Genomic DNA, 138,785 nt, shown 5'->3' on the forward strand with positions numbered 1-138,785 from the left:
GAAGTGAAATAATTCCACAAAAGCCCCTAGAAAAAGAAACAAAGCATAAATATCCGGGAGAGGAAAGCATCTGTCAGCTGCATGCCTCGTGCTGAGGACGGCACGCGGGGAAGACGCTGTCAGGATGCGGTCGGGATAAAGCCGAGGGAACTCATCGTGGGAGACACACACAGGGTGCTGCTGGCCACTCGTGCTGGGGGCAGGAGGGTGCTAAAGCTGCCTCAAACGGCAGGGGGAACTCCCAGCAAAGAGAAGGTGGTGTCAAAACCCAAGGTGTAGTCAGTAAACTCCAAAAGGAGGTGAGACAAGCTCCCCCCGTTGGCTTATAGAGGACACACAGAAGCTGTCTAACACCTTCTCGATGTGGGCAGTGTTTTATTGGTAAGGCCTCACTGTTCCTATCACAGATGCTAGAAGTTTAAATTAAACTGAAGCCCGAGACAGTCAGCCCTACAAAACATGGGGCATCCGAGACTGGGCATCATCAAAAAAAAAATAAAAATAAAAAAAAAATGCAAGTTTTCTGAAAGAAGGAAAACTTTTAGCTCTGGTGTCCAAACAGGGGAAAACGTGGTTGTAAATCCTTAAAGAGAGGCAGGAGAGCAGCCCGAGAGCCTGAGGTGTGAAAGCCTCGACAGAACGGGAGCTGCCAGGAGGGAAAGCCTGAATCTGCAAAATTAACGCTCCCAAACAACCGCCCTGGGGAGGTCGGGGACACGGGGGAGGCACGGCTGGGAATAGCAAATACCAGCGGAGTTATACCTTACATAGATAAAACTGCTGCTGGAACGGGCTTTCTGAGAGCCTGGAGAAAAGCTTTTGTTTAATTTATGGGGCTCGGGCTATATTTAGCCTGTGGATCCTTGGGGTTTTATCTTGTATTGTTGCTCCCAGCGAGCAGCTGCAATGCCTTAGTGGTTCGCTGTTTCTTTTTTGTCTTTTTGGACTTTTTGCAGGTGTGGGGGCTGGCCCTGCTGGCCTCCAGGGCACAAGGGCAGCCCCAGAGCCATCCCCACACCCTGCTTTCGAGCCCCACAGGGGCTCTTTCACCCTTTGGGATGGTCTTCAAAAAACTTTGAAGAAAAACAAACAAACAAACTTTGAAGAAAGACAAGAAAAAGCAGCTGTTTCCAACCTACAGACATTTTTATTTTTTTCTTTTTCTCCCTACAGAGGGAATCTTTTTGGGGTGAGTCCCCGCTGACATAAAAAACCTCTGGGTTTCGCAGCGAAACCCTGCCAATCTCCTTCTTCCATCCGTGGCTGGCATGCCGAGCTAATTTTATCCTCCCTGGCCCCCCCATCTCCTGGAGATTGTCCTGTTGCAGCCAGCGAGTGCTAGAAAATAGCACATCGCCCACTCACGCAGCCTCCCTCTTCAAGGAAAATATTTATATTATGCCAAAGAGAGGGTTTCCATGGCAGTGATGACTTTAGCACTGTTGCCTTGGAAACCACTTGAGGCCATCTCGAGCGGGTTGAAAATACCCTTCGCAGACAAACAAGGCTCATGCACTGCCTGGCCCCTCGTGGTGGCTTCTCCGCGCCCCCCGGCCCTGTGCCTGCTGCTGTCACATGGGCATGGGGCTCCCACACCCACGCTCCCTGCGTGGCCCCACTGAGTCGCTGCCGGCACTGCGGGATGCTGGATGGCCACCACGTCATCTGGTGGGCGAGAAGAAGAGGCCGGCCACGAGAGGTGCTTGGCAAACCCTAAAGCCTGCCCAAACCCAGAGCTGGCTCGGGCTGCGGGGCATCGCTCTGGAAGGGAAAAAGCTGGGAAGCGCATCAGGGCACGTCCCCAGCACCGTGCCCGCGATGCCTGCAGCACCTCTGGTCCTGGCCGAGGCCCCTGGGGCTGCTCGGGTGCCCCTGCCTGCTGCCGTCCCTCCTGAAGCACCAGCTCTCGGCGGGGCACCAAGCTCCCGACTCCGTTTCTCCAGAGGAGCTGCCAAAATCTCCTGCGTGCCCACCTCCTGCGTGCGTTGGCTGACCTAACACAGTCGTGCCTTTGCTGTCCAAGCCTGCGGGGGGACTGTCACCCCCTTCCAGCCCGTCCAGGGAACGCGTCAGGGAGCGTGGAGCCTGCGGTGCGGGCAGGCGATGAGCGCCACGATGCAGGCAGCGATGCCGGGCGTTCAAGCTACAGCCTTGGGTGGTTTTTGTTTTGTTTTGTTTTGGTTTGGTTTGGTTTGGTTTCCCTCTGTTGTCCTCTGGGCAATCAATAAAAGCACCCGGGGAAGCCGCTCCCGCCCCAAACACCCGGCCAGCTCCGCCGACGGGACCCACCCGAGGGGGGGGACGCGCCCCGGCCGCCTCCGCCGCTCCCTGGGGCCGGGCAGCGAGGGGCCGCCCCCGGCCTGCCCCCGCCCCGCTGCCGGCCCTACAAAGGCCCCTTCCTCCTCCTCCTCCTCCTCCTCCTCTTCTTCCTCTTCCCCCGGCCCCCGTCCCGCTGCCGGTGTCGCCATGGCCCCGCTCCGGGCGCTCCGCTTCTGCGCCGCCCTGGCCCTGGCGCTGCTCCCCGCGGCCGTGCGGGGCGAGGAGGAGGCGGCGGGAGGTGAGCGAGGTCCCACGGGGCCGTGGGGGGGTCCCACTCGTGTCCGTCCTGGTACCGGCCTCGCCCGGCGCCCCCCCCAGTGCTCCGGCACCGCTGGGAGCCGCAGCCCGTGCTGGGGAGCCGCGGGGGTCCCGCGGGACCGTCCCCGGCCCTTGGGGGGCTGCAGCCGCGGTGGTGGCGAAGGGCACGGGGGTTTGGGGTCCTGGGGTGCTCCCCCGGGGCTGTAGGAGCAGGGTTTAGGGGTAGCAGCGCTGGGGGTCCCGGGAGAGAGGCGTTAATGGAGATGCAGGGGAAAGTGAAGGCGCTCTTCTCGCTTCCTGAGCGCGTCCCTTGGGGCGAGGGGGCTGTTCGGAAACTCTCTGTGAGCAGCGAGCCGGGGGGGCCCAGCCTCGGCTGGAGACACGGGCGCGATGCGGTGCCCCAACCCGTCTGGGATCCGGCACAGGGCCTGCAATCTCGGCCTCTCCGTGGCGCACAAACCTCCTTATCTGAGGAGCCGCGTTAATAAATTGCCTGGTTGTTTGGAGGGCTCCGTGCGGAGCATGTGATGGGCGGTGGGTCACAGCCGGGGCTTCCTTCCAGCTGCGAAGGGAAAAAACACAGCCCTGCCCCACTGCTTGCCTGTGGGGAGCCAGAGCTCCCCTGGGGCTCAGCACGGGGACCTGTAGCAGTCCCAGCTCGGGGTGGTGCTGGGGGTGCTGTGCCTTGGCTGGCAGTGGGCAGGATGCTCCCATGCCTGTCCCTGCCTGCTGGGTGCCCATGCAAGGGGGCTCAGGTCCGTGACCCGCACCCCAGCAGCCTCACGCCTCTCCCCTGTGCCTGTGCTTTCAAGCTGCTGCTCTGCGGGGGCTTGGCCAGGTGTGCGGTGTCGTAGGTGGGGACCCTGAGGGTGTCAGACACTGAGGATGTCACATCCTTTTGGGTCTGGTGGCTGGCAGCTCTGACAGGAGCATTAAAATGCACTGTGGCCGGTGCCGTGGGGCTTGGCTCCCTGCAGAGCCAGGGATGGGAACAGGCTCTGGGGTGTGCTGAGAAGCTCCTCGTGGTCCTGAGGTGTCCTTTCCCTTTCTGCAGATTGCCACCAGTACACAAACAGGAGCTGTGAGGAGTGCCTGAAGAATGTCACCGTAAGTAGCTGTTGTGGTTTAACCCAGCCGGCAGCTAAACACCACGCAGCCGTGCGCTCACCCTGCCCCCTCCCTCTCTGGGATGGGGGGAGAAAAATGGGAAAGTGAAGCCCGTGAGTTGAGATAAAGACAGTTTATTAAGACACAAAAATAATAATAACAATGATGATAAGAGTACTACTACTAATAATGTGTATGAAACAAGTGATGCACAATGCAATTGCTTACCACCTGCTGACCAATGCCCAGCCTAACCCCAAGCAGCCCGGCCCCCCCACCTCAGCTAGCCACCCCTATATATTGTTTAGCATGACCCCAAATGGTGTGGAATACCCCTTTGGCCAGTTTGGGCCAGCTGTCCTGGGTCTGTCCCCTCCCAGATCCTGCTGCACCCCCAGCCTGCCCGCTGGCAGGACAGAGTGAGAAGCTGAAACGTCCTTGGCTTGGTGTAAGCACTGCTCTGCAACAATTAAACATCAGCGTGTTATCAGCACTCTTCTCATCCTAATCCAAAACATAGCACCCTACCAGCTACTAGGAGGAAAATTAACTCTGTTGTTTAACTGAAACCAGGACAGTAGCAGAAGTAAAACTCCAATTTCTCCCAAAGAACTGCAAGCGCAGCACGTGTTTCGGGTGGCTCAGAGGAGCTGCTTCCCCCTCAGGGGTCGAGGGACTCGGTCATCCCTGCCCATTGCAGTGAAGACAAACACCCCTCAGTGCTCTGGGGCGAGGCCTCTAGGAACTGCTGGCTTCCTGGTCTGCTTCTTGAGTCATCAGTTGAACTGCTGAGCTCCTCCTAGGAATGCAGGACGCTGCTTTGGGGCAGGTGTGTCCCCTGAGCGCAGGAGGACCTGGCTGCCTGCTGGGCTGTGCTTGCTGATGGAGCAGCTTGGACCCAGCTCCGTCGGTTGCCTCACGTGGAGCAGGAAGTCAGGCTCTTCCTAGAGTCTCTTCCCACTGAGGCTTTCCTGTAAACAGTTGGTTTCCCTTTGGCTTTCCTCATGTGGCCCTATGTAGCCCCCATCCTGGGCACGTGGTGGGTTGCTTGGGGCAGCAGGCTGTGGGGACAGTGGCACCGGGTGGACGAGGGCTGTGTGCCTGTCCTGCAGACCTCATCTGCTGCTCATCTTTGGTATCAGCAGGCTTGGACCCAGGGCAGAGCTTGCAGCAAAGTCTGGGGCTGTGGGCAGCCAAGTGGCTGGGGCTGGCTGGGGAGGGCAAGTGAGGGCACACAGACACCTGTTTCAGCAGTTCTGCATCAAGTGCCTTGTTTCAAAGGCTTTCCTGTCCCCAAAAAACTGTGCAGAACTTAATGATTATTGCTTTCCTGCAAGCCAGGAGAAACGTTCCCAGCATCTTTACTTGCTCTGGAACTCCATGCCCCTTGCACCCGCCTCTACCGGTGCAAGGACCTGCTGCGAGCTGCGCTGGCCCCGCAGAACACCTGATGTTTGCTGGGCTGGGCAGCCCCAGCACTTAGGAGCCAGCGGTGGCTAGCAAACTGGAGCCTGGCTACCTGGCAGCGCTGCTGCCCAGCGGTGACACCGTGCTGTTGTGTGTTGCAGTGCCTGTGGTGTGCCAGCAGCAAGCAGTGCGTGCCCTACCCTGTGCGGCGGATCCTGCCACCGGCCGACCTGTGCGAGCTCCGCTCTGCGCGCTGGGGAGTCTGCTGGGGTGAGTGCCTGGGGCTCCAGCAGTTGGCCCAGGGCTACTGCTTCTGGTGTGGCAGCGACCCACCGAAGTCACTGGGGGCTCCTCAGGCATGGTGTGAGGAAGGCGAGTGGGAGCAGTGCCCCGTCTTCTGGCAGGAGTAACCCCTGCGCTGCTCCTGGTGTGGTCCTTGGGCTTCAGGACGTGGTGAGGACTGAGGGCACTCTGTAGGCAGCACCCCGCAGTGTGCACACCCACGTCTGAGCTCTGCAACAGCCGCACTGCCCTGAGCCCAGCACGTGGCCCCTGCACTGCTTCTGTCCCTCAGTGCTGTGCCTGCTGGCCCTGGCAGGCTCTCAGGTCCGTGGGGGCTACAGGAGGCACAGTGAGGTGGCTTCTCCTTGAGTTTACACACCTGAGAAAGTTTTCTTTTCCAAAACTAGCACCGCATGAGCCACCTGGAGCCGAGTCATCTCCAGGGGCTTTTCTGGCTGGTGGCTAACTGGCAGCGTTTCCTGCTTGGTGGCTCTCCAGAGAAAGGACTTGTTCAGACCCAGGTTGTGTGCTTGTGCTGGGACAAGCCCCAGGTGTTGGGTGGTGAAGCATTAGGAAACAAGGCATGGCTTGGTTTCTCTCACCTGTCCCTGTGATGCACGTGAAGTCAAACTGTGGTCACAGTGAGCTATTGTTCTGGAGGCTGGGTTCTTCACCTGCAGAGGGAAAACTGCTCCCACACCTCACGAAGAGAGAATCTCCTCTTTGTGAACATCAGTTTCTGAGACTTGTGTAAGACCTTGAAATACGAGTTCGTATGCGAGTAGCCTCAATAAAAGGCCTCATTGTGGAAGAACACATTCCTTAGCTTGCAGAACTAGCTTTAGAGGAGATTAGTCCTGCAGGAGATTAGCTCTTAAATGTGCCTGCATTTATGGTGTGCGACTCCAGCCTGTGTTATCAGGCAGAGGAGTGAGCGGGGCAGGGGTGACACGAAGGCTGGGCTCACCCAGAGCCACGTGTTTCAGAGGTGCTGGTGGAGAAACCTCCCTTCTGGGCTGAGCAGTCTGGTTAGCTTTGCCTTGCCCGCCGCTGCTGATTTCCAGTATTTGGCTTCTGGTTTTGCTGCAGAGCAGCTGGCCAGATGAAAACCTCACCTTGCACATCAGGAAGGCAGCGCTGTCGAGTCAGCTCTCAAACGCTGGCTTTTTCAAAGCCCTACCTGGACATCAGCCTGTGGACCTGCCCGTTCCTGGGTGACCAGTGAGGGACAGCTCGGGACCTGGGGACAGAGGCGATGCTCTGCAAGCTGCTGGCTGGCTGCCACCTGCTCACCCAAATCCCTGGTGAAATGCCCCACGTGGGCATGCAGTGTGGGGCTGGCTGCCTGAGCCACACCAAGAAGGAAGCCCGAAGTGCTTTGGGTCTGGGATGTGCCAGTGCACCTAGAAATAACGCCTGAATTGCATTCCCCCAGGCACTCCTGCATGCCTCGAGTCCGGTAACTGGAGCTCCTGCGTGGCTGTAAACGCTGCAGCTTCCCAGCAGCTGGGTATTTGTGTGCTGAGTGTCTTTCCTTGCATCCTGCAGTGAACTTTGAAGCCCTGATCATTGCGATGTCTGTGGTGGGAGGAATGATCCTTATCATGCTGGGTGTCTGCTGCTGCTGCTGCTGCAAGAAAAAGAGCAAAAAGCAAGTATCGGAGGGGGAGGAAGGGGGCTGCTCCCAGCTTTCCTGAAGAGCAGCTAAGGTGCAGCCGTGGGCTGTTGCTGACGGGGCTGTTTGTCTGCCAGGCCGGACAAGGAGGACGAGCGAGCAGCCCGGGAGCGGGAGCGGAGACGGGTGCGCCAGGAGGAGAGGTGAGGCCACGCTGCTGCACCCAGTGCTGTGCTTGGTGTGGGGGTGTGCACCATGAGCAGGGCCCCTGCTGGGACCTGGGGGTGCACCCGAAAATCCCAGAGGCCTGCACATGTGTGCAGGGGGGGAGGCTGTGAGCCTGTGGCCATGGGCAAGGCTTTGATTTTGGAGCTCCCCAGCCTGGGAGCAAGGCAGGAGCTGCGGCTCCTCCTGCTTGGCCTTGCTGTGCTGTTCGCTGACTTGTGGCCCCTTTTCTGTCCACAGGAGAGCAGAGATGAAATCGCGGCACGATGAGATCCGAAGGAAATACGGTACGGCGGCTCCTGCTGGTGTCCTCTGCTAAGCTCTAGGTCCAGTAACCGTGTCCCGTGCTGGGAGGGCGACGGAGCCGGTCTGCCAGGAGGACACGGGGACGCAGGGGAGCAGGATGGGGACAAGCAGTGTCACGGAGCTGCCGTCCCCTGGAGCTCTGGGCGGCGGTGGCTGGCGGGAGGGCTGCTCCGGGGGGTCTCATCGGCTGTCCCTTCTCTCCTAGGCCTGTTCAAGGAGGAGAACCCCTACGCCAAGTTCGACAACTAGCCCCCAGCCCCTGCGGCACCGCGTCCTCGACGAGCCATGGGATGGGGACACCCCCGGCCAGGAGGAGAGCACCACGGCGCCGGTCCCGGGGCTGTGCTGTGCTGGGTGCCAGCGCTCCCTGGGCTCCGGGCTCCGCGGTGAGGGCCGAAGCCTCCCGGTGGAAGCCCACCCGGTCCCCGGGGAGCTGGGGCGGGCCGGTGCCGGTACCGGGGCTGTCCGTGGGCTCTCTCCCCTTTTCTCGTGCCTTTCGGGGCCTCTCCCGGCAGCGCCGGGGGGGGCGGCTGCGAGCCGAGCAGCGCATTAAAGCCTCCGCTCACCGCGCCCTGCGCCGCCTGCTGCTGCTGCTGCTGCGAGCCCGCCCGGGGGGCGCGGGGCGGGAGCGGGACCGGGACCGGGACCGGGAGGGGGCGGGGCTACGATGAGACCACGCCCACCGTCGCAGTGACCACGCCCCCCTTCAGCGGTGGCCACGCCCCCCGTGACGCACTTTCCAGAGGCGCCTGGGTGCTGTGCGCGCCCCCACGCCCGGCCGTGCGCGCGCGCGCGCGCGCCGGGCGCCTCCCACGTGACGCGGCCCGGCGGCCAATGGCGCGGGCGGGTGGCGGCGGGGAGGCGGGGCCGGGCGCGGCGCGCGCGCGCGCTCTCGAGGGCGGTTGGCGGCGGCGGCGGGAGCCGAGCGCGGGCCGCTCCCCTCAGCGCGTGCCCGCCTCGTCCCGTCCCGTCCCGTCCCGTCCCGTTCCTCCCCCCCGGCCCCGCCGCCATGTCGGAGGAGAAGCCCAAGGTGAGGCGCGGCCCGGCCGCTGAGGCCTCTCCGCCGGGCACCGGGGGCCGGGCCCGCTCGGCGGCTGCCGCTGCCCTGCCCCGCCCCGCCTCGGGGACCGGCCCCGGGCCCTCGGGGTCCCCCCTCGCGGTGTTCTCACGGCGTTGTCTCCCCGCAGGAAGGGGTGAAAACGGAGAACGACCACATCAACCTGAAGGTGGCCGGGCAGGACGGCTCCGTGGTGCAGTTCAAGATCAAGAGGCACACGCCGCTCAGCAAGCTGATGAAGGCGTACTGCGAGAGGCAGGTACGGGCCGCAGCCCCCGCCGGGAACGGGCCCCGGGCCCTGAAGGACTCGGTCCCGGGGGGGTCTGGGGCTGGGCTCGGGGGTGTGCAGTGGATGAGAAGTGCCCCTTCCTCGCCCGGTGCTCCCACGGCTCTAAAAATCCCCCGTGATATCCCAAAATCCCCCCTGATACCCAAAAGTCCCCCGTGAAGTCGTTTCCCACGCCTCTTCAGTTCCAATCCCGGCTCGGATGCTTGCTCAGTCTCGGTTTGTAGCCGTGCAGCCCTTGCTGTTATCACACCTAAGATTTTGGTCGTGCAGGGCGCGCTTTCCCTTTGGAAGCGTGCATGCAAACAGGTTGTCCTGTGCCACCACTTCTTTCACGATCTTTTTTTCCTCCTCCTCTTCTCACACGTCCCTTTTGCTGCCTGCTGGGACGTTCTGCAGGTGGCTGCAGGTTGCTCTGTGCAGGAGGCTGGCTGTCCCCCGGTGCTGCCTGTAGCTCACCTGGAGACTGCTTTATCCAGGCTCAGAGCACGTGTGCGCCTGCACCGGATCAGGTGCTACAGGGAACAGAGAGCAGGGGTGCAAGCGGCTTTCCAAAGCGGAGTGAGTTTCAGTTTGCAGGCATCTCTCCTGTCCTGTCACACGTGATGCTCTTTCTTTGATTCCTCAAGGCTTACGTTGCACCCCATCCTGTGCCTGATGCAGTGTATGTCTTCTCAGGCTGGGAATGAGCTAAATGCAAGGGGTCCTCAGATGCACGGAGAGCTTTTGTGCTTGTGTGGCTGTAGGTAAGGACTGGCAGGCTGGACAGCAGAGGGGTTTTCAAGAGTTTCAGAGGGCAAAGCGAAGACCTAGCTCACTGAGGCAGGGAGTGAAGGCTGCATCACACAAATAGAAACTGAATTCAGTTGTGAACTCAGCTTAGGCTTTAAAAGCAAGACTTAATAACTGTAAAAGTCTCGCATTAAGAGCCCTAGCATGTTTCTTACAAAACACGCAAGTAAAAATCTTCATGGTGGTCTGTGAGTTCTTTTTTCCTTAAATGCTTCACAGTTCCTCTTTTCGTCAGAAGATAAGGGACTAGACCTGGGAGTGAATGTGTCAAAAACTTGTCTTAAGTATGGGCAGTGGGTGCCATCAGGCAATTGCACCAAGAAGTAGCCCTTCTGTTTTTTTTGGAAGTGTTTTCTTTTTAGTGAACTGCAAATGCTCTTACTTCTCTGCATGAAAAACAATTGGCACTCCTCTCTGCCATGTCCTACGAGGCTATCTAGAACTGTTTGCTGGTTGATCTCTTTTCAACTTCGACATCACCTCTGGATGATACTTTTTCCCTTGGCTTTCTACTTCATTCTTTCAGCCCTTCTTGAAGTTAAATGTTACTTTCTTGTTCTCTGCTGCCTTCTGGTATTTGTTCTTTGCAGAGCAGGACTGCAGGCTGGGTCAGAACCGGGTGCCAGAACAGTACTTGTGGCTCTGTATGAAGTCCTCGCTGTGACAGCAGCTGCCCGACAGTTCTGATTCCTCAGTTCACACAGCACAACAGATGCATTAAGTTTCCTATTCATTTCAGCCTTACCTTTGTTAATATCTCTTCTGATAGTAAATCCCTAAATGCTTTATTTGGATTCAAAAGCCAAAGTGAGGTTTCTCACGCTAACTACTCTGAACTTGCAGGGTTTGTCAATGAGGCAGATTAGATTCCGATTTGACGGACAACCGATCAATGAAGCAGACACACCTGCACAGGTACGAAAAACACTTGTACTGCAAATTGCTATCAAATACTTTATTGGTTGCATGCAGGTCAAAGGGGCTTGGAATCAGGATGACTCTCAAATAATTCAAGTTCAGCTCACTCAAAATAGTTTGTCTAGAGTGGGATTCCTGTCCCTTTGAGTTCTGTCGTGGGTGTAGGGGGCCTACATGTCTGAGCACTGGTGCTGAGCAAGCCGGTGCCGAGTGCTGCTGTGGGCAGCAACCCAGGAAGGTGCTGGAGTTTTCAGCTCTGTCCTGCTTCTGCTTTGGCCTGAGGAGAGCTGGGACTGAAGCTAAATGCCATGCTGCTGTCAGCTCCGGTAATGCTGAGAATTTGGGGAGCTTCTTGTATCGAGAAAGCCTGAGGTGAGGAATAGAAGAAACGCTCAGCTGAGGTGATTTCTTGTAGAAGACAGTAAACATCTGAGCATGGCCTGAGAGACAGGTGTGGCTCCAGAGCCTGTTCTGGCGTTGGCGGTGCCACAGCTAGAGGTGGCAGAGGTACCTGAAGTGGGCTCTGCCTGCTGCTGTCTGAGACACTTTGGGCAGTCCTGCAGGGGTGATACTGCCTGGAGAGACAGCTGGAAGGGGGTTGACACAGCGTTAAGGTTGCACCTTAAACGCTCAATTCTTGGTACTGGTTGGGGTAGAGATCTGAGTGCTTTTGTACCTTTGTGGTTGTGAATTTCAAGTCCTGTGTTTTCTGATTAATTAACAGCTGGAGATGGAAGATGAAGACACTATCGATGTGTTCCAACAGCAGACAGGTGGAGTGTGTTAAGACGTGCCATCCTTTTGAGAAGAGGAGTTTAAGGATCCTCATCACACCTCACTCTCATCTGGTTTTGGATTTGCTATTAAATAGTAAACAAATGAACATGCCAATCACACAGGATTCTTCTAAACTTTAGAGGACATTTACCAAAATTGCTTGTTGTCTTTGACGTACTGCGTGTGCAAGTCAAAACAGTATCTGCAGGGATTAATCTATATCTTCAATTGGGCCAATTTGATTTAAGTTCATTTTAAATAATATACGTTGTCTATCTGCTGTTAACTTTTTTTTTTTTCTTTAAACCTGTGGCCTAAATATTCATCCATGTTTTAGGACATGGACTGTTCATTCCTGGCTGTTGTCGGTCTTGCCCCTCTGTTTAATTCTAATCTTGTAAATAATTCAGTATATTTTCTTGCTAATCAAGAGCTTAAAAGTTTCCTTTTATAATATACCTAAGAGAAGGAAGAAGAGATGCTGATTTAAAGTTTTTAGTGTGTTGCAAACAGTTACTTCAGAGATGTTAAGCCTATGACACGAGGTCTGTACGTGCAGATCCGATGCTTAGTATAGAGTCAGTTTGAAGTATTCCAGATCTACATGTGTGTTGCCATGATTTGATAAAAGTCGCCTGAAAATATACTTTTTTTTTAATGCAGTCGTGAGAATCGTCATGAATTATTGTCAGAAATGGAGTCACGAGGGCAGCTGGTCCCAAAGTAATGCCGGTGACAGAGCTGCGGGGTGTTTTGTTGTGCAGGTTTATGAAGAGGAGCCTCTCGCTGCAACATCATCTGTCTGCTAAATGACAGAATTCGTAACCTCTCTCCAGTTTGTATGCCTCTGGAAGCTGTGTCTTTGTGTCTCTGTGGGTCCTGCAGAGCTGCGGGCTCAGGGCTTGGTTTTTGGTGGAGAAACCTGGTCTGTAAGCGGGGAGGGAAGCCTAATGCCACCACACTGTGCATGAGGAGCTACCAGGAACCCGGCAGGCGAGCACACACCGAGCTTTGCATCCCCACAGCGCTGCCAAAACCTAACCACCCTCAGAGGGCTCCCCGCAGCCCCCTGCCCGTGTCCCCGCCGCCCCCCGCCCGGTCCCCTCATGGCGCTCGCCTCAGCCGGGGCCGCGCTCGCTCTGCGCCTGCCCGGCGCGGCGGGGAGGGCCCTGCCCGCACCACAGAGGCGGAGCCATGGCGGGCACGGCGCTGAAGCGGCTGATGGCCGAGTACAAGCGTGAGTCGAGGGGGGTGCCGGGGGGCTCCGGGCGCTCCTCGACCCCATCCTCACCCCCCGTGAGGGGGTCCCGCCGCCGCGGCACCGGGCGGGCAGGGCCGGGCCTCCCCGGGCCCACCGCTGGGCCCGGCCCGGCAGCGCCTCCCCGGGGCTCTCCTCATCGGCCGCGCTCAGGAAGCCCCGGACGGGGGTGGGGGGTGGGGGGGGTGGAGGGACGGTTCTCCTTTTTATTTTTATTATTTTTTTTTTTGCTGACGTGGAGTTGTTTGGTTAAAAACCGCACGGGCTGTGGCTCGCAGACAAAATGCGGCGTGTCAGCCGCTGGTGGGCCCCCAGCGCCCCGCCAGAGGGAGCAGGGAGCCTGCTGCTGCTCCTGCTGCTCCTATTCCTGCTCCTATTTCTGCTCCTATTTCTGCTCCTGCTGCTCTTACTGGGTGCCCCGGGGATGGGGCCCTCTCGGGGCGCTCCCCCCAGCACGAGCAGTCTGCTCCCCAGTGCCCTTGCGACGTGCCCGAAGGTGAGTTTCTCCTAACACACGCAGCTTCCTCCTTCGTCCATTTGGTCTTTCGTATCCTGGCCTTTTACATAAGGAAAGGAAGTGGAACGGGGCGAAAAAAAGGCCTGGTTGGTAGGTGGAGGTTGGCGTCGGGCTGGAAGAGCTGGATGCCAACACAAAGCTTTGCACGGCCCTTCCTGAGCTGGCCTGGGGCTGCCGTGCGGGTCAGACGCCTGCTTGTGTTGTGCCCCAGGAACCCACAGGTTGCTGTCATGGTCCAGAACCGCCGGCCAGCTTCCAAAAGACTCGACTTTGCTTTTGTCTTTTCTCTTACGTAAGGCCCTGCAGCGTTTTTGATCCTTTGTTTCTGAGAGGCTCCGAGATCTAACTCAAATGCCCTGTATGAATGAGTTATTAAGGGAAGAGCGATGCTAAATAAACAGCATCGAAACCAGTTTTAATGAATGCTACAGGCAGACATCACGTGAGTCTTCTCTGCATAGTTTCCCAATGTGGCACTTATCATGAACGGAGATAACATCTTGCTTGTGATCTACCTTTCCAAACCCTTTCCCAACAGTAATAAAAGGCAGTGCTGTGAGAAGAGAATGCCATCCGTGGTGGCTGAGGGGACGGCGCTTCTGCTTCTGGACACCTGCGGTACAGAAGCAAACGAGGAATTTCGGTTTCTGCCCTGCCAGCACAGTGGTGGAGAGAGGAAGGCTTTGAGGATTGGCCCCTTTGCTTCTCTGTGTGCGTGCACACCTTAAGCTTTGGCTTTTAATTTTCCCTGTGTGCATCTCTGAGTCTGTTTATATTTACCATGGGTGAAAAACGTTTGATGCAGTGAGAAGTTCCAACCCATTGGAACCCAAAAGCCTTACTTCCATCTGGGAGATGCTCTAACACCTCACTGTTTTCCCTTCTATGCAGAGACAGAGGGAAGATGGCTCTGAGCACCAGGGAGATTTATTTTTTGTCCTTGTTTAGAACGTTGTTTACGTGTTTAGAGTCTAATGACTTCTTGCTGTCTCGTATTTATTCAAGCATTTTTATCATAAAACTAATTGAGATAAAGCTTTCAGAAATCAGGTATAAGAAAGGGCATAATCCCTTTGTTATTAATTCTAAATTTAGAATATTTAATAGTATTACAGCCTGAAAAAAATACAGTCTCAATAGGAGCTTGTGAGACTTAAGAGGTGGGAACCTGCTGCTTCTGCCTTTATCATTTCCTTGCTACAAGATCAGGAAGACACCTTATCACAATCTGGATGCTTTCAATCTAAAATGGGTTACAGGCTGGAGCTGGAGGCGGAGAGCTTGCTTCCAGGCACGACCTTGGCTGGGTGGACGGGCACCAAGCCGCCCCCTGCAGCCAGAGCCCTTCCTGGGGGACTTGCGCCTGAGCCCCCAGACCAGGAGAGAAGGAAACGGGGCTTCTTGCAAAGCAGGGCTCTGGGTTCAGGCCCCTCAGGTGCTGAGGGAACGTGCCTGTGCTATTTGCTGAACTTTGTTTGCTTGGTCACCCTGGGGACATGCTAAATGGATACAGCTCGCAGAAGGCAAGTAATACAGTCAGTCCCCTTGTTAACCCCACCGACAAGAAGGTATGTTCTCAGCTCACGTTGTTTGAGGTGTAGTCAGCCTGGAAGGACTCCACGGCAAGCATCAGAATGAGAAGGGAGGCGTCAGTGGTGTGTGCACCCAGATCTGCCCCCAGTCCCTAGCAGCAGCACTGCGCTCTGGTTGTGCCAGCTTCTGCCTTTCATTCAGGCTCGACTTAAAAGCAAAGCTTTCAAGTAAGGCTTAGCTCTTCTGCTGCAAGCTGGGGCTCCATTGTGTCTGGGTTTGGACACAAATCCCCTGACTGTGTGCAGCAAAACCGCCACGCGAACCAAACGGGATGCCTTGTGGAGGATGCGAAGCTGGAAACGGCTCCAAATGCTCCCAGCCCTGAAGAGAGACATTGTTCTGCATCGGTTGGTGGGCTGCGCCGCCACGGGCTCCTCCAGCATGCACCCACCACATGTGTGTGAACGGAAAGCTCTCCAGCCACCCAGACTCCCTGTGACACCCAAAAGTGGCTCTGCTGATGTGTAAATGGCCAGCGTCTTACCTGCCAGCCTCTGCTTCTCCTCGTGCCTCTGCTGCCCCTTTGTTTTCCCCTTTGGCCCTTCAAATTTTTTTTTGTTTGTTTGTTTTTAGGATTCTTCTTCTGGTTTCCCATCTTTATCCTTTTTTGCAGCCACCCCAGCACTTCAGGGCTAAGCAGCAGGTAGAGCACGTCACCGAGGGCTCTGTCCAGGTGCCTCCTGACTGCTGCCAGGCGCGGGGCACCGACCACCTTCTCTAGAAAGCCTGTTCCAGCATTTGGCCACTTCCATTTCCAACAGGCGTTCTGCAGGGAAAGGTTAAACAAACACCTCTTGCAGTCTTTTTGCTGCGTGCTGCAATAATTGGAAAAACTCCCCCCCAGCATTCCTCTAGGGTTACCCTTGTTTGGCTTCTGTTTTAGACGCAGTGGCAGGACTGGAGCAGATCACTCTTCCTACCTCTTGAAAGCGGTGCTCCCAATTTCCTTTAGAGGGAGAGCTCTTAACAAATCACCCGGGAGGATGTGACCATGCACGTGTAGAGGGGCCTCTTCCTTCCTAACTGAGCAGCAGCTCTTCCCAGTCAAAGCTCCTGGGCCCGTTCACTGCCAGTCCTTCTGGATGGAAACCTCCTTCACCTGTCCCCAAGGGGAGAGGTGAGAAAGAGAAGTGGAGAATTGAACTCCCAGCACTGCAGAGACTTTGCTCACTGGTATCTGCCTCCTGCTTCCCATCGCCCCGGTTGTGCTCGGAGGGGGAGCACCGTAAAGAGCCCCCTGGCTTTGCTGCCAGATGCTGCCTCCAGCAGCACAGGGGCTGAAACAATGAAGCTCCCCAGGTTTTCAAAGGAAAGCAGGGGAAATACCCATTATTATTATTTTTTTTTTCCTTAAAGGGAGTGCCCTGCGATAGATACACGCAGTTCAGGAGCTCCCAGGCTTGACATCTCTCCGTCTGCCTAAAAACATCTGCAGGCAGGGTGCTGGAGACCTGCTCTCAGGGTGGACAACCTGCTCTGTAATGCCACTGTCCAGGTGCTCGGGGTGTGTGTCACGCTGGCACCGACCTCCAATTTCCTGCTCTTTGAACTTAAATCAGGGAGGTTTGTGCCAAAGGTAAATGCAAGCTGGGTAAACTCAGCTTTTGCTATCTTTGCTTGGCAGTAAGTTTTCCTGGACAGACAAAGAGCTGTGTGCTGTTCTGTGCAGCATCACCTGCAGCTTTCATTCGTAGCCTAGCAGAAATTAGGTTAAACCTCTTTGTTACTGGTTCGGGACTTTTTGTCTTCCCTGGCTGTGTATTCGTACTTCTCTCTTTTTTTTTTTTTTTTTTTTTTGTGTGTGTGTGTGTGTGTGTGTGCCTGAGAAAGAGTAGGGGGTTTTCTGCGGTTGTTTTGTGAGTGCTGGTAGCCCATGGGCCACTGCTTGGGAGGTGATGCTCTCGATGAGCAGCGCGTGTGCTGGGGTTTGTTACCCTGAGTCGCTGCCAAGGGGTTGTGAGAAGACAGCCTGTGCTCTCTTCACGTTGGTTGAGCGTGTGCCTGAATGGCTTTAAGCTGAAAAAATATAGATAATAGGTTAGATATTAGGAAGAACTTCACTCAGAGGGTGGTGAGGTGCTGCCCTGAGCAGCTGTGGGTGCCCCATTTCTGGCAGTGCCCAAGGCCAGTCTGGATGGGGCTGGGGACAGCCTGGGCTGGGGGCAAGGGGCCCTGCCCAGAGCAGGGGCTTGACCTAGAGGATCTTTAGGGCCCCTTCCAACCCAAACCTTTCTACGATTCTGGGATCATTTTGTTTAGAAAACTGTCTTGCATGGCAACATTAAATTGTCACCAGTGAGATCCTGGGGCCTGCTGGATGTGGAGTCTTGCCCAGTACAGCACGCCCAGACGATTCCTCCCACGGTCTCCTCCTCGAGGTTTTCCTGGAGGTGTTTTTGCTGAGGAGCCTCTGTGCTGAGCCACGGTGACCCAGACGCTCGCTGAAACGCTCAGGCTTGCCGGCCATGTTAACCTCTGGTGTTTGTTCTTTTCACAGAGCTGACCCTGAACCCACCAGAAGGGATAGTAGCAGGTGAGGAGCTGAGCGGAGTCTGTGCGCTGCCAAGTTGGAGCCTCACCTTCTGGTAGCTCTGAGCATTGTTCTGTTTTGTCTCTTGACAGGTCCTATGAACGAAGAGAACTTCTTTGAGTGGGAAGCTCTGATTATGTGAGTTAACAGAAGAATATTAAAAAAAAAAATAGTAAAATAATAATCTTACCAGTTTTGCCTAGCATCAATCTTGGCCTATTTTTGGCTGGGAACTTTTTGTCAGATCTGAGCTGAGAATTATATTGGGAATTCAAACAGTTGGGCAGAGGCAGTGTTGCACTCAAGTGATGATTTGTTGTGCAGGTGTCATAATAAGAAACCCTTGGCATGTATAACTTGCAAATGCTACAGGAATCGTTTGGGCTCCACTGGATATACGGTGTATACACAAACACTGTAGGAAACCGTAAATTGCTTGTAGGTCAAACAGACACACTGGGAACGTTGCTCAACTGCAAATATGGGACAGGTTTTTTCATGTGAAGTGGAGTGAAACAGGCAGATCACCAGTGATAGGAGAAAAAGGTGAGTGTCTAAAATTACTTAATACTGAAATTTATTCTAGGAGAAGTGCAAGGTAATCAGTCTGATAAAGCAGTTGAAGTAAAAACCAAACAAACAAAAAAACCCACAAACGTAAATAATCTTTTAAAATTCTGTGAATGTCCTGAATCAGCTGCTGTTGTGCGCGGCGGTTTTGTGTATAAGCTCTTCTGCTGGTGAGCAGCTCTGGTCGCTGTGGATTGTGCAAGCAGTGCAAAAGCCTGTTGAGCTGTAGTGTGCCACCTGTCCCGCAAAAGCTGGCCGCATGGGTGATCCTACTCGCTTGCGGATGTGGGACTCTGAATTATTGCAGGCCTTGGTAAGTGGAGATTTGAATGAACGCTGCTTGTTGGCGCATTCACATGAGCAGTTGGTGAATGCCTCTGCTTATCGCAGCAATAATCCATCCTGGGACAAACAGGTCGTGATTCCTGCTGGCTCAGTCCCCTGAAGACACACACCTTTTGGGGGAATAGGTAGCTTATGGCAGCCCACACCTCTCACGTTAGGCAACTGCCAACGCTTTCCCTTCTTTCTGTAAGTCAGGTAGTTAGCACTTTGCCAAAACATGTATTTGCTAGTACCTACTTTCAGTTCAGAAAGTCGTGCGTAGCTTGGAGCTCAGAAATCCCAGAGAATTTAATGCGCTTCTTGGAATGTGGAAGGAAATTCTTGTCCCTCAATACTTTCTAGCAGAAGAGATTTTGTGGTTGATGAGAGCTTTCCTGGGGGGACACGCAGAGGTACTTTTGTATTTGATTCATTACTTAGAAAATACTTTTTTTCTGATGTTTCCCATAACAAATTCTTAAACAACAGAGGAGCTGCCTGCAAACTTGAAAGCCCTTTAAAGTGCTGAGTGTTGAGCTTCAGGTCTTTGTCAGCGTAAAATGAGAGGCGGAGGAGCTTTTGGTTTCTGTATTGTGTGTGTGTCATAATAGAATTATATTTTAAGATCTGCTAAATTCTGAAGCTGTGGTACAATAGAAACATGTTTACTCTAAACACGTTGGGTTACTTTCATCTCTTTACAAAACTCTATTAGTAAAAATATTTGAGTACATCTGGAAAGCAAGCTAAATGACTTGTTTACATTTTTGTGATAATCTTCTTGAATGTTTTGTAATCTCAAATGTGCTGCGTTAGACTGTGGGATTGAAAGAAGTGCAGATGAGGTAATTAAAGTAAGGTTGACTTTAAATTTGAGACAGATGGAATAGAAAAGGTAGGTAAGTAGCATAATAATGAAAAAGAGAATTTTTTTCTTCTCTCCACCCAGTTTCTATAAAGTTACAGTACATCATCACAAATAAATACAGAAAAAAAGAGAGAGATTTAAGGGGGAAAAAGACATCACCCATTTATCAATCCAGAGGTGGGTTGGGTAATGTTACAGAGATTAATGGATTGATGTAAGAGCTTGGCTCAGAGATAAAATAATAATAAAAAAAAAGCCTTTTAAAAATAATGGTAATAATAATTTGTATTTCCGGTGTTCTTGTCTGCAGCAGTGCTGAATAAATGTTAAACATAAATGTTAAGGCTGTACTGACATGACCAAATGACAGAATAGTTTTTAAGCTTACATTTTAGATCTGGAATTGGAAACCCAACGTGATAATTTTTCCAAATAGTGAAGGTTCAGAACCTGGTGTGAAACGCACCTTCGTGATAAGACATCAAACAGGAGCTCGATTAGAATATTTATGAAAACCAAGTCTTTGCAGCAGGATGACTTATTCATGCTGATAAATAGCCCCAGCATGTCGAGAGGGTTTATCATAATGCTGCTCAATACCTTAGCACTGCGTGAGGTCCGACAGGCTGCGTTGTGTTGTGCAAGCTCATGAATTTCATGTTTCAAGGCGAAGTTTGGTCCTCTTTGGTTGGCAAAGGAAAGCTTGCCTTGGTATTAAAGTTTATCCCCAAAGACACACAAATATATAATTGTAAAGAACTTTGTTAGCCTAAAGATGGCTTGAAAAAGAAATTACATAGATTGAAGCAAACTTATAAAAAGCCTCTCTAGAAAGGTAATTAGATCTATAATTAGGCTTATGCCTTTTGTTTTGTTTAGTGTGGAATTCCCCTTTTCAGCATCTGACGACTGTGGGCTTTGGTCTTTTTCCAGCTTCTTTTTACAAATAAGAAGCCCTTTACAAATGCACTTGAAACCGTGGCTATAGAATTAATTGTCCTTGTCAATTCGCTTTTCCCTCCTGTTTTGGCAGACGCTACCGCTGTGTTTTTCCCCTTGCCCAAGTAACATCGACCTCACAGAGTTCAGAGTTTCTCATTTTCGTGTTATGCTGACAGAGTTGTTAATAATATGATGTTATTTTCAGTGTTGGATTCAGCATCTTTAGCACCGATGCTGCAGGAATAATGCAACTTTTTGTTAGTTTCTTGAATCTGCTTAGATCTCTTTGCTGTAGTTGCTTGGAAGGAGACTGACTGCGAGAGCACCAGAAGTGTGGCCAGGACAGAAAAAGCTGCTGCGATCACCGTGCGCAGTGACCGAGTCAGGATTGAACCCGCGTGGGTACCGATGGCCCTCAAAATTCCCTCCAACCTTACTGTTGCTGTCAGTTCCCAGTACATTTTCGTGGCTTTGTGCGATGGAGGTGAAGTGCTGTGGTGGCTGGGAAGATGCTGGATGCTGTGCTGGAGAAGCGGTGCCCCAGCCCTTCAGTGAAATCTGCAGAGTAGCACTGCATGGGGGGAAGGATGCAGACCGCCTGCCTCACAGACCTTACAGGATTTTCTGTTTAACCAGGTTTAGGATGAGGTATTTCTTAGAGACTTATGTCCCAAGTCATGCAGAATGAGTGCCTTAAACAGTGCCTCAAGCAGTTTTTTTTTTTTCTGAGAAAGCAGAAAAGCTGCTTAAGGCACTGCTTGTTTAATGGGCTGGACTATTGGCTCTCTGCTGAGAGGGAAGGATGCCACTGAGGCTTTTCTTGGGGGAACCCTGATGGGGTGCCCGGTAGTCTGGGCTCCAGCTGGTGTAGCAGCTCAGAGGAAATCATACCACAAATCACAGAGGCTTTGCAAGTGTGATGTGCTTTGGAATCTTCACAGAGCAGGTGGCAGCGCTACAGAGGGTGCTGTACTTTGTGCCTTGTTGGCCGTGGTGATGTCCTTTGTGAGTTGAAAGTGGCGCTGTCCTGGGTGTTCCGTAGTAGCAAATGCTGCCTTGGATTAACTCGAATAATTTCTTTGAAGTTGATCCCGGCAGCACTGAATGGCTAAAACAAAAGCAGTTTGCTCACTTATTACAAGGCCTGCAACGGAGCCTGTTGGGTTAACGTATTTGACAGAAGAGCCCTCGAGGCTGTGTGTTTGCTCTCAAAACAGAACATAAGACACCCACCAGCTTTCAATGCGTGTATGTACATACCCTCAGAAGTTCAACAATGAGCCTTCAAAATGCAGCTGGAATTAAAATGCTCATGAAAAAATGCATTCGGTTTACCCTCAAATGTGAATATTGGATCCTGGCTAAATTTATGGAAAAGACGAGAGAGGGAACATCAGCGGTTGAGATGGGTTAGCTTTCGTTCTGCATCGGTGCGTGTCTCTGAACTTGCCTGCTGCTGTTAAGTGTGCAGGTTTAAAATATTTCAGTCTTGTGTTTATTGACCACTCAAGTCTTCTGAATCCCAAAGTTTAACTGAGTTAAACCCAAACTGAGTTAAATCCCAGAGTTTAACTTCTTAGGGCTTTAGGTTTTGCTAGTCTTTTTTTTTTTTTTTTTCCTTTTTCTGCAGGTTACCAGTGCAGCCTTAGCTGTAAGGAGTCTTTGACCATTTGGCTTTTGAAATTATTTTTTTTCCTTCTGGCATGGATAATGTGTTTGCAGGTTGGGAGGTGGAGGCATGAATACATTCATAAACTTTATTTCCCAGACAATATCGTCCTTGTTTGAAAAGCTTTCTGTGCGATGCATGTGTTTCCCTGGCTAAGGTTTTAAGTGATGAAGCTCATTCCATGATCTTCCCGGTCAGGGGAAATCGTGTTTGCTTTATAACTTCCAGATGGTTCACAGAGTTTGAATAAATCATGTCAAATAAACTTTTTTGCTTACCTTCCAAAGATGCTTTGTGCAGAGAAGGCAAAACAGTTGTCTTCGTATTCTCACTTGATTGCCCTTTGAATTTGTACTTTGATTTCCTTATTGTGTTCACGGTGCAATGTTTCATGCAGGAGCCTTGATGAAATTCTTCTCAGTGTACGCTTGAGAGAATGAAAACAAATGCCATAGATCTGTATTGTCCTGCACCTAGCGTTTACGGCCCCTGGGCTGTGTGTTTATTGTTACAAACCATTGTTGTATTTTTTTTTGCATCAGATGGCATGAAGTGTTTATGTGTGGTTACGCTCGATACTGGCAGTTTGAATCCTCCTGGGTTTTATGAATTATTTTTGAGCTGCAGCGTTTGACATCTCTCTCTGTGCAGCACAGCAGTATCTTCAAAGGCACAGGAGTCCCACACCTGCCTCTGCTTTCTCTTGACGTGCAGACACTCAAATCCTGGAACATGCCTTGGAGCCAGATACTCCAATTATAGCCAGACACACCCTGCTAATTAAGCCATGTTGTGACCTTCCTAGTAATTTAGTGTGCAAGCTTTGATTTATTTTTTTTCCCCCCTTCCCTCCCAAACCCTGTATTTGGATTTAAGTTTGAGGTGTGAGGTGAGAGTGTTTTAACTCTCAGTGTTCTGGAGCCGATGATATAATCCAAAGCTAAGGCATCTCACTAGACAAGACTGTGGGTGAAAGAAATACATGAAACTTGGGTGAATAACTTTTTATCTGTTTCTAGGGGTCCTGAAGACACCTGTTTCGAGTACGGGGTTTTCCCAGCTATTCTGAGCTTCCCACTCGACTATCCGTTGAGTCCTCCGAAGATGCGGTTCACGTGCGAGATGTTCCATCCAAACAGTGAGTCTGATGCAGCAGGACGTGAGGGGCACGGGTTGTTTTTGCACCTTAAAGGAACGGCTTTGGTAGCAGGAGAGCTGGTGTTGTTACCAGCAGTGACACTCCCAACTGTGCCTAGGAGTGTTCAGCTGTACAGCAATGCTGCGCTTTCTTAGGGTCACTCTCTCTTTACCACATTAATCCTCAGATACCTGTTGGTAATAAACAGTCCAGTAAAGTTTCCAATAATTTCACTGCCTCGAAGGTCATTCCAGGCATCCTCATAACTGAGTAAAATAAATAAATAGCCTGAAATGAATGCTTTGCAAACGATGTGAGATTCAGTAAAATAATACTGACTCTTTCCAGTATTGCACTATGGCTTGTATTTAAGTAGTTCTGTGTTATTTTAACAAGTGAACACTTGTTCATATTGACCAAAGTTTGGAAACAGCTTTAGTTGGCAGCATGGCTTTTTTCACTTGAAGTCGAGGATTCTGTAACACTTCTGACGTGATCGTTCTGACATCCGCAGTGCTCTGTCCAAGCAGCTGGCACATTTACAAGCTTTTAATTTTTAGATACTTTTGCTGTCCCTTTTGCTGCAATTCTAGCACTGACAATATCTCAGCTGTGTTTCTCATAAGAAGAAGGAATCAAAGTAACAATGACTACAACTAACAACTTTTTGCCTTGGACAGGTAAAAAACGTAAAGCACAGAGCATTCTTTTCTGGAGTCAGCCTTGGTGTTTGTTGTAAAATCCTTACTTAGTACATCTGTTAAATCAACATGGCTTGTGTAAAGATTGTTTGTCATCACCCAGATGTGATGGGCTGGATCTGTGCTCTTGGCTATTAGGTCTGTGCCACCTGAGAGCAATAAAAGGCAAGTGCTGCCCTCCTGCCTGCTGTTTCCTTCTCAGCTGACATTCCTGCACTGGTACACCAGTCTTGATCTCAGCTGGGCATCCATTTTCTTCATCCTGTTCCAAGGAATTTTGCAATTTTGTGAAGTTCCTCTGCTGTCCCCCTCTCAAAACACTACTGACACAGTTTCTTGCCCATTTAGTCCACAGTCAAACCCATCTTTTTGTTCTCCTGTGGAAGACCTCTATATACTTTGTGTGCCCAGCCTGCAGCAGGGCCAGGAGGAGTGGGGTGTGGAGAAGTCCAAGCAGCCTGACCCTTACCTGTTGCAGAGTGGCTCTGCCACACTGAGCACTGCCTCTGGGGGTTGGTGGGAACAGACTGGGTGTACAGGCCTCAGCTCTTTAAAGCTCCATGACTGGGTCATGTGAATTGAAATTTGAGGTCTCCAGAGGTAGTCATGTGAATCTTCCCAGGTGGGTTTGTGGTGGGCTGGTTATACCCAGTAAGGCTGTAGAAATTGGTAGCCAGGCTTCTGTTCTGCTTCTGTTAAATGATTGCTCCTCATCCTTTGGGAAATTGGAAGAAAAGTGTTCAAAAAGTCTACGTTCCATTATCTGTGCAGTTTTGAGTTATATACGGAGGGGACAAGAGACATCACAGAGCTACTGTTGCTTAAAATAACGTTTGCGGATGCTTTGGCAAAGATAACTTCAAAGCAGCAATTAAGTGAAAACCTTGCTTTAACATTTAGTAACAAAGTGGGAGATGCGTACGTCTTCCTGGAATCAACCTTTTCTGCATTGCTTATGCTGCTGACATCCAACTGTTTAAGAGATGCTGCATAAAAACATGAAAATAACTAACTTACTAACTAACTTCTCCTGATGTGTTCCTAACTTGCAGGGAGAAGTGCTGATTCAGCATGTGCTGTTTTTGTCTCTTCCAGCTATGGTTAGACCAGCTCCAGCCCTCAGCCCGGGGCTGCAGGAGGGGGTGTAAATACAATAAGTCTTCCAAAGTGCTTACACGTCCCAGGCTTGTACAGACATTAGCTGGTTGGGTGGAAGGAACTGGAAACAAGCACAACTGCTTCCAGTGGTCACTCACTTGTTTTGTTTTCCTGGCAATGGCATGGGTTTGGTCTCCAGAGGACCAGAAACACCGAAAGTACCAGGGTGAAGCTGTAACTCGTTGGGATGCCGTAGGATTCTACCAAGTTCCTAAAGTAGCATTTCAAACTCCCATGTTCTCTGTGTTGCCTGTTCAGCTTTGCTTTGGCCTAATGATCAAGTCAGTGGAGTCCAGTGTCTGAGAGGAGGACTTGTGTGAGGTGGATGCATTGCTTAGGTTAAAACCAGAAGGGGAAGATGCCCACACCCCAAGCTGATAGGTTACTTTTCCTCCATGCGCTTTCATGTAGCTGAGCTTTAAGCAAAAAGCACAAAAAAGCGGCATGAACCCATGTGGTTGCACCTGAGTAATGCTCAAATAAGAGTAATTATTTCCTTTGTACCTTACCGCTTTTGTCTCCCTGCTGCAGCACAGCATGTTTGCTTAACTTTTTTTTTTTACAGTCATGGTCCAGCGGAGGACTCCAACACGCATTCAGTGCTGTAAGGCTGTTACCCCTTGCTTTAAGACTAGTTACTGACCTGGAGCTGTGTGTGCCTCAGTATTTGGCTTGTTCCACCAGGCTGCAGCTCTTATTTTTTTTTCAAAGGAGCCTCTCGTTGGTTGTTAAGTGATCTGAGCGCTCCCAGAGAGCTTCTCTTGGTGAAGACGACCCAAGTTTGTAAACCCGTTTAAGGAAGTTTTTGCTAGATTTTAGTCTTCCAGCTTTTGTATCATCTTGCCTTTGTAAGAGGAAGTTTTAGTATCAGTCATATGAAGGCGAAGTCCAAATGTTAATCTGTGCTAAAGATCTGGAGAGGCTAAGTTTTTCCTCCAAGTAACAATCAATCCTTTGTGCCTCTTGTGCAGTTTACCCGGACGGGAGAGTTTGCATCTCTATTCTTCATGCTCCTGGGGATGATCCCATGGGATATGAGAGCAGCGCTGAGCGATGGAGTCCTGTGCAGAGTGTGGAAAAGATCCTCTTGTCAGTCGTTAGCATGCTGGCAGGTAAGGACTGATGTTTTATTAGCTGTAGCTCAGCTGGCTTCTTGCTGCATAGCTAGAGCTTCTCCTTGCTTTTTGATGTTAAGCTGATAAAAGACATTTAAACTGCTCAGCAGGAACCAGACTTCTTAAAGCCCTCGTATTTATTTATTCTCTTAAAATAAAAGAAAAAAGTAAGACTGAATTAGAAAACAAGTGTTTCCAGCTTTGTAGCAACTGCACAGTGTTCCTTCTGGGTCAGCAGCAGCCAAGCAAAGGGTGATTGATGGTCAGGCTCTGGGTCCTTTAGGGATTTGGTTTTAGCAGCTGAAGGGTTACCAGCCAGATCAAATCAGTCCGGTAAATAGGAGTCCGTGGCCTCGGTGATTCACCAGCCAGCTCCCTCTATTTCTGTTTGTTACTTTGCCAGCGTGGGAAATGTACCCCGTTCTGCCACCCCAGATATAAAGGAAGCCTTCTTGAGAAGAGGGGTGTGGTAAAAGTGTGTTTTTGCAGCCTCTTAAGTGGCTTCCCCTCAGTCCCGCAAGGGCTGTGGATCAGATCTCTCATGTACATCTCCCCCAAAAGATGGATCTTTTTCCACACAGAGCCACTGAACTGCCTGAAAAGGAAAAAAGCATGGCCCTGAGAGTCAGTTTTGAATGATGATGCTGTTCTAGAAGCAGCAAAGCTGAACAAAGAGCAAGCACAAAAGATTCTTACGTGCTTCAGGATAGTAACCTGCTGCTGGGAAGCTGCCCAGTGGGCACCAGTACCTTGCTGGGCTCCCTGGGGCCTCGAGGAGCACGGCTTGTGGTCCAGCCTTACCTGGACTGCTTTGCTGGAGAATCATCTGGTCTCTTGATCTCTGACGGGGCATCCTGTTCTCCCCGTGTCTTTTGGAGGAGTTAGCCAAAAACATCAACTGTCAGCTTCTTCCAGGCTGCTGACAAGTTCTCAGCTGTGGCTCTGCTGACAGGACAAGCCCCAGAAGCCCCAGCTTACCCAGCTGGGTGACTTGTGCATCTTCTGTCCTGACTACTGGAGTTCCAGGGTGGACCATCAGCATTGTGCTGAGAAAAACAGGAGCCCAAGGTGTCTGCCATGAACTGGGTTGTGCTGGATTTGGACTAGTGTATGAAGCAAAACGGGCAGAGTATGTTCTGCATGACTTGTGTAATCCTGTGGCAGTTGTCCTGCTCTGTGCTGACCATGAACTCAACAGAGCCCGTGCCTCAGCTTACCTCTGCACAAAAGAAGTGTTTGAGTCACAGGGTCTTAATGTACTTTGTAAAGCACTCTGAAATCCTCGGATGAAAGATGTTGCAGAAATGAAAGCATTTTATGGTGGTATTTTTTTTTTTAAATAGAACAAACCATCCAAAAAAAGTGACAGAGCCTGTTTGGGTGGCCTGCTCAGCGAGGGCTTTGTGTCTGTGAAGCCGCAGAACTAGAAAAAAATATTTTTCAGGGAGCACTGTGCAGTTTTAAGAACTCTTCACAACACTACTGGTGACACGTTAGTCTGTGTGCGTGCTGGGGCTCAGGGGCTGAGACCATAAGCAAAATAAAACTTTTGTCACTGCCACTTGTTTCTCACCTAAAGAAACAAGTTCTTACCTTGCTGTGACACTCTCTTGTGATCATTTAAATGAGAACTGGTTGGGAATCCCACAGCTGAATTTCCTTTAGTGGTGTTTCAGCAATCCCAAGCAGGGGAAGCGTGCCAGAGCCACGGCAAAGTGGCAGTGTAGAGGCAGTGTTGAAGAAGGGAGAGGGTCTTGCTCAGTTGCCTGCCTGCCCACCTACCTTTCCCTCTCTCTCATTTCAGAGCCAAACGATGAAAGTGGAGCCAATGTGGATGCCTCCAAGATGTGGCGGGAAGACAGAGAACAATTCAACAAGATTGCCAAGCAGATTGTGCAGAAGTCACTTGGACTTTAAGCTCACAAAAAGACTGCAATGTTTTGTATTTCTCTCCACCTGAAAAAGAGCAGTGCTCAGTGCTGGTACCAAAAAGGAAATCTTTGCAAAATTATTGGCCTACTACTTCTTATCCTTCATTATTTATTTCCCATCTCTTTTCTGCTTCCGCTGCTCCAGAGAAGCCTAGAGGCTTAGAGTTTACTCACTAGAGTGGGAGTTAGTTTACTCACTAAATTGTGGGGGAAAGGGAATTATTGCTAGGGAGAAATATTTGGGCAGTGCTGTTTTGAAGGCTATTTGTTGCTACCTCACTTCATGGTATGGAAAGCTTGGAGGATTTGCAATCTGCAGCCCATTTCTGCCAATCTGCTGTCTGCGAACAGCACTGTTTTAGGTCACCTGCCAGGAGAATTAGTTTTACATTCATACAGGCAGTATTGCACCGGGAGCAGCAGTAGGCAGAAAATAATCTGTCAGTTTTATGATACTTGCTAAGCCAAAGGCAGCATTTCAAATTGATTTGAAGAGTGTGGTTCGCAAGAGAGGCTGTAAAACAAGGTTGTAGTCAGAGTGGTTTAATATAGAAAGTGGCTTTGCACTGTGTGACATTTTTAAAAGAAGATCTCGGTGGCCATTACCAGAGACTGCCTAGTGGTCTAGAATAGGCTGGTATTCCTACATTACACTGTGAATTTGTATCAAGCCTTTGAGTCAGTGTTTTCTTAGAAGAAGTCCCAAAACTACTTTTATTGCTTCTTAAAGACATTCAGTGTAAACTTTCCATTCAATTAGAGGCACAAGATATGAAGAACTGGATTCTTAAACACTTCGGCCAGGTTCACCGTGGGCTAAGTGGGTCATCTGCAGCCTGACAATTCAGTGGGAATGTGCCTGCTCCACCGGGAACGTGAAATACCTGCTCAGAAAGCTAGGCACTGCTTGCCTTTGCCATTACAGCCCAGGTCACCCGCTTTTCAGGTGAATGAGCCTTCGCTAACCAACGTGATGAATTTTGTACAATTAACTGTAATACTTGATGCTGACTGCTCTGATGTATTTAAATAGGAGTCAGTTGTGTTTTCTAGAGGATGGTAAGATGCTTGTTTAAAACTGCAGAGTATTGTAGCCAAAGTCTGGTGTGCAGGTTGTGGGAAATAGATGCTGCGATGAGCTGGGAAACTGATTAGGGGCTGCTGGTGACCTTTGTGCTTCGCAACCGGATCTCTTAAGTCCAAATCTCCTTCAACTTATTGCAAGCAATAACACGCCCATCGATAACACGTGGAATCAGATTTTGTTGGCTGCTTTAAATGGGCTAAACACAAGAAGGGCTTTTTTTTTCTCCAGGAGAAGCGTGTGCTGTGGACAGAGTTACACTGTGCAGAAAGCTTCACGGAGGCGATTGCTTGCATGCGTGTGGGTAGAACTTGTATTTATGTCTCGCTGTCCGTGCTGCCTATTCATGTGTTGCAGATCACAGTATGCCATCTTTCTGCACCTTTGAAGAGTTTGTATTGCTGTAACTTGCTGAGCTTACCTCCCTTTAGAAGTATTTCTTCTCCCTTTGCTGTAAGGGTGCGAGGAGGACCCACCATCATCTGGGAACAGAGAGGACGTGATAATATTGTACCTAACTAGTATTTCAGGGCATACAGGAAAATGTAGCATTTGTATGCAAAGAGAGAGTGGTTCTTTGAATTGTGATAGTTGAAGTGTAGCTCCTGGGAGTGCCTCAAACGCTTTTGGAAGCAATGCTGGAGAGCTCTGTGCGCCGCGTAGCAAACAACATGTTCAGCAGACGTGGCCAGACTGGGCTCTTTTTAAGTGCAGAGTATTTTACTTACGTGTGTTCACTCGTTATCTTCATTTTACAGTGGGATTTAGTCTGTATACTGAAAATAAAGTGATTGTATTTCTTCCTTTTATAAATGTATGCCGGTGTATTTCAGCAAGTGTTTTTTATGGGCAAACAACGGTCAAAGGAGTCCAGTTCTGATGTGGGCCAACGGAGGGGAAGGGTTCATCGTCACACAAGTAAACCACCAGGGCTGCTTAGAGATGTGTAAGACTTGACACAGTGGCTTGGGCTTTCCAGGCCTTGCCTCTGATGATGGCAATCACTTGGTATTTCAAAGAAAACTATAAAAATCTGGTAGCCAGCTGATGTGGTCGCTTCTCGCAGAGGTCTCGTTATGATCTCTGTGTCTGGCCTTAGATGTCTGTGAGTCTTGTTATGGCAACAGGTGAATCATGACTTTGTGTAGCGCTCAAAACGTGCTGAGATTAGCGCTCAGATTTGAGAAGGACACGGAGATGGAAATCTCAGTTGGAATTGGACAATGTCCCCCGAAATGGAGAGCTCACCTGTGCCTGTGCCTGGCTTGCCCCACAAAGGTTTCCGTGCAGGGACAGCTTCTTACAGCTGGGGAACACCTTGGTGTTCCGGCTTGTAAAGCTGCCATGTCGATGCTGTAACATCCCTGCCAGGCGTAATCCTCTCCCTCCTGGAAGGAGTACTCATGTTAGCAAGGTGTGTAAGACTAGCCAGTAGCAATAATTTTCTGAGCAATTGCCTTTTTTCCAGCTGAGGCAGTTACTGTAAAACATTCCTTGGGGAGTGTCAGAACTCTACAGGTGTTACATGTAAGTAAAGTGTTGAAGACTTTAAAAACAAAACAAAACAAAAAAACTTACCTGGATTATATTTGCCTTAGGCTTCTATATTAAAAAAAAAAAAAAAAGCTTTTTTTCCCAACAAAGCTGTAAAAATGCAAGCAACATCCTTTCTAAAGCCTTTGTGTATAAGTATGTCGATGCACATGCACTTTTTTCTTGGCAAGAGGAGCGCTGTCAGAACACACACAGTGGGATGCAAGACGTTCATTGTGTTTGGTGTGTGTGCATGGAGTGGTTCTTTGAAAGTGCAAACTGCTGTGTGAGAGGCGTTGGAACCACATGAAAGGGCTGCAGCTTCGGGGCAGAGCCGTCAGGAGGGTGCTCTCCAGCTTTCTTTTGGCTTGAGCTGTCTCATGAATGGAAGGTGGTGCGCTGCCTTCGGGATGCAGAGGGGAAATCTCTGCTCTCTGGAAGATTCTTGCTTCCCTCCTGAAGTTGCCCCTTGGTAAGGAAGCTGCATGCCCTGTGCTACAGCCGTGGGGCCTCTCAGCTGGAGCACACGGGAGCACAACTGAGCTGTTAGATCTAGCACGTGTTTATTATCTGTTGATGGGTAGTTAGCAACTGCTTTTAAGTACAAACCCAGTATTTTTAAGTGTCTTTATGCAAATCAGATTAAGATGAGAACTGTGTAATAAGACCAGTTTCTAAGTTTTTAGTGAGACAAATGTCTAAGTTCTAGACACTTCTTACCTGCTTAGAGCAGTTTAGCATCAGGTGAGCAGCAGGACATGCAGTGCCTGTCCTATTTCTTCCTGGAGCTCCTCACCTTGCACCGTGCTGCTTCTGAGGTGTTGCACCATGTTATTTTGGGTACCAAAGTACTGTAATGGCTTGTTGGGATGGGGATGCTCGGTGCTGCCCGCCACCACTGGCTGAATCGAGTTGCAGTTTGTGTTCGCCCAGTCCTGCAGTGGGCATTGATCCTGCCCAGAAGGCTGGTGAAGCGCTCAGGAAGCTGGCACCCAGCGGTCCTGGTGTGCTTCTGCCCCTTCCCAGCTGCTCTGGCCGTGGCACCAAACCTGCAGCATCCCAGTCCTGCCTCGGGCTCAGTCCCTCAGACGGACGGACAAGCAGTGTCAGAGCCAGCAGAAAGCCAAGCAGGTGGCTTTCGAAAGCAGCTCGTGCCCCCCGAGACGCAACTGCAGCAGCAGTGCAGGTGCCGGGGTGTGTTCCTGTATAATTAACGCTAATGATACGGACGGGGGGTTATTTATTACAGGGCAGCTGCCCGTGCTAGCAGAGCGTGTGTGAGCAGCTCTCGGTGCTTCCCGACACTGGGACAGGGGCTGTGGGGCCGTTGCGCTGCTGCTCGGGGGCTGAAGGCAGCCGAGCTGCCCTGCCCAGGGGGCACGGGGCTGGGGGAGGCTGCAGGAGGTGGGTTCAAAGCTGCAGAGATGCAGGACGGGACACGCTGGGGAGCGGGGGGCACCCACGCTCCTGGATATACCGGCCCTGGCACGGGGAGGTCTCCCCACCCACGGCCGGGTTAGGAGTCTTGCCCCAAAACGGTTTTTCCCGTGTCAAAAGGATTTGGCAAATTGAGGCCCAAATTTGTACTGACACGACAACAGCTTCAGGCAGGCCAAATCTCCTGCCGGGGGTTCATCAGGCTCTCGGGCTCTCCAGGACCAGGCATTTATTGCAAGAAGCTCCTGACCCTCGTGGTGTAGTCGAGCCCTGGGAGGCTGGAGACATCGCAAGACCACCCTAGCCTAGTCAGGGGCTCGTTTGGCTGCTAGGAGAGGACCTGGTAAGGTCTCTTGTGTGCGTGGGTCCTGCTGGGCCACAGACAGGACTCTGGCAGGCTCAGGAGCAAACTTTAGTGGCCGGTTTGTCTCTGCTGAGCCTGCCTGTGACGGATTTGCGCAGGCATTTCTCCTGCTCTGCTGCTTCAGCAGGCGTCGCCGCCCTTTTCTGCTGGTTTGATGGCTGGTGCTGGGCAAGGGGTGCCAGACAGACTGGCAGATGTCTTCAAACCCACTTTGGTGAGAGGCTGAGTTCTGCCCTTGGCTCAGCATTTTGGCTCTGCTGTGCCCCTCCTTCCCCCCGCTGGCTCCAGCACCCCCTGGCTCTCACCGAGTCCCCCCGGGAGCGAGCAGCTCGCTGCAGCCTCGTGGTCGTCTCTCCGAGGGAAGGCTTCAAAGGCAGGGGCAGCAGCGCTGCACTGGGAGAGGAAGGGCTGTAATTAGAGCTGCAATCAAGGTGCAATCAAGGGCTTGCTCGTCCTGCCCCTGCTCGTACACAGCCCTGCCTGTTTCCTCCTGCTGCCCAGCACGAGTCCGGTGCTCACGGCCTGCTACCGCCTGGCAGATGGATGGCAGCAGGACGGGTCCCCATGTCTGGGGTGCTGGCTGGGCTCCTGCCTCTGTGCCGGAGCATCCTAGAGGTGTCTGACCATGCTCAGGGCTCTGGAGAGCAGCTGGGGACAGGGGCTGCCCTCGGTGTGTCGGGTGGCCTAGCCGAGGAAGCCGCCCGTGCTGGCAGGAGCTGGGCTCCCCGAGTCGGGTGGCAAATGCCCTGGGTCGGGCCGTGTCCAAACAGTTCCAAGCGTAGCGGGGCCTCTGTGTGGCGGCCGGCGTCTCTGGGTAGCAGCAACGCACCGGAGGAATCGGCCCTGAGAAAGTCTGGAAAAACAATAGCAATTGTTCTCTGTCTTTGTTCCCTTCCCTCCCCGGATGTTGCGGCAGAAGGAGCCGCGCTCGGCGCCTTGCGGGTGGGCAGAGTGAGCGCAGCTGCTGCTGCCCCTGCCCCAGTGGCACGCTGACCCTGCAAGCTGGAGCCCAGAGGCGTCCTTGTAACGAGCAGCCTTTTTCCAAGAAATGGGCTCGTTAAAATGTGCGCGGCCTCGGCACCAGACGGTAAACATGGCACCGCTCTTTCCAAAGCCTGAATCATCGCAGTTAGAATAATGAGAGCTGTACACGGGCGAGCGATGGCATCGGGCCACGATTCTGTTTGTCACAGGGCGAGACGTTTCCTCGCAGCTACAGAGCCAAGCGGTGCGGAGCAGTGGTGCAGGCGGCGTGGATCTGGTGCCTGGGCTGGGAAAGCTCTGGCGTTGCTGGGGCTGGTGGCACCTCCACCTTTTCCTCCCCCTGGGGCGACCCAAGGTGGGCTTCAGGAGGCACAGAGATGCTGTGCCCAGCACTTGCTGCACTGCACTGAGCTCTGAGCAGATCCCCGTGTCCCCTTTTCTGTCCCTGCAGGTCCTCGGTGATCCCAGGCACCTGGGGACAGGTCCTGGGGCTTCCCTGGCTTGGCTTCTGCTGTCGGCCACTGTCTGCGTGCTGCAGGCTGGAGCGTGTGGTCAGCTGCTCGCTGCCCGCATCAAAGGGTCCAGCGCTCCCCGCGGGGTGGCTGTGGGGATCCCTCTGTGTGTCCATACTTGTTCTGCCCCGGGAGCAGCCCCGGGGCGCAGGCGTTACCCCAGGCAGCCCGTGGGGAGGTGCAGCTCGTGGGTTGCTCAGCCAACCCCTCCTGCTCGCAATTCCCCACACAGAGCATTTAGGTTAGCTGCTGCTCCCAGCAGAGGAAGGCTGGCAGGTTTGTAAAACCCTTCCCTGCCTCACCTCGCAGCTTGCAGGTGTGCGCTCCGCAAACCCCAGGGGTCTCGGGGCCGGTGCCACTGCTGAAGAGGTGCAGAGCTAGGAGCAGGGAGCAGAAAATGTGTGATGGGAAAGCTTCACCTCCTTCATGGCCTCTGGTTATTCCCTTCTCAGAGAGACCCTTGACAAGGTCAGAGGCCAGGAAGGCTGTCGTGTTGCAGGCAGAACTGCCCTGTCCCCATCACACCCCACCATTGCCTGTCGGTCCCCCCTGGTTATTCTGCCTCCACATGGAGCCAACACCTACAGAGAACACACGGAGAACCATTTCCATAGCTTAAATGCTCTTAGGCACTCGTCTTTGGTGACCTCCGTTCAAGCAGCAGTGATCGGCCAGAAATGTTTGTGGTCCTGGAGGTGGCTCAGCCCCTGGCAAGGGGCCTGGGTCTGCTGGGGAGAACAAAAAGGGGCAGAAAAACGGAAAAGCCACGGTCAGTGAAGGGCGAACAGGGGATCAGGCTGTTTGTCCAGTGTAGAGGAGAAGCAAGGGATGAGTGCTCTGTGCTGGGAAACTACCAGCGAGACGCGCAGCACTGGAGCTGCTGTGGGCTTTTTTGATGCCGTTCCTAAAAGCGGTGCCTTTCACAATCCGCCTGGTCCTTTGCCCAAACTTTCCTGGGAAAACCTCTCCAAAATTTCTGGGAATTGAGTTTTTCACAAAGGGGTCAGGTTAATGGCAGTTACAGGCGCTGCACAATGCTGACAGCTTTACTGGTGTGGGGATTTCTTGTGGGAACTCGGTTCAGAAGGAGAGGAGCTCATGAAGGAGGACGCCTGCCTGGGCTTTCCTCCCCTATCTGCTTGCTCCTGTTTATTGCTGCTTCTCCCCCATTTGTGTGGTGTCTCCCGCAGTTTGTGTGAGGATGTAAATGGGAGCTGCTGAAGCAGCATGAGGGGTCTCCACATGTCCTGCAGCAGGGCTTTCCATCCCATGGCGTGGCCGAGGAGTGGGACCCTGTCCCTTTATTCAGCGCCACCACCACGAGCTCTGGCAGTGCTGCTGGATTTGGCCGTGCCCCTGAGGCGTGGTGCTCAGGGGTCCCTCCGGGTTCTGCTGTGGGAGTGCCCCTACATATGCTGTATTTTAGGGAGAAGGAGCTCTTGCCATGTGTCAGGATTAAAGACTGAAATGTAACAGTGATCCCCAAAATGTGGCTGTTGTCTGCAAATAACAAATGAGCTACGGTTGTGGAAACGCAGAAGCATTGTCCCATGTGCAGGGCCCAGCAGTGATCGAGGTGCCCTCCTAGCCCCGTCCTCTGCATGTAAGCTCTGCTTGCTGTGTGTTGTCTCCAGCCATGTTTCTCAACCTTTCCTAATCCAGGGACGGCCAAACCTTTTTGGGAGAAGTCCAAGGATCATTTTGTTCAGAGCTGCCACATGGTTTTGTTTACCGCCCAGAAGAACTAGGCAAACGTCTTGCTGTTTTTCCTCCTTTCTTCCATCCTCCCTTGGTTGCTTGTGCACGCAGGAATGTGAGCACACTTAGAGGCAATTTTGCAGAGGGCTTCCTAACGCTGCTAGGACAAGGAGCAGCTCCTGAACCAAGTGTGGCCGTGGGCTTCTAGAGCCGGCCCCGTGCCCGTGTTTAACATCACGATTTGGTTTCTGTGGGCCAGCCCACGGCACTTCACTCACTCTCCTTTACTGTGCCAGGTTCCCGAGGCCAAGAAGGGTGAAATTCTTTAGGACCACCAGTGTCCCTCTCCTTGCTGCCTTCAGCCTCAAGCTTCAGGGCCAGCCCTGTTTGTTAGCAGCGTGTGGCTGAAAAGCAAGCCCATGCTGCTGGGCTCAGTGCTGCCTTGCTTCTCCTTTACGCTGACAAACAGCGATTTTTCTTTCCCAGAAAGAAAAAATTTCCCCAGGAATTTTTCTTCCCTAGGAAGTTCCTGGGTTCCTCCGCTGCTGGAGGGCACAACCTCGTGTCTGAAGCTGTCCCCAGCGACTGCTTTTTGCCCAGGGATATTCTCAAAGGTGGCTGCGTCCCCTTGGGAAGACAAAACCCCGCTGTTCCTGCGGTGCTGGGGCCATGCTGGTCGGCACCAGCGGGAGCTGTGGTCCTCGTGCAGCTCGCACAAGTCCCACTGCTTATGTAAATCCCCCGCCAAGGGTGGCGGGGCCGCGCTGCCAGCTCCTGGAGCCGTGCTTAACTGGACACATGTGTGCAGCCTCGCGGCGTGCGGCGGCGCCGAGCCGCCTTTGTGCCAACCTGTCGGGAGGCTGGGGCTGGCAGCCAGCGGTGCCTCTCCTCTGGATGGAGCTGCACAGGCACGATGCCCTAAATCGGGGAGGGGAGCACCCCTGGTGGCACACAGAGGTGCCCGGGACTTTTGGGCAGCTCCGGACACGGGGCAGCTGGTAGCAAGGCTTGGGGCCGAGGTGCTTGTTGGTGGGTGCAGCTCTGGCTGTTCCTCCCCGACAAAAGCCCGGGTTTTGCAGCGCAGCTCTTTGTCATTTTGCCCTGGCTGTCAGTTTTCTATTCTGCCGTTTGCCTCGCAGGAAGACTTTGGGGGGGGAGGGGGAGAGCTAATTTCAATTGTTCAGAGGATGGAAGTAACTTGTTTTGTGGCTAGAGAAAACGAGCAGAGCTTGCTGTGCGCAGGGAGTTTTTCCACTGCTGTCTCTCGTTTGAATACTGTAACCTCGAGGGTTTCCAAAGTGGTGTGTGGCACGTTTCTGCCCTCCTTGCAGCAGATTTGCTCCTGCTACCTGGCCATGGGCTGCGAGCTTTGTGATGGGCATGGCCAGAGTGGCCGTGCATCACCTGCACTGAGGGAAAAATCCATCTTGTAGGGCCTGGCTGTTTTTTGGGCAGGGTTGGGTGGACTAGAGTGGATGGTGGATCTCCCCTGTACAGGCTGGGATCTTGCTCGGAAAGCAGGGGGCTTTTGGGTACAGCAAGGTGCCCACCTCAGCCTCCACATGCAGGGGCGGCTCTCCTACCTCTCCCCACGTGACCCCAGAAAAATGAATCACCAAAACCGAAAGGAAGCAAAGAAAAAAAAAAAAAATCCCTCCCCAGAGCTGCCTTCCAGAGGGTTGGGCAAAAGATAAAAGCTCCGCGAGGAAACGGGGCTCCTCCTCTCCCCCCGCGCCTTGCCATTTAAATGTCTGCACGCAGGCTGAGCCCACACTGCCCTGCAGCCTCCTCGGCAGCCCCAGCACCCGGCGTGATGCCCACGCAGGGGGACGCAGGAGATGGGTGTTAGCCCCCGGCCCGCAGTGGCTTGGCCCTGAGCAGTGCTCGCAGCAGCCCCACGGGAGGACCATGCGAGGGCACTGGGGGCTGTGAGCATCCATCCCTCCATCCATCCGTCGGGGTGGATGGACCCCCTGCGGCCAGCCCCCCATGTCGGCCTTGCTGCTGCTCTGGGCCGTCCTCCTCCACTGGGCCTCCGGCGGGGGCCTTGCCCGGGGCGGCAGGACGTGGCAGCACTGCACAGGTAGGAGCCGGGGTCGGCGGCACGGGAGGGCAGCTCGGAGGCGTTAGTGGGACATACTGGGGGGCTTTCAGCTCCCCGTGCTGCCGGAGCAGCCCCCAGGAAATGTGCTGTGCTGCAGGGTGCCCCATACCAGGCATGTTTGGATACCCCTGTGGGTTGTCTCGGGGTGACGGATGCATCCTAAGCCCTCCTGGTGGCAAAAGTGCCCCAGGAGGTTCCTGTCCTGTCCCTCCAGCTGTGGAGCCGCTGCTTCCACTGCCCCTCCTGCACCCTCAGCTGGCAGCGTCCCACGTCCCCGGGGTCTGTGCTCCTGCTGCAGAGCATGGTCCCGGTGGCTGCTGATCGTTAGCAGCAGCTGATGTGGGAGGCAAATTGGGACTCACGTCTTTGGTTTTAGCTGGAAACTGCCTCAGCGAGGACAGGGCCCTGCCTGCCTTCTCCAGGCACAGCCTCCAGCCTTTGGGCTAATCCCTTCCGCCCTTGGGGCAGCCCGGGGGATGCTAAACCCTTCTGCAAACCTGAGCCTGAATTCAGCTTGCGCTATTTGCTGGAGAAAAAAAAAAAATATATCAGAAACTGCTTGTTTCCTGACAGCCGTGCACTTTTTTCTGGTCCTTTCCTAAGCAAAGTGCCTGGGGAGGGTGTGCTTCCTCATCCCGGCTGTTTCAACCCCACTACGTGCCCAGCCAGCCTTGCTGATGGCTCTCTCCTGCTTGGCCTCCCCTCTGTGCTTAAGCAGAAGGGATTTTGGTACAAACGGGTACTAAGGGCCCGCGAGCTGGATGTGTGACAAGCAGAGGGCCACTGCATGGACCAGCTCCTGGCAGGAAAACGCTCTGTGTGGGGGCTCGGAGCTGCCTGTTCCCCAGCTGCATGCAAGCAGGGGTTTGTCTCCCAGTGCCGTTTTTTCAGCTGGGTGGTGCCCAAGGGCTGTGCGTGTTCTTTTCTCATCTGGGGGAAAGTATAATTATTTAATGAGAGCTTTTCGCATCCGCTGGGGAAGTGCCTGTGTGCAGCTGGGGCTGGGGCAGGGACTGCTGTGCCCCCTGCCCTGGGGACGGGAGCAGGAGCCTGTTGTGCCAGCACACTCGTAGGCACTTCCCTGCTCTCCTGGCTCTGGCTGTGAGCTCTGGTGCCAGCTGGACAGATGGGAGCAGAGCCCTTGGAAGCTCGCAGAGTGGGGATCAGCACGTGGGGTGCTTCATGCCATCGAGACCCCGCCACAGCATCCAGCCTGTGGGGTGGGGAGGCCGGCCTTGGCCCCTGCGGTGTTGCAGAGCGCTGTAGCCAACGCTGGACATAGGTTTGCTGCCCTGAGCGAGCAGGGGAGCTCCAGGGCAGGGCGGCTGGCACAGCCGTGACGTGTCCCGCGGTCTCTCTGCGTAGACCTGCGCCCGCTGGACATCCTCTCGGAGGTGGTGCCGGCCGGCGGCCTGGCCCGTGGCCTGCGGGTGTTCCAAGTGCAGGGGGTGCGCGGCCTCCAGCTCGCCGCCGCCTGGCCCCGGGCCTTGGGCTTCCCCGCCTCGCGCCTCTTCGTCCACTGCGACCGCTTCCCTGAGGAGTTCTCCATTATCGTCACCCTGAGAGTCCTCGACGTCCCCGCCAAGGTAAGCGCCGCCGCTGGGGGCTGGGACCGGCCCCTGTCATCGGGTGCGAGGCCGGGAGAGGAGCGGGCAGACCTTCCCTGGCCTCCTCCTGCAGAGGAACGAGTACATCTTCACGCTGATGGCCGAGGAGAGCCCCAGCGTGCTGGTGGGGCTCCGCTACGCGCCCAGCAAGCTCCACTTCCTCTTCTGGAGCCAGGAGCGCTCCAGCGGCTGGCAGACCCGCGTCACCTTCCGCAACGTCTCCCTGGCAGACAGCCGCTGGCACACACTCGTCCTGGCCGTCTCCGGCCAGTCCTTCTCGCTGACGGTGGACTGCAGCAGCCCCAAGGACGTGTAGGTCGGGGGCAGCTCCTGGGGGACTCGGGGGAGAGGTGCTGGGGGACACAGAGGGCAGGGCAACCACTCTGCTGGGTGGTTGTGTCCCCCAGTTGCCACCACGACGTTATCATCCTCTGCCTGCTGCAGGGTGGTGGAGACGCCATTTCCAGCTTCTCTGTCTGTGAAGAGAGCCAGATTTTACCTGGGCAACAGGAGGAGAAGGAAGGGCTTGTTCACGGTAGGTGTCCTTTGTGTCACCAGGTCGCTGCGGGGCAGGGGTCCCCAGGCAGAGCAGGGTGCAGGTGCTGTGTGCATGGTCGCGGGGAGACCTCTGCTTGGCTGGCAGCCCGTGGCCTCCTGGCTGCATGGACTCGACTGGACAAATGTGCAACAGCTGGTGGCACAGTCTCGTTAATACAAAAATTACACCTGGGCCTGCCTGGTGAGAAGTGGTAGCAGCAAAAGCCTTCTGCAGCTAACACAGCCCCTGCCAGTGCTCCAGCCGTGCCAGCTGTTAAACTGCCCAGGTCAGAGGTTTTGGCACGTAACGTTGATCTGAGAAACATGTGTGAATCACACTGAGTTGCAGCCTGGGAAGGAGGGAAGCAAACAGGAGTCTGGGGGGAAGCTCAGGACATGAACCACCTGCAGCTTCCATTTCCCAGCCTCATGGGACTCGCTCCTGTTCCCCTGTTCCTGCTTTCCCAGGGTCTACTGAGGCAGCTTGTCCTGTTGCCAGGAGCTGACGCCACCCCTCGGATATGCCCGGCTGTGAATTTTGAAGCAGCCACGCTCTCCATCCCTGCTGTTCTCCAGGACGTGCCAGTGAAGTCAGCGAGCAACGAGGTGCTGAAGTACCCCTACGGTCAGTGCTTGCCAGCGAGTGCTCGGGGCACTTGGCTCTGTCCTGCCAGTGTTGCAGGGGGCTTGTTGCATGTAGGAGGGCACGGAGCAGCAGCATTTCCTAAGAACCCTGTGTCCCTGGAAGTCTCCCCTGGGGATAACAGAGAGAGATCCAGGTGTCTTGAATTCAGGAAGAGGAGGAGAAGCTGGGTAGCTTGGGGGGCAGGTGGGCACTGCTATGGGGTGACAGGGACTGGGGTCCAGGTGAATCCAGCCTGAAGAAGAGAGGTGAGACTCGAGCCTCCCCGGTAACACAGTGGCCATGGGCTCACACTGCTGGTGCCAGCAGCCCCCCGGGTGCCAGCAGCCAGCCATCTGGCTCGGGGTCAGGATGCTGTGTTCCCTGGTGCCCACCGGGATGTTCAGCCTGCTGTGTGTCTTGGGGTGAGCCTCTTCCTTCCTTCATCACATGCATTAAGGATGCCTGCCTTGCTCCTGTTTGTGCCCAGAGACTGACATGAAGGTGACCCTTGGGTCCCGTCCACCCTGCACCAAACAGGAGAAGGCGCAGTTCTGGTTCAACGCCCCCCGGAGAGGGCTGTACCTCTGTGACGGCAGCACCTGGATTTCCATGCTGGAAGGTACTGGTATGCTATGCATGATGCTTGCCGGGAAAGGGGAAGCTCTTCCAGCACGAGAGGAGCAGAGATTCACCCTTGGTGACACTGGGGGGCAGGAACCAAGGACGTTGACAACCAGCAGGGTGATACAGTGGGGTTGTCCCTGCATGCCTCCCTGTCTGTGCCCATATCCGTACTCTCAGTGCAGCTCTGGATTCACTCACACAGTGTCTGTGCTGTCTGTCCGTGCTGTGCTGTCTGTCTGTGCTGTGCTCTCTGTCCCTCCCAGTCCTCCTTAGGTCAGTCTGCCCGAGCAGGACAGCTCTGGCCACCAGGTGCTGTGCTGCACATGTCTGGGGTGCTGGGCTGCTCCTTGCTGCGGGTCCCCAGTGTGTGAGTGCTGCTGGTGCTGAAGTGCTTGCGGGTAGAGGGGAAGGAGCAGAAGGACTCCTCAGCCCCTGGAGATACCAGAGCGAGCAGCGGGAAGGTGACAGTGGAAAGTCCCCATGTCTTTCCAGCCCTAGTGGCCTTGGTGCAGAAAATAGCAGGACAACGCTGGAGCACCCAGGCCTTGCAGGAAAGGGGATGGACTTTGAAAATAAAACTCAAATTTCACCCGCATGCTCACAATTACCAAAATCCATCTCCAGACAGTCATAGAATATCCCGAATTGGAAAGGACTCACAAGGATCATCACTCAGGACTACCTAAAAATGAAGGTGTGTGCGAGGGCATTGTTCCTTCTTACACTGCAGCAGCCTGGGTGCCGCGACCACCTCCCTGGGCACCGGCCTACCCAGGCTTCAGTGTGAGAGCATGGAGCAGGAGGCACAGAACAACCGAGCCATCCTTCGCCCCTCTTCTGGGGCTTTTCTTATGACAGCAACCACGTGCTGGGTTTGGACGAGCTTTTTGCCTTCTCCAGGAGCTGGCAGTGGTTGGTTTCCCCATCCCTGCCTACCTCTGGAAGCCATCAGGACTTGTACCATGCATCTTGGTGCTGGGCGCATCTCACAGCAGGGCCATCCAGTTCTGAGTTCTCTTTTCTGTTGGTTTTGTAGCCAAACAGCGACTGGACTATGTGGAGGAGCACCAGAGCCTGGTGACCAACTCGGAGACAATGGGCATCGAGGTCTTCACCATCCCAAAGGTGGGACTCTTTGCGGCCACTGCCAACCGGTACACCCCCCCGGGGTCAGCCGTCTACAAGTGGACTGACGGGAAGTTTGTGCCCTACCAGAACATCCCCACCTACCAAGCTCAGTCCTGGAAGTATTTCACCATAGGGAAAAAGGTGAGTCTGCCTGGAAGGTTGTTTCAGGGCTGCGCCAAGCTGCAGGTGGCCCACGCTGGCTTCCCTTCACCTAGCCCAGGGCAGACCTGTGTCTCAGGCATGGTGCAGGGGGTAAATCCTCATCGCCTGTGTCTTTGACAGAGTCACACTGATGCATGTATTCACAAGGTTAGGGTCCATCCTAGGGACGGCCCCCTGTTTGCTGAGGCACAGCTGCACCCACCCAGGCAACCGTCAGCCCCCGATGCTGGCAGGATCTTCCTGTGGGGTCATCCCCTTGCAAGGAGCTCCAGGCCAGGCAAAAAAATCATCTGCTGAGAGCTGCAGGGCTCCCAGGGGAGTTTGGATTGTCCCTACCCTGGTACCACCGGTCCTGGCTGCAGGGTTTTTCTTTGGCCTGGAAAATATTTTATTTCAGGGCACCATTATCGTTTTTCCTGTTGTCATTTTACCTGTGATTTTTTCTTCTGAACAACCTTTCTCCGTGGGAAGCCTCCCAGCCTCCCAACCCATCCTTGCCCTGCCCGTGCTTGTTATGTGCCCCCATGAGAGGAGAAAAACGAGATGTCCTGGCTTGTTATTTTTCAGATCTTCCTAGCAGTGGCTAATTTTGAGCAGAATGACAGGGGTCAGGAGTTCTCTGTAATATACAAGTGGAGCCACAGGAAGGAGAAATTCATCACCCACCAGAGGATCACCACGCACAGCGCTAGGGACTGGGAGGCATTTGTCATTGAGGGAGAGGCTTTCCTCGCGGTGGTCAACCACAGAGAAGGTACCCAGCCCTTATTCTCTACTGGCACGGCTCAGCTACCTGCTTGGGGCTCAGCTACCTGTGGGGCAGGCATCCTACACTGCGAGGGGTGAATGGGTCAGTGCTGGGGCCCTGGCTCTGCAGGACAACACCGGCCTCGTTTGGGTCCCGGGCTGGTGGCACCCCCAGTGTTGGACCCCAGCACTTAGGATGAGACCTGCTGGCACAGCAAGGCCCCATGGTGGGGCTGTGCACATCATGCAGGGGTTAGGACCTTCATGGCTGAGCCAAGCTGGATCTGTTCCCTTCAGGAGCTGGAGTTCAGCCTCTGCAGAGCTGCCTCTCATCCATGCGGCCGTTCCCTGCAAGCCCCATTCCTCCCGGAGCCCTTTGTGCCCCATTCTCTTCTGTTGCAATGAGGATCACCCATAAACCCTATAAACTTGTGGTCCTGCTGCTGCTCACTCCCAGACACATCAGTGGGGCCTAGCCAAGGGCAGAGGTGCTGAGCGAGCATGGGGTGAAAAGGGACCAGGGAGTCCGCCCCTCCTCCTGGGATGGGGCCAGCTTTTTGTTGGAATAATAATAAATAAATAGGTAATGATTAGGCTCTGGTTGGAGCTTCAGGAGGTTTCCAGGCTGGCCACCACGCCAGGGGCAAGTGGAGATGCCCCCAGGGTCCTCTCCTCAGGGGGTGAAGGGCTTCCAAGCGGCAAGGCTGGCAAATATTGTCTCGTCTGACCTGCTTCTGGATCTTTATTCTGTTCTTTCGTCACTCTACATGTCCTTGTCTCCCCCAGGGAATAACCACAACATAGACAGTGTGATATACAGGTGGAACCCCCGGACCGGGCTCTTTGAAACCAACCAGACCATCCCTACCTCTGGTGCCTACGACTGGGAATTTTTCACCATTGGGCCATATTCCTTCCTGGCCGTGGCCAACACATTTAATGGCACATCCACGAAGATCTACTCACACATCTACATCTGGCTCCGTGGCTCTTTCCAGCTCTTCCAGTCTATTCTGGTAAGGTTACCCACTGGTCACACACTGCTTCTCAGTTCCCCACTGGGTTGAGACAAGCCAGGGAATAATTTTGATGGCTGGTCCTCTTTAGTCCTCTGAAAAGGTAGCAAGAGTTTCCCACTGGTTCTCCCCTAGGAATTGACCAAGGGAAGTTTGTCTTCTTCCTTGGAAGGTCTTAAGACCGGGTAGCATCCACACTGCACCCCTGTCAGGTTCATCACACTTCCTAGCATGCTTGGCTTGCAAAAGGCTTGTCCCATGTGATGCTTCTTGGGCGGCTTCTTTCCCCTCAGACCTTTGGTGCTGCTGACTGGGAGGTCTTTCATATCGGGGACAGAGTCTTCCTGGCTGTCGCCAACAGCCACAGCTATGACAGTGGGATGCCAGTGCCTTCTAATTTCTATGCCATCAACTCCTCCATCTATGAGCTGAACGTCACGGCCCAGATGTTTGTCAAATTCCAGGATCTCCTAACCTACAGGTACCTGTGCAAAGAGCCAAGGTGCTCCTCAGCCTGTGGTATTACTCTGAACACCCCAAACTGCATAGGGGTCTCCTGGAGGGCCCAGAGAGTTCATGGGGGCTTGCACGCTGCTGGAGCGTGAAACTGATGGGGAGGGCAATGGGAGACGAGGCCTGGGCACTGAATCCCAGTGGGAATTAAGGGAAGGCCCTGGATTTGAGAAGAAGGATGGATTTCCTTTCAGGAGCAGCCTGGGAAGACTGGGGTTTCCCAGACCTGGAAAGCTGGGGCTGGGGCTGGCCGGGTGCCTGGGAGTGGGGTCAGAGCAGGGTGGCAGGGCTCGGTGTGGGGTCGGTGCATCTCACCCACCTCTGCCTGCTTCATCCCCCAGCGCCCTGGACTGGGAGTTCTTCTCGATGGGGGACGACTCCTTTCTGGTGGTAGCAAACTCCTTCGATGGCTTCACCTTCTCTGTTAACAGTATTATCTACAGGTACTGCTGCATGGCTGGGGCAGGGCGAGCTCTCCAACAGACATGGGGGCAGCCGGAGGACACGGGCACTCCTGTCCCTGCCTGAGGGGCCGGGTCCCAGCCTCATGCCTGCACTGGCCGGCTGGGTGCAGGACACCCCATGGGGAAGGCACAGCTGTGGGGACGGGTGGGTGGCTCTTTGCTCTCCCAGAGAGAGCACAGGGAGGGTGCAAGGGGAGACAGATAGGCCTGCTCCCTGTCTCTGCACAGGCCTCCAGGCAGGAAGGGAAGCCCTCACCCTGAAGCACTGCATGGAGGTGAAAGGTGCCAGGCTCCAGGTCCGGCTTTCCTGCCCACTTTTAGTGCCCCCAGAGCTAACTGCCCTCCCCGTGCAGGTGGCAAGGCTATGAAGGCTTCGTAGCAGTTCACCACCTTCCCACCGTTGGCTGTAGAGACTGGGAGGCGTTTAACACCACCGAGGGCTCCTACCTCATCTACTCCAGTGCCAAGGAGCCACTTTCCAAGGTGCTGAAGCTGAAAACCACATGAGGTGGCCGAGGCGTACTCAGCTCCTTGCCGGGACTGGGACGAGCAAGGGCGTGGAAGTGGGAAGACCCCAGCCCGGGACAGACGAAGCCCAGGGACAACTGCAGCATCCACCCGGGGACGGCTGGCTGTGCGTGCCAGAGGGCAGAGAGGAGGACAGGAGCTGCCGGGCTCAGCAGCCTCCAGCCAGGAGGGTCCCAGAGCCCTGCTGTCACGGCCAGAGCTCGTGCAAAGCCAGGGAAGAAAAAGCCCGAGCAGAGCGTGTGCTCTTGGGTCAGGCATGTGGCAGCGGGTAGGAAACGATGTGGGAGAAGGTGGGGAAAAGTTGGCTTCAGCTTGGCTCTGGCTGCCCGACACCAGGGGCCCCAAAGCTGGCAAGGACCCCCTGGCCCCACACGGCGCACCGTGCCTCGTGCCTGGGCTGTCTCCGGGGGTCCCTCTTGGCACCACCGCCTGCTGACCCTCCCCTCCACCGTGGCTGCTCTCAGCTGTCCTCGCTGAGAGACGTGTGTGTATTGTACAAACCCACGGACCCGCTGCACAGCTGCAGCTGGCAGGCAGAGGCATTTGTCACGGCCGGCATTGCCTAGGTGGCAGGGCAGGCGCGCTCCTGGGCACTCATCCCGAGGGTTTTGTGGGTGTGTGTCGGTGTGTTGCTGGCCTCCACCGCCTTGTCTGGTCCTTACACCCCTGTGCGCAGGGTTAGGGATGCTTTTCCTCGCCTTTATCTGGGGTGATCTATTGTTTAACCAGGGCTCCAATAAACTGCGTGCACCCCTCCATGAAAGCTGCAGGAAGTCGAGCTGCTCTGCCCACAACGGGGGCTCCTCCTTTGGTCCCTAAAACCCCTCCAGGTATCCTCGGTCTCTCCTTGGCTCTGCAGGACCCCTGGGGGCTCCCAGGACCTCACGCAGGCTGCAGGGAAGATGTGAGGATGGGACGCAGCTCGTGCCTTCTCCTGCTTCCTCCTGAGCATCCCCCAGCCTCCCCAGCCCCAGGTCTCCTGCTTGGGCCTCCTTGTTCGGGTCTCCTTGTTGGCCTCCCCAACAAGGGCATAATGATACCGGCTACCATTTCTTCCAGGACAGCCTAATTTTGATTTAAGGTTAATTGCACGCAGACATAGAGCTGCAGTGATTACAAAACGCCTCCCTCCCACCCGCAGCTCTGCACACCCCACCCAGACACACACGGGGTGCTGCAGGATGGGGGTGTCGAGATGGGCACCGCCTGGGAGCCTCTGCCCCTGCTTCCAGCTGCAACGTGGGATGTGGAGGTTTGCAGCTCTGAGTTCCCATCTCAGCAATGCCAAGTGTTAGAAAAGTGGTGAGTCAAGACTCCCGAGATCATCAAGCTGGCTTAATCACCACCGGGTTTTTAAATAACAAGACCTGGAGTTCTTTTACCATCTGGTCCATGAGCTGGCACAAGTCACGTTTCCAAGGGTTTTTGCCAAAGCAGGGATTTAGAGATGACTTTGTGTTTTAAGGGAAGCAAAGAGTTTGCTTTAACAGCCCGGCTGTGGGAGCTGGAGCTTAGAGAGGAGCCACTGAATATCCCTGTAAGGGGCAGAAGTAGTGAGGGGATCCCAAAGGTGCCCCCAGTCCTGCTGGGGGTGAGGCAGGTGGACCTTCTTCCCTCCACTATTTGGTGCTCAGCCATGAGTCCCTTCTCCTGCTCTCAGTGGTGGGGGGAGAGCACAAGCAGATACTGAGCAGGCTATGTTGCAGCCTCGGCACACAGTTTGCCTCCCAACAGCTCCTCTTTTTTATTCCGAACATGACAAGACATCCGTGTGGCCAGTGTTGCGGGCGAGTCTGCGAGTGAATTGGATTTGTGCAGTAAGACTTGGGGTGGGAATGCTCAAACCGGGCTCATCCTGGAAGTGTGTTCCTCAGCACGGTCCCCGGGAACAGCCCATGTTTAAACACCCATGACAAACCACCAGCCTTTAATACATGGTTTATTGAGGGTTGACTGAATTGCCACTCCGACCCCCTGTCCCAGCCCCAGTGCATTTACTGGTGAGACTGCCCTTGTGCTGCGCTGGCCACCAGTGGGGAAGGACAGCTCTGGCTGGCGGGCTGGTGTCTGGTGCACTGGGCGAGGGGAGGGCAGCTGGAATCCCTCCCTGAGCAGCACCGGCTGTAGTCCACGCTCCGTGGGCTGTTATGGACTATAAAGAGGCCCTGGGAAACATCTCTGCTGTGCCTCATCCTTCCTATGGCAGGCAACAGCAAAGGTGACTGAAGGACTTCTCAAGACCAGAGCTGTCTGTGATGGGTACAAGTGTCCTCACTCGCTTCCCTACCTGCCCGCGTGGCCACGGAGCAGCGAGCTGCCCTGGCTGCCCATGTGCACGAGGGGACAGGGGAGGCAGGTGTCATTTAGCTGCTGCCTTGGCTCCCACAGAGGGAAGAAGATCAGCTGCAATGTGTTGCTCAGCATACACACACAGGATCACATAAGAGCTGGAGGGGAGGACCTGTGCAGGAGTATAAAGCCGTGGGTATATAAGCCAAGAGCTGCTGGCACCTTCCAAAGTGCTGGATCACAGCTCAAGACAGTGTCTAAGTGGGGACAGGGGGACGTCTGTCATGGTAGCAGCCTGCAGGACAGTCAGATGCAAAAGACCCCAAGCCTTCCCTGCAGCAGTTCTCCAGGAGTGATGCTGATGGGGCTGCTGGAGCCCAGAGGGTGAGCAGGGAGCAGGACTGCCCGATGGGTGTGGAGAGGAAGGGGGGCAGGCAAGTCCCCAGTGCCCACAGCAAAGCAGACAGCAGGGAGGGGCTGAGAGAAGGAACACCTTGCAGGGATGGCCCCGTGGTTCTGCCTGGTCCGAGCCCTGGGCTAGCACTGGGGCTGATGTGGAAGCAGGGAGTGACAAGCAGTGGCTGAACACAGCCTCTCTGAAGGACAGAGAAGGATGAACTGGTGGCTGTGGGATTTCAGCCGTGGTGGTGACTGTGCCCAGGCTCCAGCAGCTTCCCACGGCCTCACAGATGAGCTGGGGCATAGCAGCAGGGCCCAGCCTGGGGCTGCAGGAGTCAGCTTGTGCTTGAGGATTCAGTAGTAGGCACCAAGGAGGGTCGAGACCTTGTACAGGAGCAGCTTGTGGTTGGCGTGCAGGGGCATCCTCCTGTCCAGCACCTGCCAGCGGATGCACAGCTCTGGGTCACAGCCCTGGAGGAACTGGAAGAGGAGGAGAGACATCACGTGTGTGCTGGGGGTAAGGAGCAGCATCAGCTGTGCTCAGCAGCAACACGCCCCCAGACTCCCACCCTCTGTTTTTGGGGCCCCTGTTGTGCTGCCACCCCATCTGCAGCCCTGTGCTCCTCCTCCACTGCCTGCAGCTGCAGAAACCTGCTCCTGATGATGGTGAGATCTGGGTCTGGAGCCAAAGGGATTCAGAGGGATGTCTGCCTTGCCTGGGGTCTCACCTGCCCCATGCCTGCTGAGAGCCAGGTCATGGAGCCACAGAGGCAAGAGGCTCTTACCGAATTCAGCCGCTTCATCTGCACATCGTTCTGACTGTCAAAGTGTATGCTGACAGCAACAGTCTCAACCCAGGCATTGTCTGTGTTGCGGGGGTCATCGAGGTACCCTTTGTGTATCTGTGCACAGTGAAGGATTGCTGCATTAGCAGAACCATAAGCACTGCTCCAAGGGCACTGAGAGGCCCCAGAGGCTGTGGGATATTGCCCCGTATCTCCTCCGTGTGCTTCATACCTCGGTGCCTTGCTTCAGCAGGTTCTGGAACTGGGGCCAGAACTCCCGGCGCATGATCCACTTGAGTTTCAGTGGCAGTGTCTCGCCTGGCTCCAGCGACCCCTGCACCAAAACAGATTTCGTAGCCTAGCCCAGCCTCCCTCACCACTACCAGCTCAGCAGATCTCATGGTTGCCACCACCGCAGGAGTTGCCACAAGCTCTGCTGGAGTGGGGCAACCAGCAGTGGTGCCTCCCTCCTCTTGCTCCTAAACCCATCTGTGTTTCTCCCTTTTGCACAGGGCATTTCAGGGCCTGCAGAGCTCCTGGGACTTGGCTGGACCAGGTTGCCTCAGAGCCTTCTCGGCCACCTCCACTTACCCCAGGCAGAGCCCAGACATCTGACAGGGGGTACTGGGCCACCAGCACTTCCAACATCTTCTTCAGGCTCTTCCTGATAATGGACCCATCCAAGTTCCTCCTCCAGCTGTGAGAGACAGGTCCATGTTATTCTGCAAGCCATACCCAGCTCCCCCCTTCCCAGCATGCAGAAGGCTCTTGCTTTGAATGGGTTTTGCCAGACATCCTGGCCTCTCTGAGAGGGCTTTGTGCCTCCTTCCCCATTCGTGACACTCACCGGGTCACAACTGGGTGCAGGGCATGGTTGGGCCCAAAGCTGTGCAGCCTCCCGCGGCCTCGCAGACCTGTCCTGCCCATGGGATTCCTGGCAGGAAACAGCAAGCAGGCATGGAGGATTACACCACGGAGCTGGCCAAAGCCCTAGACCCTATTCCCAAATTCCCCACCATTGCATTTTGTGTGTTCTGGGATGCCGTTTTAGTTTGTTTGTTTTGGGGGGAGCATAGCCCTGAGGAAGACACACCCCAGGAGCTATGCGTGCCATTTCCATGCCCCACTCTTAGCTGCCAGAAGGATTGCAGCCCTCCTGGCTCACACAGTCGTGACAGCAGCTTCTGGTGTGGGTGGTGCTTTTCAGAGGTGCCTATCCCCACTGCTCCCACCTCACCCATCTACCCCACGGTGGGTGCACTCACAGCGGCAGTCCATCCTGCACGGTGTAGAGGCCATGGAAGCTCTGCCGGTCAATCAGCCCGTCCATGGCATTGTAGTTTATCTTCAGGAGAGACTCTAAGGAGCTGGGGGCAGGATTAGTTCGACAGTGAGGGCTGCCACATGGGGGGACAGGGCAGAGACGAAGGGCTGGATGTGGAGGGAGCCCCCCAGGGACACTCACAGGTTGAATGGGTCTTGCACAGCTGTGTCCTTGTGGTCGGCTGAGTAGGCAGGAGGGTCATACAGCTGGAAGTCCACCTGCAGAGCATGTGGCCATGTCAGACCCCACTTGCATCCCTGCTCTGGTGGCCGGCAAGGACTGGGAGCCCTGGGAACATTTTCTCTCACAGTTCTTTCCTCCGCCCAGCTCATGGTATCACTCGCCCAGGCAGGAAGGGCTCTGGGGCTGAGCTCTGTGTCTTGGTTGGAGGCTTGGGACCTCACTTGTGCCCTCATGGAAGCCAGCACTAGATCCTGTCCCTGACCTACATTCCTGATTCAGAAAGCGAGGAGGCAAGTGTCTGCTCCTTCTGTCTCCCATCCAAGCGCCCCAGGAAACCCTACCACAATCCCAGCAGGAACAACATTCACTTCCCTCTTCTTGTCCCTCAGAGGGCCTTAGAGGCGCTGTTCACCCAGACACAGAATCTCACTGGAGCTGTCATGCCCAGTATGGCTGCCCTGTGGGACCCTGGAGAGGGGACAGCCCAGATGGGCCTTCCCATCTCAAAAACCTCTGGACATCCCCAAGTGAGACCCAGTCTTGTTTTACTGAGCACAGCCACAGCGTTTTCCCAGGGAAGCATCTCCAGCCACGGTTAGACCCTCTGCCAAGTAGACACCCAGCCCTGGGGTGCTGAATCCTGACAGAGTATAGCAGCTCCCAAGCTTAATTCTTCTCTCTCTGGGTTGAAACGAAAGCTGTGTTCCCCTTCCCGCCTCCTGTCCTCCTCCACCCATGGGAGCAGCCCACGGTCCCCTCCTCTTGCACTGCTCTCTGGCCACAGCTCTTACCTCCCAGGGCACCTTCTCATCCGGCACGGGGAAGCGGATGGTGTGAGACCCTGGGTAGATGAGGTTTCGACTAAGCACGTGGTATGGGGGCTGCTTCTCTTCAGGTTTCTCCTCCAGGTCCAGCTCCTTCACCTCTGAGGTTCTGCTGGAGGCTGCAAGGTAGACAGAGGCAGTGAGACCCTGCAGAGCAGGGTGCTGAGCCTCAGCAGGACTGGTGCTGAGGGCTGTGGCTCAGCCAGGAGGCTGGCCAAGTCTGTACAGGACAAGATCTGCTGATGCTCCCAGTGGGTCTGGCCCCTCGGCATCCCTTCAGGCAAGATGAGGAGGGACAGGAGCCTCCTCTGTGCCATGCTGCATGAAAAGCCTCAGCCATGGGCTCCAGGGAGGGCTCCAGCCTGGAGGCTGGGACTGGCCCCAAGGCAGGCCCTGGGATTTCCCCAGTGCTGCTGCGGTGCAGCCAGCTGTATTTACCCAAGGGTGGCATGTCCTCCTCTGAAGTGAAGCCATTGCCCTGCAGGGCCTGCATAATCCACCTCAAGGCTTTGGCACTCTGATGAACCTGCATGGGACAGGAGAGGGTCAGCCCCTTCTGCATGGCCGCAGCGTGGGGGCATTGTCCTCCCAGTGCCACCCACTCCTCTTTCCTTTAGAAACCACCCAGGAGAGTGGTGGGACTCTGCTGCACTTATATTTTTTCTCCCCCAAAATACATAGGAGTCTCTGTGTTGTCTCATTGTAGGCTCATGGCTTGTGTCCCATTCCTCAGGTAGCCCAGGACAGATGTGCCTGGGGAGGGACATGCAGCACCTAATCAGAGTCCCCCAGTTCCCAATACACCATCTTGTTTCCCTCTCTGCAAATTAGATGGAGATTAAAAAAAAAAAAAAAAGAAGAAAAAATAGAGTTGCAAAATCTTTCCTGATTTTGGGTCAATGGAAAAAGAAGATGCTTCTGGCCCTAAGAGAACTAACAGGCCCCAGCAGCCCTGACTAGCCTCCTCTCGAGCTCTGCACCCACACCCATGGGCTCAAGAGCCCACTTAAGCTCAGCCCTGGGCTTCAGTCCTTGCTTGAGCCAAGTTGGAGGGGTGCTGGTCTGCAGCCCAACCCCTGGGCTGGCAGTGCACATGCGTGGTGTGGAACAGCTTCACAGGGAGGAGGCTGAGAGCCCCCCATTGCCAGAGGGCCTGTAGGGCTCTCTCAAGCCAATGAGGAGGCTGGATGACCAGTGCAGGGGCTCATCCCACAACCTCCATCATCCCGTTTTCATCCTTTTCATTTTGGAAACAAACAGAACAGAAAGGCATGTATTTCCTTTATGCCTGTTCCTCTTTGAAGCTATTGCTTTGGCAAGAAAACTCAAGCTGTTTCAAAGGGGGATTGATTCAGAGGAACTTTCTCTTATGCTGTGGTTCAGTTGACTCACCCCCTTGGAAAACCCCATCTTTCCAAAGCAGTTGTTCAGTTTTTGCCTCACCTGGTCTTCTAGAGCGATCAATCTCTGCTCCACCAGACCTGTCCTCTTCACCCGATCCAAGTCCAGCAGCTCTGCCAGCACATCAACTCTGGATGGACAGTGCAGAGAAAAACCCCCTTAGGACTAGTGCCTGCTGTAGGTGCTCAGCAGCCCACTCCATGTGGGTGCAGCCACCTCCACAGGACACATTCCTATGAGCACTCTCCCATTGCCTGCATACACAGCAAGGAGTGTAGCAACAGCTCCCTGAGGTCCCAGAGCACCAATCCCAATTCCCTCCTGCCCAGGACACTCGAGGATGTCCCTGTCTCAGCAGTGTCAGCACCTCTGTGCAATGTCTTTGATTTTCTGCTCTGTGTTCTGCTTCTCCTGGCACTGCTGGTGCTGCAGGTAGTTCTCCTTCAGGTACATCTCCCAGGAGAGCAGGGCAGCTTCTTCATTCTTCTCCAGCTTCTCTTCTGCCAGGGGAAGGGGATGGCAATGCTCTCATATCCCGAGGCATCCCAAGCTCCAATACCACAACACAGACACCAAACCTCATGCCCCGGGGAGGGAGCAAAGGAAGGGAAGGGAGCTGTTCCTCACTGAGCTGCTTGTGGCGTGTGGCTGGCCTGCACAGCAGGACTCGCCGGACCAGGAGCTGCAGGTGGTTGAGGAGGATGAACGGCGGAGGTGCGGGTGGGCGGCCGTGGTATTCCTCAATCAGGTCGTGCCTCTGGAACTTCCAGATCTGGTCTGTGTGTGCCTGGACCTGCTGGAACGTGTAGCTGGGGACAGAACACAGTTGGCTGTGAAATGAGGGCAAGGAGGCACGCCTCAGCCGTGTGGTGCCCTGGCTTCTACTTGTCTCTCTGAACAGACCCGGCCTGCAACCTCTGCTTCCACCATGTCTATAACCCCCCCCCTTCCCCACAAAAGCATCCCTGAGGTCTGGTCTGTGTTCACACAAGGCCTCTCCTCACACTTTCTCAGCACATAGTGCCCTGGCCCTGGCCAAGCCTGCAATAAAGCCAGCTTGATTCACTGTCAGAACCACGGGTCCAGGTCAGACTCACTTGAACATGGCAATGAGGAGGTTAAGGAGGAGGATGTTGGTGAAGAGCAGGTACAGGCACAGTAAGATGACCGTCAGCCACTCTGGGAAGATGGGTTTCTTGTTGTCCTCATTGGTCTCTGGGCACTTGGGCTTGTAGGGGTCAGTCCCATTGGGGCTGCACTGATCAATGTTGAAGTTCACCCCTGCAAGAGAGCACGGCACTACTCCACCACAGCCAAACCTCGCAGTGTCGCAAGGAGCATGTTGTACTCCCTGACAACTGCCAGCATCAAGGTGGATTAGAGTATGGCAGAGATTTGAGCAACTGGTGCATACTGAGTGTTTCCAAGCTCATTGTGCATCATAGAATGGCTTGGGTTGCAGAGGACCTTAAAGATTATCTAGTTCCAACCCCCCTGCCATGGCTGTGGCTTGAAGAGGAGTCCTGTGCAGGGCTTCCCTGGGCTAGCAGACTGTTGCATGAGCTTGGCACCCCTCAGCCTTGTAACAAAACCATCCTGCATGTGCCACACAATTTTACAGGCTGCTGTCCCTTACCATCGATGTAGGAAGGAATCTGTCCAAAGATGGTCAGGTAGGAGTGGTAGACTACACCACGGAAAAGCCACTCCACACGCTCCTCATTGTGGATCAGGATGGCCTGCTTGGCAACCCCAAAGGACACCACCCACACTGCTAGCAGGAAGAGGAAGAAGAAGACATCCTTCATCTGCAAAGACATGGATGAAGCAAAATTGCATCCTGGAGCAAACTACCCTCCAGGACAGCACAATGTGGGTGGCACGTGCCCTGCAGGTCTCCAGCTGCTCTAGCTGGAAGCCAGGCCTGACAGGGTGGAGAGGTGCTCTCACCATGCGCTTCACAATGATGATCTTGGGCCCCAGCGTTCTACTGACTGTGAAAATATGCATCAGACGCAGGCAGAAAATAATAAAAGCCAATGACAGTATGATGCGTCCGGGATATAAAGTTGATGGAATGAGCCTGGGCACAGAAGAGAGGAAAGGAAACAGCTCAGTGATACCAGTGTGTTGTTTTTTTTTCTGATCTCACAGCATTACATTTCTGCTATTGCAGTGATCTTCCCTAGATTGCTGGTTGAGAGTTGCAGCATGAAAAACATCTCTCCTAAAAACAGTTGAAAACAGAAGTAAATTGGTTGGAATTAATCACATGATTACAAAAATCTTCACTGGTCTTTTGAAGAAGAAACTGCAATTAAAAAAAAAAAAAAAGTGCACAATTCTCAGACTAGTTTAGGGCCAGTTGCAGACTACAGTTGTGACTTGAGCCCATGCACTGCAAGGTAAATGGCTCTACATCTCACCTGCAAGTCAGCCCAGTGATAAAAACCATGATGGCACAAACATCCAACTTATTCCAGAAGTCCTTGAAGTAAAGGGAAGCCATTTTCAGGACCCCAAGCCCATCTGGGTCATACAACAGCTGTTGGGAAGAGAAGAGGGGTTAGTATGTCAGTGAAGATCTTGTAAGATACTCAGCTGCCACGTAAAAGGGAGGGGTGGCACAGATCTGCTAGCCATCACCGGACTTCCTTGCTTACCTGAAGTTAACCTGAATCTACAGGGTATTCTACATGGGCATGGAGGAGCATGGGGAGAGATACCTGAGACAGGGGGCTCTTTAGTCTGTTGAGGAAAGGCACAGAGATGAAGCAAAAACTGAAAGAAAGGAAAAAAAAATAGTGAAACAAAGTGTGGAAATAGTTCTGGGAATAAATGCCCAAGGAAGGAAGTGGTCCCTCCATCTCCTGATGTTTTTGACTCAAACCAGTGTGCCTTTCTGCGAGTACCAAGGGCCAGGCCAGAGGTAGCTAGTGAGACAGAGACAGGGCGATCTGGCAGTTCCTTCTGCCAGGACCTCTCCAAATGGATGGTGATGTAAGAGGTAGCACGGGAACACAAGCTAGACGGGACCTTCCAGGAGCACCCAGAAGGGTGTCTCTGGCAGCCTGGACCATCTCACCTCCTCCCAACCTCTGCTCTGCCCGCCCCATACCTGGCGCGTCTCCTCGCACACCAAGGAGAAGAGCCAGAAGTAGATGAGGTACTCCCACCAGGATGGTAACGGCTGGAAGTCAACCATCAGGACGTAGGCGAAGAGCAGGAGGAAGGTAAAGTAAGAGAGAATGTTCATGTGGAAGATGACCACAGGTGCTGTGAAGAAGGCCCGGAAACGTGTCAGGCAGTTCATGGGCTGCAGCTTCTTCTCCCTGGGGGGAGCAAGGACAAAAGCATGGCTCAGCTGCCTGAGGTTTGTCTGCTAGCAATGCAGGTGAGGAGCACTGTTCTGACCAGGCCGTGTGGATAATAGTGCTCGCCTGCACCAGCCAGCTAGAGCTCTCAAGGGGCCTTGCTGGTGGATCAGCTCTCCAAACCATGTGCTGCCCAGGGAGATGTCACAAACAGCTTCTCCCAGCCTGTGCACAACAGTCAGACCCTCCCAGCTGGTCCCTGGGATCACTGCAGCCACCCCAAGGGGACCTGCAGGCATTGCAAGGTGAGGCTGAAGGCTCTGGCACACGGGTGTGCTAAGGGTGCTCTTGGGCACACGTTGGGTGGTTGCATGAAGGAAAGGCTCCTGTCCTGTGCGGCACAGGGCCAGAGGGCAAGCCAGTTGAAGGATGAGGCTGAAGGAGAATCCTGCCTCCATGCATGCATACTCTCAGCTGCACGATGTACCTGAAAGTGATGAGGCTGGTGTAGAGAAGTGGGAAGAAGAGCATGCACGCAATCACCCGCCAAAGCCCATTGTCAATGCACAGCTTCCCCCACCAGACTTTTGTCAGAAAGGCCTGTGAGGAGAAGAGGAGCAGTGGTTACAGGAGCCGCCTCTACCTTCTGGCCAATTCTTGAGACGTTCATCTAGCCCACCCAACAGACAGAGCCCGGGTCTGTCCCCCAGGAGGATCAGGAACGATCAATTTCCCCAGGAGCAGGGAGGAGACGGGCAGGCCCAGCACAGACCCTGGCACAGGCCGCTGGGGGAGGCAGGGTGCTCAGCCACCAACTGGAGGGCACAGTCCCTCCATCTGAGCCCTACCTCTGCAAACAAGGCACCCTGAATCTGGGGAAGGGGACATGCCCCCTCACCCACTCCACCACCACCCCCAAGCATCACCACTGGGAACCCACTTGGACACCTCCGTGGGCCACAAAATTCATGTTTTTGGCCTCCAGTGCCAACTGCAGACAGGTTGTCTTCCCCCAGGCCTCGGAGACACGGATGAGGAGCTTCTGGGCCCTCTCTTCATCCTTGCGATAGCAGTCTGTGAACACACCTGGGGGACCAGGGAAGCAAGGCTGAACTCTGGGGCCAGCTTCGGTGCTCAGCAGGGGGAGCACCAAGGAGTATTTCACAGCAGGATCTGGGCATTTCCCCATGGCCTCCCTCTGCACTCCTGCCACCACTCAGGGCACAGCCCTCATGGCACCATGACCCCAACCACAACAAGCACAGCCCTGTTTGGCACCATCCACCCCACCTACCACCCCTTAGACACAACATGAGGCAAGCTAGCCAGCACAACGGGATATGAGAGTTGTTCTGGTTGTCCCCTTCCCACTCACCAATCGCCTTGTTCTCGTACTGCTCAGCCAGGGCCAGCATTTCATCAGTGGTGTCAGTGTCTTCCTCCTCCTTGGCGAGCTCCTTTAGGATTTTGCTGCAGGCCAGAGCAGCCGCCATGCAGTCCTGGCTCTGGAGCAGAAGAGGCCAGAGAGGGTGTGGGACTCTGAGACTCCTACAAGTCCATGGCAGACCTGACAAGTCCTTTGGGGTTCCCACAGGATGGAAAAGGAATGCCCCAAGCTGAGCACTGCTCAGAAAGGACAACTTGCTACGACAAGGGCTGAGCTGTCTTTCCCTCTAGTTGCAGGGGCAGCGGATAACTAACTGCCACGGGGAATCTGGGGACATTCCTGCTCTTGTAATAGGAAGCCACGGGTGATGGGATGTTTGTGACTCCATGGCTTTGAGGAAGACATGTTCCACAACTGTGGCATGCTCATGTTTTTCCATCTGGCAGCCAGCTACAACACCTCTTGCACAGAGATGCTGGAAGCCTTCTCTACCCCCAGCTCCATGCTCTTGGGTCCCCCTTGCAGTGTGCTGAACCCTATCTTAGCCTTTGCTAAGAGCACACTTCTGGCCCAGAACATCATCAAATGTCATCAAGTGAACACTGAGTGTCCACTGGCTAGGAGGGCTGCCACAGGCTTGTTGGATGGCTCCCATATGGCTGTGGCTTGGGCACTGCCATGGACCTGTGACACCTACTTGCCCGAATCCCAGCAGGTGTAACCTTGCCTTTTGGGCTTGGGAGTCTTGGCTCCATCTGAGCCCTACAGTTGGGACTGACAGGTTTGGGCTGCGATACCTGGGTCCAGATGATTTCTGCCAGTTCCTGGCGGTTCTGGACCACAGCCCAAATGAGCAGGTCACGGACTGGGTCCATGCTGAAGGTGACTCGGCCAGAAGAGCGCTTGTAGAGGGACCGGAGGCTTGACCCATGGACCTGGGAGGGACGCAACGGTCAGACGCGTTCACCTGCCAAGAGACTGCAGAGAGCAGACAGCCCCTCAACACGAAGCCCTCCCTGAACCCGCGTGCCTGCCTCCACCAGCCATAGAAGGCCTTTTCTTCAGACAGAAGGGTGAACAGGGCTGTAATCATCCAGGAAATGCCACTTTTTCTAGGGCCAGAACTGTGTGGGGATATGGCCAGCCTGTCTAGCACATGAGGAGCCTCTCTGACCTCCACCCTGCTGGGTCCTGCCCAACGGAGTCACAGCCACATGGTGCTGCGCGTGTAGGAAGGGCTTTAAGGGATTTTAAGTGGGATTCTTGAGTGGGCAAAGGGACAGTGATCCAGCTGCAACTTGCAGAACTGTTTCTTGAGCCAGTGTCCCCCTCTCTAATGCAACCCCGCCACCACGTAACCTGGAGATGCGTACATTCAGCTTGATGTGCGGGACAGGGATGGAGAGCCGGGGCCGCTCAACGTGCTTGGCCTTGGGGTAGAGTGGCTGTGTGGAGTGGCCCAGGAGCTCCCGCAGCACCTGGGAGACATGGTGCAGTTGGATTCTTGGCATTTTGGAGCCAGATGTGTTCTCTGTCTCCTCCAGCAGGACCTTCTGAAGCTTGCTGTGGAACAGGCAGGACGATGCCATGTTGTTGTAGAGGTAAATGAGGGTGTCCCAGGTGACAAACTCCTTGAGACGTACTCCCTGTTCCAGGAACAGCTTCACAAACTCTGGCTTGTTTGAGATCAGGGCAGCTGCCATCACAGGGTGGAGATCTGTAGGCTGGCAGACCAGAGGCAGAAGTGAGAGAAACCATGGCCTCAGAGCAAGGCCTTGATCAGGTGGGGGGAAGATTTTATATGAAAGCACTCAAGGAGTTTCTGGGATTGACATAGCATCTGGGAGGGAAAGGGGAAAGGAGGCACTGGGATTTGCAGGACATCCCCGGAGACACACTTGTAGGTCAGTATGCTTTCTCCCCTGGCAGTGAAGCCCTGTGCTTCCTTGGCTGCTTGGTGGGGGTATGGGGTAGAGCCACAACAGACCCTCTTTCACCAGCTCATGAGGATGCACCATACAAACAAGCAGGGCCTCGACAGCTTGTTCCCCCCACCCTGAGCACAAGCGCTCAGCTGAAGGATCCCAGTGCTGCTAAATGAAATACCAACATCCTTTGTAAAAAATTATAGGGCAAATAGGACCTTTAAAAGCAGTGAATTGCACGTTGTGCCCGCCTCTGCATTTTGGAAGGACAAGACGGATTAAGAGCCCCTGACAATGTAATGGAAGCTTAGGGCCCAAGATAAATGCCCTCAAAAACCCTCCCTAGGCAAAGCAGAGGTGAAAAGTGCTCTCAACATGAACTGCCCTCAAGCTGACAAACTAAGCCTGACCAAACAGTCTTACAGTAAGGTCCAGGCAGGTTTGTGCATGGTCAGGAATGGGGAGAAATGTCCTAACCCTTGCCCTCGATCTCCCCCCAGCTCCCCAGCTCTGCCTCCAATGGCAGCCACGAAGCAGACAAACAGCACAGGTACTGCCTTACCTTCCACTCATGGTCGTCTGTGAAGATCTCACTCCGAGCAATGTCTACCCTGTTCCAGGCCACAGCTAACTTCAGCTGGTGGTCCCAGTTCTCACGACCAAAGTGATCTTGGTTTTGGGATGCTGCATGTAAAGTGCATGCATTAGAACAGAGGGTCATTTATCCCCTTGACAGCCCACTTGGAGACTTGGTTCTTTGGGAGAAATATCCTCCTGATCAGTTCATCATCACATGTTTTGAGGAGCCCTCTGGTGACTCCACAAGCCAAGCAGCTGCAGGAGGCAACTTGTGACCCCCATCCTATTCACCTCTCCCATGCCCCCAAGCAGCTACCTTCCCCTCACCTTTGAACAGGGCCTGGAGGATGGCCACATCCACATCTTGCTGGCCATATTTGCCCTCTCTGAAAATGGTCAGGAGATGCTGGCTCCGCACTATGTCTTGGATCTACAAGGAAAGCCATGGGCAGGCAGTCAGCAGCAATATCTCCTCCCTGCGAACCCCTGCCCTGCTTGGAGCTTGTTCCCTTGCTCCCTCTGGGTCTCCTGCAGGTCCCCTGTGCTGTCTCCCAGCCCAGCTGGGGTCAGTGCCACACAGTCCTTCTCTACCCAAAGTGAACAGGCAGTGGAGGGGCAGAGCCTGAGCCCTGGGGTGTCCACCAGGACAATGCTGAGTATGGCTGGGAGTAGATGGATGTTCAGTAGGACCTGAGCCTTAAACTTCCCACTGGGAGCCTTGCTGCTCACAGGAAAGGATGCCTGGGGACCCCTTTCGTCTCCACATGCTCAGAGAAAGGAGCTGCCTGCCTGCAACAGGCTCACCTTCTTGGTCCACTCCACCAGCTTGCCCTCGGTGAAGAGCTCATAGGTGTCGTGGAAAAGCACACTGAGCTTCTTCCGGATCAAGGCGATGGTTATCTTGGGCACAGGCAGGTTGGCCACCTGCGCAATGACATCTGCCACACGCCCAGACCCTTCTACAACCACACAGGGTGTCCCATTGGTGATGGCATTGTAGATGGTCTGCAACCAAGTAGGGAGACTGGTCCTAATACCATGTGGAGGCCACCAAACCCCCACTGATCCTGAATCCTTCCACTGATACAGCGCAGCATCCCTATTCTGCTGCATTTCACCTGTGACAACCATGTTCCCACCAATGCTGGGAGAGCAGCACCCCAGGCAAGGAGCAGACCTGCTGCCCTTGACCCTGGCCACCAACTTAACAGGCTTTCCCAATCCTGCTCATCCCACCACTACCCCCTCTCAGCTCTCCTGGGAGAGGGCAGGGGCAGTTCCTTACATCAAGTGTCCCAGGGCCTCCTTCCAGCACCACACAAACAATGGGGATCTTGATGGCAACGCCTGCAGGGAAGCAGAGCCTGGGGTCACCATCCTGTGGGGCAGCCCCTCCAAGCAGCTGAGCTGGGTCCCCACTGAGCTGTGGGGTGTAAAATGCAAGGTTGGAGCACTGCCAGGCTTCAGGGGAGAGGAGAAACAATCTCCTGGTAGTCATGCTGCTGGGAAAGGTTGGCCTGAGGCAGAAAAAGGCCCCTTGATTCATGTCACTGAGGTACCTGGCAGGAACCATGTTCTGCATTTATCATAGGCATGTTCTCAAGCCCTTGTCTGGATCCTACAGGGAAGCCAAGGCCTCCTCTCTCCCCTGAGGCCAGGATGGGCACTGCTTACCAACGGATGACCCATCAAGCCTTTTGTCCTCCCCTGCCTCAGGCTTCCTTGTGTTGCTGTTACCTCCTTTCACCTTGGTCTGCTCCGAAATGAACTTCTCCAGCCGGGTCCTCAGGGGGATTTCCACTCCGTACCTCCCATGGGTCCCATCATCCACTAGGATGAAGTGGGAGTGGTTGCTGTCCAGGCACGAGAGGCTTCCTTGGTTCTCCTCATCCAGGACGTACTCAGCTGGAAAGCCACCCTGCAAGATGCAGAAGGAGAGGCTCTGGGCAAAGCCTGACTGGGCTGAGGAGGCACACCAGATGCCCAAAGCAACCGCTGTGTGAGCTGGAGAGCATGCAGGGGCAGACAGGCTGAAGTCACTCCTGCCATCTCTGCAGTCCTCACAGCAGTCTTGCCTCATGCTCTTCTGTCTCTGCTTTACCTGCCCTCCCAGGCTGCTCCCACACACCCACAAGGGTCCTCCCAGGAGAAGCACAGCTCCTATGCAAGACACTGGGTAGGGCAGAGGGACTTCTCCGAAAACATCACCCTGAAACCATCACTCTTGGTCTGGCTGGGTTTTTACCTGGGCTACCAGCCACAGACACCTCTTGAAGCACCCGTTCCCGTAATGGTCTTTGGGTAGAACTTCCCCAGCAACCCAGGTGTAAGCAAAGCAAATGCATTTCCAACTCTGCCTGGCTCACCATGGGGCAGATGAGGCTGTCCCGGTTGTACACAGTCCCCCAGGTGGCTATGCCAATGGTGACAATCTCGGCCTCCTTGTAGCTGCAGTTGAGGATGAAGTCTCGCACTGCCTCTCCCACCTGTTTCATCACACCAGCATGGGACCCCCCTGTGATGATCCAGGCCCCTGGGGGTCAGAGAGGGACTTGGAAAGGGAGAGGCTCTGTCACGGCAACCTCCTAGCACCTCGCTATATGGCTGCAGGAGCACTTGGCTCTCAGAGAGGCTCCATCCCCTAGGAGATGTTCTCTCTGCCCATTTTATCAAGACCTGGCAGCACAGGAGACACCTTCTGCACAGTGCTGCATCTCTCAGTCTCACTCCCTATAAGTCTGTTTGCAGCAGCTGAGCAACAACAGTCCATCCCTGTTGGGTGGTAGCTCAGACAGGGCCCTAACAGGCCTTCCAGGCCAGCTCAGTGTCTCCACAGCAGCCAAACTCACTGAGCCTGGCATCACTCGATGGCAGGTCCCTTTCCTGCTGCAGTCTCAGGAAAAAAACTCTACATCTCTTACCAGTGGTCTGGGCCACTTTGACTAGCCCTTGCCGGAAGATGTTCTTTAGCCTTGGCTTCATGATGAAGTTTTTGGCTCCACCAGTAACCGAGATGAGCAGGTTGGGTGCATCAAGGCCCCAGTGCTGTGTCATGAGGTGGTAGATGACCCGTGGAGGAGTATCAGAGGAGACACGCACGTACTGCAAAAGGAGAGCATACATGTGTTTTGGGTAAAAAGAACAGGGCTGGGGGAAGGGGCACCTCCACCATGATTTCTCACATCCCAGAAAAGAACCAGGGGCTTTCCATGTCATTTCCCAGAGGAGTTCTGTTGCTGCTGCCCCAGTTCTTGGTGTGTAACGCTGTTCCCAGTCACTTCCCTGGAAATGTGAATCCCCAAGACTTGCCCAAGGATAAGGACAGGGAACAGCAATGCCTTGAAGCATGGGCCTCATAGCATAAAGACCAGTCTTATGGTTTCAGAAAAGGTACAAGGGTGGGTAGAGAGGAGGGATGCTGTCTTATCCACCTGTCTCTCTCAGTGTTGCCCTTGGGGCACTTCTATGCTTCCCTAACCTCTCGTTCAGGAGGGAAGTACTTGCATTTCATCTGCTATGGCAAGATTTGAACTCTGAAACCCAGTGCACAACAGAGGGGAAAAACAGATCACCTTTCCCATCTTCTGTCCCAGGCCTGCAAAGTGGATGTCCCCAAAGGCATCTGTTGGCATTTCCTGGATGTGCCTTCTTGGGTCCCATTCCTTCCCCAGGAAGAGGGGAGTTTTGACAGCATCTTCCAGGTGCTGTTCCCTGAGGTAGCCGCACTCACACACAGTCCTCCTGAGAGGGAACACCAACAACTTTGTAGAAAACAAGCTAACCCCAAAAAACAAAGCCCAGGTGGCCTACCTGCCACATCTAGGCATGAGGTGTTTGCATTTTGATTAGGAACACCACAGGCACCAGCATCACCCACCCAACCTGTCTTCCAGCTCAGAACTTGTGAATAAACAAGGGCTTTTTCTAGGGGAAAACTTAGCAAAGATTGGTATTGCCATCTATAGAGGTTTATGACAGAAATATTAGAGTTGCTCTGGATGAAATATGGAAAGAAATGACAGCCTGGGAAAGCATCAGAAAGGTTACTCACTGGGAAACTAGGTATCAGCCATGCAGTGATACACAGCAGGATAAAGAAACACATCAAAAGGAATTTGTGAATTCCCCGGATACCAGTTCCCTTGGCAGAAAGGTAGGATTTTCTGGTGCTGTACATTGTCACCAAATGTCCCTTTTGCTCCCCTGGCAGGAGAGGGGAAGGAGGGACTGACTTACCCAGAATCTGATGTCTGGGAACTTTCCACGAAGTGCACACACTCTTTCTTCCGGATGTTTTCAGGAATCCATGAGATGAGATTTTCCTGAGGAAGAGCAGCAAGAGGTCAGTGTTTCTGGAAAGGGCCAGAAGTTACCCCAGGGACCAGATACAGTGGTGCTTCTGGCATATCTAGGGGCTTTTTTTGCTGTGAAGGAAGAAAGCTCCATCATTCTCTGCAAGGACTAAGCCAGGTGTACTCCAAGGAGAGGAGATTCAAATGCTGGACATGCAGATGTATCTCAGACATTTGTTTTTTTCTGTCCTATCCCCAAAACTCAAGTGATCTCTTATTGACATCTACCCCTACCCCGAGATTCACCCACTGATGTGTCCCAGGATAACCCAGTAACGCTCTTCTACCACATGTGGCCAACTCCCACCTCTTCCAGCAGCTGCTGAACTTGCCTTCTCGTTGTTCCCAGAGGGAAAATGTGCCTTCCGTCTGCTCCGTGAGATGCTGCTGCTGCTCTGCTGCAGGTTGGGGACCACCTCGAAGTCACTCATCTTCATGGGGTGCACGGAGGAACTGTCTTCTCTCTCAGGGCACACCTTGTTCAGCTCGGAGGGGAGCACCTTGCTGTGCCGGCCGTGCACAGCCATGGCTGCCTAGCCTCCTCCCTCCCACTCCTAGGCTGGGTGCAGCAAAAAAGAAAAAGGATACGTGTGGGTTGAGAGCAGTGGGTCACCCTGTTTACCATTCCCTGGGCAGGGGGGAATCTGAGCAAGAGCAGAGAGGTGATTTCTGTAAAAACCCACAGGGTGAGTCACATTGAGACAGACTCTGCAGCCTGACCCCCATGTCCTGCCACCAGCACGGCTCCTGCTCTGCCACCTGGCAGTCCCTGGGGTGTTCCTGGCAGCAGGGTGAGCAGAAACCAGGTCTCTTGTCTGAACAGCTTCAGTGCAGCCATGCCTGGAAAATTGGGGTTTGCAGGAAAGATGGTCAGCTCCAGCTGGGACCCTGCTGGTCACAGTGCCCAGCCTCTTATTTCAGAGGGGGTGCAACAAAGTCCCCGCACTCTGCCTTGTGGGTGAAGGGGGATTTGGGTTAAAAGTTGCCAACTGCCATCACGCGTGCCTTCGTGACTCCAAGAAAGCCAGGCCACAAACTTTTGCCTGCTGCAGCCACAGATCAGCTCCTGAGACTTCCCAACCTCCACTTCTGAGCTCTTGAATGGCTGAGTTCCCCAAAAACTGCGGGAGCAAGGATGGAAAAGCTCCCGTGTGTCTCTGGAGCCTAAAGGGGAATGGTGTCTGCTCTGGGGGGCTGTGGGCAGGTAATGTGCACAGCACTCAGGTATTGAGGTGGCAAAGCTCTAGGGTCAACAGGCCTGTGTTTATAAGGAGGATTTTGGCTGCCTTTCTGCCAGTCAAACCCTTCATCACAACCAACCTGATAAGGGCTGGGAGGACTTCCAACTGTGTGGAAAGAATGGTGGAGCAAAACAAGGGCTGCCACTGCATTTCACTCATGTCTCCTTCCCCCATGCTCAGCTGCAGGCAGGGAGCAGCCAGAAAATGCCTTTTTGCCCATTTCTCTCGAATGCCAGCTTGCTCCTGGGCTCCCCCTGGGGCGCACGCAGCCCCATTGACCTTGGGAGCCAGGTTTTGGTGGGCCAGCTTTCTGCACCAACACAACCGATGGTAGGTCTAATCGTTAACGAGTCCTTGAAATAACATCAGGCATGCCCTGAATTCTGCGTTCTGGCCCCACAGGGTGACAGGCTGCTGGGGGTGCAGCGTATGCCCACGCGAAGCCAGTAAGCACAGGCAGGCAGGGCTGTCCCGCTGGGCACCCCAGGACTGAATGGCACCCAGAATACCTGTCCTTAAGGGGGTTCAGGGACTAGGGCAGAGCACAAGGTGCCTTCTCCCACCTCAACAAGCACTGCAGGAGGGGGGCCTGTACCCGTTGCAGGCAGCATGGGGCCCCTTGCCATGGGGGTGGTCAGCAGGGTGCCCATTCAGGGACAGGGATGCAAGGCAGGTGCTGAAAGCTGCCTGCAGCCCTTGCTTCTCCGCCTCCCCTGCCCCCCGCCACGGTTGCGACTGTACCTTCCCCGCAGCATCCTCTGTCTGCATCACCAGCTCCTCTGCTGCATCCCTGCCATGGGGAAGTCAGCCTCCTGTCCTCCTCTGGCAAGTCATCTCTTCGCTCGGGAAGCGGGCGATGAGCAGGGAACAGGGCAGAGTTGCCTGCAAGCTGCCCGCAGAGAGGAGGAGGAGGTTGGTAGGGCGGCTGGCAGCCTCCCAGCAAATCAGACTGCAGAAGCAGTCAGTCCCTGCGCCCTGCCGAGAAGCTGCAGCACTAAGACAAGCCCCGCGTTTGCTCGAGAGGCTGAGTCACGCTTCCCTTGATCGCAGCCGCCATGGCCGCTGCAGCCTGGAAGCACACAGCACCCCGACGCTGCCTGCCTTACACAGCACACCGGCTGCCTCCAGGCGATGTCACGGGCAGGGGACCAGCAGATCATGGGCTGGGCCCAGGAGATGTTGCCAGTTATCAAGGCCAGGCACATCCTTAAGGGCTGGGGGCTGAAGCCCTGTGCACCCCTTCGTGTTGCTGGGATGCTGGGGCAATGCATTAAGCAAACACACAGACTCCAAATGAAAATATGGTGTTTTGACCACATCCTATAGCTCCCTTTCTAGCCAGAGCATGTAAATTAGCATGGGCCCTCTGCAATGAGTTTTTCTGGTTTCCTTGAACAAGAGCAGACAGCTAAGATTTTGCTGGGAGAACAGATGCCATCAATAAAGCAGTAAATAAAATCCATGTGCAATGTTTTACAGTTCAGTTGTAATTAACTCTGCACTGCCAAAAGAACTGAAGCCAGAAGTGCGCATTAATTACACAGTAATGGGAATGCTCATCCGCTCTCAGATGGCTGGCTCTCTCGAGACCGTGGCTTTTATTTCATTTTTGCACATGCCAAAACCACTGTGGCCCAGTGGGACCCTCATGGAGCCAGCACACAGGCGGTTCCCGCTGCTCCTAGTAAGAGCCCAGCTAAAACCCAGCAAGACTGAAGAGAAAAAGCCTGTCGAGTTAGACTCCAACTCTAACAGGATAAACAAGAGAGGAGCATGAGGGAGTTTGCAGGAATTAAACTTTTGCCTCTTGCAAAGATGTTGCACCTCTAAAATGTAGAGGCAAAATTCAGCCAGATTCATGCTTGTGGACCAGGGGGCTTTTTCTGTCAGAGAGGAACAAACTCTTCTCCCCCACACTTGTAGTCCCATGCTTCTCCTCAAAAATGTTCCTTTGGGACTGAGAAGCTGTAGGAGTAGGTAGCTGTTGTTTGTGTTTGAATAAAGCACAACTTAAAAAGAGATGCAAAAGGAGGCAAGAGGTTGATTTATTAAATGAAAGTGCACCGGCCAAGCAGTGAAATCTGTTTCCCTTGATTGCCCTGCCTGCCGCCCTGCACACGGGATGGCTGTAGGTCCCTGCACATTTGTTCTCTTGGAGCCAGATTTGTTCTCCTGGAGCCAGAAGGCTCCAGGACCTGGCAGCCTCCTGCTCCCAACCTGGAGAACCAGCTTATGCTCCTGGCTGGAGGCGCAGGGCACCAAGACACCGGCATTGCAGGAGAGCTGAGGCACCTCAAGCCCTGCCAAGGATGTTTCTGCCTGGCTGCCAGGGTGCTTGCTCCCAGACGTGGCTCCCTGCCTTTGGAGAGGCCTGCCTGGCACTGCCCTGACTACGCTTGTCTGCAGGAGTGGCGGTGGATCACAACCGCCCGGCTATGCTGTCGTGTGTTACGGGGCAAAACAGCGCTGGCAACACACCGAGGGATCAGAGGGGTTCTTTCTTGTCCCAGCCGAAATGATCTGGAAATGATGCATGTCATCGCGTTAACAATAAAACACAGTGCTGGAAATGTTGTTTGTGTCGTGTCTTTGCTTTAATGGCAGCTCTCACTTTATCTGACATGTTTCCATGCTTTTTGTGCATCGAGAGCCCTGGGGGCTGTGCTTCAGGCACTGAATGGGCAGAGTGTGGCACAGGGGCCAAGCCAGCCAAGGAAGAAGTGGTTGCTCTGGCTGCCGTAAGCACTGAGGTGCCGGGGATTGTGCTTGTAGCAAGCAGCTTGGCCGTTTCATTGCAGCAGACTTTTGGATGCAGCAGTAGCAGGTAAGGCTGGCATGGTAAAACTGCGAAGCTCATCAACAGCAAGAAAGCTCCAGCAGGGGTGAAGGAAGGTTTCTGGAAAACAACACCCCCCCCTCTCCTTCCTCCTCCTCTGATGCTCAGAAGCACAAAGATGCCCACGTCCCAGCCCTGCAGCAAAACAATCTGTGTGGTGGATGTGCAGCTAGAGCAGGTTGTGTTAGACCCCCCATTTGCCGCGTGAATAACTGCAGACAGAGGCCTTGTAATGGGAACAGCAAACATTTAATCATGTAATAATTGTGGCTGCCACCACCAGCCCGTCCCCAGGCAAGGCCTGGCCATGCTGCTCAGGGGCAGGACTGGCGCAGTGGTACACATGGTTGCCAGCCCCTGGCTTCTCCTGCGCAGCCACAAGGTGTCCTTTGGGTCGGTGTCCCACTGGGACCAGAGCTGGCTGCACCCATCTCATTTCCATTTCTCTGCTGCTGCTGCCGAGGAAGCTGCAGCCCCGGCCCCGCATCGTGCTGGTGCCTTCCCTGTGGCTGGCGGGACGGGGTGTCCTCAGGGTAATGTGGTTTTGGGTGCAGGATGGCAGCAATGGGCCTCTGGCTGTGCGTGCACCCGGCCCTGGCAGTGGCCCAGCACCAGTGGCAGCTGAGCAGTAGCTGTGCCCGCAGGGGGCCAGGCGGCTGTTTTGGCCAGTGGGGCCAGGTAGATGGGGCACGTCTCCTCTCTGGTGGCCACTGCTGGCAGTGCCTGGGGCTCATGCTGCCCACAGGCATCCCAGCACAGAGCCACTTGTCTGCCCCATGGGAGGCTGCCCCTGATGCCAGTGGTTGGCAGCTCCCGGTCCTCAGCACAGCGCTTGGGTGCCACTGGCTGCACTCAGTGCCTCCCTCATGAGCAGGGCCTCAACAAATCATGTGCCAACAGCACGACCTCGACATCTCACATGCCACCAGAAGCACCTTCAGCATCTCATGTGCTGCCAAGAGTGGCTGGGGTGACTGGCTCATGCTGCCCATGGCTGCCCTGGTGCACAGCTGCTTGTCCGCCCTGCAGGAGGGGTTGCTCTGGCTCTGGGCACCCAGACGTTTCATGTGCCACCAGCAGGACCTTGATGCCAGCAGGACACTCAGGGCACTTACGGTCCTCGTCTTCAGTGCTGCCTTCAAGTGCCACTGGCAGAAGCTTGATGTCTTGTGTGCTGCCAACAAGACAGGACACTTCACGTGGCCACTGGCAAGACTCAGTGAAGGCGGGACACTCAGGGCACTTATGGCAGCCCACCATATCTGAGGTCATGGGGTGACAGTGACTCTCTGGAGACATCACAGGGTTCTTCGGGCACCCCTGATGGCGTTACAGAGGTGACCTAGACTGCCATGAGAAAATGCTGACAAGAAATTGCTGCTCAACTCTGACAGGAGCAATGTCTGCTGGGCTGGGGGCAGGCTGGGAGCTCAGCTTTTGGCCTGGGAACTGGGCATGGGAGCCAGGGATGTCCTTGACATGCAGCCGGACCCATGTACGTTGTGGATATCCTGATGATACCATTGGCGAGGACACAACGAGAAACTGACGAACCATTCATCGCCTGGGGAGGTGAAAAATACTCTGGGAAAGAGGAAATTGGTTTGATAAAGTAGGAATCAGCATGAGAGACAAAGTTTCCTTTAAAGAAAAGAAAATCAGAAATATCATCACCTATTAGCTGCCTCAGGAAGAAGACAGAAATTAATAGCATCTGGTGGTTACCTGAAGTGGTGCTGTCTTATGCCCTCTTATGTCTCTATGACATAAAAAGGGCCTTATTTTTATCCAAAATGGAGCTTCTTTCTCTGAGAAGCTTCCCATGGTACATGTGCTCCTCTCTTTCTATTAGTTGAAGATTTTTTGGTTGTTGTTTCCCCTCCATAAACAGGTTGAAGCTTTGCTGGGACACCAGGTTAACTGATCATTACTATCTGTTACTGTTTTCTACTGCTTCTATGTGCTGCAACTTTTCATTAGTGCTATACTCTTAATATCTACAACAAATATAGACGTGTGTTCTGGTAATAGCTTCTGATCTGTCTGTCTGGCATCCTCCTGGCAGCCTCCTTCACAGCTGCCCCGGTGCTTGGGCCTGGCTGAATGGCCGCGCTTTGGTTCAGGTCCCTGCAAAACCACCGGACACACAGTGGGGTCGGGGTTCGAAGGCACCTCTGCAGGTCACCTGCTCCAACCCCCATGCTCAAGCAGGGCCACCTGCAGCCATGCGGACACTGGGCACCACTGAGAAGAGCCTGGCTCCATCTCCTTTGCACCTTCGCTTCGCATATTGATATCCTTCAGCCAGATCCCCACAGGCCTTCTCCACAATGAGCAGTCACAGCTCTCTCCAGCTCTCCCCAGAGGACAGATGCTCATCTTTCCACTAGCTTCACTGCCGTTTACTGGACTCTCTCCTGTATGGCCCAGTATGGGGTGCCCAGCACCAGACCCAGTCCCCCAGATGTGGCCTCACCACTTCTGAGCAGAGGGGAATGATCACCTTGGCCTGCTGGCAGCCCTCTTCCTAATGCTGCACACGGAAGAGTCATTACTCTTTCCTCAGGGAAAACTAAATAATAATAATAATAATAATAATAATAATAATAATAATAATAATAATAATAATAATAATAATAATAATAATAAATAAAATAAATGTTGAGTACCTCAGCCTTCTCCAGGTTGGTTGTCACTAGTTCTGCTTGTTTTCTTTATCAGGATGGGGGGATCTGACAGGGTAATGCTTCCTTGAATCTTCCTTTTCTGACCAATGTAGCTGCAGAAGCCTTCCTTCTTCTTCTTCTTCACATTCCTGGCCCAACTCATCTCCAGCTGACCTCCGAGGAGCACCCCTGGCCCATTCCCTTCCCTGCAGAGCTGTGTCCAACATGGCGCCCCCAGCATATCATGGTGCCTCTGGTTGCTCCTCCCCAGGGGCAGGACTTCGAGTTTCGCCATCTTGAAGTCTGGAAGGTTCTTCTCAGGCCTGCCCAGTGCCCAGCGTCCCACCTCAGCCTCCTCTTTTCCAGGCTGAACAGCCCCAGTGCCCTCAGCCACTCCTCATATGTCTTCCCCTCTAGTCCCTTCACCATCTTTGTAGCCCTCTGGTCACTCTCCAACAGTTTTACATCCTTGTTGTACTGTGGTGCCCAGAAATACAGATCACAGGAATTGTATTCACTTAAATACTGTAATACTAGTAGTAACTTCTGACTTGCTTTGCTTGAAAAAGGCTCTCAAAATCTTTAGTACAGTGCTTGTTATCACTTTAAATATTGTTTTTGGTTATCCATGTGAAACATTTAAATAGATTTTTCATCTTTTAACTTTATGAAGGTTTATAACCAACAGATTGTGTTCCCCAAAAAGTTAGTCCCCCCCACCACCACCACCTTTTTTTATTTTTTTAAATGGCTGGATACCCGTTTCCAAGCCTCACGTTTCTAGTGGAGTCAGGGTGCCGTTACTGAGCCCTTGTAATCACGCAGCTCTACCCATGCAAACACATCAGAACAATAATTCCATCTTTGTCTCTTCCCCCTGTCTACCTAGCATCCCATTTATTTTCCGCCTTCCTCTGTCATTGTTTCTCACAACATGAGCAAAGCAACTTGTCTGGAAAAGCCTTTGAGGGTGTATTTTATGCCACGTAGCTTCAAGGAAAATGTAAAGTGTGTTTCACAGGATACAGTTCTTCCCCAGGGGCTCTGGCTGGCCCACCAGCTTGCCCTGGACAAGGCCAGGAGCAGGCGGAGCTGGAGGGCCCCGGCAGGATGCGGCCCAGGCCTGCCCTCCAGACTCCAGGGCCCTGTGAAGTTGTGGGGTTGCAGCCATCTGGTGTCTTCTTGGCATTCACGCGGAGCTCAAGGGTCTGCAGGCTGCAGCTCTCAGGGGAACAAATCCTCTCCCAGGGCTGGGATAAGCACCATGGCTGGCAGTCTTCGTAATACACCCTGCCTGGCTCACAGCGATGCAGTCCTTCCCTGAGATGGAAGTCCTTCCCTGAGAGCTCCCCTCCTCGCCTGCCTTTGGGTGTGAGCGTTCCCCCACTGAGCACCTCCTTGATGTCCTCTCCGTGAAGGCCGTCTGCAAGTGCACAGCCTGACCCTGTCTGGTGGCGGGACACCAGGATGGAGCATCTGTCCCCAGGCCGGGATCAGCGCTGTGGCCGGCTGTAGGGGCTGTGGTGCTGGGGCAGCACCCTGCCACGGCCGGCTCTCCTCTCCGGTGGTGAGGGTGAGGAGCTGGGAGCTGCAAGGGGAGGCAGGAAGGTCAGCGGATCTGCCCACCCTGCCTGGCCTGCAGAGGGCACGGAGGGCTCTGCTGCCCCAAGCCTGAGCACGCCGTGCCCCTTACCAGTGCCTGGGCCAGTGCAGCCAGCGCACTCCCACTGCTGCGTGGTGTCCCCAAGGCCGGAGCATCGGCAGTGGGTCCCGCTGGCGGCACAGGAGGAGCAGAGCAAGTGCCCGAAGTGCCTGTCCCTATGAAAGAGAGACTCCCTGTGTGAGCAGGACGCCGCTCTGGGCGCATGGTGTCCCTGCGGGCTGGCAGAGGGAAGGGCCTCCTACCTGGATGCAGCCCCGGTGGAACCAGGCGTGCTTGCAGGAGGGGCACACCATGGTGGTGTAGGAGAGGCTGTCCTCCACCACCTCCATGCAGATGATGCACGTGGTGTGCCCCTCCTGCAGCGTCTCCACGCTCTGCTGCGGGCGGTGCTCCCAGCAGAAGGAGCTGGGTGAGGACAGAAGAGTTGAGTGAGGCCAGGGACTGCCAGAGGCCCTGCACAGCTCTGGCCAGAGCCTGGAGAGGACACCACCTCCCCAGGGGCATATGAGGCCCCTGTGTCAGCCCTTTCCTCCCCAAACGAGCCCCCCACCTAAAATTTCCCCACATGTCCTGGCTGGGGCTCTGCCCTTCCCTGCTGGGCCCCGGGGCACTCATGCCACACTGGGGACTCTGCCTGCAGGGCGGTGGCAGATGCGGCTGCAGCCCAACGTAGGGCAGCTCGTACCTGTACTCCCCAAAGAACTGTTTCCTGCTGAAGCTCTCTCCCTACCAGTGTGACTCTGTCCCTCCATCCCAATTCCATCTCTGTCCTGGCTCCATAACCCAGGCCCATTTCTGTCCCGGAGACCCAGCTCCATTTCCCCATCCAGTTCCAGGCTTGGTCTCGCCTCCATCTCTTATCCTGGCTCCATCGCCCTTCCTCCTCAGCAAGTCCCAGCTCCTTTGCCCTGTCTCAGCTCCATCCCCTCATCTCGGCAGGAGCTGAGTGCCACCCCTCGCCTGGCTTTGGGTGCGAGTGTTCCCCCACTGATCACCTCTTTGAGGTCCTCTCCGTGAAGGACGCCCGCAAGTGCACAGCCTGACCCTGTCTGGCAGCGGGACACCAGGATGGATCTTCTGTCCCCAGGCCAGGATCAGTGCTGTGGCCGGCTGTAGGGGCTGTGGCGCTGGGGCAGCACCCTGCCACGGCCGGCTCTCCTCTCCGGTGGTGAGGGTGAGGAGTTGGGAGCTGCAAGGGGAGGCAGGAAGGTCAGCGGATCTGCCCACCCTGCCTGGCCTGCAGAGGCCCCAGCTTTGCGGTCCTTCCCTGAGAGGGCACGGAGAGCTCTGCTGCCCCGAGCCTGAGCACGCCGTGCCCCTTACCAGTGCCCGGGCCAGCGCAGCCAGCGCACTCCCACTGCTGGGTGGTGTCCCCAAGGCCGGAGCATCGGCGGTGGGTCCCACTGGCAGCACAGGAGGAGCAGAGCAGGAGCTGCCAGGGCCTGGGGAAGAAGTTGTGCTGGTGACCACGCAGACCCCAGCAGGCAGTGGCGCCACAAAGGCCCCCAAGGCTCCAGAACCATTGCTCGTGGCGCCCCAGCAGAGGGGAAGGTGCCTGGGCAGAGCCCCAGAGCCACTGCACGGCTTGGTGGAGATCTGGCTCACAGCCCCCAGCAGCCGGGGAGCTGCTGCTGTGGATGCTCACCCTTCCTCTTCCCACTGCTCCCGGCCTCCCCTGTACAGGCACTGCCTGGCATCGCAGCGGCCATGCAGCTGTGGCAGTGCCAGCTCCTCCTCCTGCTCCCAAGCCGGCTTTCTTCAAGAGAAAGTATGAAAGAAAGGTCACGAGCTCATGGGGCACTCAGCAAGTGTCAGTGATGATGCTGGGACAGGGCTCAGGGGCATCCCTGGCAGCAGGCCAGCGTCCTCCTGTCCCCCAGGCAGCCCCTCTTGTTGGGGACGGTCTGCCTGGAGGGATTAGGGCCAGCCTGGCACAGCACTGGGGCTGTGCCCTCTCCTGCCTTGAGTGGGGTGGGAAGGAAGGAAGGAACGTACATGTCCGGCACGCGGATTCCCATCTGCACCATCTCAGGGACAAAGCGCTCCCGGTCCCGGCAGTGGGGGCACGCAAAGTGCCTGAGGCCTGCCCGAAACGCCTGTCCCTGTGGAAGAGAAACTCCCCGTGTGAGCAGGACGCCGCTCTGGGCGCATGGTGTCCCTGCGGGCTGGCAGAGGGAGGGAAGGGCCTCCTACCTGGATGCAGCCCCGGTGGAACCAGGCGTGCTTGCAGGAGGGGCACACCATGGTGGTGTAGGAGAGGCTGTCCTCCACCACCTCCATGCAGATGATGCACGTGGTGTGCCCCTCCTGCAGCGTCTCCACGCTCTGCTGCGGGCGGTGCTCCCAGCAGAAGGAGCTGGGTGAGGACGGAAGATTTGAGTGAGGTCAGGGACTGCCGGAGGCCCTGCACAGCTCTGGCCAGAGCCTGGAGAGGACACCACCTCCCCAGGGGCATACGAGGCCCCCGTGTCAGCCCTTTCCTCCCCAAACGAGCCCCCCATCCAACATTTCCCCACATGTCCTGGCTGAGGCTGGGACATGTGCTGGGCCCCGGGGCACTCGTGCCACACCGGGGACTCTGCCTGCAGGGCGCAGGCTGAGGGGGCTGCAGCCCAAGCTAGGGCAGCTCGTACCTGTACTCCCCAAAGAACTGCGAGATGCAGCCCCGCTGGGAGCTGCAGGGCAGGTGGAACCGGCGCGAGCACCGCTTCTGCCGGCAGGCGACAGTGGCCCCCTTCTTGCGGCAGATGCAGCAGCGCTGCAAAGAGCACAGCAGCCCCGTCAGTGACGTGGCCGTGGCCACTGGGACTTGCCCGGAGCTTGTCCAGAGCCTCGAGGATTTCTTTGCCAGGCCTTGGGCTCAGCTGCCACAAGCCTCATCTGCTCAAAAAAAGCCCTCACCTTGCGAGCTGCCCGCCTCACTACCCGCCTGATATCCGCGGAGAGGAATCCGAAGATTCCTTCCCCTTCAGCGCCTCGCTGGTACAGGCCCTGGGCTGGATACTGGAAGACAGAAAAGCCCCAGAGCTGCTCAGGGCAAGGAGATAGGGACCATGGTGGGGAGGCTGTGCTGGGAGCGCAGCAGGAGGAGGTGACAGCCAGCGAGCAGCGCGCTGGGGATGACACAGTCCTGTGGGCTCCAGGTGCCAGTCAAGGGGTTGGGGAAAGGCGCGGGCAGCCGCGGGGAGCTCACCAGGCAGTGCACGTGGGCGCAGACCCCGTCCACCTGCTGCATCAGCCCGCAGCCATCCAAGCTGGTGTCCGAGCGGTGGCACAGCACGCACTCTGGGGGAGGCAGGGCGGCAGCCATGGATGAGAGCATCCCCCCACTGAGCACCTGGCAGGTGTCCCCGAGGGACGCCCGCAAGGGCCTGGTCAGGGGCTCCTGGCAGGGCGTCCCCGGGTGTCCACAGCCCAAGCGGCTCTGCACAGCCCCAGGGGGTGCTCAGGGCCCTCTACCTCCAGGGAGCTGCTGGGGCATCTGCTCTCACCGTCCTCCTGTGCCTCAGGGGCCTTCTCCTCCTCTACGGCAGCCATGCTGCGCAGCAACTCCTCGCCTCGCCTGGCCTTGCCTCGCTGCCAGGAGCTGCTGCCTCCACGCCTGGCGCTCACTAGAGATGCAGAGTCCCTCACAGACTCGCCTGTGTCACTGGTGTCATTGTGTTCCCTCAGTGACCTGTCACTATGAGGCCATGGAATGGTGGATGATGCGGCAGGGCCCAGGAGCTCCCCCAGCCTCACAGACACCCCCTGGGCTTCCAAGCCCACGGTGCAGCCTCTTCATCCCCGTGAATGGCCGTGGTGGCTTGGCCTAGGCTGATGGCCAGGTGCCCACCCAGCTGCTGTCTTGTTCCCTCCTCAGCGTGACAGGGAGAGAAAATACGAGGGAGAAACCCTCGTGGGTTGTGACGAGGGCACAGGGAGATGGCTCACGGGCTGCTGGAGAAGCAGAGAAGTGAGAAACAAAGAAACAAAATGAAACAACAACAACAACACCTTTCCCCCAGCCATCCTCTTCCACCTCTTCCCCCCGAGTGGCGTAGGAGAATGGGGGAATGGTGGCTGCGGTCAGTCTCTAGCACTTCATCTCTGCCGCTCCTTCTCGGTCACTCTTGTCCCCTGCTCCAACGTGGGGTCCCTCCCACAGATGCCGTCCTTCCCAAACTGATCCGGCGTGGGCTTCCCACAGGCAGCAGCTCCTTGAGAACTGCTCCAGTATGGGTCCGTGCCACAGGGTCCATCCCTCAGGAGCACACTGCTCCAGCCCGGGTCCCCCCCGGGCAGCAGCTCCCCCTACATTCCCTGCTCTTGCATGGGCTCCTCTCCACGGGCTACAGGTCTGGCCCCGAATCTGCTCCAGCAGGGGTCTTCCACAGGCCTCAGCCTCTGTCAGCGCAGGGCCACCTGCTCCCCCGTGGTCTCCTCCACGGGCTGCAGCATGGACCCCTGCTCCACTGTGGTACTCCATGGGCTGCAGGGGGACAGCCTGCTGCACTAGGGGCCTCTCCACAGGCTGCAGGGGACTTCTGCTGCGTGCCTGGAGCACCTCTCCTCCTCCTTCTTCACTGATCTTGGCGCCTGCAAGGCTGTTTCTCACTCCTTTCCCTCTCCCAGCTGCTGTGTAGACATGTTTGTTTTGGTTGGTTGGTTGGTTTTTGTTTTTTTCCCCTGTCTTTAATATGCTCTCACAGAGTCGTTGCTTATTGGCTTGGCTCTGGCCAGCAGCGGGGCCCTTATCTAACATGGGGCAGCTTCTAGAGTCTTCTCACAGAAGCCACCCCTATGGCCCCCTGCTACCAAAACCTTGCCACAGAAACCCACTAGAGATGTGAGGCTGGGACATGAACTAGCAACAATGTCACGTCCAGGCCCAGTCCTGCCCAGCCTCTTCATGAATGATCTGCAGGGCGGAGCAGGGCGTGCCCTCAGCAAGTCTGCTGCTGATCCAAGCTGGGAGGAGATAGGGATGCACCAGAGGGTGGTGCTGCCGTGCAGAGGGCCCTGGGCAGGCCAGAGAAATGGCCTGGCAGGATCTTCCTGGAGTTGACGGCAGGGAAGCTTGAAGCCGAGGCCCTGGGGAGGAAAGCTGGAGACCCCAAGGCTTGTTGGAGTTGCCCCAGCTGGAGGACTGGGTCCAGTTCTGGGCTCCCCAGGACAGGAGAGCCATGGGCCTACTGGAGGGAGCGCAGTGAACGGCAGCCAAGCTGGTGGAAGGACTGGAGCATGTGTCCTCTGGGGAGAGCTGGAGAGAGCCGTGACTGCTCGTTGTGGAGAAGGCCTGTGGGGATCTGGCTGAAGGATATCAATATGCGAAGAGAAGGTGCAAAGGAGATGGAGCCAGGCTCTTCTCAGTGGTGCCCAGTGTCCGCATGGCTGCAGGTGGCCCTGCTTGAGCATGGGGGTTGGAGCAGGTGACCTGCAGAGGTGCCTTCCAACCCCGACCCCACTGTGTGTCCGGTGGTTTTGCAGGGACCTGAATCAAAGCGGGGCCATTCAGCCAGGCCAGAGCACCGGGGCAGCTGTGAAGGAGGCTGCCGGGAGGATGCCGTACTGGATTTGCAAGGTCTTATTGCATTGAAGCTTTTCCTCCATTTTTCTTGCTTCCTCTTTCATTTTAGGGAAGGAGGGACTGAATGGTTCCTGATAGACCTTTTCTGTCCTCTGCAGACATCTCTGGTTTGATGCTTCCTTAATCACTCAACTGATCTGTCGTGTTCTTCTCCCTTCTTTCTGGGCATCCTCTGCCTCCCTGTAGCATTCTCAAGGGTTAGTAGTGGTGGGAAGAGCAAGAACAGCCTTTTCTGCAAAGACCTGTGCTTGCGATGGGGCTGGGCCTGGCACTTCTAGTCTTGTGAACCAGGTGTGTCTTCATGGGCACCTGGCCCTTCCCTCTGCAGCTGGGAGTGCTTGGGGGTGGTCCTGAGCAAGGAAGGGGCTGTGGCCTCCTGTATAGGGAAAGCTCCAGGCTGGCTGGTGACTGCAAGGGAGAGCTGAGGCGAGGCTGGCCTCCAGAGCAAGCCAGGAGGTGTTGATCCGTATGGGAGGTGGGGAGGGTTCTATTGATGAAGTACCTTATATCCTTCTATTTGCAGCCAGACCATTGCTGCAACTTGTTTTGCTTGAACTCTCTTTGCTGGAGCCCCTTCACAGGACTCCGTATTTCAATCCATAATGCTGAAACGAGAATCTTGCTGTCTTTGGGTGGTAACTCTGCATAGACCCTTCTTCCAAAGCGGAGGCTGAGCATCAGCTTCTGGTAGGATAAGGTAGTTTGAGACCACAACCACTTTTAAGTTATTCTTTAATAAATATATTCCTTTAATTTAAAAAAAAAAAAAAAAGTGTTTGGCTAAATGTTTGTGCTCCAGTCCTGATTTGGTTGGTCTGTCTCTGCCTTGACTCTTCTCAGAGTTGTTCAAGTGCACACGTGCTGAGGCTCTGCTTCTGCTCAGCACAGCACTGAGGGTCACCTTCCTGCTTGGTGGTCAGGTCTGTTTTGTTAAATAGCAGTGCCTCCTTTCTTCTTTTTTCTTTTTTGAGGGGTGGGTGTTTTGTGTGTATTTATGTCTTAGTCTGAGTGTTCAAGAAGTGATAATGACATAGACAAAAAAAAAAACACACTTTATTTGTACAAGAAAATGCACAGGAAAATGCAAGCGAGCTGCAGCACACTGTGTGCTGAGTGGCTGAGGGAAAGAGCAGAATGGGAAACAACTGAGTTGTTTTCTCCTTTTGGTCAGCTTTTTGCGCTGTTTTTGTTCTTACTGGTAAACATTGTTCTCAGGCACTGGGTTAGGCTAACTACCTGCCTCTGCGCTGTAGGGACAGTTTACAAACATAGGACACCACCTCCCCAGGGGCATATGAGGCCCCCCTGTCAGCCCTTTCCTCCCCAAATGAGCCCCCCTCCCAACATTTCCCCACATGTCCTGGCTGAGGCTGGGACATGTGCTGGGGCTCTGCCCTTCTCTGCTGGGCCCCGGGGCACGCGTGCTACACCAGGGACTCTGCCTGCAGGGCGCAGGCTGAGGTGGCTGCAGCCCAACGTAGGGCAGCTCGTACCTGTACTCCCCAAAGAACTGCGAGATGCAGCCCCGCTGGGAGCTGCAGGGCAGGTGGAACCGGCGCGAGCACCGCTTCTGCCGGCAGGCGACGGTGGCCCCCTTCTTGCGGCAGATGCAGCAGCGCTGCAAAGAGCACAGCAGCCCCGTCAGTGACGTGGCCGGGGCCACTGGGACTTGCCCGGAGCTTGTCCAGAGCCTCGAGGATTTCTTTGCCATGGCTCAGGCTCAGCTGCCACAAGCCCATGAAGTGGTGTACGTGGCAGGGCCCAGGAGCTCCCCCAGCCTCACAGACACCCCCTGGGCTTCCAAGCCCACGGTGCAGCCTCTTCATCCCCGTGAAGGGCCGTGGTGGCTTGGCCTAGGCTGGCGGCCAGGTGCCCACACAGCTGCTCTGTTGTTCCCTCCTCAGCATGACAGGGAGACAAAATACGAGGGAGAAACCCTCATGGGTTGTGATGAGGGCACAGGGAGATGGCTCACGGGCTGCTGTCAAAGACAAAACCATCTTGGTTTGGGGAAAACTTGTTTGATTGACTTCCAATCGATGACAGTGTAAAGCAGTGTGAACTAAAAGCTATGTAAATCCACCTTTTCCCCACCTCTATTCTTTGGCCTCCTCCCCGGAGCATTGCAGGGTATCAGGGAATGGGAGTTGTTTCTCTACTACATTATCAACTCTCTCTCTCAGCTCTGTCACCCAGCACTTTCTCAGCCTTTCTTCAACTGCTGTTGGGATGTGCTGCTGGAACTTGAGGCCGGGAGGTGAAGCTGAGCTGTGGGAATGAGATGTGAGGCTGGGACATGTACCTATGGTGTCAGACCATGATGTGCATTTAGGACAAATCATTTAGGAATGCCCACTGTGGAAGGGAGAGGACGGATGGATGGGAATGGCTGTGGGTGGCACGTGCCCATGGGAGACATGGGGAGTGGTGGTAGAGTGCTTCCCATGGCATGGGGAAGGAGCCAGAGCTGCTTTGCAGGCAGACAGACACATACGGATCCGTTGTATCAAATCTCTCTTCTGACTCCACTCTTTTCTGATGCTGGCTGTTTTGTCCCCAGATGGGGACTCAGCCAAGCCTGTAGGTACAGGGCAGGATGTTACTGTGGGGGGCGTCTCATACTGTGGGGTGGGGAGCAGCACCCTGTGGCCACTCATGTGCTCTAGAAAATGCTGCGAGCACCTCCAGCTGGGAGAAAAGTCTCTTGTCTGGGGGGGACACACCACACTGCTGCAGGTGGGCATCAATGGAGGGAGGACATAGGCAACAGGACGGGCAAGGTGTGGCTGGGGTGAGGGAACTGGGATCTGTTGTGAGCACCAAATCATCCAACAGAAGAGCAAACGGGCACATGGCTGTGTTGGTATGAGTTCCTGCAGCTTTCTGCTCTGGTGCTCCTGTGGTTCTAGCATTGAGAGTACAGTTTCTTCTCTTCCTGGAAAAGCAACCAAGTAACCCAATCTGAACATCATTACTATTTACTTAATATTCTTGTGTAAAAGCAGTCACAGTTTGTGCAGAGAAAACCAGGAATTAATTAGGTCCTGGGAGAAATCTTTGAAGGACAGCCCTCTAGGGGCTACTAATGGGACAGGCTGAGGACAACCCAGTACAATCAGTTTTCAAGCAGTGGAAGTGCTTGAGGATGTTTCTGTACTCCACTTGTCATGTTCTGTATGTTCTGGGATGCTCCTGCTCAGCCCGCATTGGCCAAGTTTAGAGCATATCACAGGGAAGTGGAGACCCTGCTTTTAGGGCTGTAAAGTCATGCTGCCAAGTTGGGAGCCAAGTTGCCTGTGAGTTTGGGGAGAGGGAAGGGTATGGCCATAGGAGGTATGGGAGAGGAAGAGTATGTGGGAAGTAGGGGTGAAAGAGGGCTGTTGGTGGGAACTGTTGGACGGGGAGTGATAGAGGTGTGAACCAGGACAGAGAGGGCTGTGGGAACAGACAGGAGAGGGTTGGACACCGCCTGTGCAAATTCATAACTGCTGGATTTTATGGGTTATTCAAATCTTTTTCACTGGTAGGAAGTGAAAAGCCAGTGCTGCACAGGACAATGACCTGAGCCTTCACACAGGTGAACACAACCCGCTGGCCTGAAGAGCCAGTGACAAAGCTGGCCATTGCAGCTCAAGAAAGGAAGCCTTCTGCCCTCTGCTGGCAAGCAAGACATGTTTCAAAGGAGCACTGGGGGACACCTGAGAAGAAACGGTGCCCACCGCCTAGCTCACCAGCACGAATGCAGAATCAAATTGTTTGCACAGAACCTCAGTGCGTGCGGGACAGAAATATTCCGAGGTTAGAGCGAGACCGGAATGGTTGCATGCAACTTTGCGCTGCCACAATTCAGGCAATCGGCATTTAAGCTAGGGCAGGACAGCAACAACTCACCGCCTGTGCCAGGCTCGCACCTAATGCAACCAGGAATTTAAGGAGAACTTCCAGGTGGCTTATTTCACGTAAAGGAAGGATCTTTTGGCCAAGTAGCAGTATACACAACTTGCAGAAGAAACTATCTTGACTCTTGCCAGTTTCCAGGCCACAGGGGCCTCCCCCCAGGGGAACTGCTGCTGCGTGCCTGGAGCACCTCATGCCCTCTTGCACTGCCCTCGGGAGCTCAGGGCTGCCTCTCACTCCTCTCTCCCAGCTGCTGTTGTGTTGTGCAGCAGGTTTGTTTGTTTGTTTGTTCCTTTCCTAAATATGCTCTCTCAGAGGCACAAACAACATCGATTATGGGCTGGGCTCTGGGCAGTGCTGGGTCCCTTTGCTGCCAGCTGAAACTGGCCCTTATTTAATACGAGGCAGCTCTTGGATCCTTCTCACAGAGGCCGGGCCCGCAGCCCCCTGCTACCAAACCCTTGCTGTGCAAACCCACCGCAGGATTTCAGGACCTTCAGGAGCGCCCCCAGCCCTCCCTCACCTTTTGCCCTTGCCAAAGCGATGGCAAGGCTGTGAAAACAAGGAACGGGCATGGAGGGAGCCCAGGGGCACCCAGGGGTCTCGCACCACCACAGGTGTCCCCCTGGGGGGGTGTTGGTGATAACGAGGTGTCGCACAACGAGGCCGGGGCCGGGGCCGCTGCGGGCGGTGCCCGGGCAGCCGCTGCCCCTCAGGGCCCCCCCCGGCGGCCGTTGGCGGTGGGAGGGGGCGCGGAGGGGGGGCAGGAGCGTAGGTAGCGGGGAAGGGGCGGCCGGGGGGGCACGAGGGGGAGCGGAGCGCCCCGGGGGTACTGGGGATGGAACGGGGGAGCCTCGGGGGTGGTGGGGAGGTGGTGGGGGGCAGCCGGGGATGCTGCAGGGGCCAGGCTGGGAAATGGCGGCGCCGCCCACCCCCCAGCGTAGCCCCCCCCCTCCCCATCCCCTCGTTTCGTCCCCAGATGTCGGCCGTGAAGCAGCGGAGCGGCCGAGGCGATGCCCAGGACGCTGCCAGGGACTCGCAGGCCCGGCCCGGCCGCGTCAAGCGCCGCAGGACCAGGGGGGAGCGGAACCGCACCAAGTTCGGCCCAGGCCTCCCCAGCAGCACCAGGCGGCAGGGGCCGAGACCCCCTTGGGGGGGCGTTCCCCCGCTCCCCCGGCCCGCCCCCCCCCCAGCACAGCCCCCTGCCGCCCCCCCGGCCCGTCATCATCACCCAGCAGCGCCTCAGCCGCCCACGAGGCCTCCTGGGCCGGGGGGTGACATCGGGGGACATCCAGCGCCTGCTGGGGGGCGGGCAGGGGGGCGCTCCCCCCCCGCCCGAGGGGCCGGGAGGGCCGGCAGGCAGCCCCCTCCCCGAGCCGGGGCTGGGGAGGGACTGGCGGCCGTCACCCCCCCGGCCCCAAGTCCTTCGAGGACCGGGGGGGGAGGACGGGGGCTCCCCCAGCCCCGCCGGGACGCCCCCCCGGGAGGTGCCCGCCCGCTTTGGGGCCCTGCTGCCGGCCCCCGCCGAGCTGTGGGGCCGGGTCCTGGCGGAGGAGCGGCGCCGAGCCGTGCTGGCAGCCCTGCTGGAGCGCCACCGAGCCCTGCCCGATCCCGCCGCCCTCCTGCCCCCCCGGCCCGTGGGGCTGCCCCCTCCTGGGTCGCCCCCTGCCTCCCCTCCCTCACCGGGGCTCTGCACCCCTGAAATGGAGCCGCTTCCCCAGCCGGTGCGCCCCCCTGCACCCCTGCAGGCCGTCACTCAGGTGGGTGACCGAAAAAACGTATTTCCTCCCCCACAAAAAAACGCCATTTCCCCCCCCCCCAAAAAAATGGTGATATGTCCCCAGCTATCTCCTTCTCCCTGCTGCCAACCACACTTTGCTCCATCAGGCACTGACCTCTGCAGCTTCCATGTTGCCCCCCAGTGTTTACAGTTCTGAGACAAAGAGGAACAAGAGTCTCAAAAACAAACAACAATCAAACACCCCAGCTTTCCCCCCCAAAACACCTACTGCCATTTTCTCTCAACTAAATGGTGATGCTGCCCATACCTGTGCCCCTTTCCCTGCTGCTAACCACACTCTCCTCCTGCAGGCACCAACCTCCCCTTCCATGTTCCCTCCCCCTGATTTCAGCCCTGAGACAAGGAAGAGACAGGTAAGTACCTAACTGGGGGTGTCCCCATCCCCAGTGTCAGGAAGGGTCAGTTTATGCCCCACTCCCTGCAGAGCTGTTTCCCCTGGATGATGGAGGATGAAGACGAGGCACACCCCGAAAAACCTGCCATGCAATTCTGCATCCGGACCCCCTCACCACCACTGTTCAGGGCCCGCCACCCTGCACCCTCCCCTGCCGCCTACCTACCTGCAGGGCGCTGCACTCCCGAACCTGAGCTGCTGCCCCAGCCAACGCAGAGCAGGAACCCAGCACCCCGGCACCGCTGGCGCCGTGTCTCCCCACAAGCTGTCGATCAGGTGAGTGCCACAGAGAAACTGCTTTGCCCCCAAACAACATTTTCTCTCCCTAAAATAGTGATGTATCCCCACCCCACTTTTCCCTGCTGTTAACTGCATTCTTCCCCTGCAGACTCCAAGCCCCCCTGCTGTTCCTCTGCCCCCTGTTTTCGGTGCCAAGAGGAAGGAGAAGCAGGTGAGTCCCCAGAGGGGCATGCCCCCCACCCTAATATGAGGAGGGGTTGACTTACACCCCCCCACCTTACTGCAGAGCTGGCTCCCTTGGATGTCGGAAGATGAGGATGACACACACCCTGAAGGCCCAGCCCCACTGTTCTGTGTCCGAACACCATCTCCACCACTGTTTGAGGGGCTCCCCCAGCCCCACATCCCCCCGGAGGAGCCAGGCTGCACATGCCGGGCAGCATGGGGCCCCAGGATAGAGGACAAAGCAGAAGGGCATGGCCAGATCTACTGGCGGTCCCGTGTGCCACAGCATCACCAGGTGTTAGAGCATCCCATGTCAGGGACACACGCCCCACACCACCCCTGTTGGTGCCACAGGGACCGGCGGACACCCCCTGCTTTGTACCGGGGCACATGCCCCTGTGCCCCCTCCTCATCACACCACCCCTGCAAGCACAGCCCTTGTCCCCACAGCAGGCCTCGGCACGCCACGAGCTTCCCCACGTGCCGCTTCTCACCCCCTGAAAGCCACCGGCCACGGGGCTGGAGGGGGCTGCCGGAGCCACGGCAAAGGGGGTGGCACCTTTCCTTCTGCCCCCATGCCACAGTTCCCCACAGTGCAGGGGATAGGGACTCTAGCCCCAATGTCTGGCTCTTCCCCTGCCTGTACTGAGGGACATGGGTAGGCATACTTTATTGGAGTAACCTCCCTGTGCTCAATAAAGGCTATTACACCTTTATGTGGCTGTGTCCCTAGTAGTTTCCTTTTGGGACCCCCTCTCCTCCCAGCTCACACTCATCCCTATGGGATCACAGACTGGGCATCCACAGCACCAGTGGTTTGGGGTGATAAAAGCTTTTTTTGGGTCTTTTCAGAGGGCAACCAGGGCCTGGCAGGGGTGGGAGGTGGGGGAGCTGCAAGCCAAGCACAACTGATGGCTAACAAAGGCTTTATGAGTCGTTAGGCAGCTCTGGAGCACTACTTGGATGCACACACACCACACCCCCCCATACACACCCTGATGCACCCTCAATGCCCGGTTCAGGCCAGCAGCAGGGGGACAGCAGAAGGTCCAGGCACTGCTGAAGCTGGACCCACCCTCTGACTACTATCCCTGCTCTTACCCTGGCAAAAAAATGATACCGCTGGGGGAAATCTGGACAGTGTCAGAAGTGACTACAGAGCTCTGTGAACAGTAGTCCAGTCCACGTGGTGTTTTCAGTTCTGCCAGAGAGGGAAAAGACTGTGAGGAGGAGGGCACTGGTAGCACAAGTTAGTAATTGCCTGCAGAACTGGTGTTGGTGACAAGGTTTTGCTTTCTGTGACCCTAGGACCGTGCTTGAGGATCGGTGTCTGCTTGGGAGAAACGGAATCCACCTCTCTAAGCAGAGAAAAAATGTTTCTGCCAAGAGGATGGCTGACCTCATAAGGAGGTCTTTAAACCAGGAATGAGGAAGAGGAGAGAGGGTAACCAGCAGTCCCGTGGAGGAGGGACGGACAGGGTTGCTGAAAAAAGCACATGGGGTAGTGTGAGGAAGGAATCACAAAGCCAACAAAATGGGCATTAAGCAGGGTCACCTCTACTACTTGCAGGTAAGCAAAGAAGTTCCTGCGAGGCACCATTATGCAAAAAGCTCCCAGTGCCAGCGAATTTGACTTTTGTACTGATTAGCGTATATGCTATGATGAAATGCCCCAGGGTGGCATTATGTCAATTATATTTATATGACTGGCTATATCAACTCTCTGTCACATGGAAGGCTGTCTGAAGCTCCTGCCGGTACAGGAAATGCAGCACTTTGTACAGAACAGGGAAAACAGCTTCTTGCCTCCAAAACAGGCAGCCAGTTCACAGATTTATGAATTCAGTTTCTCTGCTTTATGTTGTTAAAGACAGGGGGAGCTCAGTAGCAAATATCCTGTCCATCTCCCAGGGCTGGACACATGGTGTGCCTGCACGTGTCCTTCAACACAGGCACAAGGGAGCCATGGCAAAGGGTCGTGGTACTTGGCAGGGCCTCCGACCATCCACGCAGTGCTCTGTTGTACTGGGACTCTCCTCAGCAGATCAGGAAAATTGCCATGTAGCCCCCAAAATGGACCACAGGGGTCCCTGCAGCAGGGCCCAGCTGAGGCTTTCTCTCCTGGGCAGTACCTGGCAAAGGCAAGGCAAGCTGCAGGCATGCAAGAGGATCTGTCTTCTGCAGGACAGGACTGGTTTCAGACGGAGCATGGGACAAACTGGTCTCAGTCCTTTCCAACCATCCTTTTCAAACAAAGGTGGGAATTGGTGCAAAGGAGCTGTAACATGCAGCTGCGGACTTGAGTGGAGAGGTCTGATGCAAAGAGAAGGGATGAAAATCCTAGGTGTGCTTGAGACAAATGGTGGAAGGTGAGCAGAAACTTGGCCCATGTAGTGCCTGAGTTCAAGGAAACTGCCTTAACCAACCTGTCCAGACCTCCTTAAGACTCCTTCTTCATCAATATCACTTGGAGAACATTGTTAACAAGTATTCTGTAAGTGGGAAAAAAATGAAGGGAAAAAAATAAAAAAGGCTTGAAAAGAGACATTCTTTTACAGAACCAGAATCACCTTTTTTATTAGGTGTTTATTGAACTTTTTTGTTTAACTGCACATCACATCTGAAACTTCTCCAATTAGCTGGCTGAATCTTGAAGACTTGAAGACAAATATGGGAAGAGACATGGCTTTTTGTATTTTAATGAGTCCCATGGTGTATTTGGTGCATGGACCTCAGAGACTGAGAGAAGACTGAGCAAACCCCTGAAGAAGTCAATGTTAGAAGCAACCCCCCTAGTTTCAGGGGGTATTAATGGGTTCCGCTGAGGGCCAGTACCAACAGAGGGTCCCCATGGACTTGTTAGATGAGAAAACTGGAGGCAGTGATCATGGGTAGGCAAAGGCAATGTAGAGGTGGTGCTGATGCTAAGTAGCCCTTGATGTGTTACATTAACCCTGACCTCCAGGTCCTTTGAAGGGAGTTCCTGTCCCTCACACATCGCTCAGGGCTCTTCCTGGTGTCATGGAATATGGGAGGCATTCAATGCTGAGAGCAGGACTACAGGATAATGCCTCTGGGACTCTGCTGTGTGGGGCAGAGATAATGGCATCCTAGTGACACCAGGTTAAGGTTTCTCCTGGTAGGTCTTGGTGGCAGAGACCTCAGCCATAGGCAACAGGAGAAAGAGCTTCTGTTGGGTTTTGGTAGGAAAAAGGTTCTGTTGGGAGCTTTCAGCATCACTGTAACCCTTGGCCCCTGCACCACAGGCTCTCCTGTGCTGTCCCATGCCTTCACCTTGCAAGTCTGTGGACACCCAGTCCTCTTCTTCTCCTAAACATCACCCCAAAAGATCACTGTCTTTACTTATTTCTCTCCTTCCTCCCTGGCTATTCCTTGAAACATGAAGCCCTGGGGTGACCCAAACCCCATCTGGGTGGCCTGTTGTACCACGACAAATTAGAATGACATTTCTTTTTCCTCATGTTTGGTCTCAGTCTCCCAAGCTGCACTTCGTGGCATTCTTCCTTTCTCCTGATTCTTTCCACTACCAAAACAAGCTTCATCCTCTCCACAATCATCCTTCAAAGATTTTTTTTTTCCATGCTCTTCCCTCTTGGCTGGCCTGCCTGATAACCATGTCTAAGGCCTAGCTGATCACAGTGCTCATGGGGATTCCTCAGAAAGAACCTTCTTCTGTCCAGAGTAAGTGTGAGCAACGATCTCCAATTTATATTGATCCACTCCAATTTATATTGATCCAGAAGGTCTCCTGATGAACTCTGAGAATATAGGAAAGGCAAGAACCTTTCTGTCAGACATCCTGTTGGCACCCTGTGCCCAGCCCTAATCTGCCTTTTCTCTCATCAGTCACCTGGGACTTGTATCACTTCTGTAAAAATCTAAGATTTTCCCATTTAAGTCTTCAGCTGAATATTTCAGCACTGGTTCCCACCTGCTTTTTTTTTTTTTTTTTTTTTTTTTTTTTTTTTTTTTTTTAGGAGAACTGGCAGCACAAACAGGATTTCTTTAATTTAAAAAGTTCAGAAAATAAAGAGTAGTCCAGTAAAAAAATATATTTCTCTATTGTCTATTAAGTGGGTTTTCAAATTTCAACAGTGGACAACCTTAGTGGAAAACATTCAGTGAGATACATAGGAAAGGGACAGCCAGAAAGGCAATTAAGGAGTTGGCTCAAGAGACAACCATGCAAGCTGCTGGCAGACACAGCAAGCTTTAAACTGCCTGGAGTTTGTCTGCCTGCACAATTGAGATGGATGTGAGTGAATGGAGTAAAATGAGAAGAGGAATACTGAATGGACAGTGGAAAGTGTTACACTGACACACTGCTAATGAAATGACTTGAGAAACAGTCACTTTAATCACAACATGTGGAAATAAATGAAGTATTGATGAGATTCAATAGACACACTGATAGACAGAGCAGTGGTCAAGCAAGTACTGGGGACGATCTCCAAATGTGCCAGGCCCAGCCCATAGCCCTGCTACAGGTTAGCAGTTACACTGGCAGAGTCACACACACACATTTTCTGCCACCCATGACATCTTGACTGATGCTGCAACAAGGTGTTTCATGCCTGGGTGGCTCTCCTGCTCAGCTCCCTCAGTCCTTGACGTATTTTGTGTCCCTTGCTGCAAACCTGTAACCCTCGTAGGCAGGGCAGGCACTAGCTGTGGCATCCCCTCCAACTCCCTGCTGTGCCCCGGCCTTTGCACCTCCATGGCCATGGCTCAGCTGTACCCACAAGTTAGGCAGTGAAACCACCAGCTCCTACCTCCCCCCAGCAGCCAGGTGTCCCTTTGTCACCTGCAGGACGGGGAGCATGGCAAGAAGAAAGGGGACAGTGAGGGGAGAGGTCCTCAGAGCATAAGAAGCAGGCAGGTAACCACAGACACCATGGGGGTGGCTCTGAGGACCCCCCCACCATCTTGAGTGGAGCTGGGCCACCTGGCGCCTCAGCAGTGGAGCAGAAGGATCTGTTCCTTCCCCTTGGGAACTAACGAACTAAGCTGGAGGCTCCATCAGGTGGAAACAAGTAATCAGGCTTGAGTTTTGTCATTGCCTTCAGCTGGGAGTCAGTTATATGAGGGCTGTGTTTCCAGGCCCCAAAGGTTAGGGCCTGCTAGCTCTGCTTGGTTGCTGTGTGCCCTGTCACAGTGCCTGGAGCAGAGGGGGAAACACTTGCAGTTTAGAAGTTGTCCTGCTAAAGAAGGTAAAATATGTAATTATATCTTTTACAGTGTTTCCTTCTTTATGTGTTCTCTGTTCTCTAACTGTGTGTCTTTGTTCTGTGGTATTTTCAATGTTATGTTGCATGGTATCTACCAGTTATCTCATTCCAGAAGCAAGCTGTGAAAAGTGCTGATTTTAGTAATTACTCTTTCTCCATTTTTTGAGGTATAAATGTTTTCAGTTGTTCTAGTTAGATTATGGGGGCTGAAGCTGACTGGTTCATCCTAGAAAGCATCAGACAGGATCTATATATATATGTTATATATATTATATATATATGTTTATAAAAATTATTTGAGCATGTCAAATACACTCACACATGCTCACACTTGAGCAGTGATAGAAAGACAAAGGATTTATTATGAGTTAGCTTGTTAATGTACTGACCCCAGGCTGATGACAAAATGCTTTTCTCATTTGTTGATGTCATGGGTACTTAGCCAGGTCATGGTTAGCATCCCATTGGTATCATTGCAAGGTCAGATTTTTACCTTGTTAGTCTTACAACAATGTATAAAGTCTTTGTTTATTTTTTTTATATATATATATATATATATATATATATATATATATATATGTTAGAAACTTGAGTGAGGAAAATTATATATTTTAAGACTATATTAAACTGCTTTCATTGACTGCTGCATGGGTTCTCAAGATAAATATTTCCTTTTTAGGATTTCCCACTGTTTCTGCACCCAAGCTGAAACCTCTTTTATGTGGGGAAGGTTTTTCTTCTCTGAAGACTTGGCAAATATTTGCCCAGTGTGGATATGAAGGAGGCACACATGTGGTAAGTGTCCACTCAGAGGCTCCTGCCTTTTTTTTAAGATGAACTTCTAGCTCTAAGTGGTACCAAGTATTAGTCCATGGCTCTGTTCTGTATTTATGAGAAAAGTATATAAATGGTGTAAATTTTGTTGTGTACAAACCCTATTTTTATGTAAGTGAGTGAGTTTCCTTTAAAAATGAGGGGAATTGTTCCTTATATAAGAACAAGGTCAAAGAAGAGATTTTCCTTTGAGTATGATATAGTTGAACTGACATGGAGTAGGTAAAGGGTGATTGGAGCAGGATCTGAAGCTGACTAGAAGTGTCTTAAAGATGGGGAGAGAGTATTGTAGGTTTTTGTGTGATTGTCCAAAATAAAATAAGTGTTGTTTATTTTAAAAATGAAAATTGTGAAAACTTAACTGGGAATTTTAAATGAGAAAATGGCTTAGTGGTAGGTATTGGATTGCTAAGGGACTGTGAACCTGACTGAGCCTAATGTATTGATTAAGGTAATATTTTTCTTATCTTGGTCTTTACACTTATTTAGCTTCCATTCAATTAAAAAAATAAATCACTATATATGCTCTGCAAGCATGTTCTCCTGTAAAAGACATGGTGTGTAATTGGAGTAGATGCTAGGAATGTGACCAGAGTGCAAGCCTCTGTTCTGCATGGCACTGAAGTTTTTACTTAAATTAAGCAATTGTCTAACAGCTCTGGTGGCTTATTCAGTCTGTACTATGTGGAGCCTAATGCTCAAAACTGTAAGATGCTTTGAAATATTAGTTGATTTATTTAACAGAACTCTTCACTTGGAAAGTGTTCAGAAAAAAATTAAATGTTTTATTGAAATATCAAATGTTCTGGCAATGTGATTAATAAAGAGCTTGCAGGAATTGGATTAGCAAGCAAGAAACTGCTTTATTGATTCACTTTATGTGTACGCAAAAAATGTTATTGTGACATGAGCTACTTCATAAAAGACTACTTGTCTTCTCCCTGCAATTCCAGGCAGCAAGTTGAAAGTGAATTTCCACCAGATAAGGGGCAGTTCAAACTGTTATGTGAATGATTATACAGGTGGGAGGCTGTAAGAAAACAGTAGGGCTTGCTGGTTAAAAGTAGTGTATTACAGGCTGTGGCTAGAAACCAAGAACTAACTTTTACTTGTGCTGTTATTGACACTCGTGTTATTAAAATATTTTTGCGTGTTCAAGTGCTGGCAGGTATGTAACTTTTAAGCCATGTGAATAGCAGATGTTGTCTTCCCTAAAATTCTTTAAATGTAAAACAGTGACTGTAAGGTGGTTAAAGTTATTGCTAGCTTCCTTTCACCTGGAGTGCAGTAGATATCCAGTTGTACTGTGAAGAGCATAGTGTGAACAGTTGAAAAGCTACTGAGCAGCATGGGTCTGTAGGCTGAACAACCTACCCAGGTTGGACAAGCTCAAACTTCCTTGCCTTTCAGGGAACGTGGCTGACATGGCTGATTTCGCTCTCACACTGAGTGATGGTGCAAACAAAGGAGAATGCTTGCTGTGCAATTTTGCATAACTAATCCTGTGAATGATTTTCTACTCCATTTCAAAGCAGAGCTTGCAGTGTCTGAGCTTGGACTAAATACTCAGGACAGTTTTGGATATGTCTGAATTTCTGCTGAGTGTTTGACTGCATACAGTTCTGGGCACTAACTTGAAGTTCATGTGGCAAACCATTAGGAGGATACAAACTTTCATCATGTTTCTCATCCAAACAATAATATGGTTCATCCTATGCAAAATGAGTTCAGCATTCAAAAATGAGTTGTCTATATAGGAATCATTACTGAAATTTCTGCTATTCATGGGTTCTAAAAAATGCCTGACAAGGTAAGCCACACAGCTTTGTGCTCTCCTCATTCCTACAGAGGAGGTGGCCGTTGGCTCCCAGCAGCGATGTCAGCATTAACCTGTATGTGTTTTGAGTGAGACACCAGGAAGCACAGTGTTCTGGGACAGTATTTCAGGAAAGCATATGGCAATGTCTGCTGCTGCTGAAAGGCATTGGTATAGTGAATACTGCATCAGGACTTCCCCAATGCACACTGTTTCCCCACACGGTGGATTCTAGTGCAAGGTTACTTTGCATTTTCTCCTTTAGCCTTAATAGTTTTTTTTCCAGCTAACCCAAGCAGGATTTGAGTTCCCAGTCATCAGCATTAAGGTCTGGTAGCTAGCCTCATGAGTAAGTAATTGAACTTCTTACACAAGGAAGCCGTTGGATGCTGTCTTCTATTGTAAGGTGTATTTTAACTCTGATATTTTTAGAAGTTACCTTAGATAAACAAGCTTACTTTGGGGCAAGCATGGTAGTTTCTGCTAGGATGATGAATGAGTTAGTGCTTCAAAGCAAATCTGGTGGAAAGGGGCACTTCTTGCTACTGTATTTTGACTTTTTGAACTTGCATTGGAACCTGTTTTGGTGTGCTACTCTGAATGTTGAAATTTCTGCCTCATTGCTGCTATGCTGTCCACTTTGAGTTTGTTTGTAATTAAATGTCAAAAAAGATTTGAGTGGGCCTCAACCTAAGGAATAAGGTGGAAGTATGACATTTGCATTCTGTAGTATAGTTCTGATAATCTCACAGGATAGATAACTTTTCTTACAAGAATCTCTTATGTTCATTTGCTAGAGAGCACTTACTCAAGGTAGTATAAATAACTTGGTTTCTAGAGACAGAGTATTCTAATTTATTTAATATCCCTAGCACATTGGATAACTGCACGGAAGTGGGAACTTTACTTTAAAGCAGCTTCCATAGGGTTATCTGGCCTAGCAAATTTCTTCTCACTCAGGGCCCAGGAGATGTGCATGTTTCCTTTCAAAGTAGAATGACATCATTATGCAGAGAAATAACTTCTTCCTTTAATTTCAAATTATGTTTGTTTTCTATTTTTTAACCAGTGCTACATTTCCAGCACCATGTCATCTGTAGGTGGGATTATTATAAGCAAGAATTGCCAAAGCATGTAAACATCAAGCATGGCTATTCACACAGTTAGGGGTTGTCTTCCTGAAAGCGCTGCATTGGAAGCTTCCATTATATTGCTCTCCTGCAGTGCAAGCATTTTGGATCAGAAGAGGCCTGCCATTTCACATGTGCTCCAGCTGTTCCCTTCACCCACCACAGGCAAGACTAGTACTTTCGTTAATTTTTAATGAGTTCTGTGTATGGAAAGCACAAAAAGAGGTGGTGGAAGATTGTTAGATTGCTTCCAGCATGAAGAAGCTGGGTGAGATCCCAGAAAGGCCCAGGAAAGTTTTTCACAGCTGCATGAAATGAGGAGCTGCAAGGCTGACTCACTTCTGACTGCTCATTGTGATGGACTAACAACAGGGCAGTGTCTCTGTCCCTGATGCTCTTGTTTCTGAGAGCACTGAGGATTTATGCCTGGTTTTCTAGTTTCCTTTTGTTCTTGCCCTCCTGTTTGCTTTGCTCTTTATTTTCTGTTTTTGATTTTGGACTTACCATCCTTCAGAGACATTTTGCATCTTAAAACTGCCTGGGGTTCAGGGCTCTGACTGATGCCCCCGTGATAGCTGGTCATGGTGTTGATGCAGGTGGTAGTCAGGCAAGCTAAATTCAAAACAGAAACCAATGCCTGGGTTGACCTAACTGTTACACTCCTCATGCAGGAGGAGGTAAAGCTGTGCCTAGTGGAGCCAAAGCAGCAGTGAAAATAGTGTGTGTTCATAAGGACTGGTCTGAGCAGAGTACCTCCACCATGGCAGCAGGCACACGGCATGCATGTGCCCTGCCTACCCTTGGCAGCTCCGGGTGCCCCTTTTCCTGTGGTATATATGCACTAGAGCACTGTGATGTTCATTGTCTTCTGCCAACATCATGTCTCTTCCATCTGACAGAGCCCTCCCAGAACAGGTGTGGATCAATCAGACTGTCCTGACAGTGGGGCTGATCTGTAGGCATCACACTCATGTCCAGAAATTCTTAGTTGCTTGGATTCTCTCAGCCCATGCCATATCTGAAGTAAGGCTTGCAGAGCAAGGCTCCTGCTTTGTTTTGAAGTCCTGCTCCAGCTTACAAAGAACTAGTATGCTCATGACAGCAAACCTGAATACCAAGCTGTTCCTGACTAGTTGCACAGCAATTGTCAGAAAGCTTGCTGACAATAGCAAACATTTGCTGGCCTGTGTACAGGAATATTTCAGCTCTGGGCATGCAACCAACAGCATGTAAGCTTCTGTTTCTTCAATTTCTTTCACCCTTCTGCTTCAAATAATCTTCAGAGAAAAGGATTCAGAACCTTCATGTCAAAGTGCTATACCCAGTGGTCATGAAAAACTGCAGGATAAATGAGATCTGTCTTGTAGCAGGGCTGAGAGGAGTGGGTATTGTTGTTCACATCACTTGTTTCACCCTTAGAATGGAGCAAGCCCTGGAAAAAGTGGTACTGAGCTGGTGAAGATGAAGTGGGTAGCATTTTAAAGTTCCTACCCTCTAGTTATGCCCGAGCAGTATTTATAACATCGGCTCTCTGGGCAGGGGCTACAATGCCACTGCACTGATCGATGCCATTGTCACGGATGCAACATGATCAGCCTAGCTGGCTTCTTCATCTTGGTGGCAGAGCACAGGTGCTTGGCTCTTATGAGAGGGGATGTTTAGACCTGGCTTCAGGGATGATTTGAATAAGGGAGGGTTTTTGTGACAGGCCTTGGAGGGGAGGAGTTAGGTAAGAGGTAGCAGAGAGGCCTCCTGTGCCTTGCAGCTTGTTCCTGGGACTGTGCCTGTCTTTTGTGCTTGAGCAGCCTGTGTAAGGAGCACACCTGTAATCAGAAGGAGGGGATGTAGTGTGTGGTGTCCATGAGCAAAGGGAGAAAAGTGAGCAAATGAGCACACAGCTATGAAGTGTGTCAAAAATAGACCACTTCCCTTTAGCAGCCTGGTGACAACCTGGCTTAAGGTTCAGGTGTTACAGCTAGCAATCAGCTGTGATGCTCAGCGTTGCCAATACCACTAGCTGAGGGATTTGGTCTTTCACTTTTTTTAACTGCACTGTAAAGCTAAAATAGCAGGATAGTATCTGTCCCTTACAGAAGGGGGGGACTTGAGCTAGGAAGAGCTTATGACTGTCTTCGTGGAGATGTTTAAAAAGCAGAATGTAAGCAAATGAAGGGTTAATGAGTCCTTGTGTGCACTGGGTGAATACAAGCATTTAATGGGGTGATCTGTACCTAAATTCTCTCCCTTATGGGGAACATTCCTGACAACCAGAATGGTCCCTGAGGTGCTGAACAGAGCTTCTGGAGCAAGGAGGATGTATCTGTGGTGGAGGAGCACCAGGCTAAAGTACATTTAAAAGAACTGGACAAATGCATTCATGAGTGAGCTAGTTCATGTCACTGCAAGACTACTGGCTTTGAAAGGTCACTGTGACTGGGGAATGTTTCCAAGGGCTGGAAGAAATCAAATGTCACTTCTCTTTCTTGCCTTTCTTGGAAGTAGGGTTTAGGGAGTACAGGCCAGTTGGCCTCACCCTGATCCCTGGGAAGATGACAGAGCAAATAGTACTGGAAACTATTTCTGAGCATGCTAATAACAGGAAGGTGATCAGGAGTAATCGGTGTGAATTTACAAAGGGGATATCATGCATAAACAACCTGATTGCCTTCTATGGTGAGATGACCGGTTTGGTAGGTGAGGGGGAAAGCAGTGGATTTTTTTTTCTTGACCTTATTAAGGCTTTTGACTTTGTCTTCTGTGATGTTTCTATAGACAAACTGATGAAGTACAAATTTAGTAAATGGACAGGGAATTGGAGTTAAAAGCTGTCTGAACTGCTGAGCTCAGAGGGTTGTGATCAGCCTGTAAAGTCCAGCTGGAGGCTAATTGTGAGTGGAATATCCTGGGGATGATATTCCAGCCATTACTGTTTAGTGTTCTTGTTAAAACAGCTGATGAGACACAGTGCACCCTCAGCAATTCTGCAGGTGATGCCAAAGTGGGAAGAGTGGTTGATGCTGGCCTTCCTGCAGCACCCTGAAAAGGCAGTGCTTCGCTGCAGGCAGAGCGCTGTCCTTACCATAACTCAATGCTCTGCTGCTGTTCCAGGAGGCCTACCAGCAACTGAACATAAAACCTTGCATTTCCTGACTTAGGAGATCACTCATGGAGATCAAATCTTACCTCCTGAAATGACAGAGCCCAATGGACAGGCAAATGGCAAGAGCTTGCTCAATCTGTTAGTTATATAACCACATAAATGTACACGTAAGTCACTTTTCTTAGCATCAGGTACTCACTCTGTAACTGGTATCACTTAGTGTATGTAAAGCATTGTTCTCCATTTCCCTTCTCAGTTTTAATGGTTGATGTAACTGCAGTTTTGTGAACCGTGGTAACATTCCAATGCAGTTGCTTCTGTATCAAGAGAAGTACTTAGCACTGTTCATGATGCAAATGAGACCAATTGTAGATGTGGACAAGTTTGGTGGTATCACAAAAGGAACAAATATTAAGATAGTTCAGAAGAAAGAAACCCACAGTGTTAACAAATACTTTTTCTGTACGAATGAGGATTCTATTTCAAGTACGGAAATTGCTGCAGAAGGAACCCCACTACCTGAATTTTCATATGGGATAGGTAAAGAAAAATCCCACTATAAAGAGAAGCTGTTCAGATAGTGAGAGGCAGAAAATGGTTTGCAAACTCACAATCCCTGTAAGGTGATTGCAGAGGTGGGGGATATCTGATTTTACTGAACATGCTCACCTGTGTGCTAGGTGACTCATATGAGCCCTATCAAGCTCTGGGGCTGTTTCTGCCTCTGCTTCATTCAGGATGGAGAATGAGCAACTTTACATAGATAGAAATCTGATTAATATTTGCCATACTGGAGAATTAACACTTTCTCTGTTGTGGCCCTAGATGTACTGCCTTGTGGGTTGCAGTGCCATTTACAGTGTCTTGCCTGCCTGCCACACTCTGTACAGAGTTAGCTTTGGCAGGGCACTCACTAGGTGGCTTTGGATCTAAATGAGATGATCATAAATTCAGTGTGAAACTGTTCAAATGGCTTGCCCCTCATAAACTGAAGACAACTGCTTAATTAAAGGAATATCATAGAAAAATATGAGATGGAGGGAAATAGTTTTTGTTCTGCCTTGCATCAGGAGTTGATTTAACTCTAATATTACTTTTTTTTTCCTGATTTTTTTTGTGTCCTGTAAGAATCCCCACCTCCCCATTTATAGGTTATAGTTATAATCTCTCATTTATAGCTAGTAAGTGCTAGCAGTGTAGTGAAAGAAACTTTCAGTTCTGCAGAAATGACAAGAACACGTATTTCTGGAATGCTCCACACTCATTTCACTGTGTAGCACAACTGCAACACGAGAGAGGGACAAATGAAGGTGCTTCTAGAAATATAACCTGAGTTAAGTACTCTGGTCAAATCTAGGGACCACAAACGGGACAGCAGATGCAGTGGAAGGGAAAGCAATGAGGGAAAGCCCGTTCTCTAAGCTGTACAGTAATTACAGAGCACAGCAGTACAAGGAGGTATGGAGCTGCTAAGCCTTGCATGGCAACTTTATTTCCCTGATTTTTCCTCTGCAGAAATTTCAGTGAAGGTGGACTCTGGTGGGCAGGGTTAAGTGTGTACAAGTGTGCTTTAGCTGGTAAATACATCACATGGAACTGGTGACTGATAAAATAACAAGCAAGCACAGCAATATCTGGAGAAGAGCAACATGAGCTCCTCTGTTAACTGACTGGCTGAAACAGCAGTTCTGTTGTCATTCCTCCCCCAGCTTAGTGGCTACAAAAACACTGCCTCTGAAACACAAAATGTGCATGAAGGGTAGTGCTTCACAAAATGTTATGGTCCTTCTGACAAATGAGTTTAATTCCTGGCAAATTGTCCTGGTTTTAGTTAATTTTGCTCCTAGTAGCTGGTAGGGTGCTATGTTTTGGATTAGGATGAGAAGAGTGCTGATAACATGCTGATGTTTAATTGTTGCAGAGCAGTGCTTACACCAAGCCAAGGACGTTTCAGCTTCTTGCTCTTTCCTGCCAGTGGGCAGGCTGGGGGTGCAGCAGGATCTGGGAGGGGACAGACCCAGGACAGCTGACCCAAACTGGCCAAAGGAGTATTCCACACCATTTGGGGTCATGCTAAACAATATATAGGGGTGGCTAGCTGGGGTTAGGGGGCCGGCTGCTTGGGGTTAGGCTGGGCATTGGTCAGTGAGTGGTGAGCAATTGCATTGTGCACTATTTGTTTGTACACATTACTAGTAAAAAAAAAATTGCTAAATGCTACTCCTCAGGATATATCTATCAAAGCCATATCATGAGGAGGAAAAGACACAAATGCATTTGAGGAAGAGTTAGGAATTTTTTCCTTTGCTCAATTTGGTTAGCTGGTTCCATCACCTACTAAATCTTCACTGAAGAACAAAGTGAAACCCATGTTGTGTGACATTTAGGGTAGCTCTGTCTAGACACAGCTCAGAATGTTTTTCAGCACCAGAAAAATGCCAGGAATCAGTGCAGTTGCTCTGTGCATAAACACTGCCCACCAACCTCCTCCCTAGTTCATAAGCCTGTACCCTCCCTCTGAAAGAGGGAGTCCTCCTTAGTCCCCCACCTGTAACTAGGAGAAGCTAATAGCTGTTTTCAGATGTAAGACTTTGGGAGGGACACCTGGTTCACCTTTTTTTTAAAGATGTTTGGGCTTACCAAAGGGCTAAGCATTTTCACCCCTTTCTCAAGAAGAGATCCAGGTCCAGGATTTTTTAGTATGCAAAAAAGCTAGTCACATCTACCTGCATAGACTCAAGACCTCTGTAAGCCCTATCATTTAATTCTGGATAGGCCATAACTGCTGTGGAACAGGTTTTTTTCATCCTTCAGTGGCTGTGGAGTTCCCACAGTTTTAAGAAGTATGGGGATCCAGCAAGGAAAGTCTGTGCCTGGGTGCTGTGCAGTTATAACTGGAATCACTGCATCATGAAGAGCGTTGTTTAGAAACAAGTTTAGGACTACAGCTTTCATCAGTTTTGAAAATGATCTTGCCAAACCCACTATCAGTGTAAGCAGCACCAATAACTCTGTCTCTTTCCATTACTATGGTATCAACTATCTGCAGAAGTTGATGTGGCAGTACCTCCAAGACCTGAAATGCATTCTGGCCCTGCTCCTTCAGTTCATGCCTGCATCTATGAAGTATTTCTTATATCATAGCACAGTTTCATACATTTGTTTTCTGACTTCTAAATGCCTGTGCTACTAGGATAGAAAAGGAGCTCACTATTTTGTATAAAGCACCTTCTTGTTACCAAGACTGCATTGGAATTTTCACCTTCAATTTGCAAAACTTTTCCCCTTGAAATGCACTATTTGGTAAGGTGGTATCCTTAATGCTTCAGTTTGAACTTTTAAAATAGTTAATTCCTTGCTTTGATTTTAAACCCAAGAAAAGCCCAAGAATATTCTGTGATCAACAGAATCTTTCGTATGTACTTCACTTGAAGAAATTGATGACCCAGATACAGCTACTTCCTGAAAACACAAGGCATGTTTCCCTGCTATGATCAACAGCTCTTGGTATTAAGAAATAAAAAGGAAAAAACATCTGAGCTGATTCACTTTGCGCTATTCTTTCACGATCCTTATGAAATTCAAAGGAAATTGGAATGATGTTCAGTTGTTTCCCCCCCCCCCCAAGCTAAATATCACACAAGGAGGAACAAGAGATGGAGGCATTCTGCATAGTCAGTTATATATGAAAACACAAACTAAACAGCAGTGTAGACCTATATTCAGTTATCTCAAGGCTTAAGAAGGTTAGAAATGTTTGTTTGTGTAGGTTTCAGGCAGTCACCATCCTTCTGAGCTCAGTGCTGCCAGGCCTCCATGAGAAGTTCAGTAGTGTACTCTATCTCCTTTTGGTTTGGGTTATTAGTAGGAAACTTCTACTTTAGTCCTCTCTTGAACCTCCAACAAGTAAAGCCCTCTTACTACACATCATTGGCAGAACATATGCAGCTTTTATTAATCTTTGAAGGGACATGCATGGACATTGATATATGGCTCCAAGCCAAAGCTTCGTGAAAGTTCACAATCCCTGGATTAGGCCCGCTCTTAGTAATGCAACCAAGACAACATACGTTTTTCTTCTGATGATTTCAGTTAACTGGTGTTGGTCCTAAGAGTCAGGAAAACTTAGCGTTTCCCTTGCCTGTTATCCAAACTTGTCTAAGACCTCCATTGCTTAAATACATAGGATACAGCCAAAACAGCGTTAGCACGAAATGAAAAATGTCAGAGCTTCACCTCTATTCATACAGATGCAAATTCTCATCTACTTTCATCTTTTCTGACATACCTGAAACCCTCTGAACTTTGAGGAAATAAATTTACTTCTGAATGAAAGCATAAAAAGAAGAAAGCCTTAACATTACAACAGTATGATTACAGGAAGCTGAAAGTATAAAAATAAGTCCTCTTACTATACAGAATTCAACTTGGGCACCCTGCCTCTTTTTACTTCATTAAAAAAGGTGCATTTCTTCTCAGCTTTCCTTCCTCTGCCAAGCACAGCTCAGCATGGATTAGAGCAGGATAATGAAACACACTACAACACACAATGGTTGCACTCTGGGTTTCAGTTCATAGCACAGCAGCCTGCAGGAGCACATTGTGTATGGAACCAGCTGCAAAACCATAAACAGACACGTAGGTTCCTTGGAGTGTTTTCCTTAAGTCATGGAAGCAAAGAAGAAACCTGTTATAGGTGAGAGGTACTGTGCATAGAACAAACCCAGTCTCAGCTGTGCTCAAACCTAGTTGCAAATCATGAACCTGGTTCAGGAAGCCTTAGAGGCTGAGGAGAAGCAGATGCTATCCCAGTTGTGGCACAGCAGCTGATACCAAAGTGCCTGTCTGCACTTGTGCTGTTTGTGTCTCTTCTCTCTTGACTATTACTGCATGCAGAGGGAAAAATGGCAGGGCTGACAAGGCAAGGGTTGTTCAAGTTAGCTCTCCTCCTGCAGAGACAGCAATGTCATCATGAGCAGAGAGATCAGGCAATGGCTTCTTCCTCAGTGTGGTGGTTACAGCATCTGATGAGACTGACTGCTACAGACAAGGAGAACAACTTGCAAAACTAGAGATCCATTGCTTCCATTTGAACAGAGGGGAGTGATTCAGGATAAAGAGTGAGCTGGAACACCACATACTGGTCTTCCTTGCCACTGGTCATTCATATTTCTGGGAGAATAAAAACGGAGGACTGCTACTGCTTCTTAGCAGTTTGCTTTATATGTTTTCAGACAACTTTGCCTAGATGGTGTCAAAGACAAGTATAGGACTCCATTTAAGAAAACACACTACCATCTGCAGGCAAGTTTTAAAGCAGAAAGTCCTTAAGCATGGCAGATTGTCTAATGCCAAGGACTTGGAGCTGAGCTGTATGCTTGTGTGGGGAATGTTCAGAAACCAGTAATATATATATATGCTGATTCAGGGCTCCTATAAGCCTTCTATTTGGCCTGGGTTTTAGACCCCCCCAAAAATATCCTTCTACAATGTTTATGTTAAGTCAGTTCATTAAGCTACTGACTGCTAGTGTGTTACATTGGTGCTCATATTGATCCTTATCACTACAGATCCTACCACACCAGAACAAAGTTCAATACGTCTTCTCTAACTGCTTAACTAAATAGTGCCTTTAAACTCCCCTTTGGACAGTTAAGAATCAGTTATTAAGATGCTGCTACTGAAAAATAACTATTGCATTTTAAAAGTTGAACAGTAAACAACATTGCCAATAGATTATTGCACACAAAGGTTTTTGGAACTACAAAGATTAGGAATGGGTAGTCTAGAAGACCCAGAATAATGATCCCAGAGCCATTCCAGTCGCTGCTCCAGCAAGCATGCTGAGTGCAAGGTCTCCATCGCTGTCACGGTACCGCTCTCGAATAATGACATGGTTTGCAGGGGGTTGGCCGTAAGGTCCTAGGTAGTAAGAGATTGTTAGGAGGAAGGCAAAAGAAACGTAGATCATAATGTCATGCATTGGGATTTCAAAATGTGACAGTTCCTTTACCCTGTTCCTTCTGTTGAATGCTATGATGATGTCAGCTACAAAGGTAGAATACATCTCTGCTTTGGATTCAGCCTCCATAATTAAAAAAAAAAAAAAGTTACAGAACACTAGCAGCATTCCTAGCCTCATAAGCAGTCAAATCTTACAGAAAAGTTCATAACAGAAGTAAAATTGAACATTGTCCTGCATTTATTTTAGTTAAGCCTATGAATTACTTGTATCATTCCATCAAACAGATGGTGGGTTTTTTATGCTGGGAATACATCTAAAAATTGATTCAAACTTGGAGTTAAGGCAAATAGTAAAGTTTCAAAAAAAATTTAGCTTTTAAGCCAGTTGTTTGCCAATAAAAAAAAAAAAAGAATTATTTACTCTATAATTGCTCCTTAATACTTCAATTCAGCCTTCTACAGTCTTCTACTACAGTGGTCCCTTGTATGGTGACAGCTGCCACATCTTTCATGAAGACTGGCCCAGTAGTAAGGGGTTAACCTAAGACTCAAGAAAATACCCATTGACCCCTGCTCTGCAACGAAGTTTTTTAAATTCTGCCTGACATAAGTTTTATGACTTAGCTCCTATCTGCAAAGCAAATGTAACAGTATTGCTTTCTTTTTCAGACATTTCAGGAAGATTCAGTATTTTCAAAGATACTGTAGTGGTTTTTGAAACATACTGCAGTAATCTAACTCAAATGGTAAAGCCTCTCACTGACTCAATGCATGGCTAAGCACTCAAACTGGAGCTGATAGCACTGGGAACCTCATGAGAAGGATTATCTCAGTTCAGAGAATGAAACAAGCAAGGAAGCTGAAGATACAGGGGTTAAGTTAGTTGATAGGACTGAACTTGACCCTGTAAGATTTAGTTGCAGTAACTCTAGTGAAGGGAAACACCAAGGCTTGGTTGCTATCCCCAAACCATAACTAGTACCTTAACACACCAACCTTTCAAACTGTTTAGGAGAGTTACTGTTTCTGGCTGTATTTTTATCAGACAGACTTCTGTGACTTGATTTCCAAGGCACGCTGGTAGTTGTTAAAAATGGTTCTTCAGACTTTCACCAAGCTGGTGCTTTTTAGTTGCTGAGAACCAACAGAACTCTCTTTCCTCTGTATGTTTGTACATGACCTGTATCTTAGCACTCCTATAACTTACAGGAGGAAAAGCTTTAAGAGCTCTTGGCTGGTACACATCCCTTGTCACAAAAAAAAAAAAAAAAAGTGGAAAAGACAAAGGAAATAACCTAACAAATGTCAAATGGTTAAAAAAAAAAAAGTGGAAAAGAATAGATTCTTGTTTGAGGAGCCAATCATAAACACTCACTTAGTAAATTACATCATCTGATTTATATTACCCATGTTACCCTAAGCCCCTGATTCTGTAGGACTGGGGTTCTCTATGCAAAGTTAATCCTAAATTAAGGTTACTTAGCTAAAAGCACACCCTAAAATTGTAGTCTCTTTCTCTTTTATGGAGACTGAAAGCTACACAAACCTAAACAGTAATAGAAGACTTCACAAGGCTGAATGTACCCTCTTACAGCAATTCCAGCATGCAGAAAAGGAACAAGTTAATACCATGCTTTGGGAGTGGATTTACCTTTGGAATATTTTCATTTAATTCTGGGGTAATAGCTAGATATCAGCATTGGTAAAAATTAAACTACAGTTGAGAGCATCAGATGAATCACAATTTCCATCTATGCCCAGTACGGAGTACTGAGCTAATTTTCCTCTAACTCTCCTATCTTTCCTTAGAAAATGTGCTGACTATTGTAGTTAGAGTTGTGTGTGCTTTGAAAAGATTTTTTTATTTAGTATAATTTATTATTAGTAGTGTAGTAGTAGTATAACTTAGTATAAATTACTAAAGTAATTTAAATACACTGGGGTCACAAGGTTAAATCACTTAAATTCCATTGTGCTCAATTTGCTGTGGAAGGGTGAGGGCACTCTGGTACCAGTTACAAGTTAGGTTTCTTTCTATCACTCTGTTGTGCAGGAGTGGCAGGTGGTAAAGGAAATTGAAAGTTACATCTGAACCCAGCCTCATGTGCCAATTACTTGGTCTTCTCTAATGTTAAGGGGATGAAGCTTCTTGGTGAATGTGGGGGATATGGTTGATACTGATTACCTTGGTATGGGTACTGGTAGGGAACAGCATAGGCTTGTCCATTGGAGGCATAGAAGACTTGAGGACCCGTAGCAGGATATGCACCATTGTACTGGCCGTAGCCATAAACCTGGTGAAATAAAAAAATGTCCAAAATGTTTATTACAAGAGTATTATTTGTCATATATCCATTGGTGTACTTTGTTCAATTCTCCCTTGTTCCTAATGCAGTTCAGGGTTCACTAAAATACCTGGTATGTACTGATCTAGACTACTCCCTGGAAAGGATTCAGAACAGCTTCCTGGAAAAAAAAAAAAAATACTACTAAGCAGTACTCACTTCTCACCCCTAGCTTCCTCCTCTCTGCCTGCATGCCAATAACAGCTCTCTGGAGAGCTCAGAAGTGTCAGGTAGGCAACAGCTGATCCCAAAAAATCTCCAAACAGCTTTCCCCTAGCACACAGCAAGTAAACATTGGATTCATGATTCAAGCCTTATATTTTGAAAGCAATTTTTTTTTCTGAAAAAGAAAGCCCAGTGTTAGCCCAGAGCTAATATAGCTCCCAGTACCACATCTATTTCTTAACAATGGCTGCAGCAGAGCAGCGCAACAAGCAAGAATCCCCAAAACTGCACCTTTGTCAGAACAACCAGCAGTGTGTATTGGTACAGCCCCCATTCTGTTCCTTTTCCAATGCAGAACAACTGTGCATCCAGGAGCTAGAGCTGATTTATTGCTATGACATCCTGTATACAGCAAAGTCTTCATGTGGTACAAATGACAGCTCCAGTCATTAAATCCTATTTTTAAAACCCCTGATTTTATATCCTTCCAGTGCTTACAGAATTTGAAAGTGTGGGCACACCGCCTTATACTAGAGGCTGCATAGCCAAGATTTTTCCAGATTAACCAAATAACTTCCCTGTCTCTAGGTAGCTTAATTTTCTAAGTTCACTGTGCATCCATCCCTTTATGTATCTCCCAGCTACATCTGTCTGACCCCTTCCATTGGAAATCCATCTCAAATAGGAGTGACAATATTTTGCTAGTGCCTCACTCCCACCATCCATTTGTACAAACCTTAAAGCAGGATCTGACAGTGAAACACAGCACTTTGGGAGTACAGTTTGAGTGCCTAAAGGATGGCTGTTTCTGCTACTCCATTATTTTAGTGCTTCCTGACTGCAACTCTTACCTCAGGTGATGGTGTAGCATAAGCTGTATAGGGAGGAGGGGCTGAGGAGATGGCTGTCTCATCATACATCACGTCAGATCCCACGTAGCCCTAAATACCACGGAAAGATAGCAGTTAACACCTTTCCCTACAGCCACACAACTAGAGTAGCAAGAGGATTAAAGCTTAATGACCCCAAGAATAACATTTAGATGTGCTGCATGTTAAGAAAGCAGAGTGCCTTATAAAGCTCTGCAATGAGAAACTACTTGGAGAGCAGACCTGGGAGATCACAAATCCTGATCAACCACAGGAAAGAGCTGAACAGTTTCTTAAATTTCTTAACCGTATGTGTGCATGCAAGCACATAGACTCACTCCCTCCTTTCATCATTTCAGTTTTAGAAGTTGTTCTAGTATTCATCCTCAGTTTACAGATAAAAAAACATCTTCATAACTAAGCTAACTGCTTCCTGGCACCCTAGAGCAATAACACCAAGTGCTGCAAGTGCAAATAAGGAAACCTGTGATAGGTGCCAGTAGGACCTGCACCTTCTAACAGAACTTAGCCACCTGTCACTTTATGGCCATGAGGAGACTGAAAATAGATGCAGTAAGAGGGGTTTAAATCTAGGGATTTGGGTGGTGGTTTTTTTTTGTTTGTTTTGTTTTGTTTTTTTTTAAGGGATTTTCCTTTCAAATGCCAGCTGTAATTTTGGCCCTTTTTGAAGGCAGTCATGAGGCAAAGGTGACAGCTTACCTGAATCTTCAAGGAGCTCTCTAAAGATGATTAAGATTTGTTACAATAGCCTTGTATTCTTATCCCTAATATCAGAAGTCTACAATGATGATCTTAGTGGCTTAGAGGCTGAAAAAGTTGTATAATCCTTCTTGGTGTGTCTGCACTCCCTTCCAAGCACCTCTTGCTCTCTGCCAAGAGTCATCCCACAATGTAGTGGATCTTACATTAAAAGACCAGCTTCTTGTTTAGGTCAAAAGTGTCTCATACTTGCAGTAAGCTTCCTTTAGCAGTTGGTAGGCAACAGATAGTAGGAGTGGAAAATGCATTTTTGCTAGTTCGCATGCAGCCTCAGTGCCTACTTTCTTTAGAGACTGATTTCCCAAACATTCACATCCATCCAGAGAAATCACTTTCTGAAATCATTCACTTTCACCCAGAACATATTTGCCTGGCTTTGGTTACAAGGTTGACATGTGCTGGTAATCCAGAAGATCATGCTTCTCCCCACCCACAAACCTTACATCATGCTCATGACCCTGTTCTTCTCTAGCAGAGAAGGATGGAACATCAAAGGCCAGCTGATGGACTACAGATATCACTGACAAGCTTCTTCTCTATCATTATGAAGTTTAGGTAGTACACTTACTGTATGTGTTCTGGCATCCTGAAGAGCAATTTTCCATGCTCTGTGGAAAAAATGTTGTTTAGTGGAACACTGATAAAAAATTATGCCACTTTAAGACTATAAAAAAAATAAGGTTGGCAAATACAGGTACTGCAGGAGCAGAGTTTAAGGTGAAAGCCTAATGGTGCACTAAAATGCATGCATCAAAGTGTTACACCAAGACTGAAAAATAATTATTTTTTGCAAAAAAAATTTTGCAAAAAAGCTTTGCAAAGCTGAGATGGAGTGAGAAGGAACAAGAAAAGGATCATGTGAAGGAATGTATTTGAAGATCTTCACTGCAGGCACACTCAGAATAAGGAATAGAAATTCTTCTCCTGCCTGAACAACTGCTTCTGTCCTGACTAGAGGGTGTAGGCCTAGACACTATGACAGTTTGAACAGAAGGTACACAGACTTCACACAGATTCTCCCATGCTATATGGCTGGGAGCGTGCACAATGCGTACTTGGCAAACACTGCTGATAGATGTTATCCAACTACACATAGCTAAGCTCAGCTGAGAGTTCACAATATTGGAGTGTTCTTCTTTTCAGTGACTGGGAGGTCCTTGGACCATGCAGGGTTATGTACTACTTTAAGAAAGGGAGAGGGGAAAAAAAATCTGTTCAGCGTGTTTTGCATTAACCGTATTAATGAGATGCATTTACTCCTCCTTATCCTTCAGTGTTTTCAGTGACTTGCAGTTAGTTTGCAAGAACTACACCTACATGAGTTAGGCAACTTACAGGAGAGCTATGTTTTTTTTTATATAACTGAGAGCCTGCTTGAAAATTTTCTTGAAACACGTCTCTGAAAGTCTGAAGGAAGGATAATATCTAAGGGGAGAGAGAAGAACAGATAAAAGGAGGAAGAGGCAGCAACACCAATACTCTTTGACCAACTTACAGGCAGTCATCTGCACTTTCTGCACAGAGGTTGACTGTCTTTCCATCACGACAAACAATCTGCAGTAAACAGTCCCTCTGCTTCCCCTCTGGAGGCTGGAAATCTGAGTCAGAAAAAAAATAATGAGTAAGGAAGTATCTGGAAGTAACCAGAATTTCATGATCTCATTTACAAGAAAGGAGATAGTTTATGCAAAACTCTGGACAAAATACATTATGGCCTGTTATAGCTGCTTTCCATGACATCAGAACAACTGACATAAAGAAATAACCTGCTCTTACTCTTTAGAATATGTTCTGAAGGTAACTAGCTCTGAAGATTGGTCTTAATAAATGCAAGTGTCTTATAGCAGAACCAATCTGTACTCAGCAGTAAATGCTCTCCAACACTTGTGTCCTTCAGTGATGCAGCATCGAGTGGAGTACTAACAAATGCTAGAAGTGAACTTAGTAATGCTTGAAAAAAAAATCTGCTGAGGTTTCCCATTTTGAGTCCTGCCTCTCCCTCCAGCCAGCACCATAATTTCACCAGTAGCACTCTATGATTAGACACAAAAGCCTACTGCAAATATCCTGTTCATATCCTGTTCCACAGTCATAGAAGGAAGTAGCAAACACTCATGGTGACATCATGCCATGGACATCTACAAGGGAATTTCATAGCTGGGGAGTTCTTGTGGTTGTTTTTTTTCTTTAACAGCAAGGTTTCACACTTCATGGGCATGTTTACTTCTGATCAAGTGGTATTATAACTGCAGGCACTGAAGTTGGAAAGAATCTCTCAAATCCTGAAGGTTTCTTTCTTACCTCGACATTCATTCCCCACTCTGAGGTTGATGCAATGGATTCGCATGTGGATTTTATCTTCTATATCATGACGATTCTGATCATCATAGAATACTAAACGGCCATCAGACCATAGGTCAAACCAGTTCTTCTTCCAGCGCCGTAAAATAGTACCTTTAAAATAAGATAGTCACTTTTGAGGGCACATACTAGAGAGTATTTGTGTCCTAGATTTAATAAAAATAAAGATATCCTTCCCAGCTGCCCCGGTGGACAAAGGCACTCTTAGGCTCCAGGCAAAATCCTGTCCTACAACATCCCTGTATCCCTGTTTTAGAACATTACAAAATTGGTTTCCATATTTTATCTACTACTCTGTCACAACAGAGTTTATTTTAAGGGCTATAACTCGGTGCTTTAGTTCTAATTTGCTGCAAGAACAAACAGAGGGCATGACTAATTGAAGACATGAATGTAAGGTGTCAGGTAAAGTTTCCAAGTATCCACTTATTTAACATTAATTACAGAGCAGCATTTGAAGCTGAAGGCCAATCAGATACCTCTGATGTAGTATATAGTTTTCTACTAGTATACCCAAAAGGGCACATGGATATGCTGTTACGGCAGGCCACTTAGGGGAGTGTCCTATAGTTTAAGAAAAACAAACAAACAAACCCACAGACCTAGCGACTCTTTTTAAGAAATTAGTCAGAGGGGGGAGAAGAGGAGTTAAGAGGCCCATGACTTACTTTGCCGGAACAGCCAGCCACTCTTCACAAATGCCATTGTTACTTTATCTGGCAGACAGAAGAGGAAGATGGGGGTGAGCAGTCAGTATTTCACAATATCTGAGAAAGAGGCATGTCAAGTTAGAATATCATGGTTTACTCCACTAATATTGCAGACAGAGAAGGTAGATCTCTACTGAAGATATTTACCAAGGCCTAACTAGTATTCTAGGACTCAGCAAGTGGAACAAGGACTCAGCAAGTGTGACTGTAGCAATCCAGTGAGACTATCAGAGGCCACTCTTAAGTTTAACTGGAAATGCACAAGTTTATGATTACAGCTGTTGCAACTTGGAGAAGAGTCAGACTGGTGACTGCTGCTTGACTCACTGTCACCAGTTGCTTTCAAAGTTGTTCCCTTGACCTGCACTCCCTTTACTCTGCAGTGTCAAGTGACCAAACAAACTCACTTCCTCCATCCTTTTCTCCCTCCCTTTTTCTGAACTTCCCTTCATTTTTTTTTTTTCATTTGCTGACTGGAAGTCTCACCAAAACAAGAGCTGACACTGTTTAAACAGGAAGGAGAAAGCTGATTTTATGACGTATGTCCTACCAGAAAAGGAATGGCTGAAAGTGGGGGAGAAAGGAGGAAGGAAAGAGAGTTTTGTTATCTTTTCATAAATATAACGTTTGTAAGCATCTGCTTATTTTCTGATAGACGTATATATGCGATCTATTGCGTATTACTTGTACTGTGTCCGTTTCACAGTTGCCCTTACTGGGCAAATATTGTAGCATACAACTAAAGATTATAGCTATCAGGACTTCATACTGAAAGAATACCACATCCAGCACAGGCTTGGGTGTGACAAGTAAGAACCATGTGCAGATAAAGTTTAAACTCCAAGACAAACTTTAGAAGGCTTTTTTATTTGCTTGCTGGGAAAACAAACATTTAGCTGACAGCCTAAGGAAAGGGAGCATGAAACTCCTATCCTATTTTAATCCTGGTCACCAACCAGGTCCTGCTTTGAGGTACAAGCATCCTGTTGTCACTGGGCTACAGAGGGAGGGGAGACCTCATCATGGTCTACAGCTTCCTCACAAGCGGGAGTGGAGGGGCAGGTGCCAATCTATTCCCTGTAGTGACCAGCGATAGCACCCAAGGGAATGGTGTTAAGCTGTGATAGGGGAGGTTCAGGCTGGCCATCAGGAAGAGGTTCCTCACTGAGAGGGTGGTCATGGACTGGAACAGGCTCCCTAGGGACACGGTCACAGCACCGAGCCTGTCCAAGTTTAAGAAGCGTTTGGACTGTGCTCTCAGTCATATGGTCTGAATTTTTGGGTAGACCTGTGTGGAGCCAGGAGTTGGACTCGGTGATCCTGGTGGGTCCCTTCCAACTAGGGATAACACTACTAAAACACCACAGAATCATAGGAAAGAGCCAATGAAGAACTTGCATGACCTCCTGTTCTGCTGCAAGCATGAGAGTAGGCCATTGAGTGTTTGTAGCTGCCTGTAAACCTAGTCTGTTACACAACAGCATAATTAGATTTAACTTAGACACATGAAGGGGAAGAAATGAAGAAAAAAACCCCTCTCTGTGGACAGATCAAGTTTTGCCTGTGATTACTGGATGCCTCACAATCAAAGTCTCGCAGTACAGAATGTCTCACAGCCAGCTGGGGATACAACAGCAAGTGGCTTCAGCAGCTGTACAGCACTTGCATGCCATCTCAGAGGCAAGAACGACGTTCTCCCAACACAGAGCTTAAAACTCCTGCTCTGGATAGCGAGCAATGAATCACACAGAACAATCTGTCAGCACTAATGTAGGAGGTGTAAAAACAATTAGATATTCTTCTCTGGTCCTTTTTTAAGCACAAGCACTCACTTAAGCCCAACACAGCATTCACGTTCGACCCACATTATGTTTAAAAGTATTTCCAGAGCCAGAAGACCACCTGGCAAGATCAGCTGCAACTGTGCCGTGTTTGCTTGTTAAGCTAGCTCAGCGCAGAAAGTGGTACTGAAATACTGCTAAATCAGTTCCTTTTGTCACAAACCTCGGCAGAAGTTCCTTGGTGACTGAAATCGAAAAGCAGGAACGCCCTAAGCTGAACACAAGGGTAAACACGGGGAAGGCGTGGGGCTGTTTGTTCTCTCCCAGCACATCACGTGGAGCATCCCACAGCTCGTTTCGGCCGACTTCTTATTCTCAAACCCGGGCAGCTGATGGCAAAAGTGAACTCCAGAACAAACCGAGCGCTCCCTGCGACTTGTGGCTGCCGGAGCGCTTTGGATTAACGCCATCGAGGTAGCAGCAGGCCTGGGTGCCCGCAGACGGAGGTGTTCGGCCACACAACCCTCAGGGCACAGCCAGGCACCGGGCAGCACCCACAGCCGCTCCCTGCCTCGCTGTTACCGCTCCCAAAGCAGCCGAGCGCCTACAGCAAGCCCCAGGCCCGGCAGAGCGGTCAGAAGCCGCCCTACAGCTCCCGGCTTTAACGCAAAGCGCCTTTCCCACTTCTGGAACTTTCCGGCTCCGCGCGGGCCGGTTTCTCCCGGTTTCTCCCTGCCGAGAGCCGCGCATCTCGGCCGCGAACCCCTTCACCCCTCAGCGCCGCCCGCCTCGGCCCGTTCCCCGCGGGGCAGCAGCGCCCCGAGCCGCCCGGCCGCCCGCCCCCCGCCGGGGGCTGCGGGACCCCCCCCACACCCCCAGCAGCCGCCCGGAGCGGCCCCCGCCGCCTCACCTCCTGCTGCCGCCACCGCCGCTCCCGGCCGGCCCTGCCTGACGTCAGCCCGCCGCGCTGCGCCGCCCCGGCACCGCCAGGCCCCGGCCCGGCCCCGCAGCCATCACCGGCAGAGCCCGGGCCTGGCCGCTGGGTGCCGGGCGCCTCAGCGTGTGCACAGCGCGGCCGTGCTCGCTCGAAACGCTCTTTGGGGCCGTGCTGCTCACACGCTGAAGAACCTGGGCTGAAGGAGCACACACAGTGTCACTAACTGGTTAATTCCACAGTTGGGATTTCCGTTTCTAACCCAAAACCTTTTAAACTTGTTACATTTTAAAAATAATGTAAAAAATAATGTAAATGGCTAGGAAGCCAGGTGTAATATTTCTTCTGGAGCTTCCTTTCAGAACTTCCCCCAGACTCATCCTGCTAAGACACAAGGGAATGTGGCTTCTATCGTTGCCCCAAGTAGAAGGAAGATAAAGGAGATAAAACCCACATCATTAATAGGTTGGTTTCAGCCAAAAGACTGAATGATACAGAAGTAATGTTTGTCATAGATAAAATTTCACTTGGTCTGTCAACAACCTGCTAGAGTTCCTCCCTCCCATCTATGTTCTCTTCTGGAACACAACAGCAATTCTAACACGGAATCACACAGAAGGGCTGTGACAGTAATAGCAGTTTGTGGCTGCCAGCTATCCCATTCTTTGATGTGTCTTTGAAGCACCATAAAAGCAGTAAAGGCAGAACAGGAGGGATAAAGGTGACTTGCGGAAAACAGACTCCACAATCAGTAAGATTGTACAGTAGCTATGTTTATTCAGCGCTGGGCAGCACAGGGGGTAGTCCCGCCAAAGTCATGGGCACCTGACACAGCAACCTGCCTTAGTTATATGCAGTAACGAGTTACATATGCATGAAGTTTCACAATATGCCTATACATATTCATAACCTGTCCCCGCTTTGTATTAAAATTAGTTCCAAGAAGTTGTTTCCATAAACTCCTCCCATCTGCACTTATGCAGTGTCTCCTGGTGGTGGTCTTTGGCGGTTTTGGGGATGAAGGTTGATGACTCTTCCTCGTCACTGCTAGCTGACCTCTTGTCTTTGCGCAGACTCAGTTGCTCCTTGACTCTTGTCCATCCGCAGGACCAGTTTCTGCCAGTTTTTTAGGATAGGCTCACACTCTTAAGAGACTTACCTTGGTAAGGGGCCCAAGGCTCCTTGCTTTAGTTAATTTGCACTATGCACCATAGTTAGCAGAGACACTTAGCAGCATCCTAGTTTAATGCTGTCAGTGCTCTATCTCTACTTGATAAGATTCTCCTAACTCCTTCTCTCAAAGGGAGATCTTCTACCTATAAATAGAACTGCAGGTTTCAGAACAAATGAGTAAATAAGAGTTGTGTGGAGTAAATTCTGCAGAAAATTCATTTCTGTTCATGTAGGAGGCTTTTCTCTCAGGCTAAAACCATTTGCCTTTTGTTGTTGAGAAAATATTTCTTTAGAATCTTTAAACTGGGGGAGTGAGCAGCTTTCTTCCAGAAAGAAAAATGTTCCTCTTGAGTTTTTGGGAGCATCAGCAGATCCTATCACTGGCGTACAGTTACCATGGGACAGCTTCCTTTTTGATATGTGTTCAGTGTTGGCTGTCCAGTTTTGTCTAAAACTTTGGTTAGATTAGTTTTAAAATGAATTTTAAATTCAGTGAGAAACTATCATGGTGGTTCAAGAATGATTACCTCCACAGCCACAGAAGAACATCAGGGGTTTGTACAGCAGCTGTTTGTAGCCATGTCCTGTGCTGTGTTGACCTTGGAAGTCCAATTAGGGCTATGAACACAGATGCAGGAACCACCAGATCTTCAGTTTGCCAGAAACTTTAGCATATATTGGAAACCCATAAAAATCTATGTCAGGGTTATCATCCCAGTAAAACCTGAAGTGTTTTGAATTAAAAGTGTTGGGTTCTGCATTTGCAGATGAAACTTTCATCAGGGCATTTCTAACTAGCTGTGCTGCAGAGCTGAGGGTCTGAGTCTTTGTACCTAGAGCAAAAGAACTGGAAGATTTAGCTGAATGTTTTGTCTGAATGTGAACAGACAAAAAAGTGTGTCTGCCACTGAGGCATGGAAGTAAAAACTTTGTTGAAATTTTAAGCCTGTTCATAATAATCAAAGTTTCAGAGTTACCAAAGCCCTTTTTCCCTAATGCAGTTATTGTCCTGAGTCCAAGAAACCAAGGCTGAAGTTCAGTTTGCCAGCTGTAGTTACAACATACCAGTTAAAATTCGATTGGAAAATTAAATTGCTATATGCCTAAGAAATTGCTGTTCTGAAAAATGTACTTGTAAAAATTGAGCTGTATGGTAGCCTTTGGCATAATGGTCGTCTCTCCGATATGCATTAAATTTTGAGTGCTACCAACGTAGCTGTTTAAATCTCCACAGTTATTTGAGGGTCTTCATAGATTCTTTATATGCTGCTGAAATTTAAATCTCAGATTTCCTACCTCTGTTCATAAAATGTATTTTAACTCTAAACCAGGCAGAACACACATTTTCATTAAAGTAAAACAAATTAATTTAATTAAAATACAAGCCAGCATTATTAAGTTCTATAATTAATGCAGTTAATGCTACTACAACCGGTAAAGTGCTCAACCAGATTAAAAAAATAATAATAATTAAGAACCAGCATTGCTTGCAAGTTAATGAAATGAAAGATATTAAAAGCAATTAAAAATGTTAAGAAGCTGACCAAACAACCCTATTTGCAGCAGAAAGATCTGCTGCTAGAGAACACTTGAATATGAATCAAAAGAACTGGGACTCAAAATCTGTTATATGGTTATTATTGTTTTTATTAATTTTCCACAACTTAACTAGGAAGTTTGAGGGCAATTTGAAAGGAGGTAGGGACTAGGGGAGAAGAGCAGAGCAGAAGATAGGTCCAAAAATAAAGCAAGCTTGATTAAGTCTTTGTAAAACTGCCAACTCTGCAGTTTGTAAATAACATATAAGGTTTCCTTTATGAGAGGGTGATGGAAAAGGACATATTTCTAGTTTTGCAGAAGGTTGTGTTGTCTCAGCTGTGAATATAGTAGTCCCAAACAGAAAGTTAAATTGTAGACTTTGAGAAAAATCTTTATCCAGACTGCCTCAACACACTGACTTCTCTCAGTGGACAGCTCTTAGCTTCTACCCTTCCCAGGGGTACGTGGCCTTGCACCCAAGATTAAAATTCCTTGGCACATGATCATTTTACCTGCAAAAGTGAATATGTGGGGAACTGAAGTGAAGGGCACAAATTTTTATGTCTCTTTGGGTTTTGTTCCACTCAAGTACATGTATGCAACATATGGCATATCCATGCAGCAAAACATAACATGGAATTGCAAAACATAGCGTATCTGTATTACGTTATCTGGAAACCAGTGTGCTCACAGACTGCTCAAGCTGAATGTGGCTAAGAATAAGGACGCAGCAGTGCAGACTGTAGGATGTGCGGCTATACTTCTGGGGATCATGGAAGTATATTGTGATTGCAGACACACAAGGAAAGGCTTGTGCACTTGTCTTCCCAGTTCTCATTGCCCTTGGGAGTTGGGGTTTGCTAAGGGTGATGTGCAACACAACCATCCGGTGCATCGACAGAAAAGATTTGAATTTTCAAAGCAATTCCAGAACTTGAATTCAAGACATGCCTAGGAAAATCTGTGGGGCCAAGGCTTCAGAGGTGAGAAAAGCCTAATTTGCTTTTGAAAATGGGACTCACTTTTAAGCAGGACAATGCCTAACTGCCTCCTCTAGCATACTGATAGCTTGCTCAACTGCATGAGAAGACTGTGACAAAGGTAGGGAATACTCCTTTTTGATCCATAACTGAAAACATGCCTGCTCTCTTGCCTTCCTCTGGCCTGTGGTTTGTGGCACTGCAGACACCTCCGTATGCTTCCCAAATACAACGATCTCTTCAGAAACTTAGTCTAGAGGAAACAGTAGGGCAAGCTACATGCGAATAAGATGTCTGCTGCTTCATGATGCTGAGGCCAGTGTAGCCTGCCAGGCAGCAGATTGCAGAGTGCACTGCGAACAGCAGAGAAACAAAAAGCCTGGCCGAAAGCTGAGGAACTTTCTGGGTGAGACTCTGGGATTTTATTGTCAGCTTCTATTGTTTGGATTTGATCAAAACCAAACCAGTCGAGAAAGACCACAGGCTTATCAGACATCCCTGCAGGTCACACCACTGGAGAGCCATTTCACTGTTAGTGAACTGCCTGCTTGGATTTTGCTTTTATTTGTAGGCAGTTTTTAAAAGCACAGAATCACCAGAGGTGGTCTAGGGCCTTTGCAACTTGCAAAAAGCAAAACAAAACAAAAAACCCTGTCTCATTGCAGCCATTCCAAAGAGGAAAAGAGAAAACAATTTCTACAACACATCTTTGTTTTCCACTAATAACTGTGTTTGGACCTGAGAAGCAGCCGGTGTCAGTGGGAGTTTTTCCTCTGAATTACTTTGGCTCTGGCTCTCACCTTTACTTGACATTGGCTGTACTGTTCCATTAGCATTTAAAGATAGCTCTCACAGAGAGGATTTACACTGATGCTCGCAATCTACAGAAGACATGGCAAGAGAAGAAGGAAAGGCTGAAATAATTACACTCCATTTTCATAGAAGAGACTAAAGCACAAGTCAGGGACAGTAAGTCTCAAGTACAGTCACATTAAAAATCTGTGCCAATGTGGAGAAGTTGATCTACACCTCCTGGTGCCAAGTCAACATATGCTTACGTTCCCTGGTCAGACTGCCCAGTGGCTACCACCATAGTTGCTCCTGGTCTATATTCTAGTCTGTCAATACTTAAAGCTAGGTATAGAAGCTTCTGTTACATGTTGCTTGTTACTGAAGATTAGGATGTCGGTCAAGAGTCAACTTTGGAATAACTGTTGGTGAGGGGGCATCTTCTTTGCCAAACTTTATTCTTGAATCTCATTGGAATGGCGAATGTACAAGTCTGTTTCCTCCTTTTGCTCTGAAGACCCTGTTCTGTGCTGGCTTAAATTCATGTTGAACCTTTCCTGTTAAACCTAGCCTGCTCAACAGTGGAATCAGTGAAAATCATCATGTCTTCAGGAGGTTTTGTCATAGATCCCGTGGTTTTTTGCCTTCCTTTCCAGGAGTCAGAGGTTTAAGCACGTCGTCACCAAGTGCAGAATGGTGATTGGTTGTTTCTTGGGAGTTATCGTGCTGTGTACTGGCTACGCTGAAATGTGTAGGAAGTGTTCATGCTTGACTTCTGCTTTTTATAGCAAACAGCTCCAATAACAGCATCTCCCAGAAGCCTCTGCATGCCTTTTTATTAAGCAACAGGAGCTCTGGCTAAGGGTAGAGCTTCTTGACTGACAGTGCTTTATTCTGCAGCTCAGCTTTGTCATACAGTCCTGAGGTATTCTGGTTTTCTCCAAGTGAAAACAGAAAATTTGACAGCTACTTTCCAGAAACTGCCCTAAAAGAAGGCCAGGGCATTATACACAGCCAAACCCAGGTACTCTGAATTCTCTGCTAAGAAATGTTTCTGCCAAGTATACCCCACTGAGATCTGACCGACTTGCAGCAGTAGAGCACCACACAGGGTAGTGTCATTTGCTGTTGCTCAAACAAGCCAGAAGCAAAATATCTCTCAGCAAAACAAAGAGAAGGCTGGCATGGAAATGTGCCTCAGAAATGCCTCTCTTCATCTACTGCTTTGTATTAATTCTCCTTCTTTTCAAACCTCCACTCTTCCATATAGCCTGCGGACCCAGATTTTTATTATATCTTGCGTTTACTGTTCTGCACCTCCTGACATTTTTTCTCACAACACCAAAACTGCTTTAACTTACTCAGTTCTCCTCCATCGAAATTGCTGTGTCAAAATTTCTTTCTCTTTTACAACTCTGTGAATTAGGACAGGACCTATGTGCAGTGTGATCGAGTTGAACGTCAGACACAGACATTGAAGCAGAAACATTTTAGGCCTGGAAGAGGAGGAACAGAGAACGAAGCATATAGCATCAGCATCCAACTTGTAGAAGAAAAAGGAGGTGGGCACCTCAGAAAATATGCAGGAAAATCTACTCTGTCTAAGCAAAACTCTCTAGATGGTATATCAGCCAGAAATAGCTCAAGTATGAATCTTATTGGCATGCAGAGTATTTTCCTTCCAGCCTGTACCTAGGTTTTCCTGTTGTAGAAAGGCTGCAGAAGATAGAAATGTATGCCTAGACAATGTTAAGAAACATCCCTTTTAACCCTTGCTGCTAACATGGTAACATAACAGTGCTACAGGGTCTGGCAGCCTGAACTTTGCCAAGATAATCATATTGAACTTGAGCCAGGGCGAAAGTTTTCTCTTTGTTTCCTTACTGTGTTGGGTCTGGAAGTGTTTGCAGGTTGTTACAAAAGACCAGCAGAATGAAATTTGTAAAGATTTTTATTTCAAGCACTGAAGGTATTTTTCTTATGTTAATATGTTGGGCCAGCACTGGAAGAAACAGCCCTTAATTAGAATGTCATGAAAAATGCTAAGGCAATGCCGATCTGTGCAGTAACTGACAAACCTACAGAGGATAAAGCTCTCCATACTGTATGTTCTTTGCATATACAGAAGCTTAACAGACAATTACTCGACAATTTCTATATACCTTGCAGAAAGCATTCACCAGAAACCAGCGATGGGAACAATCAAAGTCCAGGCATGGAGCCAGCATGCAACTGATTTTTACAGTGTGTGGATCGATTGCTGAAAACCTCATCTCTATGAAAAAGGCTTCAGAGCAGACAGTAAGGGCTCTTTACATTACTTGACCCATGATCTAACAGCAAAGCAGAAATTGAAAGTTCTGTTGTTGTTTGTATCACAGTAATTACAGAGGCTTGGGCATTCTTGTGCACTGTATGTATGGAAACTGAGACAGCCTTACCTCACTAACTTACCATTTAAAAGACATGGTACAAAAAGAGTGAATACAACCCATCTAAGAGACTGATTTACCAGATCAGGTGCTGTTTATTTACTTAGAACAGACTGATAAATCAGCTCCAAAGCAGAAATCTATTTTTCAAAACCATTCAAGCAAGAACAATAGATAAAGTGATTTCAAGGATTGGGGTTTCACTGCAGTTATATTGCCAACTGTGCTTGTATTTCAAGGTACATCATCTGGCTTGCAACTCTGCAATAGCATTCAGTAAATATCCATGTCTGCAAAGAAATTAATTTAGCCAAAGACATAAGAGTTAAGGCTGATTTTGCAAACGTTGTTTCCTCAAGTAAGTGTCTGAAAAAGCTACAGACCTTCTGACAAATGTAACATCTGTGGGATGTGAATTCTTCTTGCTATGTTTTGTGTAGTTCTAGGGTACACAATGGGCTTTGGTCTCAGCCAGGCCCTACTATACGTTAAGAAAAAGAATAATTGCAGAATAGAGACTTAGAAAGTTGAAGGCATATCAAGAGAGTTCATGTTCCATCAGAATTAGCACAGTGAAAATCTAATAATCCTAACTCAGGGTATAAAAGCTGTCTACTGCAGGTACTGACTTCACTGGGATTGCTCCTATTAATAGGCATCTCTGCTGAATCAAAGCAGCTGGTTAGGCAAATTCGGCTGGTTCAGTAAGAAAGAAAAACCCATCCCCACTCTTCATGTTCAGCATTGATTGGCTCCTGCAGACTGGCATCTGAGAACACCTCTGAGACTAGGAGCTGGAAAGGGATCTCCATAGAGCAAATCCATGTATGCATAAATTGATCTTCTTTCTGCATCACATCAGCATATCATCTATACACCTGCCCTAACTTCTCTGAAGCTCTAAGGTATTTCTGTCTAACCTGATGAAGCTTTAAACTAACAGAATCACAGAATGTTAGGGACTGGAAGGGGCTGTGACAGATCATCTAGTCCAATCCCCCTGCCAGACCAGGAACACCTAGATCAGGTCACGCAGGAATGCCATCGGCCTTCTTGTCCACAAGGGCACAGTGCTGGCTCACGGTCACCCTGCTGTCCACCAGGACCCCCAAGTCCCTTTCCCCTTCACTGCTCTCCAGCAGGGCAGTCCCCAACTTATACTGCTGTCTGGGGTTGTTCTTGCCCAGATTCAGGACTTTACACTTGCCCTCATTATAATTCATTACATGTTCTTCATTACAAGTGTCCTTTTCCCTGCCAGACACTGAGCCACAGTAATATGGTAACTCCAGTGCTGACAGAGCCTAAATAGAACCAACCAAGTTATAAAGCATAATAGAATTTCCTGGAAGCTTCCCCAGGCTGTCCCCATTTGTATAGATAGAAGCACAGAAGCAGTTAGGAATCAATTTTATAATCTAAGGAATGTGTGGCATCTTCCTTCTTAAATTTCTGAGGAACTTTTCAGATACTTCTGTGATACCAATTCATCCCATCAAACTTCAGATACTTCATTTAGGCACTGTGACAGTGATGTAGTTGCTTTAGATTCCCCCTATAATCTCTGGAAGACAGACACGCTTCTCTAGACAGTGCATCCACCCCCCTCAGATCCCGGTCACTCCCTGAGGGTGCTGTTGTCTCTCCATTGAATAAACAGAAACCCTTGAGCGATCCTGCTCCTGATCCAGACACGTAAGGGGCTTGCATCTAAGTGGAAAAAATCTGGATGTAAGTTTCTTGCTGTATCTTGAAGTGTTTTGAAAATGTCCAAGAAGACTTCTTATTCGAGGATCACAGAGAGCGTGGCATCACTTGTTCTCTTTTACTCCAAGAAAACATTGGCTTCATCTTGTCTAAACAGTGCCTGTAACCATCACTACAGCTCACCTCAGGTGATTACACAACAGAGGAGTAGTCATTTCTCCAGATCTTGCCTAAAGCTCTGTTAGCTGTTTCCCTGGGGGAGATAGAAGGGTTTAGAACAACACACAGTACTCCCAGTAATGTACTGCCCTGCAAGAGCACTGAGCTCCACCCCAATAATGCTAGCCTGATTAATAACCATATATACTTTTGAAAAATGCTGGAAGGTATTAGTATTTATACTACCCTTAGAATGTACATAGGCAGGTGACAGCAAGTTCTCTTTCTGTCTCTGAGTCTGCAAACTTCTTTTTGCTGAGTGGGATTCCTGGATAAGAATAATTCCTGGAAACTTCTGTCTTTGAAGGCAGGAAGTTGTCATTGCCAACTTGCATTGCTAATTGACTCGCGTGCTTCTCTTTTGTTTCTGTCCACCGAAGCTCTGTATGCCATTGATGCCCTCACCCCCAGCCTCTGTGTTGGAATGATGAGCAGATGATGACAGAAAGAGCTGTAAGTTAGGCAATCTACAGCAATGCCCTTTCCTTATGAGACAGTAACAAGCATCCCCAACAGTTTACTTAGGAACTTGTCAGTTTTTCTTTATACTTCACTCATGGAGCGTGTGTGGGAATAAAACACATCCTCTTGACATCTAATACAACCATAACAGAAATACAACGTGGGCATCAGGTTGTGCAAATGTTTTTTTTCCAGTTTACCTCAATGCACTTGCCCTTATCAAAACTTCATTGACCTCCTAGGAACCCTTTGCTTTCACACAAAATAGATGCAAAAATGATGCCAAGTTGAAATAGGAGCCCCATTTTTTAATTATGTTGGAAGACTGCCAGCTAGGGAAGAACGGGGTATCTCGTTCCCAGCATTGCTCTTTATACCATGAAGCTGAAGAAAAAAATCATCACTGCTGGAATCATCTCTGCCAGCCTCAGCTGGCAAGGAGCAAGGTACACACTGAAAGGATGGAGACAGTGGCCTAATTATTTTCATGTCAGTGATACACTGAGCAGACTCAGTTTACCAGGGAATAAACAGAGCTTTCAAGGGGTTGGGGACAGCTGAGGAGAATGCTCTTTTGATATAAATCTTCCAGCACTCTTGTCACATGCATAAGTGCTATGAAAGCAGCATGTATATGGACGATGGTTGCTGCAGCTCAGAATACATTACTGATCTCTTTACAAACTCAGTTTCACAGGAAGAATAGGTCCAGTGTAACAAAGCCCAACTTGCCTCACTTGCACAGAGAAGGGTTCTCACTCTCAGAGCTGTCATGGTGAGGTATAGTTGGTGCAAGCCAGTAATACTTCAGAAATGCCTGACACCACTTATCTGTACAGAAAATTTGTAGAAATACAACCCTCAGAACCTGTGCAGTCTACGAATATGTGCTTATTAGTAACTTGTCCTTATGTGCCATGGACATGTTTGAAAGTAATTGTTTCAAATTGTGGATATTGAGTAATTGTGGATAGCTGATTATTTTGTTTCCAGATTTCGGTTCACTTTAAGACCTGCACCCACTTTAGGCTCTGCTTCATATAGGCTGCTGCTCAGCAGAGTGCACAGCAGCTGCAGCACCAGCATTCACTCTCTGTCCTTGGTGTCTGTGTCAGGTTGTACACCAGCTACAGTCTGCTGGGAGCCAGCTGGCTCCCGGGGCACGCAGACGTGGGCACAGCAGTGAAAGTGCAGCTGGCTGCACTCATGTGGCTCCGGGAACAGGAGCTGGATTGAAGCATGAACCAAGAGCAGTGTCTGTTGTGAGGATCCCACTTTTGAGGGTTTTGTTTCATTAAATTCTTAATCTTTGCTACTGTACGTTACTAAACAAGTAAACTAAAGTAAACTAAAAGTCATAGTAAAATAAATTTTAGTAAGTAAACTAAAATTTTATTAGAGACAGACAGAGACACTATTTACTACAGACAAAGCAATTACAGTAGGGCAAATAAAGAGTCATCTAACCCAGAATTCAATTTATGGACATAAGGTACTACTTTCATACCAAGACCAGTTTACAAAATCTAGTTACTTCAGAAACAAAACTAGCATCAAGAAGACATGAAGAATTAAGAATCAAGGTCCCCAGAGCAAGCAGAACATCCTTGTAATCACACTGCATGTCCAGCTGTGCAAGCTATGAGCGCACACAGCATTTGGAAAACAAGAAAAAAAGAAAAAAAAAAAAAGTGTTAATTGTCAAAAACCAGCAGTGTGTAAATAACCAGGGTGAGCAGGGAATAACAGCATTGCATACTCCAGGGGTTTAGAAAAGCATGAAAACTTTGGGTTAATATACAAGCCTTCTTGTTGCTAGTTGCAGACTTGACACATTAGCTATTCACATGAAGCTTCTGAAAAAGTAGTAATGTTCTTATCGTGACAACATGACATATTTTGCTTGGTAGAATGAACTATGTTCTAGATACTCCTTCGTCTCCTTAGATCCAGAGCCGTAGGAAGAGCTTCTGTTTAAGATTTTTGATATATCTGCTAGCTAACTCAGAAACTCAGTAAATATAAAATCCAGGGCACCAGAAGATTTGAAATATTCCTAATTTTATGTGGTGGCGTAACATCAAGTATGAGAGAACACAGACAAAACCACTGCTTATATCAAGATGAGCAATACGGTATTTTTATTTCATTAATGCCTTGCGGATCAGTCTCAGTGAAGCGTCGCTCTGCTGCTCCACGAAACAGAGCCACAAAGCAGAATAGCATATTGTAAATGAAGGCATCAACTAAGGAACGTATTTTCCTGTGGTGGAGGGCTATGAAACATGAGGGATTTCTTTAAATGCAGCCTAACTTCATCATAAAAATGTTTTCTGGCTTTTTTAACGAGGGAGGTAGCCACAATAGGATTTCTCAATGTGCAGCATTGGGATAATGTAAAATAGCCCTATTGAATGGAGTTTCACTATAAAGTATTTCCCTGGATATTACTCAACAGTAAGAGAAAAGCAATTTATGAAGGGGAGGGGGGGAAGGCATGTTTACCTAGTAGAAGTTTCATCTGGATTGGATAGCATGAGAATGGTAATTGAAAATGAGGGAGAGGCCACTGGTTTGGTAGGTCAGGCTTTGCACTGAAAAGTGGCGTGTTCAATACTGTCCAAACCAGACATAGGTAAACTCCATTTCCCCGTACTTACTCGCATCATGTGGTCAGCCTTGTGGCTAGTGGCTAATTAACAATTAAATAATTAACTTGCTGTTGAGATCAGAGGATTGTTATGAGCAGGGTTTGTCATAGACAAATTGTGTGGCAGGAGGCCTGGCAGCAGAGGGGAGTAGGAACGTTTTAGGTATAGGCTTGACAGAGATTGAAGACAGGGAAGAGTAATTTTAATCATTTTTAGTGAGTGTAGAGTTCTCCTACTTCTAATAAAGTTCTGACAGTAGCTCTTGAAGAAACTAATTCCCTGTAGGTTCTTATTATCACGTAAGTGTCAGCACTTGGCTGGATTACTTGAACTTTCCAAGCAGAATATATTGATAGGCAAACAGAAACCACTGATGAGCATTACCACAGAGGAGGTGAAAAGAGCACTGGATGCTCCCATTTTCTTTAAAATGTCATGGAAATGTCTGTCAGATAATTATCACTTTTCTGCAATAACTCCTCAAGCCTTTCATCTCTGTCATTATAAGCACTTGGACTAGGAACTGTCAAGCTGAGTTTATTAATCTTAGTGGATGTTTCTGCTTTAAAGTGCTTCAAATGTGGATTTTAGTGAGACAGGTATCTATCAGAGCAGAAGTGCAGCATCATTACCATTTGAAAGTGTCTCAGTGTTGTTAATTTTAATAATTTTAAACTACTTCAAAAATGCTGTTAAAAATGACAATGCTGAATGGCATTCAGCTGTCAAACGGTACAGCTTTTTAAAAAGAGCTTGTGTCCCAAAAGAAGAAAACTACCAACTTCAGGATTTTTGCAATTTGTATTTCTTTCCATATAGCAGTAACAACACTTCTTTCTGATTAAATAGTTGGGAATTGCAGCTGATGTAAACTGGACTATGTATGTCTATATAAAATGAACTCCTGGCTTATGAGCTGGTGTATATAAAGAAAGAACAAGCTTATTGCATAAAAGAAGAGTACCATCACAGACTTTTAAACACTCATCCTAAAGATTCAGTGTAGAACCACATGCCAGCAGCTCCTGGCCTGCTGCCTGCACTTCTTTCAATGCAGGAGTTGGTGGGACAAGGGAAACCGGTGTTCAGAGACGAGTTTGAGCTCAAAGAGCCACAATTTTTACTGCATTCACAGCCAGGCTAGAATCAGGATTTTAATCACATCGTTAATGGAACTTAAAACCTATAGTGGCACGAGGTTTCACTCACTGATCATCAAGCCTTTGTGCTTGGAATGTGCCAGCCCAATAGTGCAGAGGTACCTGGCAAATGCTGGGGATCCAACAGGACATCGACAGGTGTAGCATGTGTGTCTGCTACAGACCCTTCTGTGGCTATGATCGTCTGTCCCAGAAGGGTTTTTCAGCACCAGAACGATTCGCAGAAGACAGTCAGATGGTACCATCTGTGTAGTCTTCTGATTTTCAGCCATAGAGCTGGCTACAGTGGCACTGGATGCACATAGGAATAACTTGTTCTGTTTATGTTGCCAGCTGATTCACGTTTAAAATTGTCCTAAAAATTTTCAGGGCCCGTGGTCAACTCCCTGCCTCTTTTGTGGTGCTCAGGAAGCTTGTTTTGATGGAAATGAGTCACATCCTTAGAGCATGCTTTGCTCATTATATTGCCAAAGCTGAAACAGAAGGAAAAAAATGTACATGGGGAGAATTACCAAGCCAAATGCTTAGAAGTGACACAAAATAACTGGAAGCAAACTTAGAAGAAAAAATAATAATTTAATAGTCACCATTTCAGCAAGTAGCACAGGAAAAATAAATTGGACTGTGCTATGATTCTTAACAACATCTGCATCCCTTATCCTATCCATAGCTTCACTTGGTTGGATTTTTGAAACTTTGCATAGTATCTAACAATACGGTAAAACAAACTGATAATTCTTTAGGTGAGGCAATTATTCAGCTACCAGAGGAATGTCGGCTTTTGTTTCCCCCCCCCAGTAAGGGTTGTTTCAAGATGAAGGTAAACTGGCTTTTTATTTTCCATCCCAAGTTTCCATGGAAACAGCATGTAATCATGATACTTGTAAGCAGCAACTACCCATTCAACTTCACACAATATTCAACTACTTCGAACATTTTTGCCACAATTTTGACATCCCTGAAATGTCCAACAATTGTTTTCTTACATTTTTACTACCAGCGCACACAGTTATTTGGGGATCTTTCTGTTCATGAAACCTTCAGTGATGTAGCAGCACTGTAATATGTGTGTGTCTATGTGTGTATTGTGTGTGTATGTGCAGACACACACACATGCACATCATATATTTATGATGAACATCCTCTGGCACATCCCAATATAAATCTTTATTTTACAACTTATGAGTGAATGCCGTTCAGGCAAATTTCCATTTCAGAGATTTCTCTTGTGCTGATAATTTTAAGTTTCAGCTATTTTTCTTCAATTGTAGCCAAGAAGGTGGCTGTGGAAGAAATGAATATTTTGTCTTCATGGAGAAGATTCTTAAAGCTGTTTCATTGGGAAACACTGGAACATTTATTCTGTAGAGTACATGGATCAGCGCCTTGCTGTCACAGAAATGGCTCTTTGCTGTCCTACTATTAACTCAAATTTGGCCAAGCTTTAATCCTCTGAAAATTTACGGCTTTTGAATACTCAGTCTTGCCTTGCTAAAATTCCTGGCTTGAATATGCTAACATTTCCATCCGCACAAAGCATTATTTAGTCCATGAGAACTCATACACGCTGCCTGGCTGCATGTGTACCATCCCCAAGTGACAGAGTATACATCAGCCTAGAGCTCCAGATCTGAACAGCACATGATCCCCAACTGCCTTTGCTTGGGTCCTGTGTAGACTGGGGACAAGAACTGAAAGCAGAAGGAGAGAACAGGGAGAAGGACTTTCTTGTGAGACTCACATATATGGCTAGCATTAAACAGGTACACAAAGGCTTTGCAGAGTAAGGATGCATTGCATGGTTTTAACAAAACCATTTTCCCAAATCTCCCAAATGGCATACCTTGCAAAATTAGTCAATCCTCTTCTATTTCCATCCATCCTACCCACCTTACATACCCAGAACATCTTCATCTGGAGTTATAAATCCAGAATATAGCTTTTGGTTGACCTAAGTGAGTGGTCAATATTGGAATACTGTCAGTTGTTTGTTAGAAAAACCTGGGACTGCAGTAGGGTATTACTTTGATATAGCCCTTTTGATTTACAGAGAATATAAATAGGTTCTTTTCCTTGAACATGATAGAAATTAAGCAAAGACATTTGCTTTACACATGCATCTGGTTTCTTTCAGTTAGCCCTTGGCCGGGCAGGGTCATTCTGGTCATGATCCCAAAGCTGGTCCTGACTGCTTCGTTAGCTTTCTTTGGGTTGTCTGTCAAATCCTCTGGTGTTCTTGCTGTCCTGGAGAGGCACGCACAGCGCGATCAGTGTCAGCCTGCCTACTGCTGCCCGTGCATGCAGCTGTCAGTGAAATCCCCTCACCCACACAGCCTGGACTGCTGAGCACTGCTGTCTGCAGACTGTATTTTATGTAGTGGCTCTTTCACCATTATGTTCGATAAAGAAATGAAAAGTCTTTTCCATTTTCCACAGTCTATCCATTAAAGAAATATATGTTTCCTACATTTATTCTGCATAAACGTCAACTGTTTATAACCATGGATTCCAGAAAGCAGCCCTCGCTAACCGGGAATAATTTTTAAGCAAAAGAAAAAATACCAACAGAAAAATCACCAAAGTTAAACACTTACCTTGTGCAAAGATGAATGCACCGTTAACAAGAATTGCTAGCATCAGATGTGTTTAAAATATACATAAAACATAGGAATAGCAGACAAGTATTCACATTTTCTTTTATCCTTCCAAATTCTAGAAAAAAAAAATAATATCCTAATACTTGCAGACATACTCTTGCACTAAAACAAACATGTTTTAGTGATTTCTGTAAAAGTACTGTTATATAGCTTTATGTAGGTTGGAGCATGGGCAAAGCTAGCTCATATCTGCCTGCAAAAGGCTGCATAGACTCCAGCAATTGACTTCTTGCCGCTCAATGCTTGCTTGCTCTGAATAGTACATAGAAGCTTAAAATTTGCCTCCATTTAGTGGAAAAGAAATGTAACCAGTAGAATAAGGATTTCACCCCGTGGGTTTATATTTATCTGTGTAGTAACAGAATAGAGTTGAGCTGATTTGTGACGCCTTGATATTTAAACACATTTCAAATTCTGTTTTAATTTCATGCTAGTTTTTAATACTGTAATTCCTAGCTTTCAGACTTTTTTTTTGAATTAATATCAAGGTTTTATCATGTTTTCTGTTGCATGCTTTCAGTTCCTACTGCAATGGAAATAGTGTTTAGTCTGGTTATTTAATTACATATATTAATTACTTTTATCGGATTGTGCTTTGGAATTAAGAGCCAAGTTGAATGCCTTTAAAAAAAAACAAACATGTAAATCATGGAGAGGGAAGAGCTGATGCATAGCATACTTTCCTTATGCTAGCTACGCATAAAGTAGGCATGCACCAAGTGAAAATACTTCTGATGCTCATAAAACAGAATCAAAAGCAATGGTTCTGCTGAATAATGCATCTTTCATTTCTGAGTTTGAGTTAAAGCTCTGCTACAGCTGGTGTCCACATGGATTATTTTTCTCAGAGGCTTTTGTGTACCTGATAAAAGTACCTATGATGGGCTTTGTCACTATGGAAATGGATGTGTTCTATACAGAAACCTCAAGTTATTAAAATCCCATAAAAAGGGAAGAAAAACTGTATTATTGAGAAAGGGAGAAAATCAGGAAAAATGTCATTCTGATATATTTTTATGTCCTTTATGCATCAGCAGGGTTCTGGCAAGTGCCCTTAGAAAATCAGAACATGTTTACACATTTATTCATCCACATACCACACATTCAATGGTGTTTGGTACCCAAAGCATTTAGTCAAAAAATACACTTTTGAAGCCTTTTAGTAATGGAGAAAGTTCTAAGGCCTTCAGAGATGACATTTTGATCTCATGGAACAAAAAAAAAAAAAAAAAAAAGGAAAAAAAAAAAAGGAAAAAAAAAAAAAGGAGGAGCATGAGAAGAGTTTCTGAATGGTGTTGAAAGGAGTAGGAATGGAAGAAGCCAAAAATAAGAAATGCTCACAAATAATTTTATAGTATTTATTGGTCTTACTGAAGGCACTCAAAACTACTTTTCAGTCATTAAATCTACTTTTCAGTCAATATTTTTTTCCTTACGGGCTTATATGCAACTCTTCTGAACAATATAGACAAGCTGTTAAGATATATCCTGAATTAACACGACTCTCCACACATCTCCACCGAAAAGTTGCATGCTAGAATGTTTTGTTTCCTTTGGAATTTCTGTCCTGGGCTTATGAATCACAGACAATACAATTCAAAAGAATTGGGAAAAAAAAAGAAAAAAAAAGAAAAAAAAAAGCCAACAAAGTATTAAGAAGACAGTAAATAACCAGCCAGCTATTCGTACACAAAGGTGGAAAGCAGTTACCCAGGTGCAATTGGCACATTAGTGCAATAGCTTCTGGATACCACTGGGTGGTGGCTATCCAAGACAGTTATCTTCAAGGCAAGTCCATAGGTTTTTTAGGTGCACAGATTTCCAGAGCAGTTCAAACAATTCCAGACAAGACAGGTGGTAGCAGAGAAAATTCTGAGCAGTGCAGAATAATGGGGGAGTTGCAAGATTATGATAAAAAAAATAAAATAAATAAATAAATAAATAAAAAGGAATATTCCACAAAACATGAGAATTAATTTTGGAGCAGCTATTCTCTCTCTACAGATGGCATCTCTCCCTGTACTGTCATTATCATCACTTTCTTATAATTAAAAATCAAGGCATCTCCAACAGATGTATTGCAGTGTCTAACATTATGTATGCTGAAGCATTTTTTATTATTATTGTGGTTGCAGTAGTTATGACCTCTCGTTCCCCAGATAGGTCTCTCTCCTAATACCTGTACAAATCACAATCAAAGAAGTATTGCATTGCAGGGCTAGAGACCATAGCACCAAGTCACCATTATTCTCACTCTTGTCTAGATATTAATGGTGGAGTTCTGTTTGTAGTGTAGTTGTCAATATAACGCCTCTCTGTACATTGTAGTATTCCTCTGCAGCTGACCAGCACGACTGATGTAAGCCAGCTTGCGTTTCTGGAAAGTGTATTACAGTAAGTGGGAGGCATCCGAGCATAATTAGAAAAGTGCAAACTGTCCTCCCTGTCATAAAAGTCAGCAAGCTGTGAATCAATTTGCAATTCTGCTATGGAGAACACTGTCAGTTGTACATTTTGCTACGGAAACCATGACAGATGAGAGAAACATCAGAAATGTGAAGTCTTTATTATTTTTTCCCATCTTTTTTCTGTTTTTATTTTTTTATACGTTTTTTTTTCTTCTCAAACACATTTATATTGTTTGTATGTTAGTGGTTGATAGGAGTATAACTAACATATGAGACTAATAATTGCACAAACCGGACAATGATTAGCTTATATGTCGCCAGTGTGCAAGAGTTCACATTGCTGCTTTGTCATGTTTTTGTTTCAGATGGACTATTTTCCACTTTACACTTTGGGACAAGTTAAAACTTACACTAGAGGCGTCCTTAACGCTATTTAGTAATGCATAGTAACACCCCTCAGCTTTTTATTAACGCACAGCGGGATGGCAGAAAAGGGCGTTAATTGTCCTGCATATCCCTGAGCAGGGGCAATGTTAGTGAAACGAGTTCAGCAGCTCCCTGGTGTTAACGCCAGGTACACATTGCTGTGGGCTGCGCACAGCCCAGGCCCCGCCACCTGCTCCGCTCCCCTCACGGAGCGGAGCCAAATGGCGGCGGGGCGGGAGAAGGAGGAGGAGGTCACGTGCCGGGGGCAGCACCCTCACGAGGGGCGGGGGGGACCCTTCCGCGCACGTGACAGCCGCTTCCGGCCCCGGGGCTCGCTGCGTGCCCTCCCCCGCGCGGAAGTGACGTCGCGGCAGGCTCGGTGCGCAGTTGCTCGGTGCGGCCGGGCGCGGAGGAGCCGGAGCCGCCCGGCGGCCGCTGCACCCCCACAGCTCCCCCCTCCCCCCACCCCCATTTCCTCCCCTCCCGGCCCCGCCCCGCCCCGCCCGCAGCCGCGCCCCGCCCCGCAGCCCGCCCGCGCCGGCCGGGGCCCAGCTCGCAGCGCCGCAGCCCGGTGAGTGCCAGCGCCGGGACCGCCACCCGCCCCGCGGCCTACCCCGGCGGCGCCATCGCAGGTGCGGGGAGGGCCCCGCGTCCCGTCAGCTCGGGGAGGGGGGAGGGGGAAGGGGCACGGGGAGCCTGCCCGTAACAACCGCACGGGCCTGCAGCGAGCGGCGCCGCGCGGCTCTGGGCCTGAGCAGGGCTGGGTGAGGCCGGCCCGGGGCGCTCCGTTATCCCCTGCGTGCCGCCGCCTCTGCCGGGGCTTTCTGGCTGCGCTGACGCGATTTCGGTACGGGAGGTTGGAATTGGCAGCGCCGTGCTCGTGTGGTGCGCGGCTCCCGGCGCGGAGTTTTTGTGGCAGTAATTCCCGGGTCAGAAAAGTAGGAGGAGTGAAGGGGCCTTTTGAGATTCCGTCGCTCTGTGGAACTTGTGACAGCTTCGTCTCCTTTCCAAAAGGAACATGGAATAAACCGGCACTAAACAAAATTGCGTTGTAGGATGATAACTTGCCAAGAATCAGCGCTTGCAGATTTAACCAAAACGTCACGAATGTGGTTCTTTGTGTGTTGCGTTTCCACTCTTTCAGTTTGAGGTTTATTTACTTCTCATCGTCGATGAACTTACCCTAATCTTGGCAATACACGGACTGCTAAGTTCTCACCCTCACGGAATTGACAATTCAGCTGCATTATTCTCCATCTTCCAAACAAAAATATTTGAATACACGGTTGCAAAGTTGTGCTGGAGATGCAAGGATTGGAGCTGGCAACTGTCACTCTCTTGTACAACAACAATAACAGAAATTGCAGCCTTCAAGAAGTGCTAGGCCATTTGTTTGTTTTTTCCTCTGTCAGCGTGGTGTTGTTGTTTTTTCTCCAAGTAAAAAGCTTTTGGTAATGTTGGGATTTTTTTTGAAAACTAGAACAATGCCACTAACGTACAAATGAGGTTGGTTCGCCTGCAGAATCTTGAGTTTTATGTCTAGTTTTTTGTTGTTTTTTGGTTTTATTAAGGAATGATCTATGGAACTAATTATGTTGTGTCATGAATACGTATTCATACGGCATCTGCTCTTGCTGATACTGGGCACTAGTGCTGTTGTTAGTGTACAGTTATTCTAATTCTGTTATTCAGTATTTAAAAGTGAGAATTAAATATAAAAAAAAAAAATCCTAAACCACTCGTAGAATAGACTTAGAGATGAGAATGCTATTGATCTGAAAGGATTGAAGTCTTAATTTATTCCTTTTTAGTCTTGAAAAAAGTGTAGTTACAGAGGGATGGTTGCAGGTATGTCATTCTTACTCCTCTATGGAAAGAAGATCTCGTAGGTGGAGCAGGGGAGGAATTGCGTGCAAACAATCTTCCCAGCTTTGTCTTTTCCTTCACCTGTGAACTTGTGCAAAGGTGTCAACTGTAGGACCACAGCCTGGAAGAGAAAAACCTTAGTATGTACTGCCACTGTCTTGTCCTGCTCGCTCACTGTCACTGAACTGGTGCTTAGTTAGCCCTTTGCAGATGTCTGAGCTTTCTCAGATTGGTAGGAAGAGAACACAGCAGACATCCCACTCTGCTTGGCCTGCTGCAGCCTCGCCTCAAGCACCTTGTGCAGTTTCGGGTGCCACAGGAGAGCCTCCAAAGCAGGGGAAGGGCCCAGAGGGGAAGACGTATGTAGCAGGAGAGGTCCCTGGGTTTGTCCAGCCCCGAGCAGAGCAGGCCGAGGGGAGGCCTCATGGCGGCCTGCAGCTCCCTCACGAGGGGAGCGAAGGGGCAGGTGCTGAGCTCTGCTCTCTGGGGACAGCGACAGGACCCGAGGGGACGGCATGGGGCTGGGACAGGGGAGGGACAGGCTGGGGGTTAGGGAAAGGGTCTGCACCCAGAGGTGGTCGGGCACTGGGACAGGCTCCCCAGGGTCACAGCACCAAGCCTGCTGGAGTTCAAGAAGCATTTGGAGAAGGTTCTCAGACGTAGGGTTGGGGTTTTGGGTGGCCCTGTGTGCAGCCAGGAGTTGGACTAGGTGGTCCTGGTGGGCCCCTTCCAACTCAGGGTATTTGGTGATTCTGTGACTTCAGTGGCTGAAGTCTTGACAGACATTAATGCAACTGAGTCAGTTATCATTGTCAGCTCTTTGAAGAGCAGGACTGCGCTGAACTATTTTCTTTGTAATTTAGCAGCAGCAGAAGTGACATTTTTAGATTAAAACTGGACTTTTAGGAATTGCATTTTGTACTTTAAGCTTTGACTAGAAATCAAATGGGTAAAATTGAAGATTGCTACTATGGCGTTTCACTTTTTGCCTAATTAGGAATTGTATATACATGGAAATTGGGTCCTTTGTACAGTTTCATAGCAAACAGCATTCAAAAAGTATGCAAGGATGGACAGGTGTTAAATACTGAAATGTTTTAATGTGAGTCCGGTTAACTTCTGAGAATGAAAACACGAATGGACGCACAGTACGTTAGGCTAGTTACTTATTTGAGAGATTCTTATTCAACGGTTGTGATGGAATTATGACAAAATGAACAGAAAATGCCTACCAGTAGATCTTGTTTCAACAGTTTTTCTGCACGACTTTAAAAATAAATAGCAAGAAAATGTCTGTTAGAAAAAAACATGCAGTTTGTTTTATAGTAGTTGATTGGTCTGTGTTTTTTTTTTTCCATGCATTTTTATAAACTAATTTTAAAAAGCAAAAATTCGTAGAAACGTAGTCACTGTGAGTGTAGCAGGAAAGCTGATATGCAAAAGCATCTCCAGTTTGGAGCGCTAGAGGCAGTCAGCCTTTGTGCTCAACTTCCTGAAACATAGATTTAAAAGGAGGTTGATCGTCCTGGAATCTGCCCCAAGATGAGATTTAGCAGGCTTGGTCAAACCTGAGTTTGTTTTTGGCAAGAATGGAAGGTGAAGCATTTGCACTTCCCAAGCATGCTTTCCAAGTCTTTAGTCAGAGCATCTTTAATAAAGGTGATGGCCTTCACTTCTGCTGAAAGAGTTAGGTGACTGGGTAATTTATAGAGAATTGACTCTGTGCAATTTATATACAGACGGTGCACTGCAGACACTTCTTTACATAGGCATTAACATGAGAATGCTTTGGAGGGGATGCCAACAAAAAAGTTGGAAACCACGCTGCTTCGGGTTCACTTTATCCTAGTTTCCCTAGCGTTTGATGTGGACTTGAAGCATTACGGAAGAGTGGACTGCGAGGTTCCGTATTTCCATGTCACAGATGTTCTTCCAAGTGAAATTACGGTACGGTTGGGATGTTCCCAACCTCTGGGTAATACTCTGTAATTATACTTACCCATGTTGGGCCCTTCAGAGAAGACCTGAAAATAATTACTTTTAATTGCAATTGGATCTGAATTTTTGTCTGCATTATAGAAACTTGCGAGTACTTTTTGTACATGGCTGGGTGTCTACTTGTATTTCAGTGCTGAAGAATGATGAGTGAAAGCAATAGTGGTAAAACTCACATACACATGTACAGCTGCATGAGGTGCATGCCCATGGCATGTCTGTGCTGATGGGTGAGGGAGCAGTTGTAAGCTTCAGGTATGAGGTTTTGTTTGTTTGTTTGTTTTCCCAGTAAAAATTTGCAGGCTCTTAATGCCATGTTTGGTTTGTTTTTTTCATCTTTCTTAGCTGGAATTCCTTTCTCTTAATCATCACTTCCTAGTCTGATGAGTCGCCTGACCATTTCCATTCACTGTCTTCAAATCTGAAGCTCTGAATGGCTTTAAGTTGTCCCCAAGAATGCGTGTCCTTGTGTTCTCTGCAGTCATTGACTGCTGATACATCTAGTAGTTGGTTTGTTTTTTTGTTTCATTATATTACCCAAATATCTACAGAAGGCTTTTGCTGTATTTTTTTTTTCCTCCAGTCCTTTGTATTTCTTGCTTTATCTTGTCATTCAGAATGGTGGCAGGCTCACAGGATCATCTCTTCTAATTGCTGAGGACTGCAGGGAGATATTTGTAGGGATATGGGTTTGCCAGAGAGTGCTATTTAGTTTTAAGTGGAAGGCATTATCCACTTCCCTTAAGATGTATCCCCCAATTTGGAAATGTTGGGACTGGATTGAAGGTTGAACCTCCCATGTGAGTTCAGAGGCAAAAGTCTGACAAATTCAACACAGAAAGAGGAACAAAGATGCAAACGAGTGGCATGTACAGGGAGAGCAAGGAAACAGACTGGAAAATTTTGAGTAAATGAGAGTCCGTATCTAGAAAGGATGATACGCAAAAGAAAGCGGGCTGGGTGGGAGTGAGGGGAGAGAGCAATCTTGCTACAGTGATATATTATACCAGCACAATATGCCTGTTAGTGAAGCTACAGCAGATTTAATACTTTCGTGTGCTTCAGTGGAAAATAATGCTTTACACTTGAAGACTGCTTTGCTCTAGAGCATTTCCAAAGGGATTTGTGTCAAACTGCATTTTCATGTTGGTCCAGTGATCGAAATGCACTGTCCAGGGGAACTCCCTTGGTATTAAGTGATGTAAACAGCAGGTTGTTTAGTTTTTAACTAATTTTTAATATATTGTATCATTTTGATACAATACTATTATACAGTAATTTGGTGTGAAGCTGGAAAAATGAAAGCAATTCTATTTGAGTTACTTAGTGTTGCTAACGGGCAGTCTGAGAAACAGTTGTAATTCTCTTAACGTGGAGGTTGAGTTTTTTGTGAAACTCGGTAAGAAACGTCCCATAGGCATTTACTTTCCAATTTCCTAATTTTGCACATTTTTTCCTTTGTCTATTACGTACTGCTAAAACTCTTGCCATAGAGCTTTTCATTTTGGAAAGCAAGCTCCTTGTGTTTATGCAGCTACTTAATGTGGGTTTATCAGGGCAGCCACAGTGAGAGACTTAACACAGACTCCTACCATAGCGTGGTCTGTAACTAAACAGGTGAAAGCATAATTCTGAAGTTTATTTTGCTTCATAAACTTTATTTACAAAATTGTTAAGCAGCACAATTCATAGCATGCAGCTCTGCAAGTGAGACTGTGCAGCTCAAAGTCTGGTGTCAGTGTGCGCTCCTGTCTTGGCATCAGAGGCTGCTTGGAGTGAAAAGCTGGCACTTACAGGGAGAGAAATTGTAAATCTGTAAATACTTGCAGAAAATCAGAGGATTGAAGATAATTGGGTTAAAATACGTGTTTTGTTGGTAAAATTTTAGAACAGTAGTTGCAAACAGTACTCTTAACAGAGGCACATGATGGGCATCCTTGTGAGCTCTCATGCAGTAATTTATTTTCCTAGAAGTACACAGCCTTACTAGAAAATCTTAAGAAGCATCTTAAGCATCATTTTACTTTCCTTGGCTTTTACGTACAAGGTCTGTGTTAAAACTGTGGGTTTAGTTTTATGCCTGTGATGCTGATGACAGGTGCCTTTTCGGTGTGTGAACACCCAATTCAGCAATGGCTTGATGCACATTTGTTATGTGCTCTGAAGATCTTTGCAAGTAAACAAAGTAAATAAATTTGAGAGAGAGAGCTGTCAAGTTATAGAAGGTCTTGTTCCACTTCTCTAATACCTAGGCTGCTGACAGTGGATGAATTTAGTGCTGGTAAAGGATTGGAGTCCCTGGCTTGGAGTGCCAGTAGTAATAGACACTGGTATTTGTATCCCTTGGCTAGATGCCTCAGGAAAGGAAATACGAGGAAACCAACATCGAGAGGTGGTAGCTGGCTCATGGACAATAGATGACTGACAGAGAAGTCCAGGAGAGTTTGAGCTCCTACAGTGTGTTATGGACTTGTGCGCCACAGGGGAGCTTTAAGGGAGATGGAAATACTTTGAAAGCATCCTCTGCAACAGGGAATGTTTAATTCGAGAGATTGTCTAGCTGAGTGAGAGTTCCTGATGCTTTGAAACTTAATTCTGCAATGATTGTCTTACTTGTAGCTACAGTTTTAATGCTGATATAAGCAGCGCAATTGCTGCTTTTTTTTTCTGTTTCTTCCTCCCAATACACTTTCCTCCATTTCCAAGTACATTTTGGGTGCTGAGATTTCAAACTTTCCCTGTACATAAGTAAATAAGTGTTTTTTTTTCTTTTTTTCCTTATACAGCTACTGAAATCATGAATCCTGTGTATAGCCCTGGTTCTTCTGGGGTTCCCTATGCAAATGCCAAAGGAATTGGTTATCCAGGTAAGTCACTTTTTTTTTTTTTTTTTTTAAATAAACTTGAGTTATATTTTTCTCTGTAATCAAGAAATAGTCACTTATGAGTGGGCTTGGTGCAGTAATCAATTGTTGAGCTGATGCTGTGTAACTATATGTCTTGCAGGATGGTCACCTTCTCTGTAACTTATCTTTAATCAGCTACATGGGCTAGAGTACTTTTATAGTAAGGCAAGCACCACTGGTTTATTGATTAATGTCAGTTACAGTACACTTATCTCTATATTTGTAATTGATCTTTCGAGGATTTCTTTACCATTATAAAAATTATTACAAATTACAGAAATGCTACTTTTTTATTTTTTTTAATCTCTATTCATTTTCTAAATGCAGATTTACATTAACCAGGGTTTCATTTGTACTTGTAACCATTTATGTGTTGCTTTGAAGTTGTCATTTAGTCTGATCTAAGTAGTATTTCATTTTACGTAGGAAAATCTACTGTTGCAAATTTGTAAATGGCAGTTTAAATAACATTACAACTTATTTCTTATTTGGTGCAGATACTCATAATTGTGTTTTTGTATGTCTATTTGCCAGTCTTTGCATGGTTGTAAACTGTCATAACTAAAAAACACGGAATGTAAGTCAAGTCATTATAAAAGTGCCTTAAGTGCTGTGCTTCAAGCTGTTGGCTCAAAATTCTTACCTACAGAATTCAGTCAGTTTACAGAAAGTTGATTCTTAAATTCAGCTTCGTCAAGTAGTTCTACCCTGTTACATTGATATAGTTTACTGAACTGTCCGGCTCATGCTTAA

At 50.1% G+C, this 138,785-nt stretch overlaps 7 protein-coding genes across 13 annotated transcripts in view; 5 read left to right on the top strand and 2 right to left on the bottom strand.

Moving 5' to 3' along the window:
• Positions 1–2,428: 2,428 nt before the first annotated feature.
• Positions 2,429–8,081, top strand: PTTG1IP (PTTG1 interacting protein). The gene is made up of 7 exons (XM_084291757.1): positions 2,429–2,557; positions 3,632–3,684; positions 5,253–5,361; positions 6,922–7,024; positions 7,126–7,191; positions 7,454–7,500; positions 7,725–8,081. Exons 1-7 carry the CDS (start codon positions 2,467–2,469, stop codon positions 7,766–7,768), a joined length of 513 nt encoding a protein of 170 aa, XP_084147883.1. The 5' UTR covers positions 2,429–2,466; the 3' UTR covers positions 7,769–8,081.
• A 306-nt stretch (positions 8,082–8,387) lies between these two features.
• Positions 8,388–12,011, top strand: LOC311212738 (small ubiquitin-related modifier 3). The gene is made up of 4 exons (XM_084292338.1): positions 8,388–8,549; positions 8,707–8,835; positions 10,498–10,569; positions 11,297–12,011. The coding sequence occupies exons 1-4, from the start codon at positions 8,529–8,531 to the stop codon at positions 11,357–11,359; spliced, it is 285 nt and encodes a 94-aa protein (XP_084148464.1). The 5' UTR covers positions 8,388–8,528; the 3' UTR covers positions 11,360–12,011.
• A 501-nt stretch (positions 12,012–12,512) lies between these two features.
• On the top strand, positions 12,513–29,564 carry UBE2G2 (ubiquitin conjugating enzyme E2 G2). Of its 2 annotated transcripts, XM_084291664.1 has the most exons (7): positions 13,442–13,566; positions 13,663–13,835; positions 17,215–17,250; positions 17,340–17,385; positions 22,640–22,758; positions 25,589–25,729; positions 27,537–29,564. In XM_084291664.1, exons 4-7 carry the CDS (start codon positions 17,345–17,347, stop codon positions 27,647–27,649), a joined length of 414 nt encoding a protein of 137 aa, XP_084147790.1. In that variant the 5' UTR covers positions 13,442–13,566; positions 13,663–13,835; positions 17,215–17,250; positions 17,340–17,344; the 3' UTR covers positions 27,650–29,564. The 2 variants fall into 2 exon arrangements, with proteins under 2 accessions (XP_084147789.1, XP_084147790.1); XM_084291663.1 differs by lacking the exons at positions 13,442–13,566; positions 13,663–13,835 and adding an exon at positions 12,513–12,586.
• Positions 29,565–37,264: 7,700 nt separating this feature from the next.
• TSPEAR (thrombospondin type laminin G domain and EAR repeats) lies at positions 37,265–45,309 on the top strand (the record flags this gene model as incomplete). Its single annotated transcript, XM_084291871.1, has 12 exons — positions 37,265–37,358; positions 38,745–38,965; positions 39,060–39,298; positions 39,431–39,521; positions 39,992–40,148; positions 40,636–40,767; positions 41,809–42,041; positions 42,630–42,816; positions 43,596–43,825; positions 44,119–44,306; positions 44,680–44,781; positions 45,156–45,309. 12 exons carry the CDS (start codon positions 37,265–37,267, stop codon positions 45,307–45,309), a joined length of 2,028 nt encoding a protein of 675 aa, XP_084147997.1.
• A 3,063-nt stretch (positions 45,310–48,372) lies between these two features.
• TRPM2 (transient receptor potential cation channel subfamily M member 2) lies at positions 48,373–64,619 on the bottom strand (the record flags this gene model as incomplete). Of its 3 annotated transcripts, none has more annotated exons than XM_084291833.1 (32): positions 48,373–48,498; positions 48,804–48,920; positions 49,036–49,137; positions 49,395–49,500; positions 49,651–49,737; positions 50,069–50,170; positions 50,269–50,345; positions 51,102–51,253; positions 51,573–51,660; positions 52,578–52,665; positions 52,903–53,035; positions 53,163–53,344; positions 53,633–53,816; positions 54,172–54,343; positions 54,486–54,618; positions 54,962–55,080; positions 55,654–55,867; positions 56,337–56,449; positions 56,790–56,935; positions 57,225–57,354; positions 58,034–58,171; positions 58,610–58,960; positions 59,724–59,845; positions 60,068–60,170; positions 60,545–60,745; positions 61,026–61,087; positions 61,478–61,658; positions 62,107–62,273; positions 62,662–62,842; positions 63,313–63,481; positions 63,977–64,062; positions 64,425–64,619. In XM_084291833.1, 32 exons carry the CDS (start codon positions 64,617–64,619, stop codon positions 48,373–48,375), a joined length of 4,527 nt encoding a protein of 1,508 aa, XP_084147959.1. The 3 variants fall into 3 exon arrangements, with proteins under 3 accessions (XP_084147959.1, XP_084147958.1, XP_084147957.1); XM_084291832.1 differs by having other exon boundaries at positions 55,654–55,914; positions 56,318–56,449; XM_084291831.1 differs by having other exon boundaries at positions 55,654–55,917; positions 56,252–56,449.
• Positions 64,620–98,968: 34,349 nt separating this feature from the next.
• PLEKHB2 (pleckstrin homology domain containing B2) lies at positions 98,969–112,747 on the bottom strand. 3 transcript variants are annotated; one of them, XM_084291731.1, is made up of 8 exons: positions 112,639–112,747; positions 109,906–109,953; positions 109,178–109,330; positions 108,372–108,474; positions 107,445–107,484; positions 106,079–106,168; positions 104,903–105,011; positions 98,969–102,675 (listed from the first exon to the last, which is right to left on the bottom strand). In XM_084291731.1, exons 2-8 carry the CDS (start codon positions 109,940–109,942, stop codon positions 102,539–102,541), a joined length of 669 nt encoding a protein of 222 aa, XP_084147857.1. In that variant the 5' UTR covers positions 109,943–109,953; positions 112,639–112,747; the 3' UTR covers positions 98,969–102,538. The 3 variants fall into 3 exon arrangements, with proteins under 3 accessions (XP_084147857.1, XP_084147856.1, XP_084147858.1); XM_084291730.1 differs by having other exon boundaries at positions 109,906–110,004; positions 112,639–112,671; XM_084291732.1 differs by lacking the exon at positions 112,639–112,747 and adding an exon at positions 111,952–112,147.
• An 18,963-nt stretch (positions 112,748–131,710) lies between these two features.
• The window catches only part of FAM168B (family with sequence similarity 168 member B), a 23,551-nt gene continuing 16,476 nt past the window's right edge, over positions 131,711–138,785 (top strand). The window contains exons 1-2 of one of the 2 annotated variants that reach the window (XM_084291989.1): positions 131,711–131,836; positions 137,913–137,993. In XM_084291989.1, coding sequence (XP_084148115.1) covers positions 137,924–137,993 — 70 coding nt within the window. In that variant the 5' untranslated portion in view covers positions 131,711–131,836; positions 137,913–137,923. Of the gene's footprint in view, positions 131,898–137,912; positions 137,994–138,785 lie in introns of both variants that reach the window. The other variant, XM_084291990.1, reaches the window with a different exon arrangement.

Source organism: Netta rufina, assembly GCF_964035555.1.
Source record: "Netta rufina genome assembly, chromosome: 9".
Taxonomy (NCBI): Eukaryota; Metazoa; Chordata; class Aves; order Anseriformes; family Anatidae; genus Netta; species Netta rufina.

Coding starts and splice junctions, on each gene's coding strand:
- PTTG1IP (XM_084291757.1), top strand. CDS start 2,467: ATGGCCCCGCTCCGGGCGCTCCGCTTCTGCGCCGCCCTGGCCCTGGCG. Junction 2,558..3,631: donor CGAGGAGGAGGCGGCGGGAG/GTGAGCGAGGTC, acceptor CCCTTTCTGCAG/ATTGCCACCAGTACACAAAC. Junction 7,501..7,724: donor TGAGATCCGAAGGAAATACG/GTACGGCGGCTC, acceptor CTTCTCTCCTAG/GCCTGTTCAAGGAGGAGAAC.
- LOC311212738 (XM_084292338.1), top strand. CDS start 8,529: ATGTCGGAGGAGAAGCCCAAG. Junction 8,550..8,706: donor TGTCGGAGGAGAAGCCCAAG/GTGAGGCGCGGC, acceptor GTCTCCCCGCAG/GAAGGGGTGAAAACGGAGAA. Junction 10,570..11,296: donor AAGCAGACACACCTGCACAG/GTACGAAAAACA, acceptor ATTAATTAACAG/CTGGAGATGGAAGATGAAGA.
- UBE2G2 (XM_084291663.1), top strand. CDS start 12,544: ATGGCGGGCACGGCGCTGAAGCGGCTGATGGCCGAGTACAAGC. Junction 12,587..17,214: donor GCTGATGGCCGAGTACAAGC/GTGAGTCGAGGG, acceptor TTCTTTTCACAG/AGCTGACCCTGAACCCACCA. Junction 22,759..25,588: donor CGAGATGTTCCATCCAAACA/GTGAGTCTGATG, acceptor CCTCTTGTGCAG/TTTACCCGGACGGGAGAGTT.
- PLEKHB2 (XM_084291731.1), bottom strand. CDS start 109,942: ATGGCATTTGTGAAGAGTGGCTGGCTGTTCCGGCAAA. Junction 108,475..109,177: donor AGTGGGGAATGAATGTCGAG/GTAAGAAAGAAA, acceptor TTTCTGACTCAG/ATTTCCAGCCTCCAGAGGGG. Junction 106,169..107,444: donor AGGATGCCAGAACACATACA/GTAAGTGTACTA, acceptor CGTGGTATTTAG/GGCTACGTGGGATCTGACGT.